We start from the raw sequence: 144,179 nt of genomic DNA, 5'->3' as shown, positions 1-144,179 counted from the left end.
GAAACAAAAGAGTGTTCTTCCCTAACCCAACAACTCCTGTCCTACACTGCGAGATCATAGTACATATATAATCATCAGGAAGGTTAATATTGTATATGGTAATAAAATGTACTCAAGTTCATCTGCAGTATTCACTGAAACCCTTGGCATAACTGTAACTTCAAATTAAGGAAACTGATAAATAATACAAAATGTTTAGCCCTATCTTCATAGATTAAATACCCTGTGTGCACTTCCATTCTTTTTGAGATTTCATACATTTTCCAGAAATCTATCAATCCATCAATGACCTTGAATAAACGCTAATCTCAATTATAGACTAGGAATGAAACTCACGTTTTCAAATAGCACTACTTTAAAAATAGCTACCTTCACACAGCCTAAAAATAAGAACATTTTGAGAGTACAAAGGCATATTTTAAAATGTGTTTTCACCTCTGGTTAGAAGAAAGAGAGACAAAACCGAATGATTTATTTCAATTTAAATGTTAATATTAGCAGTCATAAAAAATGTGTCACATGCCAATGGAGAAATAGAAAATATTATAAACTTGTTAACATTTTTAAAATCATCTGGTAATTGAGAGGATAGGAAGAAAAATATTCCCAATATATAATGTGCATTAATTGAATAGAAAATGATAGATAACACTTTTGTCATATATTCTACATGGCATTTTATTAATAATTAACAATGAAATACATTTCACTGAAGAATGCATGGTAGGAAAAGAGGCAAATACTGAGTCCCTATCACATAAAATATTTTCTTTAAAGATTTCCAGCAAGCAGATTTGATTTTTACTTTAATACCCATGCATCTTTTTTCCCCTTCATTGATTTATCATTACTGAAAATCCCAATATATATTCATCATAAAATTGTAATCAGATAATTTTCTCTATATAAGCAGAAATCAAATAGGTTGCAAGAATTTGGTCCAGGAACACATATATTGTTTTTCATTCTCAACTATGACGGTCTTTTCTGAAGTATATGCAATTTAATATACTGGGTAATGTCATTCTAGTTAAGTTTAGAAACTGTGTTATAATTGTCATATATATATGTCATATATATATATATATATATATATATATATATATATATATATACTTTATTTCTTACACTCATATATATACTATATATACATATATATGAGTGTAAGAAATAAAGTATGTATATATGACAATAAGAAAATATAATTTGGCAGTTAACATTTGTACAGTATTTAGATGTGTTATAATCATAATAAATGCTGACACTGACACATAGCCATATGCACACAAAGAGCTGAAGACTGAGTAGGAGCTATCTAGCATTGAGATAATAAAAGAGGGCTACATGCAAAGGAAGCTACCTGAGCAAATACCTTTGTATACTCATACAAAGAAGTTGGCAAATACAAGTAATTAGAGGAAAGCATTAAGAAAAATATTTAACCTAAATTTTTCACACAGAAATAGGCAGAATTCCAGATCTATTTATTATTGTGAATAATTATATTAGACAAATTTATGAAATATATCCATTGCCTATGTAAACCATATGTGGACTAACTGAGAAACATTATATAAGAAGGAAATTTCCATAGCCTAGGTAAGCCAGAGTCAGGAAGAATGAAACTATTAGTAAACCATAAGTGGTAGGTGGAAACACAAATAAAATAGAAGTAAAGATGTGTCTAAAAAGCAAATCTGAAAATGGAGAAAATAGCAAATCCTATCAACCACTTGAGAATAGAAAGATGAACTGTTGTCTCTAGTGGGGAAAAACTGATTATCACCAGACTGACCTATGACTAAGTAGTTGCAAATGTAATAACAGCACTATGACCAGCTTTCACCACAAAGAACACTTGCAAGTGTGGTAAACATGAGCTTAGTTTTTCTTATACTCACTAGAAATAGGGAAGGAAAGACTAGTCGTCTTCAAGATTTTGGGTTTGTCTTTCTCATTCATAGTTTTACTATGATGTGTCAGGATGAGGATATACTTGTTTTTATCCTATTTGGAATTTGTTGGCTTTCTTTGATTTATAATTTTTTTTTATCAAATTTGGGAAGATTTTTGCAATTATTACTTCAAGTATATTTTTTGTTTATTTTTTTGTCTCCTCTTTTTTTGATACTCTCATTATGTATATATTGGCATGCTTAAGGGTTTACCCACAAACCTCTTGGGCTCTATCCATATTTCTTCATTATTTTTCTTCCTATGTTTCAGGTAGCATAATCTCTATTGTTCTATCCTCAATTCATGGATTCTTTCTTCTGTCAGTTCAAATCTCTAATGAAATTTTTTATCTCATTCATTTTACTTTTAAACTCCATAATTTCCACTTCAATTTTTATTATTATTTTTTTTTATGGTCCAGTTCTATCTGAACTTCCCATTGGCCCATTTTAATTGTTTTTTCCTATTATTTTTTTTATTACACATGATCTTCTCTACCAATATACCTAGTTTTTTTTTTGTTGTTGTTTTCTAATTTTAGCTTATTTTTAAGAAAACAGAAATTGTAGAACTGAATCTTATTTTCTATCACATATAGGAATATATATATATATATATAGGAATCTTATTTCCTATAATTGTGCTTCATACAAGTAAAGCTAATAATAATCCAGCCCATAACTGAATTGAGTTGTAGTTCAGCATAGTATATGTGAATGCATTTCTATTTCCAGTTCAGTCTTACTCTCAACTTGTAGCACTGAGTGGGTCTCAACTATTCCATTTCTGGAGTAGTTTTTGTATTGTTGGGCCACAGTCTCCACAGGTGTTGATCTCAAACAACTTTAAGTTTGATTATTAGCTCTTTAATTATAACCTATGCGATCTTATTTAAATATATTGTTTCTATAAAAGTCATTATTTAATAATGCCATCCTCTTGAAGTTATTAAATACATCAAAGTAACATATATATAAAATTACAATTGGGCCAGGCATATATTAGACTTTAAATCAGGGATAGAGAAAACAGGAATAAATATAATCTATTTCAGTATTATATTTTATTGACCGCTTTAGGCTAGGGGCTATGTGTTATCCATCTTCCTATGCTGTTCAATATCTCTGTTTGCCCAGACCTCTATATTAATGCTTACCCTGAAAGAGATGAATTTAATATTTGGCACCAACAAGAAGAAATAGGAGCTGACCAAACTCACAAAATAAGTTTATATGATTTGTACTATTAGGTTTTAGTTAAAGTGTAAGATTTCCACTAAAGATGTTTTGTGTCTAATCAATCAGATTAGAGAAAAGAGATTGTTTGGCTTCTAATAGACAAATTTATGCGTAGCTTTGACTTTCTAAGACACACTTTCAAGTTTCTAGGTTATATAGTTTATAATTCCAACACTAATTAAAATTCTTACCTAATGCACTAATATTGTTATATTTTTAATGAGTATTTTATTTCCCCAAAAGATGTTTGAAATCTCTATCAGCATTATGTTAGTTATATGTACAAATATTGTATAAATATTATAATAATTATTATAGGTTATATTAAGTACTAAATAATTCTGTATTTCTTATCTTAATTTTCTTATTAATTCCATAACATCCTTTCTCTGTAGCTATGATTAGCTATTTTATTTTTATTTTTAAATATGAGTCAAAATAAAATGGGAAATAAGCTTGTCTAGAGATTCATGCACTGTGACAGTTGCAAGCAATGTCTAGATAATAACTGTAATACATTTTATACTTCCCCATAAATTATTTATAAATGTCGTATATTCAGTCAAATTTTAATTTATTATATTCTATGTTGAGTTTAATTGTATTTGGGTTTAGTGGACATTGCTTATACTGTAACAACTAATACTGGAAGCTGTATAGTGTAATCAAATTATAATTTACTAAATACTATAACAGAGATATTCTTTTAAATTAATCAACACATCTTCAGCCATTTTTTTTAATTGTCATGCTCTGTGTTTGATGCAGTAGATTAGGGATTCTCTACCTTGACACTATTGACACTGTGCAGTGAATACTCGTTTGGGGGGGGGGCACGCTTTGTGCATTTTTAGGATGTTTAGCAACATCCCTGTGCTCTGTCAACTAGATGCTGGTCGCACCCTCTTCCTCATGTTGACAACCAAAATTGCCTCTAGATATTGTTAAATATCTCCTGTGAGACAAAAACCATACCCTGTTGAGAATTATTGCTGTAAATGAAACTTTGGGTAAGACAAATCAGGTCTATGACCTCCATCTAGTGGGAAATACAAACAACAAACAAGTAAAAATGAATAAAATATATTAATACTGATTGTGCTAAATGGCTTAAAGATATTACACGGGATAGTGTGGTAGGTAATGGGGAGACCCGATTCAAATAATATGTTCAATAGTCCTTCTTGAAAAGGTGGCTCCTGAGCTGAGATTTGAAGAATGAAAAGGAACTACCTATGCGAGAGGTTAACAAAGCATCAGTATGTTTTAGTCTACAGAGTGCCTAACTCTGCCTGGGAAATCCAGACAAAACTTGCTTAGATAGCTTTATATTTAAGGTACAGATATTATGAATTTGTCTGTCAGATAATTGAAGAAGTTTTCTTTCTCTACCCTACCATGGAAGGGAAATAAAATATCCTAAAAAATCAAGGTAATAAAAGATGGTGTCAAGAACTGTAAAGGGACTGAAGTTTCATCCTATTACAAGCTAACAAGTTAGCTGGCCACATTTTCCTGGAGGCTGGCAGAAGATCTGAGACTCCTGGGTCTGGGACAAAGGACAAATTATTACCTACAACAATACTATTAGGTTGATGCAAAATTAATTTTGGGTTTTGCAATTATTTTTAGCCATTTAAAGCACAATCACTTTTGCACTAACCTAATAGTACTCAAATTGTCCTCATTTTTCTTTTGCTGGTTCTCAGAACCCCAATTCCCTTAGTGGACAACAAGGGCAAGGTACTAGGGATTGAACTGGGTTGCATAACAGGGGAGGGACCCACTTTAGGAGACCCAAATCTTTTATAATGGTTGTAAAGGTGTTTGCCCTACCTTTGTCCCAGGGAGAAACAATGTTTTTGTGATGCTGGACTATAACCAAGGACTATAACCAAGCCCTAACCAAGGCTATTGGCCTCTGTTAAAAGATAATACAGAATGAAAGATGGTTAGTGTATCTGCTTGCAAGACATGAAAAAATGAGAGTGGCTCATGGAGAATTGTCTTAAAACATATAGGAATAGTGTTATGGGCTGTAATAGCTGTCCTCTGAATATTCATGTGGTTAGGTGCTATGCCCCAATGTGACTGTATTTGAAGATAAGGCTTTTAAAGAGGTCATTAAGGCTGACTAAGGTCATATGGGTGGGGCTCTAATCCATTATGACTGGTGTCCTTATAAGAAGAGGGATGTACCTGCACTGAGGAAAGGTCACGTGGGAACACAGTGAGAAGGTGGCGATCTATATGCCAAGGAGAAAGGCCTCAGAAACAACCATACCTGCCAATGCCTTGATCTTGAATGTCCAGTATCCAGAACTGTAAAAAAAAAAAAGTCTGTTGTTGAAGCCACCCAGTCTGTGGAATTTTATTATGGTAGCCTTAGCACACCAATGCAAATAGTAAGCATATTTGGAAACTTGAAATCTAGATTATGTGTTATAGAAAGAATGAGTCTTCAGAGAGAAAGAAACAGAAGAGAATAATCGCCATCAGTGCACAGGAGCATTTGGCTGTCAACAATTTTGAAGCATCTGAGATTTTGCCTCTTTACACGCTAACAAATTGGTAGGTCACAGTTGCTTGCAGAATTCATGAGATTCTGACTAATCAGAGAAAAAAGTTTGCAATAGACAGATTATTAGCATTTTTGTTCTGGTTCCCTAAACCCTAATTCCTAGAGGGCATTTTAAAGGCCAGAAGACACATGAACATGTAGTTGATGGAAACCTGAGGTTAGGGCATCTGAATCATTTCTAATGGCCAGTAAGTAGGCTGTCCCTTTGCCCCAGAGGAAGACTACATCTTCTAAAATTGTGAACCCACTTGACCTTCGCACCAGATGGGACACTCTCTGTGTTTTTCTAAACTGTTTGCTATACAACCATCCATGAAAAGAAAGTCAGTGCCTTCCTTGCAAGGTGTGTAGTAGAAAAAGGAGAGAACAATAGGGGATTACTTTCCGACATTAGGAAGAAAGGAAAGAAAGAAACAGCTTAATTTTTATGTGAGAAATAAGTTTTGTGTATTTTCTCTGTTGATAGGTATCTTTGAAAAGCTGGAATGTGTAGTTGCCTCTAAAGCTCAATTTAAGAGGAAACAAATAATGAGGAGTCCTACTGCAGAGAAAAATTTTCCTTTATTTATAGCTAATACCTGAAATGGTACTATTGTATTTTAGCCTTTGTGAAAAATATTATGCCATCCCTAAAGTCTTCTTTTTGGAAGAGAAATAATCCTGGGAAAGAGAAAACGTTGTAACTAGCATGTTGGTGTGATGTAAATTTAGCTCAATGATTTCCTTCCTAAGAAGAGAAATAGGAGCACTGGATAGTGGTAGGAAATCCTCTAAGGTGGGAAAATAAAAGAAGAAAGTTCAGGTATTAAAGACACTTTAAACTATATTTATATTAACACTGTCTATCTTGTTCTAATGTTGTAATAATTTTCTGTGTTTAGAATTGTATTATAGTATATTGTCTAGTGCAGTCTATTGAACATGTGTATAACTATTTTTATAATGTCTATTAATTTTCCAAAAAATCCATTCTTAAATTGATTTTATGTTTAAAAGAAAATGTAATGGTGCTCATCTCTTTGGATAATTAAATTTCTTTGTTTAAATAATGAGTGCAATATTTAAATGACTCCATAAAATTCAGAATCAAGGCTTAAAAATTAATCAACATAGTCGATATAGTAAGGGATGTCTGTATAAAAAATTAAATTAGACTCTGAATAAAATATATATATATACATGCACAAATATATATACATATATTTTATATTCATACTATATTTATTGTATACAATATCTATTTTATAGTATAGTTTTTACACTCATACTATACTATGTATGCATATTGTATACACATACATACATATACTTAAAATAAGTATTGTTCTATCCCAAAGAGACTTTTCTATTTTATATGCATCTGAATAATTGCAAGACAGCATATTAGTATCATATATGTAATATAAACCATAAATTCCAAAACTGTGTAGAGGCAGGGCAATGTACTCTAAAGAAGAGTGAACAGAAAAAAGCTACTTTAAAGAAAGAGTTTCTGCATTATGGATATAAAGAATTTGGAAGAGACTATAGAGTTTTCTCTTTCTCTGCGAGTCCACAGAGGAAAGGCTATGTGAGGACACGGTGAGAAGAGGGTTGTCAGCAAGCCAGGAAGAGAGGCTCTCACCAGGAACCAATCCTATTGGCATCTTGATCTTGGGCTTCCAAGCTCCAGAACTGTGAGAAAATAAATTTCTGTTGTTTAAGCCACCTAGTCTGTGGTTATGGCAGTTCAAGCCGATTAACCAATATGTAAGGCTTGTTTCAAGATAGTGGGCAGGCAGTCTAAGTAAGATACAAGCTAGGTACAAACAGCCTTTTGGGACATATATTTTGTAAATAAACAAGTGATTAAATAAATGGATGTCTGCATTAAATAAGGAAGTATTTGAGAGAATGAAATAAAAGTAAGTCCATGACAAATGTTGAGGGTGTTGAAAGGAAAGCTAAAGAATTACTTTTTGGTAACAGGAAGCTCCAGGAGCACAGTGGAGGAAGAGTGATGTGTAAGCAGTTAATGTCTTTGCACTTGGGAGGAGAGAGGGTAAATCCCAAAGTGTTATGAAAATCCATGGTGTGATGAGCACTTGCCCTAAGGGAAGAACAGTGGTAATAAAAAGGAAGCAAAGAATGGAAAAGCAATGAGAGGACTCAATGGCTGACTTTTCATGTAAGTGAGGGAGGAGTCAAAATGAATCTATGCCTTTCATCCTAAAAGAATAGTGAATGGTGACACAGAATTTAATTGTGGGAGTTAGTTTTTGTGGAAGAAAAATGTTTGAGCTGGAAAAAAGATTTGCGATGACAATTAGTACACGGGGGAGAATACTGGGAGACTGTTTTTAATAGAGACCTAAGACAGCTTAGAGAGGAGCACAGTAAAACATTGTGTAATCATCCACATAGAGATAATCCTTGAAATTGTTAGAGTTGATCCCATCTTCAATGAAGAGATTATTGATGGATAAAGGGGAACAAGGGTCCTTCATTACAGAACAAAAAGCTAAAATTTATCTTATTTAAATAAATAATTAAGTTTGGCCGCTTCTGTCATGATATTTCCTGTTCAACTAGTTATACAATCTTATTCTTGAGCTAATTCTACTAGGTGAATCTTACAGTAGCTTTTGATTCATCATCTGGCTGTATCTGGAATTTAGATTCATCACCTACATCCAGAATTTTGTAATAGACTAGGGTGGTAATACTAGGGTGGAATACTAGGTATCTACGTTATCTATTAAGCATTATTCTTTTCTTTAATAGCTAGGATTTCTATGACTGGACTAATAAGTTAGTTCGTGGTTGAATTGCATTACCCATCAGAATTGGCGTTCTGATCTTAAAATGATAGATTTAATATTTTTTTAAAAATAGATCTTTAAAATTACAATAGTATTCAAAATCAATATAATTAATATGAGTTTCATTCATACTGAATATGGCTATATCTACACCTGCAGAAACGTAATACAAAAGATTTTACTTTGTCTTCTAACTAAATAATACATATCTAAATAGTAATATATTTGGCATAGTAGTAGTAGTAGTAGAAGAAGAAGAAGAAGAAATAATTGCCGATGTTAATAAAATGGTTGCTTTATACCAGGCACTGTTCTAATGCTTTATGAGTATAATTTCATTAATCCTCCAAATATCATAATAGTAGATCTCATTTTACAGATGACAAATCTAAGGGCAATAAAATTTAAATAACTAGAATAAAATTCAGATTTCTTTGCCATGATAGACTGAATCCAGAGCCCATACTCTGAACTGCAATGCATAGACAGTGAAGTAAAAGTTACACATATTGGTTTGAATGTTGTTGTAGCTTATAATGTTAAAGGGTCCCATGATTCACCTGTGTTATATCCAGATAGAAACTAGTTTTGTTATGTTGTCTTTATGTAAGGAGAAATAGTACAATAAGCATTTTAGGATGAGTGGTCCACATTTTTATCGCTAACAAAACCTGGAAGATTTCTGTAATTCAGACATTATAATGGCCAAGAAAAAGTCAAATTCATGGAACTCATATTATGCATGGAAAACTTCTTAAAGCTTTGTTTCATGTTTTGGAACTATGGAGTTAAAATAAAATAGGTAAGACATTGAAGCTTCTCACAAAACAAATTGTTATAATTGTCCCATTAAAATTAACCAAAATCAATATTAATATATAAAAATTGAAATGTGACCTAATATTTTTAATTTCCAAAGGCTTACTCAAGAATTATAAAGTAGTTGAGCTAATAGAAATTATATGTCCATTGATAATGAGCCAGCAGTGAGGGATAAGGCTCTGACCCTGGTAAAACGTCATGTCAACTGATATCTTGAGGCCCAAACTTGTGACTCTGAGTCTTGCCATAAAAATGTATGAGACCCTCAGAGTTGAGCCATTAATAACAACATCTAGTTAAGACTCATTTATGCCAGAGGAAAAATATCCTAACTTGGATTTAGTTTTTCCCTACCTAGGCCAAAAGTGGTAAATGAGGCCTAGACAACTTGGTGCCTTTTCCGCATCATCCTTTTTTGTAATTGGTAAAGCTAATCATACGTATCATTTTGTGGTATTTCTCAGGATAGTACACTTATCCTTTTGTCTCCAAAGTTACTTATCAATATTTTACTTCACATTTCTTCCACTCCAGGCTATCACACATCCGTATTTCTTTTTCCGTCTTAGTTCCCTCTTCTCCATTTCCAGCATCAAAATCAAAACATTCTTCTTCTCCTTTACACGTAGCAGCATACCATCCTCTCTGAAGCCTGCGTGCAAGACAACTCATCCTTAAACACTTGTACTTGAACCTGAAATAATCTTATCAGAACAACCTCTCAATAAAAGTGGTGCTTTCTCTACAAACAATTTTTATACAAGCAATAGCTATAGCTATAGCTATAGATATAGATATAGATATTGATATCTATATCTATCTATCTATCTATCTATCTATCTATCTATCTATATATATATATATATATATATTCTGTACAAAGGAGGCACTTAAGTGCCAGATGATTTAAGTGACTTTTTCAAAGCATAAACAGGGTAGGTACAGAATTGGCAAAAAAATTCAGAGCTTCAGACTGAGTTTATTTTCTTCACTATTTTTCAGTATTTTTAATATAAACATATTATTGTCATCATTTTATTTTCATGATATTAAGAAATCTCTTTGAGGTGTTCATGGAGTAGCACAGAGAATGCTGGCAGGTCTCATTTTAAAATAATACAGCATTTCTGCTGACCAAGAACTAAGGTGAATTGCCATGAGATGAAATACTGATTATGCATAAGCAAAATATTGATTACTACTATGTCTCCACATATAGAAAATATGAAACATCTCTGTAGCTAAATCCTACCAAGGTACATTCTTCTTTTGAAAGAGGAATCTATTTAAGAAAAAATACAAGGAGAACAGACATTGAGAAGTAAGCATTAATATTTTAAAGTCACTGGAAGATATACTTTTGTCACTATAAGTCAAGGAAGTTGCATCAGTCAAGACTCCATATTGCAATCAACTAAAATCCAATGTAAAGTAGTTCAGGTATGATGGGAAATGTATGGGTAAGATGAGGGAATGTCACATAACTGCTTACTGTGTACTTAGGTGTTGTGGCTAAGTGGAACTTCTAAAACTCTGCTCTCCCTGTCTTTCATCCCTTCTTTCTGCCTGATTTTCTCAGATCAATTTCCTCTGCGTGATTGGAAATGTGACAACCTGCATAGTATATATCTCTTGGTTTTGCTGTTAGAGTGACAGACACTCTGATTATTTAAAACTTAAAATTTGTCAGCCTCCTATTTGGATTTTCTAAGCAATAACCTCCTGTAAGTCAAGCCAATATTGAAAAGAGGCAGGGTGACAAACGTGGGCACAGGGTCCCAGGCCTGTGCCTCAGAAAACACATTAAAAATAGAACAGAAAGTACAGCCACACATAACAATTCCTCTTCCCTCTTCAGAAAAGGCATAAAACCAGGCTGGCAGAGGGGGATTTTCTTAAATATAGTACAGAAAAGTGGCTTTGGAGACTAAATTTGCAACTTAGAATTATGTGGATATCTTCAAAGCCATCTTGGTTTGGAGATTGGTTAGGGAGAGAATATTTGTGAATAGAGAGCTCAAAAAATGCAGTACTTCCTGAAATCATTAAATAAGCTAATCACTGTAGAATTCCCTTGTACCATGTGCGTCAGATCACTAACGCAGACTATGTAGCTCAATCAAATCAACAGCAAAGGGTATTATGATTGCAATTGACTTGGAGCTCTGTGATTAATTCTGCTGAAAATTTGAAGAAGAGATTTCAACCTGACTCATCATAATATCTACTTAAAACACAAACACTAAAAGTCAATTAACCCAGAAGCTGCAAATGCTCAACAAAAGATGTAGCTAGTTATCTTGGATTTATAAATAACAAAGATAGCTAATGTAATTCAAGCCTTCAAACAAATATCAATTTCTTGAACTAGAAAATTCACTAGCTTACCCGTGTATATGGTAGTTATGCCAAAACCTGAGAATATGTCTGCCTCCTTTTTCTTCCATCTCCGCTGCCTTTTCTTACTCTCCTGTTTGCTTGCCAACACTTTCAACTAATGTTTATAACTGCCTTAATTCCCCATAAACTGAAAATGTAGTAAGATAGGGCAAAATGTAGTTCTTTCTTTTGTGATATATTGGATGGAGCAGGGTTTAATATTCTCAGACAGCCGTTTATAGCCAGAATTATGAAAGCTCCTTTTGGCAGCAGACTGAAGGCATGATGAATGGGGGCAATGGACAAGCAAAACAGAAAAGAATTTCTCCCATATGAAGACTGCTATTTTAGTTATAAATAGTCTAACTAAAATTATACCACATATTAGAGAAATGAACAGTGAATTAGTGAAAAAGTTTGGTTTTAATATTTCATTTTTTCACCATTATTATCATTTATTTATTTGTGGCGTGATGACAGGTACTTGGCTTTATTCAAGCTATTAGAGAAGACAGAGTTCCTAACACAGTTTTCTATTGAAAGTGCACAAATTCAGGAAGGAAGACATCATTTGGTTCATATAGGGATGAGATCTTTTTTTTTAGAAGTGTGACATTTTACTGGTAATTGTTTTCTACTTAAGGCAGGGAGTGATTGATGCCAAAAAAAGGAAAAAAAGAAGAAAAAAAAAGACTTCTGAGGTTAACTGAGTAATCCTTAGCAGAAATTCAATATTGTAAAGGAAGGAAGCTTAATTTGATTATTATAAGGTTATATAAAGCATTACAATATTGGATATTCATAATTAATATCCACTTTCTGTTACTAGACAACAGTATCAACAAAAAGTCTTCTAAACAAGAATATCAAGTCACTTTGGACAGAAGTCATATAATGGAAAAAAGAAAAGAAAGAAAATTTTACAATAGACAATACTTTGTCATATAATTAAAAATATAGAAGCCACAACTCTAGGTTAGATGATCTGTCCATGAATTATAAGTTTTTAAAGACCAAAGGAAACTACTGTGTTACCAATAATTTTTCATTATGTCATTTATGGAGGAAATAAAGCAACAGCGCTTTTTCCTGGTCTTTCCCCACTGAAGTCAAAGATTGAAAACTTCAGAGAGTATTGTTATTATATTTGTGGAAAACAGAATGAACACCCCGAAATTGTGCTTTTGAATTTGCTTCCAATTAGTGGTGAGTGATTGTATGCATATTTAATCAATCGTTTTTAGTGCAGAGACAAAATAAACACCAATGCTTCCAAACCAATGCACAGATGGTAAATAAAGCTAGAAAAGACAGCTTTCAAAACTCCCTATCACACTTGAATTATGTTTCTAAAGATTTTATCATTCTGCTTTAAAAGTTGTGTAAGAAAGGGATGCATTTTCCTTTTCATGGATTACTCAGGAGGTTACCTGTCTTTTCAGTTATAGAGTCTAAGAAAAGCCAAAAAAAAAAAAAAAAAAAAAAAGCCTGTGTAAATTGTTCCATTTTGGTCTATTGCATTTTTCTTTGGAAAACTTTTGCAAGTCGTCAGCATTACAAAGTATGACAGTTTTCAAAGTGCTGGCTGCCAGCAGGACAACAGGAAATACCCATTACAATAAAAGAGTTTATAGTGTTTTAAAACTTATTTTCCAGGAGCAGAGAAACTGATCTCCTCAACAGGCAAATGTAAAACACTTCACAGTTAGAAGAAACACCATGCTTCACTTTTACTCATAATTATTTCAAACAGCTCAAGTTGAAAGATATTGCGTGCATTCAAAGAAAATCAGCGAACAGTTATGGTAAACCACATGGCTTTGTTTCTTCTGAGGATGAAAGCAATTCAAAGTGAAAAACCAGGAAAGCTGATGACTAAAAATAAATGTACACACATATTTCTTTGATAAAATAGAGCTTTTGTAGTCATAAATTACTCCTGTGTGCGGTCTTACGGTTAAAATATCATTATTATTTTTTGTTCCTATTCTCTCCAGGGTATATTTAAGATAACCCATTTGCAGGTGTACATTTAGAAACTGTTTTGTTGGGTTGTGTGTTTTTTTTTGTTTCCTCTAATTTTCAAATTTATAGACTTCTACAGATGAATTTGAACAGCCAGAATAAATAAAAGTATTCTTTTTAAGTAAGTTCAATAGTTACATCCAATAACAAGAACGATCTAAGGCCCTTAATCTGTTTCCCAGCCAAACGAAAACATCACCAGTAAAAACTATTCCCAGACCAGCGAGAACAAAGTTCTTCATTCACAAAGTACAAGACGCCAAGGACAACCAGAATGTGTATTGAAATCCAAGCAATAGCTTTGATTGCAAAATGTTCAATCTTTGAAAATGGAACTAAATTTTACTTTGCAGATAGTTGCAACGAACTGAAACCAGGAAGAGACGCATATACTCACTTTCTTTTCATGAAATTTCTTTGTCTTTGCATACCCCTATATTTACTTTATAATCTAAAAATAGACTATGTTCTGTATATCACACTGCTGTTCTTATGTTGTTGCTTTATTCATAAAATCACACCCTCTGTGGAAACCATGTCAGAAACATATTACATTAAAACTCTGTTCTAACCCAACACTTGTCTCTTTTTTTCTTTTTCTTTTGACATAGTATATTCAGAGAAGAGTTGTTAACCAAATCAAGTTTAACTATATCAGTTAAGTATAAGGTGCAAGATGAAAAAAATGATCAGAGTCTGTTGAGAGCTTCAAATGCTCTTTCAAAAAGCTTGGATTTGTCCCACAGGAGATACAATAGCATTGCTATTCTTTTCAAGGGAAGAGAACGGGAGGGGGCAGTGAGAGATAGCATGATCCCACCTAAATTTTAGCAAGATCATATAATAAAAATGTGATGAACGGGCAGGATGGCAGAAAGTATAGAGTTTTGTATAATGGTTAATAAATTATTTTTGCTGCAATAGTCAAGTTAAGAAATGATGAAATCCCAAAATCAAGAGGATGGAGAGAAGGTAGGCATTTGAGAAAAACTTTGGACATGGAATTGATGAGGTTTTGTGGTTTCTTGGAGATAGATGTTAAAGCAAAGGATATGACAAGGATTTTAATCCAGGGGTTGGGTGGAGGTGTTACCCTAGTAAGATAGGAAGTATGGAAAGACAAACTGTTGAAAAAAATTTTCAATTCTGAGAAGTAAATTCCAGTTACTATGATGATAAACATTTATTGTGAGATAAACGTAAAGCAACTTTTAAGTTGTTACCACCTTTTTGTTACCTCTTACCCACAATGAGAAACTAACCCACCAGACTGAATGTAGAATGGCAAAGTAATTAAATCTCAGAGATTTTCAGCCACAGAGCTTGAAAATAGAGTTAAACAAAAAGCCTAATGAATCTTTGTGAATCTACTCAGTTTGGAAATAGATTTATAGGATTCAATAAATGTCATTCTTTCTCCTCAAAGAAGCAAGGTACAGCTCATATATGTGGATTTAGCATAAATATCATGAAAGTCTATGTCAGAATACCAATAGGCAGAAAGCATTCAAAATAGAACCTAAAAGGTCACAACAATAGTCATATTAACAGGTAACAATTGGTAGACCAGAATATACTATTATATTTTGTGGCATAGAATTGTTGATTAAATTAATGTTTTATATTCTTATTTTTGTTGTGTTGCAGAGTGTCCTCTTAACTGGTTTTAAAAATGTTCAGGTCTCCCATTGAACTACCAAACTAGGAAAAACCTAATCAATGATTCTGCATATTGTAGGTATGAGAGTTTTTTTTAAGTCAGAGTCAGCCTTTGGATATACATAATGTTGGCATACTGTCACCTATTAGTTCTTTATTAACCGTGACAAGTATAACCAACATAAAACAAAACAAAGCAAACAGAAAAACTCTCCAAATCCATTATTACTTCAGATTTTCCATTCTAAACACTCAAGAAAGATATATGCAAACTAGCCAAGACCAAAGATTGTATTAGATCTCCTAGTTTAGACTTTTCTCATCACCTGAGATAATGCATGTGTCAATCGCGAGGGCTCCTTTTGTATAAACTATACGCCTAAGTCACAGGCTTCCTTCCTTCCAGCTCTTGTTTAGCCTCTCAAGCTTAAAACCTATCTGCTTAAAGAAAAATTGATTTAAGAAGAGTCCAAAGAATTGACTTCAAAAAATAAACTTCTTGAAGAAATCCTAAGACTTTGGCAGATAGATTTTAAAAATTTTAACTTCTTTTACATGTCTGGAAACTAACTCTCAACCAACTCTCTACCCTGCCAGTTTGTTCCTTAACGCATCCCAGCATCATGATATAATAATATCCTTAGCTTTGACTTCGAATATTTGGACTTCCTCTCTTTTCAATTTTTACAATTTGGGGTAGGGCTTGAGGAGGAGGGTGTCACACTTCTTATACTACAGTTACAATGGTAGAATGCAACTCTTGACATTCACTAAAATTACTTTAGACATTAAAAATTTTCACAAACTGATGGGCAACCTGATGGTGAATTTTAACATTATTGTTAGAACTCAGGAGATCATCTTAAATATATGTAACCACTGGAAAGCGCCCTGAAATAAGAGTCAAGAGATCAGGGCTGTGTTTTTACCTTTGTTTCATGCATGTGATATTTTTCCCTAGCAAAATCTGAAACTCTAGCATATCAGATGTATACAACCCACATCTCTGGATTGTCTTTCTACTTTGCTATTTTGCTGGACCCACAACCCCCTGCCAAGTTCTCATTTTAAAGACTCTTCTAAGGAATTCTCAAATGGCTTCATTAAAAAGTCTAATTATGTATTAGTTTCCCACTTCTAGGTCCCCACTTCTACCATTTGTACACCCTCATCACATATTGAGAAACACACTGTCTCGAGTTCACTGCCACCATATTTCTGCAAGATGCCTCTGTCTTCCGCCTTTACCTGTCACCTGTCATGATTTTCTACCATGAAGTATTCTTATCCAGTGTCCTTACTTCCTAGTGATTATTACCATCTCCTGTTGGGCACTATGGCTAATCTCATTATGATTTTAAGGAGACATTACAATAGGGTGTCCCAGGGAAAAGTGATCACTTATTATATCCATTTATTCTTCAGATGCTCTTTCAAACTGGTTCTAAGGCAGTGGATCTTGTTTTCTAATGACTATAGAAACATCAGTGAAGCCAGCATTTTAACCTCATGCAAAAATGTTATGATTCCCTTTCTCACCATTTTATTAAGATTAAGATAGGCGTTCATGGGGTACTTGGCCAAGAAACAAATCTGAGTGAAACCCAGATAGCTTAGCATCATCTGTGCCTTACAATATATAATTAATGTTTTGTTATTAGGTCAAGTGTGTCTAACTAACATTGTAACAAATTTCTTCTTAGCTTTTTAAACCAACAGACTTCTGAAGAGATATGTTCTTTTTTTATCTGAATCAAAATATTAGGCAAGGTTCAGGTTCAAGGTTCGTTATATGTAAAGCGAGGGAATTGGATGTGAAGGGGTTTCATGTAAACATGACTCTCGTTGGTCACCTACTCCTGCATTCTCTTCTGTATGGAGTAATGCCTTTATATCGCTTATATTTAGCTTAGTTATATTTTCTTTGAAGAAAATCACAATATGTTTGAGTTTCCCTAAACTATTGTCATATTTTCTGACATATTCGTTTAGGACCATTTCATATTTTGAAAGCTCAGAAGGATGTAGGCAGGAAGATTACAGTTTGCATTTATTGTGCAAGTGTATGTTGGAAGACGTACTCTTTTCAAAAATAAGGATAACATTAGTTTTACCATTTCCAAGTAGTAAATTCACCTAAAAACAGAATCATCTCTGGAAATACATTGTGTACCATAAGAGAATGCTTATCCATAGGTAAGCGTCAGCTCCCATTTGGCAGCCATCAAAATGTTATCTGTATCTGAGCTTCTATTGTGTTTGTCACTTTATTTTGTTTTTTTTTAGATCCCACATATAAGTAAAATTATATGATATTTGTCTTTCTTTATCTGACTTATTCCACTGAGCGTAGTAGAAAAGACATAATTTTTAACTGTTAAGGACCTATAAAGTAAATCATTATTTAATCAAAACCAAAATGTATAATTTCATTCAACTGATACAAATTATATGAAAACATAAACTTATGCTCAGCTATTATAGTGATATTCTTAATCAGGAGACTGTAATAAAGTCAATTCTTCAAACTTTCCTTCTGCTTGCTCTTGATAACATAACATCAAATAAGGAGAGAGACGTGTGGAAGAGTATAGCATTAAACATGCTGTGATAGGCATGTAATTGATTAATTGTTGTTCTGTCAATTTGGTTGATGTAAATGTCTTTCAAACTTCCCAAGAGTATATTTGATTTTCATTAATATGTATGCATGTGCTAATATATCTCAGTATAGATATGGCTATGGTACAACTGAAATAAAGGAGGTACAATCAACTCAGGAGAGTGGGATGGGCAGGAATAGTGAATGACGCATATTTAGTGCATTCAGAGAAGGTCTCTACATCAGTCCTAAATTTTTTTTTATTCATGAAAATTTAAAGCTGTGGATCTTCTCCATAGACATGCGCATGCAACACACACACACACACACACACACACACACACACACACAGTATGTATTTTTTAAATTGTTGCCAATTTTCTGTCCATGAAACAAGAAACTCAGTTTGAACTTTAAGAAAAATTTAGAGCATGCCAACTTTGATGGAACAACCAGAGCTTCAGGTGTTATGAAGATGACCAGATCGACAAAATAGCATTTCAATAGAATAAAATAATACGAGTGACCAGCGATTTTTCTATCTATACAAGCAACATCTAGGAATCTACTCAAAGGAATTTTCTTCGTAGTAGTAGTAGTAGTAGTAGTAGTAGTAGTAGTAGTATTGTTATTATTATTAATTAACTATGGGCCAGTTGGCATTCAAAGTGCTTCATATGTGCTAAAAAAATTAATCTTAACCACTCCATACTATTTTTCAGGTGTTTTTTTTTTTCAATTATAGTTGATATTCAATATTGTTTTATGTTACTTTCAGGTATACAGCATAGTTGTTAGACATTTATATAATTTGCAGAGTGATCCCCAGATTAGTCTAGTACCCACGTGGCACTATACATAGTTATTACAGTATTATTGACTGTATTCTCTATGCTGTACTTTACATGCCTCTGACTATTTTGTAACTACCAATTTGTGTTTCTTACGTAATCCCGTCACCTTTTCACCTAGTCTCAAACCCCCTTCCATCTGGCAACCGTCAGTTTGTTCTCTCTATGAGTCTGTTTCTGTTTTGTTTATTCATACTATTTTGGTTATCACTCTAAAGATAGTGGAGTACAGATGGGGAAACTAAGGTTAAAAAAATAGTAACTCCCCAAATTATCCAGTGTTTAACTGGTAGAGACTGGATATAAACCCAATTAATCCTGTTCCAGACTAAAAGCCATCATGATATATTAGATAGATGCAAAAGTAATTGCGGTTTAAAAGGTTGCAAAAACCGCAATTACTTTTGTACCAACCTAATATCTAGCACCCTACTATCTACTGTCCAACACAAAACATCACAGCAAGAGCAGAGATCATTGAGAAATGCAGGGGGATAATTAGAAAACAATAGGTTACTCTGTCTGCAAATAAAAGAGCCACAGCCCTGGGAAGAGATAAGAGGCTTTATTTCAGTCCCTTGTGAGCAAGAATTGTCACCTAGAAAACAGAGTTTATGCTTACATTGGTTTAGATATTAAACAGAGAACAAAAGAGATGCCCAATTAGTAGAACTGCTAAGGATAGAAGGTAGCAGATCTTAGAACAAAAGCATAGTCTCAAGACCTGACAGAGCAAATTAAAAATGAATACCATCACTTCCCCAAAGCCAATAATTTTCTTCTTCTTAAAATTAGCCTTGAATAGTGAATAATCCCAATTTTTAAGATCAGAGAGATGTATAAGCTGAAAACCACAGCTATACATTTGTACAACAAATCTTTGTCAATAAAATATTATTACATGGACACAATTTTCTAAAGTCTTCCTCCTGACTATATAAATGTTAATAAGAGAGAATTTCTTTCATTCAAATAATTGCTTAAAAGAAGCATTTGAAAGAATGAATGATAGATCTAGTAGTAATAAACTAGGGACTGTTGTTTCTCATTTTTCAATTTTGAGGAACAAAGCTAAATCACTGTTATCTATAAATTTTCACTTCCTAAAGAACTAATCATAATGCCTAGAATTTGTTGAATATTGTAGCTGAATATTTTCTCAATACCCATTGAGGTTGTGAAAGGGATTTAGGTATATAGACATTGTTATTATATTAGAAGGACAGGATCATGTTCAAAACATTACTGCCCCTCAATAATACATGTCATGTGAATATAAGACTGTAAAGGGGGTAGGAAATACATATACAGTAATGCACAGATGAATCAATCAATTTTTCCAATTTATAACTGGAAAGATTAATATATTTTAAAGAACTTTTAAAATAGAAAGAAAAGGAATAGGACCGGAAGTTTTGGTGTTAGCAATACAATCAAGAAATTCAGTCCAATTATTTGTAACTTGAAACCCAGATTTAATTAAAACACTATTCTGAAAGGAAATAAAAATATGTCTATAGGAAAGAATAAATAAAAAAAGAATATAGTCACGTGCAAAATATTTTTACAATGGCAAACTTCCACAGTGAACAAAATTAGGAAGTATTAAATGTCCATGTTAAAGCTGAAGACAAAAGCAGAGGTAAATTTTATTTAATTAGAGTAAAGGGCATAACTTATTTTCCTGTAATTAAATAAATGCAAATGATAGGCCAAAATCAATTTAATTTAAAACTGAAACAATACAAGAAACAATAATCTTAATAAGAAATAATTTCAAAATATCTATTTATTTTGACATATAATTTGGTTTTTTGTTATAGTTGGAACTGAAAATTATCTAGAAATCAATATATTTATTTATTATGTAAATAAATATGTAAAAATAAATATGTAATGAGATATACCATGTACTAGAGATATGACAATGGGCAAGACTACATCCCATCCACAAGATTATGGTTCTATAGGATATTTCTCTACCAATTGTGTTCTACATAGAACTAATTATGAGAAAAGATAATGACAAATATTTTGAGAACATAATGTTTCATCATCAAATAAGTTCGGAAAATCTGCTTTTACTCCCTCTCTTTCGTATATTTTCTGATATGTTGATTAACATAATCTTTAAGTGTTAGGTCATAAAGGGCATAAATAAGAATACTCAAAATGACCCTCAAAGATCACCTAAATCTACTACAGGATACAAAATACATGGGTGAATTTATAGTTCATGTTGGAGGGTAATATGTAGTTCAACCTTATTTTATTGTTTTCTTAATAGAGAATCACATAAAAGTTTGGCTTGAATTTAGAAGCCAAATTGTGTTGAAACTGTACGTCTTTAAACATTAGTCTCACTTGTAACGTGGCTAGATTCTTTCTCATTGAAATATGTATGGCAATTTTGCCCAGTTTAGCCAAAAGCAAATTCACGTTGCCTACCTCAATTTTATTCTGGAGCAAATGGAGAGGATCAGTAGATGGAATTATTTACAACACTTATGTCTTTTTTTCTTATATTGTTTATATGATTGTTGTTTCACTTTCTTGTTTACCTACCTTAAAAGGTTGAAATATTTCAAGTTGCATGTTTCATGAGACTTTTCCTTCAATGAGAACTATTTCTGCTTGCTTATCATAATATTTTATGATTTTACTTGACCATGGCATGTGCACACGTGCACACGTCCATGTAGCACTTCCTGTTTTTAAGAATAGTGTGCCACAGAACTTGGTTTTCTTAATGAGCAAAGCCATTGTCTTCAGTGAGCAGCACAGATTTAGTGAGGAGTAGTGGGGAGAGGAAAAAAAAAAAGTTGGAAATACTAGGTTTTATATTTATTCACTATTATAAATAAGTTTAATACTCTGTGTTATTTTAAAGTCCTTTGGAAGTTGTCTCAGAATTAAAATATACCAGTGTTGTTGAACTATACCAATTTCAGCAAAAAATCACTAAAATTAATTTTATAAAATACACGTTTCCAATTTAGTAAACATTAATCCAAAACTTGAAAATTAGAAAACATATACTCATAGTTACCTAACAGTCTGTAAAATAACAAAACTTAAAATGCATTTAGAATCACAAGTATTTATTCAGCTATCCATCAATTATGCTTCTAGGAAAGATGCTTACGGGAGAGAGAGAAAGCGATGAAACTAACTTTCTCTATACATTTAGGTCTATATGAATTAGATACTACTATAATAATGGCCATAAGGTGATACTTCTTAGTACTGCCTTCCTTGTGATCTCTATTATCATTCCATATGTACTTAATAAAAAAATAAAACATATATATTCAATGGTTCCATCAAGTTTTGTTATAATCTATATTATCAGAGCAACAAAATAATTTCACATATAAACATGTATAAGTGTTTTCACATTTTTCCAAATATTGCCATTGATATAAAATTAAATTTAAATTCTTTGATTCATTCTTTACTATCTAGGCTCTTAAGGAATATTACCTAGATACAAATTATGTTAAACCAATAAATAAATGTGATCATATGTAGCAGCAGATTAAGAAAAATAAGAAGACTGTAAAAGCAAATTCTTTCTAAAAGGTATGGAGACTATCTCAGAGGAAGAACAATTACCAAGGTATAGATATTAAGTATTCCTTTGAAAACTCTTATAAATTCAACAGAAATAAGATGAACAACTGACACCTTAGTACAAATTAATTTATCAGACTAACTTGTGTCTCATACACATCAAGGCCAAAAAGGAACTGACAAAGTGTATGCTAATTTTGAGTAGTAGAAAGAGTTTAAGAATATGATCAAGAAGTGAAGGCACGGATAGGAAGTAAGAGAGTTGAGATTACCATGAATTGATTAAGAACCTGTTATAGAATTGTGGCATAAAATGAAGGTGAAAATGTAGAAAATTAATAGTGACATTCTAAGTCAAAATTCAGGTTTTTCGCAATTGTGGTCAGTTTACTTACTCTGAAATAGGCAGTACATGTTCTAAACATTTACCCAGCAGTCATTAATGTTTACAGAAAGTAAAAAGTAAAATTTTTATTGTGATGAATATTAAACTGAACATTTCATGCATTTTAGGCCATGATCCTATACCATTCTACCCTTGTTGAACTAAACACAACAAATTCACTATTATGAATTATTGCAATAGCCATTTTCTCAAAGCTACAACCAAATGCTATAGCTTTCAGATAAAATATATAATGGTACTCACTCAGACCTGAAGAATATGTATAATGTTCCATGCCAGTTATGTGGGTTGATTAGTTTATAATTGCCAAAGTGAGGTAATTTATCTTGGGTCTGAAATAATTATTTGTGGTGATTCTAACTATTTTATATTATTAAAAATCTGTCTAAACTATGAATAAACTTTTAAATTTTGTCTAAATAGAAAATAACAAAAAAGTCATTTGCTACTTAAGAGTTCTGAAGTGTGGCTAAATTAAGAAATAGATAATTAATTGACAATAATGTAATAAGCAAGTTATGAGCAGAAAAACATTTTAGATGAACTTTATAAATATTCACTTTTGTATTTCTAAAGTTCATTTGAAGTGGGCAAGGGATATAATGGCCACTACCTAAAAAGTGAGAAAAATATAAAATCTTATTAAACATTTGCAAAATAATTAAACAAATAATTTTCATTGTGTACCTACAAAATCAGATAGAAACTATAAAGTTAAAGATACCCATTTCAAAGTTGCATATTTATTATTTAATAACAAATGCAATAGAATATATATCAATCAAATATAAAGAACTTTCTATTTTCTTAATGAACAATGTAAAGGAAAATAAAAAATGAAATGATAGTCAACTAAGCTGTCGTCCTGAGCTATTCAATCAAACACTGTTTTAGGTCTTGCTGTGAAGGTATTTTCTAGATGTGAATAAAGTTCATAAACATTAGACTTTAAGGGAGATTATCCTGGATAAATAGATGGGCTGAATACAATCAGTTTGTTTATTTATTTATTTATTTATTTATTTTCGATTTTTATTTTTATTTATTTATTTTTTTGCCTCTTATATTTGTAAGTTTGACTGTTGGTGCATACATAATTAGGATTGTGATTTCTGCTTAGCGAATTGACCACTTTATAATTATATAATGTTACTCTTTATTCCTGGCGAAATTTCTAGTTTGAAGACTTCTTTTCCTGTTATTAATAAAATTTCTCCAGCTTTCACGTTACTTTTTGATCATTACTATGCTTTTAACCTACCTAAAACTTTATAGTGAAGTAAGTAACTTGCAGACTGTATATAGTTGTATTTTACATTTTCATCTAATTTAAATAATCTCAATCTTTTAATAGTGTTTAGAACATTAATATTTAAAGGAATTATTTATGTTTAGCCAGAAGGCTGTTTTCGGTTTGTGGCATTTCTTCTTTGTTTCTTTTGTGTTATTTTCCTATCTTCTCCAAGTTTAATTGAATCCTTTTTATTCCATTTCATCTCTCATTTTGACTAGTTTACTACCCTCTTTTTAAAAGTGAGTAGTGGCTACACTTGAGTTTATTATTTTATAATAATCTGAGTTTATTCTCAAATAATGTTATACAAATTTACATGTATTGTAAGAATTATATAGTGTTATATTCCTAATTCCATCTTTTCATCCTTGTACCATTGATGGCATATATTTCACTTCAACATGTTATAAACACACAATACACTATTAAAATTTTTGATATAAAGGCATTTTTATTTTAGATCAATTAAAAATGAAAAAATAGTTTACGTTCATTCATTCCATTTCCAACACTCTTCATATTTTTATGTAAATCAAATTTGTGATTATCTTATATTCCTTCCATCTGAAAAATTCCCATTAACATTTCTCGTAGAGAAGGTCTGCTGATAATGAATTGGCTCCATTTATTTTCCTGTGAAAAAGGCTTTGTTCTTCATATTTAAAGGTTCTGTTAATTGGATATTTAACACTTTTCTCAATAATAAATAGAACAAGTAGTCTGAAAATCAGCAAGGATATAGATGACCTGACAACATTGTTATCCTACTTGACCAAATCTATGATCCTAGAACATTTCAGCCAAGAACAGAGTACACATTTTTCTCAAGTGCCACTGTGATCAAAGGGTGGACATATAGAGCAATTAAAACAGAATACAGAGCTCCACAATTGTCCAACATGAACACAATAAACTGATTTTGACAAAGGTATAAAGTCAATTCAATGTAGAAAAAGCTGTCTTTACCATAAATGCTGCTAGAAAAATTGAACATTCGCTTGAGAGGCCAGCACTTTGATGTATACCTACAGAAAAAAATTAATTCATAAGGGTTCAGAAACCTAAGTATAAAATGCAAAATTCCTTTCTTTCTAGAATAAAGCATATAAGAAAAATCTCTATGAACTCTAAGCAACATCAAACGTGTGATCTATAAGGCTAAAAAATAATAAATTAGACATCATAAAAATGAAAACTTTTGTTCTTAAAAATATACAGTTAAGAAAAAGAAAACCAATGCATAGACTGAGAAAATACTTGAAGCTCACATATTTTGTATGAGTTTTATCCAGATTGTAAAACTAACATTTAAAAGTCAACAGCAAGAATAAAATAGCATTTAAAAAGTAAAAAAACAAAATCTTAAAGATCTTTTACCAAAAATATAGAGGTAATAAATAATCACATGCAAAGCTGCCCAACATTAAGTAAATGTCATTAGGTAAATCCTAATAAAGACCACAAAGACATAACACTATACACCCATTAAGATCATTAAAAAATGTTTTAAATGAAATTGTCATACTGATGAGGATGCAGAGAAATAAATTCTTATTTATTGATGACAGAAATGCAAAATGGTAAAGCCATTTTGGAAACAGTATGGCAATTTATTTAAATGGAACATATAATTCAACAAATTCCCATTCCTTGTATTTACTCCAATGAGTTGCAAGTTTCTGTTCACACAAAAGTCTCTGTGCTAATGGTCATAACTGCTTTACGTATAATTGTTAAAAACTGGAAATAACCAAGATACTCTTAAACAGGGGAATAGAAAAAAAAACAAAAAAAAAACAAAACTGTGGCATAGGTATACAATAAAATGAATAACTACTCCTGCAACAACGTGAATGAATTTTGAATGTATTTTATAAAAAGAAGGATGCCAGACCCTTAGCTAATGATTGGTACAGAAACATGAAGGCTAGGATCCCATGCCAGGAGTTTGGACAGACTATTAGAATAATTTCATTTATGTTGTTTTATATAGACATTCTTTCTTCTCTATAATATATTGTTTTCAAGGTTTTTTATTTGTGTCTGACCAGTGGTTTGTCCGAATTAGTGCACAATTTGTTTTCAGTCATTAATGCTGCTTATTTGTGTTACCTGATAACCAAAAAAATAATGTTTTTAATGTAAAACATAAATTACTCACTTTCTAATAATAAAAACAGAACGCTAAATCCACAAGGCTCCAAATATAGCAGTTGTAATTTTTTTGAGGGTTGAGTGTCAGTGGAGGGACTGAGTGAGTGCAAAATAAAGGCAAGGCTAGCAAGGAAAACCAGCCTGAAATTTCCAGGTAGATTCTTTAAGAATTACTTTGTTTCCTAGATTTCTGTGTCAGCCAGAAATCAAACACTTTGAGGGATTAAGAATAAAAGGAAACTAGGCATAAAACTCCTGCAAGGGTGGAAAAGAATAAATGGACCATTATTAGCAGACAGCATAAAGTGCCTTGCTGTTCTATTTTGCTTGGCTCTTGGTTCTCCCCATCAAGGAATCTCTTCAGCTGGGCTGCCCTAGCTCTATTTACTAAAATAAAACATTTGTGTGATGAAATTATTCCGATACCCTGAGGGATTCATTAAAACTGTATCTGAGCAGTACAAGGTACTGTGAGGAGAGAGATTTAGGATTTAATCTTTAAAATAGTGTCCATAGCCTAATGTGAGTTAGAGCTTTGACAGCTCAAATCCTCTTTCTCAAAATAAAATCAAACAGTCCATGACCCAAATTGTGGCCTACTATATTCCCTGTGGGGTGCAATTATCTCAATGTCTAGTTTCAGTCCTTGGCCTTGATTAAAAGGTTAAATTGGAATAGATACCAATCAAGAAATGCAGCTGAAGAGAAGCTCCTGTCTTGCATGGAGCGCATTGATGATGGGATCATGATAGTCTGATGTATCCACTTGACTAGGCAATAGTACCCCCGTTATTTAATTAAATACTAATCTAGGTGTTGCTGTGGAAGTATTCTGTAGATGGGGATAACACCTACAATCAGTTGACTTTAAGTAAAGGAGATTACCCTCAATAATGGGGGGGGGTGAGTCACCCAATCGGGTGAAGGCCTTAGGAGCAAAACACTGAGTTTTCCCAGAGAAGAAATTCTGTCTCAATACTGCAGCATCAAAATATCATCTGAATTTCCAGTCTGAGGGCCTGCTTTACAAATTTCAGATTTGCCAATCCCCACAATCATGTGAGACAGTACTTTAAAATCTCCCCCTCTCCCTCACTGTGTATATATATGTGCGTGTGTGTGTGTGTGTGTCTATGTACATATGTCTCCTATTCGTCATGTTTCTGTGGAAAACCATGAGTAATATAGGTGGCTACTTAAAATGTCAAGTAATTACATATGCTAACCATAAAAAAGTAGATGCATAAAAATAAAAAATAAATCACTAAACATCCTCTTTCTTACCCCTATAAGTAACCTAAGTACTGTAGGTACAATTGACAGCAAAACACAAATAACGTGGGCAGAAAACCTTTTGTACTAGTCTCACTATACAAGCACATATGTGCGTGTGCTGGATATATACACACTCGTTTCTTTTTATGAGTGTATCTGGAATCTACTTAATGCTATTGATTATCATGAGCTCTCTGAACACATTGTAATGCAGCTGAGTATTTTGGTCAATATAAGAAATGGATCAGAGAATGGATCAATAATTGACTTTTTTTTAAGAGACTCAAAAAAAGATAATATCTAAGAGATGATTAGATAGCTGTGGTTAAGATGTCCAAATAACTTTTCTATGTAACTTTGAGAGTTACAACTGATACATAATAGTGGTTCTAGATAAAGGAATGCTCAGCACATTCAAAAGAATAGAAGAGTCAGAAAAGCATGGAAACATTCAGAATTACTAAATGTCATAAAAGCAAGATGATAGAATAAAGAATGCACAGAATATATCACCACTGCCTGTTTTATTTTCATTTTTAAAACTCTATTATATTTTATCTTTACTTTAAAAAAATAATCATGGGCTAGAAAGACATTGAGTAAAGTCATGTTTTCTATTGCCGTGCCTAAAAATAACTTTTTACCTAGATATAATCTTTTTATTTAACTCTGTATATAAAGAGCAAAAGACATTCACATGTTACTTTGGTGCCGTCTGTGTTTAATATTCTCATCTTGTCTAGATTATATTTCAGTGGTTTTTATAGTGTGGTCAATGGATTCCTGTGTGTCTCAGAGATGTTTTCAGAGCTCCGTAAGGTCAAAACTATTTTCATCACAATACGAAAACATTATTATTGCTTCTTTTCATGGGGTGTACTGATGGTAGAAAAGGAATTGGTGAGAGAGAAAAGGCGTGAATTGAAACTATGTTACCAAATTACACAGTAGTAGTCATTTTATTTTTTGCTTCTACACACTCAGATAAAAAAAAGAAAAAGCAAAGAAACAAGTTTTACCTGAGAATATCCTGATAAAGCAGAAAAACATTAATTATACTAAATTTCTATGCTTGCATATGTGTCTTTTAAAATTCTCTGTAATGAAATGAAAAGTACAAATAAAGTACTTCTGGTATGTACTGAAATGTGAGCAGTGTCTTGAGGAAAAGCATATATGCAATTGAGTTGCTAGCTGAACTAGCTGCTTCTTTTGCAATGGGAAATCATTCTCACTTGAAAGAATGCCTGCCAGTCAATGGTTATTCAGACTTGGGTTATTTGGCGGACGTTTTCTCACAAAAGAACAAAGTAAACCTGTCACTTCAAGGAAAACAACTTACAAAATGTATTGCTAATGATAAACTTGATCTTTTAAGTGAAAGTTAGAGTTCTGAAAAACTTGTATCTGCTACTCTGAGACTGGCATCTTGCCAATACTTAAACAAATTCTGATAAAATGGGTAGTAACATAATCAAAAGTGATTTTCCACATTCTATATTAAAATGTGACATTTGGAAGATATGCATAACTGTAAACTTTGGCTTTCTAGATGATCATTGGTAATATTATAAAATCATGCAAGGGTAAATAATATAACGTGAGTGCAAAAAAGACCAATTCATTTTGATACAAGAGTTCTGTCTTGCTATGATTTGAGATTCTGTGATACTATAATTTGTTGGTATGATATCAAATAAGAAATGTTCACATTATCTGAAAAGGCTATTAAAATATCTCTCACTTTTTCAACTGCATATTTCTTCATATACTTCAATCAGCAAAACATGGTATGACACATTGAATGTAAAATCAGATATGAGAATACAGATATCTTCTAAAAAGCCTAACATTAAAGAAATTTGAAAAAAAATACAAAACAATTCTAGTGTTCTCACTATTTATTTTTATTTTCAAAAATAAAATTGCAAAATATCGTTCAGATTAACATGCAATAGATTTGTCGTCATTTAAAGTGAACTGAGAAATATATTTAAAATTTCTGTTTTAATATATAATGTGGTTAATTTAATATCAGTAGATAGTACCAAAAGACAAAAAATGCCCTTTGAAACAGGGAACACCAGTTTTATTAAATCTCCACCCCTGAGTACCTGTCTTTTTTAAATGCTGCATGATAAAACGGAAAGCACTAGAATATAAAGCATTCTGTGTATTGAAATACAGTACTTAGTAAACTGCTAAGCAATAATTTGTAGGCTCTAATTGGATCCTAAGACCAATAAGTTTGAAATTTTCCCATTACGATTATTCTTTCAAACGAAATAGATGTGTGCTGGTTTCCATATTAGTGTCAATATCACTGTAGGAGTCTCTTGCTTTCCTAATACTTGCTATCTGGATAAACTTGAATAAATTCCAAAATAAAACTTTACTGTCTACATTCTTCCTATTCCCTATCTGAAACTCAAATATCAAATATCAAATATATTTGGATGACAAAATAGTCTTTACCCTCCACACACTTCTCTTCAAATTCTTGCTGTCTGAAATAAAACATAAAATACATATGGCAATGAAGGGATACTTGTGTCTTAAAACCTGACACTGACTAATTCTTCACCACTTTAAGATTCATGGTCATCTGTAGTTTTGTCTGCCCAAGTACCCAAGTTTTCCGGGACTATTTCTTGGCAATTCATTTCTATTGACAGGCTTGTTTAGAATGAGTATCTATGTTCTTACCAAATGATTACTTCCCTTTGATATTGTTGATGAGGCCAGTATCAGATACCTGATGCCAACTGAATTAGTGAGCCCATCCATTATTATATTTTGACAAAATTCCCTCAGTCGGTTTCATGCCCTTGAACAAATTAAGCTGTTAACGCTAGAGCTGCCAGTTGTGATTTATCATAAGTGAATTGGAAGTCAAGTTAAGTCAGTCAGAACAGTGAGGCAGATGCACATGGAGCAAGAAAATCAGGAAAGAGAAATAGGAAAATGTATATTTCTCCTTTTTTTTGTTTGTTTCTAGTCTTATTCCTAACGCTGGTTCTTAAGTGAGTATCTGTGTCCGTATAACAAATTTTGATTCATCTACCTCCAGTGGAAATTAAAGTATCCTTACCAAGCAACTGCCAAAATTATCAATTGTAATCTCTAGTTTGTTACTTCAAAGTACATCCACAGCATAAGGACTTCCACGGAGAATATATAGAAATCCGTGATGTAAAACTAATTTTTTGATAGGCCCTCAAGTTTCTCTCTTTTCTGGTTTTCTTGTTTCTTTCTTGTATCTTTCACAATCACTTCTCACTCTTCCTCTTTGTTCCTGTTCTTCTCCAAGGTTTTATCCTTGGCTTTGTTTATTTTTAGTACATATAATATTCCCTGTTGACTTCAGCTCTTTCTATGATTTTACCTTCTAAGTGTGTGCAGGTAACTCCCAAATCTACATTACCAACTTGGACTTCTCTTCTGAGATTGAAATTCATTTAATCAATTGTGTACTGCACATATCCAATTACTGCCATATAAAAAACTTAGCAAACTCAAAATTGAATTTGCCGATTTCTCCTCAAGACCAGCTCTCTCACTTCTACCCAGAGAGTGGCTTCTGCATCTGTCTACTTACGCAAGAGTAAAATGAGGAACACTCTCCTTCATATTCTCTTTCTGTAAAACTCTACCTACCTCAGAGTTTCATTCTCTAAAAACTGTTCATTCTGCATCGTAAATATATTTTGAATAACATTCTCTCCAACCCTACGGATCTTCGTTATTTCTCACCTGGACAATCAAATAGAGATTAAATGATCTCCCCGACTCTACTTCCCTACTTCTCTACTTCATTTTTCAAATTGCTGCCAAAGTGATTTCAAAAATACAAATCTGATTATGTCACCTCCTTGTTTATAATTCTTCCATAGTGTAGCATCACCCAGGTACAGAAAAGAGCAAGCAAACCACGTAAAGAAGAAATCTCACACACACACACACACACACACACACACACACACACACACAGTATGATATATTCTAGAGTATGCATTGGAAGTTACATAATGTTACAGCTGCTAGGAAACGTCTGTTAGACAGGTGACATTGGCCTGAAGTCATGAGAGTGATCTGCTCGCTCTGGAATCAGGACGCTGCTGACTGTGAGACAGGCCAGCAACACTGATGTGGTCTGCTTTTGTTGTCAGTCAAATCACAGACCTTATAACTAATTTGTGTTACAGATAGTTCTCACTACATACTGCTCCTTTAAGCAGCCTAGGGTTTAGGAAAAAGCAACAACAACAACAAAAAAAAGAACACTAATGGCATTTTTAAAATTTGTACAGAAACCTAAATACATCTTCATACAAAAGATGCACCCACTCACTGAACTATAATAAAAACTCTGTGAGGGAAGGGAGTGGCAATTACCCTATACCCAACGTATACCACCAAGGCACCTGCCATAGTTCAGGAGTTCAAAAGATCTTGTGAAATAAATAAATAAATGAATAAATTAATTGAAACAATACATTCCGGAAGGACTGGAAATACTGCTAAGCCACATTCAATGGCAACTATGCTCTTGATCCTTTATTTAAAAAAAGGTACATTGAAACAAAGTGTCTATAACACCAAATTATCTGTAGTTAGTTTTGGTTTAGGTTTTTTTTTTTTTTTACCTAGATAGCAGCAGGCTCACTGAGAGGACATAATATTAAGTTTCCAGTATTGTGACAAGCTAAATCATATGAAGAGCGAGATATTTCAAGAAACTATGGTAATCTGACTATATACACACACAGAGAAATAAACAGCTACAGAAAAATTAGGCTTAAGAAAAGTGGTTCTTAGAGAGTTGTTTGTTTTTTGTTTTATTTATTTGTTTGCTGGTTGTTTGGTTTTAAATCACAGACTTTAAAAATCAGACTTTCACCCAGGGAAATTCTGAGTCATTAGGCCTGTGGTGGAACCCAGAATAGGCATTTAAAAAAAAAAAAAAAAAAAAAAAGATCTGACGTGCAGCCAAGTTTGGGGAATATTACTTTCTAAAGACCTTTTTTTTTTTTTTTTTACTTAAAAATACATTTATTTTATATTATAAATATCTGCATCTCTAAAATTTTATCAATTTTCCTACAATACAGAATCACTTCTAACATGCCACTACAGAATGAATGAATGGAAGCCTTTATTAGGCTTCGTAGTAATAATATCAGATATCATTTTCTTCAGTTTTGTCCATGAGTTTGCTCTTTTGTTGTTGACATATTTCTTCTGCATGACAATTGTTTGTCCAAGGGGCTATGATTTCTCCATTCTAACTTGCATGGCCATTCTGGCTCTTGCTAAGAAGTTCTGTGTGATATTTTACCATTTGAATCATCTGGTTTTAGCATTCTATGTTATGTAATATTATAGGCCACTTACAAATCTCTGAATTGCTATTTTGCTTGCTTCATTTCTTTAATTTTTTTAAGGAAAAACAGGCTGGAAAAGAAAAAAAGTCATGACTGGAAGATTCCAAAGTATCTCAATGATAGAAATATCTTACTTTTCCTGTTGATAATATTTGTCTCTCAGTTCTCCAAGAGAAGTATCCAGACATGTTTTTCATAGTAAACCATCACATTTTAAATCTAGAAAACAAAACTAAATATTTTTGGGGAAATGTTAATGGAAATTATTCTTAGGAATTTTTCAAGCATTTGCAACCTCCTCACTCCACTTGCACCGTCTATTTATCTTCAAATTGACTATTTCCCCTGAAGAAGATAAAATACTTCAGAGTGCTATGAATGATCTCTGGTCTGGTTGCTACTTCAAAGTACATCCAACAGCTTAGGGACCTATGAATACGCTTGGTATTCACTTCTAAATTTTGAACTGATTTTAATTTTAATTAGTGCAACTGGCCATGATGAGTCTGATACCTTGCCTTGTTTTTCCTTTTTCCTCTGTTAGGTAAACTTTGCCTCAGCATTAAGAATGATGAAGAGTCTAAGTCGAATAACTGTCAGGAACTTCATGACGTAGCTTTATTTCAACTGTGTTATTGGAGGGATTCCCATCATAATGTTATGTAAAAAGTACCTTCTATGTTTTGCATGTATGTGTTAGTTGTGAGAAATTTAAAAGAGTTTTTTCAGGCATCTACTGCCCCTGTTGCTTCACAGGGGTAATGCTACACAAAATCACTTTATATATCTGTAAGTATTCAGCCCCACCTCCAATGCAGAAACCCTAGAATTGTTGAGCTATTTACTCCACATATCAGCTGGAAAAGATCCGTTCGTTTGTCTGGCATAGGCCTAGCTAAAAACTAGGTCCTCTTTCCCCTGACTCTTCATGCCCAACCTCATTCTTGATGATCCAAAGAGGTAAGCAAAGATCTATTCAAAAAAATGATTTATTCCTAAAGCATATGTGCATAGCCTAACATTCCATTTACTATGCTTTTTACTAAGCATTCTATATCTATATAAAATATTTTCTATATGACTAAATCTAATGCCATTCCTCCCTAGGACACTAACTGCTAACACAATACTGCAGTCTTTGATTCATCCAGAAAACAACCAAGCAGAAGAGGCACTAAAATGAAATCTTAAACTTTCAATTAATGTAATTTATATAAATTTTGTACTCTCTATCCCATAGGTTGTAAGAAAAGCTAATTAGCCAAATCCTAACTTTTAAACAAGAAATGAAGGCATCCAGTGGACTGATACACATGTCGTTTCAAATCCTTCCTTCTTTGATAAATCCTTGTTTCTAAGACAGTCCTTAATAAAATAACACACTGAAGTGAAAATAATTTTAACACGTAAATCACCATGACTGCAAAAATAAGATTTCTGGAACTTGTAAAGAGACATTTCAGTTGTTGATGTGATCAGAGTGTGTTCAATAATTTGTATGTTTGAGTCATGGGACCAATGCTACCCATAAAAGAGTTAGTCGGGCCCCTCAAATATTTTCTTCTAATACTTCTACCATTTGCAAGGATATTTTTATCATTTTGTGAAACTGTCCGATGTGATAAACATTCTTCCTGTAGTATTAGTTTTTCCTCAATTTGCGAAGGAATTCATTCTTTGTATAAGTTATTCTTCGCTCTTAATTAATGATAAGATCTTAATATGTAAACCACTTTTATTCTCCCATTGATGACAAATGTTTTATTCAGTATCACCTGCATTTTAATGCCATTATAGTATAATTTTATCTGATGGTCTATCACAATGACTCGGAACAAGGGCTCCATTCATTTTGAAAAGAATTACAATCTATATTAAAATTAAAAATTCACATGTTCACATGATTTATTCTTCATATGAACATTTTGTATATAGAGTAATTGATTTTTGACCAATAGTTTGGCATTGAATACCCTAAAGTCTTTATGGTATGTATGTTTGTGGAGATTTGCTCCAAACAAATAGTCCTTGCATGTGAAATGTCTCTGAGACATGAGTTCCCAAATAGAGTGAATAGTTGAGCAAGGATCTACAAGCATTTTGCATATTCCCCATAAACACCATTTAGAACTTTCTTTTTATTTTCCTCTCTTATTCCTTCTAATACAGATAACACTGGTTTCAAAACAATATTACAAAAAATGGCCTGAAGTTTTGTGTCAGGTGCAGAATAGTAGAGTTGGAAAGGATATAAAGAGATGGTGGACTAAAAAACCCTCACACTCACTCATAGTCATTCCTCCTGTTGATCTTAAAAATTAGACAGTCAGAGAGTGCGCCAGCAAAATGGGTTCACTGAGGAACAAAGAATTGGAATTTGGGACCTGTGGTCTGATGGCAAACCACAGGCAAATCCAGAGAAACAAAGGAACAGTCTTTTACAGACTTGGGAGGAGCTGTTGTAAACAGAGTTCATTGGAGGAAACTGAAAGTTCAAAGTATAGTGACTTTTCATTGACTGAGTCATGGCATTCTCCCATTGGTTGAGCTGTTATTGGGCAAAGAAGAATCTTTTTTTTCCTCCTGCTCAGGTAGTAAAGTATTATCCGTTCCTGTCAGAGTGTAAGGTATGTCTCTTCCTGATGGGGTCAGTAGTGTGTATTGAATGACAAGTGCACAAGAGTTCTGTCTACTAGCCTCCTGACTCCATTTTAAATGAGTTTTCTGTTTATTATATTTCACACTCCAAATGCTGTTTCCTCTATGTAAATTTCTAAGTTTCATTGACTGTGCTTACTATTCCACTTCTATCTGCCCAACCCACTCATAAAAACATCACTGGTAAAACATAATAAGAAAAGTGAAAGAGAAATGTGTTGACCAATCTTTTAGGTTCTCAAGATTAAGGATTTAGAAAGAGAGATATTAAAAAGTCAACTCTAGGTAAAGATTTGTTCTGGACTATATTTTGTATTCAGAGACTTTAATAAGTAATAACAATTTTAATTTACTTAAAATTAGTTTTCCGTTTTGCTAGAAAATTTATCATGATTTAAAATACTATTTTATCTTTAACAATTTATGGAGAACGTCGAAAGCAAAGATTATGTAACTGATGAATTTACTTCATATTTTTAATTTTTGCAAATCAAAACATTTTAATCTATATCTAACATTAAAGTGAACATGTACAATTTTCCTAAGATTATTGTCATGGTAAAACCTATTCCATTGTTTACAATTTGTCACCCTCCTCACTCTCCTTCCTTTCCCCTCCACATTCATACTAATCTATAAGACATTATTCACCATTACCTGATTGATGAAAATTTTCATTTTCTGGGAAACTTAAGCTCATGAAATCCCCAAGGAGACAAATAGGAAAGATAAAACCTCTCACAAAGAACAAAACGTCGATTGTTCTTATAAATTTGAAGTTGAAAAAAGAAACAGTTGTAATCATCTAACAATTATGCATTAGAGAAGAAACTGTTTAGTAAAATATCACATACCATTCAACCTTCATGAGCTATTATTCTGCATCTTGAAATACATTCAGTGAGATCAAAATACAGTGTGACTTTAACTAGAAAACATTTTAAGATGCTCTCTTCATTCCTGATCCTTTTCCTCTGGGTCAGTCTTTGCTAGCAGCTGCTATATTGCAGCAGTCCCTTGGTTTGACATCATTTTCCAAGTGGTAATTTATTATCTCAGACTTTATACTTACATTTGACTAAATTCTAAATTTGTCAGATGCCAAACAGTTCCCACAGAATGTTAGGCATGCCACCTATAAACCATTGTTTAAAGTACAGTGATTAAGCAGTATCACCAAAGATCAGGCACATCGCCAAACTATTATCATTAAAAAATCGGGAGAGTTGAATTATGTTGCATTAAATAGGGTGATTATAACCAGGCTGTATATAAGAAGTACTACACAATTTATAATAATAACCAAGAACCATTTGGGATTAAAGCGATTCTTTCCTAAAAGAAAGACTGAGAGAAACTTTTAAGAATCAGCACTTAGTTTCCTACTTTAAGTAGATTGTATTATTTTATTTACACTAGGTATTGGAGTCTCAAGAGTATGGAGATGTAGAAAAGCCATTTTCCACATTTAGGACATTTAGGTGGTGGCTCAGAATCACCTAGACCATCCCTTTTCTACTTTTTATTCTGAGGGTGGAATACCCACACCACACCCTGCATAATTTCTAAACGGACCTAGCAACGTAGGCACTCGCAAAATCCCTGGTTTCCAAGGACAATGAATCAGATAATACCCTGGCCTTGGTAAAACATCGAATGTTGTTTGAGCTATGTATCAGTGGAAATAATGTTAATAAAAAGGTACCTGAGAATGTAAAAGAGATAATCAAAATAAATTGTTATCAAAGCATATTTTGCTATTTTCATCTGGATTAGATCTCTTTCGTAAAACAACAGATATTTTTAACATACACTATCTTCCTTTTATATCTTATCAAGTGAAATTGTCAAACTTTCCCTATAATTTAAGAGTTAGAACAACCAGATGTTTATGTGCTTAATTTTCATTTCCATATTTGCTTTCGGTTCTCCCATTATTCTAGCTTCATTCCTTCTTCCCAGTCTCAATGTGACGGTATTCGGGAGAAAAATTTGTGGATGTGAAATGAACTCAAAAGCCTTTCTTCATACATTTTTCAATCACTTCAGGCTAACTTTGTTTTGTTTTGTTTTGTTTTTTAAGGGAAAACTCATTTTTTTTTCCCGTAAAAGACTAGAAAATCACAATCAAAGTTTATCCCTATGCCAAAGTGTATTTGAGGTTTACAATATCAGTGGTAATATAAATATGCAATCTGTTCATTGTTCTAGCTTTTTTTGTTTGCCTCATATTTGCAGTCCACTACCTGGACTGTTGGAACTTCTCATAAATGTGCAAGTTATAAAGATTTTATTATTTCCCCTGCCTCTGGAATGTAAGAGTTAGATTTTAAATACTCAGTGTTTGAAATGCCAGAAATTGTTGCTGGGAGAGATTATATAATCTCTTTGGCAGGAGAGCTTTAAGAATGGAATAGACACCTCTCCCCCTTTGTTAGTTTCAATATGGCTGTGCCCAGAGGCAAGGAAAGACGGAACTGGACCCTGGAGATACTTTTAAGCTCTATGATTTATCAAATGGGTGTTCAGGATTTCAGAGTAGTATGTAGACATAGCATCTGGTGGAAATTCACACAGTTAGAAATTTATAAAATGTGCCTTACTTGTACAGTACATTTAAGGAATGTATTTTAATGAATTGTAAAAACCTTAGTCTCAATTTGTTAACTTGATTTAATAATCAAGTAATATTTACTGGATACCATAATTATATGTGGTAGGCAAAAAAGTTTCCTCAGCAAAAGATACGGATATCAAATCCCTGGAATTTGTGATTGTTAATCTTATTTGGAAAAAGGGTCTTTGCAGATGTGATTAAGTAAGGATTTTGAAATGATGACATTATCCTGGAATATCAGGGTGGGCTCTAAATCCAATGACAAATGTCCTCATAATAGAAAGGCAGAAGAGATTGGAGATAGAAAAGGAGAAGACACACAGGTAGTGGGAAAGGCAATATGATGAAGTCACATGCAGGGAAAGCCAGGAAGCTAGAAAAAGCGAAGAATGGATTCCTCCCTAAACCACCAGAGAGTGAGATCCTATAGGATTTAGGACTTCTAGCTTGCGGAAATGTGAGAGAATAAATTTCTTTTGGTTTAAGTCACAAAGGTTTTAACAATTTATTTAAAAAGCCACAGGAAACTAATATATCATGCTTTAGTAAAATGTAAAATCTAAGGTCTAAATTAATATAAGATAATCACATTGAATCATTTGATTCTACATAACATATGATTATGCCCATGTTATTGCTTATATTTAAATCATCTATCTAACAATATTTGATAGACAAAATACATATATAAAAAACTTTAAAACACTTATGAACTAAATACCCAACTTTGGAACTAGAACAGTAACAATAACTATATATTTTTATTTGCTCCTCCCCCATTTCATCTCTCTACCAACAGCCTAGATGTTACCATTATTAAGAAATTTGTAATTATCATTCCTTTTTGTATTCCTTCATCCCATGTTTATATTTCTGTAAACAAGATCAAATTTTACCTCTTTATAAGCAATTAAAAATGGTGTCATTCTGAATAGTTTTCTACAACATGTTGTTATTCAACTATATGAATTCAAATTTATGTCATTCCCACAGCTTTAGTTCATTTATTTTCTTTGCTGTAGAAGATTTCATTGTGTGACTATAGGCCCTTTGGGTTGTTTGTTTCCAATTTTTAATGCAGTAAATAATATTGCTATGAAAATTCTCTTATGTATGTCTCCTGGAGCACACATAAAAAAGCTTCTCTATAAATTTAGTAATGAGATTACTGGGCCCTGGGTAAGTGTACTGCATTCCAAGATTGGTCTAGAATTTAGATTTCTACCAGCAGAAACTGGTACTCATTTACATCCTCACCAAAGTTTATCATTGTGAACCATTTTTTGGTCTGTTTTAGTGGCATAGAACAATACTCATTTTGGTCTTAACTTTAATTTCTCTGATACAAATAAGTTTAAGCCAATATAATACCAGACAATGACTCCTGATGGTTTATAAGAACGTGGTTGTTCATATGTCTAGCTACTCCTCCTATTTCATCTTGTTCTAGTTTTCTCTTGTTCCAGTGCAATCGTACTAAGGCCCTTACTGATTTTTGAGTCTACCAAATACACTTGATAGTCAGTTTTTGCTCTCAACCTTCCTTTTGCCTGGAAAGTATTTTCCCATTAACATCATAATGTGTTTTCCTTTTTCTTCAGGTCATTTCTCAAAGGACACCTGCTTACTGAGAACATTCTTTAAATTGATATTTCTGCCTTCATCCCAACCCATAATCCTTACCCCCTTACCTTTTCCACTTTATTTTCTCCACAGCGCTTATAATTTTCTGACATACTGTGTTATTTATTTATTTTTGTCTGCCAAAAAATAGACTGCTTGTATCATGAAGATAAGAAATGTATGTGCTTTTTTTCATAGTAACACACCCCACATACAGAACACCATTTAGTCTATGTTGATGCTAAGTAAATAATTCGTGAATGAGTAAATAAATTATTTGCCTTTCTATTATCTTTTGTTCACTTTTCTATTGTTTTGTTATTTGATTATGAATTTGTAGAAGTACTGAATATTCTCTGCCTGCATACCAATCGTTTGTTGATCTTATTTGTTGCAAATATTTTCCCCAACTTGTGACTTGCCTTTTTGGCATTTTCACAATATACATTAACAAACAGAAGTTATTAATTTTAATGTAGTCAAATTTATCTTGTTTGTAATACCCTTTCTTTTGCTAAGGTTATAAAAATAGTTGTATGTAATTTCCTATAAGCTATTTAAAGTTTTACCTTTCATATTGCTGTAATTGTTTAATGAGTGTGGTATAAGTGATGTGACTTCCTCTTTCCGTATATGGATAATTAGTTTTCTCTGCATCATATATTAACTAGTGTCTCTTTTCCTCTACGATCTGTAATGTCACATAGCTAAGAATTAAAGTTTTTATATATGTATGGATCTGTATCTGGGCTGTCCACTCTGTTCCCATAACCAATTTGACTATTCTAGCACACGTATTATGTGGGTTTAAAGGGCATTGCTTTATAATAATTCTTGATAGCTGATGGGCTATGTCCTACGACATTCTTCTTCGTTTTTTGGAGTATCATTGCTCTTATTGGCCTTTTGCTTCCTCAGAAGCTTTAAATAAAGTTATCAAATTTTATCTACCAAGAAACACCTTCATGGAGACTTTTGCAGTTTTTTAAAATTAAATATATTAGGGCAGCATTTGTTAATATATTATGTAAGTTTCAAATGTACATTTCTATAATATGGCATATTTATATTGCATTGTGTACTCACCACCCAAAGTCTAGTACCCCCTCCATCACCATATATTTGACCCCATTTGCCCTCTTTATCCGCCTCAAGACCACCATACTGTTGTCTGTGTCTATGATTTTGTTGTTTGTTCATTTGTTGCTTTCTGTTTTGTATCACACATGAGTGAAATCATATTGCTCTTGTCCTTTTCCAGCTGACATATTTTATTTAGCATGATAGTCTCAAGATCCATCTATGTTGTTGCAAATGGCAGTGTTTCATCCTTTATTATGGCTGAGTAGTATTCCATTATAGATATGTACCACATCTTCTTTATCCAATCTACCAAGGATACTTAGGTTGTTTCCATATCTTGGCTACCATGAATAATGCTGCAATGAACATAGAGGTACATATATCTTTATGAATAAATGTTTTCAAATTTTTCTGGTAGATACCCAGAAGTGGGATTGCTGGGTCATATAGTCGCCCTATTATTAATTTTTTGAGGAACCATTTTGGAGGTTATTTTATTGTAATTATATTGTATCTTCACACCAATTTGGGAGCTATTGACAATGTCGTCCTATTGAACACTCCTCTCTGTGGTTCTGATATATATCTCTAATTATTTAACAACATTTAAAAATGTTTTTCAACATATCTTGAACTGTTATCTGAGATTAACCAAATTATATCATGATACAGTCTTTATACTTTACTGAGGTCTGCTAATATTTTGCTTAAGAATTTGTGTATTTACGAGTGAAATGGATCTGTAAATTTTTTCTCATACATTTTTTCTGGTTTTGACATCAAAAATAAGTATCATGGTATAAACATGAATACATGTAAACAAGTAAACATCATTTGATTATGTTTTCTATTTTCCCTGAAAGAGTTTGAGTAAGTATTGAATATTTTGCTGTTGTTGTTTTTTAAGTTAGGTAGAATTTTGCTGATTAAAAACACCTGGCCTGGTATTTAAAAGAATTATGTTTGATATGGCATTAAGAGCTCATTCAAATCACATAAATAGAAAGAGGGCAGCAAAAATGGTTTTAAACTAAAAAATAGCAATCCTTTAACAAGCAAAGCAGTTTTTAAAAAAATAAAAAGAAACAATGAATTCTTTTTTTTTTCTCCCTCTTCTTCCACCTTCGCCTCCCACTCCGGTTCAAGCCATTGTTTCTCAGTCTAGTTGTGTAGGACACAGCTCCCTGGCCCATGCTGGTGTTATGAACCTGTCGCTCCCCCGCGCCCCCGGCTGAGGCAGTCTGTCATGAATTCTTATGATTGTTAAATTCCCAACTAAATAAACAATCCTCTAGGAAAATGTATGTTTCAAACATTGATTCAAGTAGAAAACATGGATGGAAAAATAATCCCCCAAAAGAACTCAAGCATTATTTATGATGCTAGAAAAATATCACTGAATCCAGAGAACGAAATGTGCAGCTTTGCTCCATGAGAAACTGGAACAAAGAACTATGAAATTCAAAAGCCCTCAGAAATTGTCATTATTCCCTCCATCTCTCCAATGCCACAGAATCTCTTTTCTTTGCACCACAAGCTTCATCCTTTTCTGTCTACAGCTGCACTGTTTAGTACAAAACTTTCTCACCACATGTGGTCATTTATTTAAATTGAAATTAGTGAAAACTCAATAAAATTAAAAATTTAATTCTTCGGTCACTCTAGTTACATCAAATAACCGATAACCACATATGGATAGCAGCTATCACACTGAGCAGTGCACATATAGCACATTTTGAACAGCAAGTATACATAACATCCCATCATCTGCTTCATGATGAATTTATCCAAAAGTAGCTTCTCAAACCCCGCTTTATAGTAGTCCCTAGTTAAAAATACTAATAGACACTTACTGAATTCTATGATTTTTCAATTCTAATTTGCTGAGGAAGATAATATGATGGCTGTAATTGCATCTATTAATAATAGCTGCGCTTTTATCCAATCAATTGGGGCAAAAGAATGGGTAGATTATTTAGTATAAATGTAACCATGATCTGATCCTTTGTTAGGAAAAGAAACAGGCAAATGTGTAGTGCAAAAGCTGACTAAAAAAGAATAAATATAATATTAATGACCCATATTTTTAATATTTAAAAAAAATGTAAATTCACTGCCAGATTTAACTACCAATAGAATTGCCAAATTGCTAGTTTTGTTTTGTTTTGTGGTTTAATAAAGTATCCATTACTGTTAGGTTTGGGCCAAATGAACATACTTAATATTTTCTAGATTCACTGTAATTTGATATAATAAATATTATGTTTTTTTCGTTTGTTCGTTTGTTTGTTTTAGTTTCAGGTGTACAAAGCAATGTAATAGATATTTATCATTTATATCCCTCACACAGTGATAACCTCCCTCCCCCCACTTACTACCCATCTGACATCGCACACAGCTATTACATTTCCACTGTCTCTATTCCTAATGCTGTACTCCACTTGCTGTAAATATATATATATATAATTATACTATATAATATATTTTTATAATTGTAGTTGACATTCATTATTGCTCAAATTCACTAATCGTTAGAGAAATGCAAACAAAAACCACAATGAGATACCACCTCACCCCAGTCAAAATGGCTATCATCAATATATCAACAAATAACAAGTGTTGGAGAGGATGTAGAGAAAAGGGGACCCTCGTGCACTGTTGGTGGGATTGCAGATTGGTGCAGTCACTGTGGAAAACAGTATGGCGGTATCTCAAAAAACTGAAAATGGAACTACCTTATGACCCAACAATTCCACTCCTAGGTATCTATCCGGAGAAATCCAAAACTCTAATTGAAAAAAATTTATGCACCCTACTGTTTATTGCAGCACTATACACAATGAATGTTGCTAAGGGGCGATTTTGTAATATTCACCAAAAGCATTTTAAATGGTTGCTTGAACACCCAGAAACGTATAAAAAAGAAATAGTCAGAGATAAATAAAAATGTTTATGTAATTAAAATCTCTAAGTTTTTAGTTTTAACAGTTAACAATAAAAACAAACATAACGTTCATATCACTCAACGTGTAAGCTGAATCCATACTACCCTGGCAGAGAACGAGTGCCCAATTAGTGTTTCTTATTATGGTTAACATTGTCTTGCTGTCACTATTTAATGAAAGGGAAATATTGAAGATACATTTTAACTAAAGTTATGGAAGTATACTCAAAGCTTTTAAAAATGACTGGGTGGGAATAATGGGTTTATCTCTGGGTACTGGTATCATGGGTCATTTTTATTGTGCCTTTATATATACATTAGCAGTTTATTTCAATTTTTTATAGAGAACATATGCTATTTTATAATAATAAATTATAATGAATGTTATTTAAACATCTAAGATATTTTTGGGTTAATAGTTTAAAATGATTGTGTCCTTGCAGACCTCATATACTCTCTTCTAATTTCTCAGAATAAAAATCCCATGAAAGTGTATAATTCCAGGAAATTTTCAATGTAATGTAATTGGAAACAAAATATATCTCCTTTTTTTTTTTTTTTTTTTTTTTTAGGTTTGAAATATTTATTTTCCTACAAGTGCATTTCTGATAAAACTTACTGAAGCAAAAAATAACATTAGTGGGCCTTTGGTCCTATCTAAAATATCCACGAAGACATTTGGTCCACGCCAAAAGATCCTTTATATTTGGGCCTGTCCAAAATGTCCATGAACATATTTCATCCACTCCAAATGGTTCTTGATATTTCATCCTGTCCAAAGGACTACTGCTTAGAGAACATCCCTAGATTCAATAGCCCACAATATTTATTTAAACTTTTGGTTTATAGGATTGATACATAAAAAATACTATCGTGTTTTCTTGGTCCAATAATTGTATTGTGGCTGTATTGCCAATAATAAACCCCATTTGTCTCTGTTGCCTAGCTGGTAATGGCACATGGGGTTAGGAAGATGGGTCAGGGTTAAAATCTTGCAGAAGTGTGGACTTTAAATAAAAGCATGTTTTAGCATCAACCAAATGTCTCCATGGATGTTTTGAACAGAACCAAATGTACTGCAAGGGAAAAGAATGCTCTTTTAACACTTTGTTTTCTGAAACAGAATATATGATCAATTTGGGAGTATATAAGTTTGTTAGGGCTGTTGTAAAAAAGAACCACGTATTGGGTAGCTTAAACAACAGAAACTTATCAACCCACAGCTCTGGAGGTTAGAAATCCAAGATCAAGGTGTTCGCAGGGTTGGTTCTTGAGGCTGTAAGAGAGAATCAGCTTCATGATGGCCTCCTATCTTCTGGTTGCTTATAGACTTTCAGCATCACTTGGCAAAGTGTACATCATCCTGTTCTGCCTTCATCTTCACATGATGTTCTCCCTGTGTGTATCTTTGGGTCCAAATCCCTTTTTAAAAGACACATTCAAAACAAGCAACCAAAACAGAAATAGACTCAGAGATACAGTGAAAGAACCGATGGCTGCTAGATGAGAGGGGGGCTGGGGGTGGGGGAGAAAGTGAAGGGATTAGAAGGTACAAATTAGTAGTCACAAAATATTCATGGGGGTATGAAATACAGTATGGGGAACATAATCAATAATGTTGTATAGATTATGTAGGGTGTCAGATAGGGACTGGACTTATCAGGGGGTCACATCATAGATTGTATAGATGCCTGACCACTATGCTATACATCTATAGGTGATGTAGAATAATATTGAATGTCAACTATAATTAAATATATGGTCATGGGATGTAAAGTACAGCATAGGGAATATATCAATGGTACTGTAACAACTACATACAATGTCAGAGGCGTAGTAGACTGGGTGGGTTTATCACTTTGTGAAGGGGTATAAATGTCTAATTATTATGTTGTTTTATATACCTGAAACTAATATTTAAAAAAAAGAAAATATACCTTTTCTAAGCAAAGAAGAAAAATAAAGAAATAGAAAAATATAAGGACGCATTCTTATTAGATTAGAGCCACCCTAATGATCTCAGCTGAACTTCATCTAATTGACTAATTCAAAATAAAGTCAGATTCATAGGCACTGAGGGTTAGAATTCAGCATCGTTTTGGGAGACAAAATTCAACACATACAAGGAGTAAAATTGAAAGAAATAGCTCACCTCTCTCCCTCTGCATTGAATGTATAACATTACAACCAGTATGCTGAGCAGCTACCATCACCATTACATTCTAACTGCATGAGCTGTTTCCTGAGGAAATTTGCTTTGTTCTTCCACTCTCCCAACACCCATTATCAACTCTCTCACTATAATTATTAAGGGATGAGGGCTGCAATTAGGGGACATGCCCAGAGGGAGAGGGGAATAAACAGAAAAACTTTGCTCTGTAAAGTATGTGATCCCATTGAGAAGCAATTCCTTTGAGAGGCTGGGAAATTTCCTTAAAAATTCCCAGAGAGAGGATTGACACCTAATTCCAGTAGGTAAACCAGATAAATGGTGGAAAGGGAGTGGTGAATATATATAATATGTGTAGGCTTCCATGTCAAAAATCTTGCTTTAAAAGAATAGGTAATATTGAGGAAATTGTTATAGAAGGTCAAGGTTTTTTATTTGTTTAGTTAGTTAGTTAGTTAGTTAGTTAGTTAGTTAGTTAGTTAGTTAGTTTTAGGTAGGAGAAAATTGAGTTAATGTAAAGAAATAATATAATGGAGAAATTGGAAATATTTTTAAAAGGTGGTAGGGATTACATGATATAAGGACTAGGTAGGATAAGATTTATAGAAGCAGAACTATTAGTTGTGAACATTAGGCAAAAGTCTTTGTCCTCTAAAGTAGTCCCTTCTTATCTTCATGGAATATATTCCGAGACCCCCAGTCGATACCTGAGACTGCAAATAGTACCAAGCCTTATATATACTATGTTTTTATCCTATACATACTCGGACATATGTATGATAAAGTTTAATTTATAAATTAGGCATAGTAAGAGATCAACAACTAATAGTAAAATAAAACAATGATAATAAAGTAAGGGTTACTTGAACACAAGTACTGCAATACCGCAACAGTGCTTCTGATCATGGAAACGAAGGCTACTAAGTAACTAAGGAGCAAGGAGTGTATCCAGTGTGGATGAGCTAGACAAAGAGATAATTCATGTCGCTGGAAGAATGGAGAGAGAAGGCACACAATTTCATCACACTACTCAGAATGGCGTGCAATTTAAAACTAATGAATTGTTTAGTTCTGGAATTTTCCTTTCGATATTTTCAGACTGAGGTTGACTGTGAGTAACTGAAATCAAGGAAATCAAAACCGTGAATAGCTGGGGTGGAGAGATGGGGAGGCACTACTGTATTACGAAGATATAGGGCTCCTAGAATTAAAAATGACAGAAAATAAACAAGTTTTCATTACAAAATTATCATATGCATATTTTTGTATTATTATATTTTGCACATTCTTGTATCAAGTACTATTTCTCCCATGCCTTTGTAATCCCTACAGTAGAGAGATCATATGTGGGAATTTGATCAAACACATTATGTCAAGCACTAAAAGATTAGTGTTGTTGAGACTGGATTTAGTTGTGACAATGACTTGAAGCTTTAAAAATTTTAGTAAATAAACAATAATAAATAAAAAAGACTGCAGTGCCCTTGTTCAGAAACAAGGAGAGAGACTAAACTATCATTGTTAAAGAAATATATTTTGTGTTTCTACAGTTCCATTTCCTAAGTGATATTAGTTTTTAAACTATTTTTGACTATCTGCTGATCTATCATAAAATATATAATTTAGAATAGGGCTGACAAAACTTTTTTTTTCATATTTGTCAAGTTTTATCTCTATCTTTAAGTTGCATTTCATTTTTTACAAATGTCTTTCTCTGCCACAATATGTTCCCATGTTAATTACAATAGGGAAATTAGTATGCCCATGTAGTCATTGATTGAAGGGTAATTTTTAGAGCACCTATAATTGCTATAGTCTGCTCTGTTATCCTACACTGGCTCTCAGACAGTATTTTCTAGTTATATTTCAGTCAGCTCTGTTCTCATTGATGCCTGACAGTGCAATACTGCTTGTTAAATATGGTGTTTTGAATTTCACCTCATCTTTTGAATAATTACTTTATTTAATAGTCGACTAATCAGAACCCAAAAGAGAATTTCACAAAATTACTCTTCCAAAGTGCCTCTGAAAATGTTAGCACACTTGATATTCATTTGAACTTGTTTTTTTTTTTTTTCTTTTATAGGCAGCATTAGCCATGAGCCTGAATATGTGAATTCCCTTAGTAGAAGACACATAAAATACTTTTGCTACTAAAACTCCTTCAAAGGAGTCTGGGATGACGATTCAATGTTTTTCTGGCAGCAAGGTATTTTTAATATTAAAATATAACTATATGATTTCTTTGAAATATATTAATCATCTTAATGTTTAGATTAGGGTTCTTTTTTATAAGATAGCCAACATACTCTTTTTGGTAATGTTTTTCTTTCTCATTGCCTTTGATAATAATTTAGTTTTAACTTACTAACTTTTTTTCCTTATTTTTCTTATTCACATGAAATAAGGAGGCTGTCACATACTTATTTAGAAATTAATTATATGTCATTAATTAGTTGTGACTAAGTGTGTCCCTAGTGTTTCATAACTTGGAAATAATGTTTGGGGAATATGTGAAGAAAATAATGTTTTAAAATGCTTTCATTTGTTAGTCAAAAATATTTGGAAAGAATAAAATAATCTTTCAGAAAGACATAAATAACTGCAAGTAAATGTATCAAATACAATCTGTAGCCAACCAAAGCTGGGCTGAACTTTGCTTAGCCACCATTCTCGAAATAAGCACTATTTTTTATTTGCTCTAGAAATTCTAGGGATGATATTCTTGCTTAAAAGTGGCATTTAGAATTATACATTTTCTAGAACACTAGCAATATTTGAAGTTTTCTATAGTCTGAACATTTTAACGTAACTAAAGGGTTAATTTAGAAGAAATTAAATTACATTTAAAAATATATGATTTAAATATATATGTTAAATATAAATATTTAACATGAGTATATATTTTATTAGTATATTCTTGTGTATGCATATTTCTGTATATATTTATGTATCTATGCAAGGTCTGTTGTGGTAGTCAACTTTTAAGATGGCACCCAGCAACTCTCACCTTCTAGTATTTTAGTACTATACATAATCCATGATTCTTAATGTGGACTGGACCTAGTAACTTATTTCCAAAGACTGAAATATGGTGAAAGGCACAAAGATGAGGCAACAGAAAGACTTTGGCTTCTCTCTTGCTTTATTACATGCTTTGACAGGAGCCAGCTTCCATATTGTTAACTGCCCTGTAAAGAAAGAGGCCCATGTGGCAAGAAACTGAGGTCTCTAGCCATCAGCCAATGAGAAACTGAATCACTCAGTTGAACTACCCTTAAGGACATGAATCCTGCCAATGACAGTGCCTGAGCTGGGAAGCAGATCCTTCCATGCTTCCAAGCTTTCAAAGCCTGTTGAGCCTCTCATTGAGATCACAGCCTTGGCCAGTATCTTGATTATCGTCTTTCTGGTAAAAGACCCTGAACCGGAGAACCTAGCCAAGGTTGTGGCTGAATTCCTGAGCAACAAAAACTGTGAGATAATAGATTGTTGTTTTAAGCCACTACATTTTGGAATAACTTCTTATGCAGCAAATGCTAGCAAATGCATCTATGTATTTATCTACCACTGCACTTAAAATAATATAAATATGGTATATTGGAGTATTTACTACCAATCTTCCCATTTACAAAGGTGGTGGTAAAAGTCTTAGCTAACTGTCCTAAAAGATACTCTGGTTATTTCTGTTCCTATTAATTATTGCACAGATAAATTTAAATTCTAGAAATTAGGAAATTTATATATTTTAAATGTGAATCGTGGGTACTGTCATTAAAGTCTGCAGACACTTTTGTGGTGACTCCTCTTTTCTGGTGGTTTAACAATAACATAAATATTTTTTAAACTGCTCTGACATTGCAAGCTGAGTGCTATTTCACCATGACTATTTTTTCTTTCCTTTTTTTTTTTTTTTTTTTTATGTTGCTCCCTCCTGCTTCCCATTAAGAAATAACATTCCTGCTTCTGTTTTCATACTCTGCCTCTGATGTAGCAGCATGGTGCTTTCCTTTTTAATTATATCCTGTGTTCTTATTTGTGTCTATGTTGACTTTCAAAAATTAATTCCTGGAGTTCATAGCTATATGTGTCAAAGATAGCCTTCTTAGAATAAAATAAAAAAGAAAATACTTATATTCATTTTCCAATTTACATAGTGATTCAATATTTTAAGGAAACTCAGTCTATGGAATGCTTATAGATTGAAATATTGTTTTTTTAAGTTTTGGTTGTCAGTATTAATACTAATGATAAAAAAATATTTATTAGCTTTAACTAAAGCTTTTCATGTATTGTCTTATATTTTCTTAATAATAAATTTCATGTTAGCTAATAGTATTCTTGTTTTTTACATGAACAAAGCTATATTCACAGATGTTAGCAAACATAAGGTCACAAAGCTAGTTAAAATTGTGTTAGAAATTGAACTGATATACTTTGAATTCAAAATTCTATTTTTTATAGCAATTAAGAATATTTAGCCAAAACAACTAATATCCACAATGAAGTTACCAGAAGTTCAAAGTTACATAACTATGTTTTCCTTTTCAACACCTTGTTTTTCTTATATAAAAGTGGATTAGACTAGATCAATTCTAATGACTCTAAAAAGCTAATGTACCATGATTCTACTCAGGTCACCAGTCACACTTGATGGCAAAACTTGCAACATTATGTTGAAATAACAAGTTAAAGAATATTTACTTTATAAAATAGATTCTATTGGAAGGTGAGAGACTTTCTAAATTAAAGCTGGTAAAGTTTGAATGTAATATGTTAAATGATTTACATTTCATATTGTGGCAAAAAGTCTACTCATCTCTTTTTTTCTAAAAGAGACATAAGTTATGAAACAAAACAATGTATACATAATATAAGATTGGATTTTAGGACACACAATTATTGGAGACATTCTAAAGTCATATACTGAAAAAATAAACACGTTAAAGAAGACTTGAGGTTGATTTGCTGGTTATTTTCCTGTTCTCTCTTAGATATACAGTCCCTCTTCTATACTTCTCTCTTCCAGATACCCCATTCTCCCTTCAGCTGCAAATTATGATTTAAATCATACAATTGAAGTTTTTTTGTTTTGTTTTTTATTTGTTAATTCTATTATTATTATTATTATTATTTTCATTTTCAGGTTCCAATGTTCTATACACCTGAAGCTGCAGCAGAATACTATTGAATGTCAACTATAACCAAATATATAGGTATATATAATCATGGGATGTGTAGTACAACATACAGAAGACAGTCAATTGTGTTGTAACAGCTATATAAGATTTCAGAGGGGTAGTGGCTTGGGGGGTTGATTATCACTTTATGAGGTATTTTTGTTTTTAATACCAATTTGTGTGGTCGTCACACATTTAAACATCTCAATTATTCCTTCAAACTAGTAGTCATTTTTAATTTTTTTTCTTTCTCTGGTGGTTCCAAAATACAATCTTTTTAAGGACATGATTTGGTTGTCAATATTTTGTTTTTCAACCATGGCATTTTTGTGCATGTGTTTGTGTGAATTCAATTAATTTATTTTTTCAGGTGCCAATTTTCAACAGAATTTTTTTTTCCCTGTAGAAAATTGAGATCTGGAATAAAAATGAATTCTTCAAAGAGAAATTTGCTTTTGCTCCTGTGAAGTGCCTGACTTTCCTATCAGATAGTGGCCACCTTAAACAATTTTTTTTGTTTTTGTTATTGCTTTTTTAAGCCATCAAAATGCTGTGAATTTTGTCTGCAAAACTACTTGATAACTTCGCAAATTCTCAAGGGAGATTTTATTTTCCCTTGTGCTCAGCAACAGTGAAAGGAGATAGGACTAAGGGTGTGTTTGGGGATGATGATAAGTATGTGGGTTTATGACTAGCTTGTTTTTATTTTTCAGTAGGAAACTATCAGGCCCATCATTATACAGTTTCATCCATTAGCTTCCCCTCCATGTTGATCTTTCCTTTACTTTTTGTTCCCCAAACTCCACAGGGCCATGAAGAGTGATACTTAAATTCACCAAGTTTGACAAATACCCTCAAGACAACTGGGCTAAAGGCTAATTCTGGTTCAGTTCTACTCCCTTCTCCCTAAAAACCCCCAGCACTGAATCTCATGTGATCAAACTATGTTACATACTAATATCTCACATTTGTGATCGTTCACTGTCTTTCAGGCCATCCCCTTTTACTTCCAAACTAGGTTAGGCCCTGACTCTTTGTAATTTTCTCCAACACCATTCCTATCTTACTTACTGATTATTTCAGTATAGATGAGATGATTCTGCTAAAATCCTAGCCTCTTTGTTGTTCCTTAGAGGATTTTAGCAGAATCATCTCATCTGTATTGAAATAATTTCTCTCTTGTGATTAATCTTAATCATTCATTCCCTGTGTCATGTCCTCCTAGATCTTACCATTACCAATAATGGCAAATTGTCAATTTTTCTTTCCTATCATGATCTTACTCCACCATATTTTTCACTTTTGAAAACTCCTTGCTCCCTTGAGGTCTTTTTTCCCCTTATTAACCAGATCAACAGGCAATCGTTCTATTTTCTTGAATGCATTCTTAACTTTCTTGTTCCTTCTATGCTTCCTCATACTCACATGGAAAAACCAGAATCCCAGTTACCTGCCTAACAGTTCCTATCACTTATCTAGCAGGATAAACTGCACTTACACCTTTACAATATATTTAGAATCCAATTATTTTTCAACATCTCTACTGCCATCACCCTGGTCTGGACCAGGTTACTGCAGTGGACTTCTAACTTGTCTCCTTGTTCTCAGCCTTGTTTTTCCACTATTTAGGCTCCACATAGTAACAATGGTCATCCCTTTAAAAATTAATCCAGGTCATGCTATTCAATTTCTCAAAAAAAAAAAAAAGGAAATCCTCCCCAATTATCTCAAAGTAATATGAAATGCATTAAAATTATATGCAATTAAGGTGAACATATATCCTGGTTTGCCTTGGATAATTACAGATAATGTCTATTTTTCTTGCATAACTATTACTAGTGCATATTTTCATTCTTAAAAGGGTCTTAGTTTTTACAATTACCTATATTATTAGGTATGTTCAAGTCCTATAAAATCTTCCATTTTTCCCCTTATTTTGCCTTTGACTTCATCTCCTAGTATCCACCCAGTTGATCACTTACCTCTGATTTTCTTCTTGATCATTGCTCATGCCTTGAACACTCACAACCTTGAACAATGTCGTATGTTCCTGCATGGGGTATTCGAGGTGATTGTTTCTTCTTCCTGGAAATCTCTTCACTTAGATAATCAAGTAACTTTCTCCCACACTTTTTTTCATATCTTTTTTCAAAATTTTATTTCCCAGGAGAGCCCATCCTAACCACATTATTGAAAATTGCAATCTGCCTCTGTGACCCAAGACTTCACAATTTCCCTTACATGGAGCTGTTTTTCCTTTGTCATTAATCACTCTTTAACATTTACTAATACTTAAAAAAAAATTAGTCTTACCTTTAGTGGAATATAAATTACATGAAGGCACAGATATTCTCTGTTTTATTTTCTCATGTGTTTCAAGTATTCAAATACCCCTGCAATAAAATAGCTCCTTAAAATAGTTAATGAAATAAATAATAGAAAAAGTTACTATAACAAAAAATTATTATTTTCTAGATTGAAAAGATCAACCCACTAATAGTCAGCACAACACATTAAAAAACCCTCATACCAAGACACAAAATATTCAAAATATTATGACTAAAGAAATAGTCTTAATGATCAAGGAGGAGAGACAATTATAATCAAAGTTCATAAATAAGATCGACGTAAGAACTTTCTAAAGTACATCTAAAGTAGAAAAAAGAAAAGAAAAGTGAGAAAAGCGTTAATCATTTTCAGGGAAATATCCAATCTCATATTCTATCCCAAGACAAAAATTCCATCCAGTATTCATATCGAATAATGAATGATATTGCCAGATGTCCAAGTTCTCAAAAATTGACCTTTTCTTCCTTTCTTAGAGAGTTAGTACAGAATGTTCTCCACTAAAATAAGAGAGTACACCAAGAAAGAAGAGTCAAGTAATAGACATAAGTCAAAAGATGACTCAAGCAAATAGAGAATGAAAATCCAAACACAGAAAATTTGAAACAGAGTGGCAGAGAAACCAGCCTAGGTTAGAGCATGGAGATCTGGGGTTTTGATAGTCATTCAAGTAGAGCTAAAGCAGAAAATTACATATGTATAGGGAACTGGAGCACATCTTCCTGAAGAAAACAAAGAGACTTGAGATGTTGTGCCATCATGAAAGAAAGCTAGTAAAATGTTATCCACAAACCTGAGCAAGAGAGAAAACGCTTGACAACTTTTCACAGAAATAGCTTGAAAATAAATAATTTACCCATGAGAAACTAAAGCCACAAGCCTCAGACACATATAACAGTAGGGTGCTGTTTCACACAACCCTATGTGATTCTGTAAGAAGAGGAATTACTATCAAATAGCCTTGAGGCTTTTATCTCTAGAGACCATGGCAGGAATAGAAATGTGTCTCTAAAATGGAACAGACTATGACAAAGAATGGTAACCAGAACAGAATATTAATCAAGGCAGGCTTATGAATATGGAATTACTTCAACCTTTACAAACACAGAGAAATTGCATTTAAATAGGGAAGAGCTAAGCATGGCATAGGTACATTGAGACTCAATAATGGGGTGATAGTCCTCTTTAAGGGGGAGGAGAGAGAAACAGAAAACAAGAAAGCAATCCTTCCTTTGTGACAGAAGGAAAGAAGGTGGAGTATTTACACAGATAATTAACAATAACATATTTGTGCTACGACAGTATACTTAAAAATATTTAATCACTCAAACATTGTTATGTAAGGTAATTATTACAAAAAATTGCAAATTTATTTAAAAAACTTCTTAGCTACTAAACAAACAAAAAAAGAAACAGATTGGATGTTGTCTTCTAAAATTAAAATCAGTTGTAAAAAAAGAAACTACCATATGCAAGATTGGTTTTTTAATACACATTTATGGAAGACCCTAAGATAAAATGGTTGATAATTTGATTTGTATATTTTTCATACTCTTGTACCAGTTTTCTTAAATAATGTTTGATTTCCCAAGGTGGGGGATTTTGCAGGAACTTTATGAGAAAAAAATCTATTTACTTTAAAGGTAAAATCAACACACTTGTTTTCAGGGAAAGATCAAACTGTGTTAATGGAGGATGATAGTTCCCATTTTCTGTAATGATACTGTTAACTTATATAATCTGAAATTATAGAAATTACATTAAAATATATGACATTTATTTTTTGAAATAGGTGAGAATCAGTTCTAGTTTCATTGTGTGCTATTTTCTTATTGCAGAAATCAGCCACTATATAAACAACTATCTATTAAGATGTCTGATATATTATATGGTGATATTGCCATCAATCTCCTTTTAGCAATTATTCTCCCCGGAGAAATATTTCATAAGCAAAGTCCTACTTATGCAGCTTTGCAAAAGAATAAGAGTATATTATTAAAAGAAAATATACAACCTACACCTTTCCTTTAAATAGTCTTACAAAAGATATTTCATCTAAGTTGTACAGTTTACTTTCTTAAGACAAAAGGTTGCTTCAATCACATTTCAGATACCATATTTACAAAAATGATGATTATATTGTAAGATATGGTGTTTTAATTCCAAGAACTTACTGGATTTGAGGTCATTATTATAAAGAACCATGATTTTTTAAAAATTTCTTCCCACTGAAATAGTTCACTAAAAAATAAAGAAATAGTTGATATAGGATAGTTAGCATGTCCCTAGGTAGACAGGGAGGCCCCAGGTGGAATAAACAAAGACAGCCATATCCTAAAACTCAGGTTTTGCAATCACTCCTTCACTCCAGGACAAAATGTAACACAGCCTTGAGGTTAATCAAAAATTCCTTTTGGCCTGAAAAAGAGAACAGATCTGATAGATAAGAGTGGGTTACTTTGCTAATTCCTTTAGGATGGGCAAGCAGAACAAACCTGGTAGACGAATTTCATTAGAAGGCACCAGTTCCCTTCTTCAAACAAGTTCCCTTCTTCAAACAGCTCTCTTTCCCCAAACAGGCAAGGGAAGGTATGAAAGTAAGAGCTTTTGCCTCAGTCACGGGGCCACCCTCATTTGGGACCCCCTCCCGCTCAGGAGCTCTGACTCTTTTCTTTCAATAAACTATCCTCTTTTTAAAATTCTTTGCCTCTCCTGGGTCTGTGTTTCCATTCTTCAGTCTCACCTAGACAAGATCCCAGCCTACACCCAAAAACTACCGGCAGATCCAACATCATCTACATTATTTGGGGACTCACAGGAAAATATTCCTCCATCATAATCAAATGAATTTTTCAAAGTACTGCATCTTGTGGGTAAATATATATATGTGTGTGTGTGTGTGTGTGTGTGTGTATTTCAAAGTTGCATTATAATGGGATTCTTAATATGAAAATAAAAACCAGATAGAACTTACTGTTGAACCACTTAGGACTTAGAAAACTCAAATAATTTTTCAAAGCAGAATTTTGAATTCTGTCAATAAAATATTGATTTGCAGAATATTTATTAGCAGTTTTCCAAGACACCATATATAAGATGCTGTAGTAGATGCTATGGGAATACAGATATGTATAAAATATTATCATTTTCCTTAATGCACAGTCTAGGAAGTAAAATAAAGAAGATTACTGAATACTTATTATTGTGAATGGAGTCATTTATGTCAAGAGAACTAAAGTGAAGCTGAGAGGCCATGAAGTTGGTCTTAAAAACATTCCACCCAGTACACTCATACATGAACTTTTGAACTTCTCGGCCATTCCTGGGCCTTATCTCCTCCTCACCATGACAACCAGACCATTTGCATTCCTTATCTTGCAAAGAACCAATCTGTTTTGCCAACCAGCATCCTTCATTTGCCTGTTGGACTCAACCAATCCCCATAAAACTAGCCAGAATCCTTCATTCCCCTAAAGAAGACCAGATTGAGGAACAGTGCGTGTAATCTGAGTCTTTATAAAGCCTGCCTTTCTTTGTTATTCCCAGAGCACACTTCAACTTGCTGCCTGAATCTGCGTCTCCTGGTTGCAATCTCTGACCTCAAATAAATACTTTTTATTTCTCTTTTAGATTGGGCCTCTTTCTTGGTTAACACTATATACAATAGAAACAAATAGATATCATAAGAAATATGTAAAAATTATAAGCAAGGGAGTAAAATTACTTTTTCAGGGTGAGAATACTTCATTGCCAATATTACTGGAGAGCAGGCCCTTCTTGGTTTCGGTGTCCAGGATCCTGGCATCTCAAGCAAAGAATTGAACGAGAAACAGAAATATAGTGGTGGAAGAGCAGTTTTTTAGAAACAAAAGTACGCTTCAAAGAGATAGGAGTGGGCCTGAACAACAGAGTGGCTCAAAAGGCACTGACTGGCGAGGACTTGGAGTTTTTATTTCCTTCTCTTCTAGAATGGGCTACTCCTCTCTAATTGTAGGGCTGCTTGATGGATACCTGTAATTGGTAATGGCTAATGGTTATGGTAAACAAGGACAAGTTGGGCAGAGAGGGGGGGTCTTTGGGGCAGTTATTTCCCGTAGACTATGTTGGATGTGCAGGAATGTTACCTGACGTATCCCGGTATCTCAGAGACCCAATTCCTTTCTCTAACTGTCTTTCTTGAGCTCCCCTTGAAAAAGTGATCCTCATAAGTCTCTATGGGAAGTTGATGGACTAGAGATCTCTTCTTCTGTATCTGCTTCCTGCTGAATATTGGGGATTCATGGGACTCTCACCCTATCTGACCTTAGATGAGGGGAAGGTATCTAGAGATGCACCTGGAGGACCAGGTTGACCTCTGTGGTCAGGATGTACTGGAAGTCTTGGTGGGACATCACTTGTATCCTAACGGCATTTACATGAGGAGAGATAGATTTTAGTTAATAGAGTTAAAAGTGTTGGCCCAAGAAGCAGGATTCAAAGCCATTGACACAGGGTGACTGTGTGATGAAAAATTGTTCAGCTTTATAGAGCCTGGCCTTTCTCTGGTTTAACTCGTCATTCAGTTATTGTTCACCTGGGAGTTAGGTCTGGAAAGAGCACTGTGATACAATGACCATAGTCAACAGACATTAATCGCAAGCTTTAGGGTAATTATCTAAAGCAGGAGTGGGAGATTTTTCTGATTCTGTTTAAAAACAATCTATTGTTTATGATTAAGAAACTGATTTGAAAAATGATTATCATCAGGGCCTATGGAACCAAAACACTAGGGAAAATGAAACTTAGAGTTTCTATAGTGAGAAGCCCTCCGTTTGGCCCATATCACCAAGATGAATAGAATTTGGTAATTTGGACAGTGTATTAGTTTTCTATGGCAGCTATAACAAACTTCCACAAAGTTAGTTGCTTAAAACAACAGAAATTTACTCTCTATGGCTCTGGAAGCCAGAAGTCCAATGTCAAGTTATTGACTGAGCTACACTCCAGGGAAGAATACTTTGTTTTGTTTTTGTTTTTGTTTCTGTTTTACTTCTCTCAACTTCTGGTGATTTCAGGTCTTCCTTAGCTTGTGGCTGCATAAATTAAATCTCTGCCTCATTGTCATATGCCCTACTCTCCTCTATCTTCTTCTGTCCCTTATAAGGACATTGTCATTGGACATAAGGTCCACCCAGAATGATTTCATCTCATGATTCAACTATATTGGAAGTTGTCTGGTAGGCAGTAGGGAAGTATCAAGATACATTTAGCAGAGGTCACATGATTAGACTTTTGTTTTTAGGAGAAATATTAGTATGAGGAGTGAAGGTGGATGAGAGAAAAAAATGAAGACTGAATTTCCTAGCAAGGTTTCATGAGAAAAAAGGGGGGGGGGATATATATATATATATATATATATATATATATATATATATATATATATATATATATTTTATATATATAAAAATATATATATATACATGCTCAGTCATGAGAAATGTTGATATAAGAAAGAACTTCCAAACCTGTAGAAAATTTTATAAGCATGTATTAGAGTTTATTTAAGCCAAATAGAGAACTTGCCTGGAAGCAAGTTATCAACAGACTGAGAAAAAATGCTTCCTCAAATGAGAGCTTGCAATTTTTTTTATATACATTTGGAATTAGGAAAGGAACTAAGGAAGATTACACGAATGTAGGAGAAAGCAAGGCAGATAAATCTCTATGATTGGATTACAGGATAGTTAACAAGTTTATCTACTCCCTTCAGGGTGGTTGGAACTTCAAAAGAGTGTTAGTTGATGTAGAGGCACAGAAACAATGAACAGGGCTTGCTTAAGGCAAAGATAACCTTTTATTAGGGGAATTATAGGCCTGAGGCATGACTCCCCACCATTACCTGCCCTGTGAGGAATTTATGATCAGGTCACCCTGTGAGCTTAGGTTTATTATAGAGCCAATTTTTTTGTCTATAGAGAGGAGGAAATCCTTCCATTTACAACAACATAAATAGACCTTGAAGGCATTATGCTAAGTGAGATAAGTGAGCCAGAGAAAAACAGTGTGATATCACTTATATGTGAAATCTGAAAAAGTCAAAATTGTAGAAATAGAGAAGAATAGTGGATACCAGGGATTGGGGAGTAGGGGGTATCGGGGTGATGGTGCTCAAAAGGTTCAAATTAGCAGTTAGAAGGTAAGTTCTAGAGATCTAATAGTGATTAAAGTCAACAATACTGAATTATACACTTCAAAGTTGTGAAGAGACTAGAACTTAAGTGTTCTCACAACAAGAAAGAAATGATAATTATGTGACTTGATAGAGCTGATGTTAGGTGGTAATCAGATCGCAATATATAAATATATCAAATCAACATGTTGTACACCTTAAACTTACACAATGGTATATGTCAATTTTTTCCCAATTAAAAAAAAAAATTAAACTAGTAGGAGGAATGTTAGAGGTGACCTGTTCCTGCCCACCGTATTTTAATCTGGGGATAAATTTCTAATCTGTGGACTAATGATTGCTGAGGGGAATAAGGGACAGTCTTGCCTTCACATTTTTCTTTCTTTTGCATGCATGTTGATGTGCTGAAGGGTTTTCAACACTTTCACTTTCACTGGTTCTTATTTTCAGCCATCTCTTTAAACACTCCAGGCAGAGCCCACAGGTACCTCTACTCTCTAGAGCACCACTATACTGTAGAAATACAATGAGAGATGCATATGTCATTTTAAAGTTTCTAATACCCATGTTTTTTCAATATGTAGTCAGTATAAAAAATTATGAGATCTAGCTTCAGGTTGAATGTTTGTGTCCCTGAAAAATTCCTATGGTATGATCTATGTGATGTTATTTGGAGGAGGTGATGAGGTCATAAAAACAGAGCCTTCATGAATGGGGTTAGTACCTTTATTAAGAAAACCACAAAGAGTTCCCTCACCCCGTGGGCCACATGAGAACACATCAAAAAGATAGCATGTCTATGAACTAGGAAGTAGTCTCTCACCAGACACTGAACCTATAGGTGACTTCTCTGTCTTCCCAGCCCCCAGAAATGTGAGAAATAAATTTCTGTTGTTTATAACCCACCCAGTTTGTGGTACTCTATTATAAAAGCCCAGTGGACTAACACAGATCTTTTACATTCTTTTCAAAGCTATGAATTTTCTGTGTATTTCATACGTATACCACATCTCAATTCAGAGTTGCCACATTTGAATGCAAAGTAGACATACAGGACTGGTGGCTGTCCTACTGATCATCACAAATCTGCGGCATGTCCTGTCGGTGTGGTTATCTCAGTAAGAACTTGAAATCGGGCAGTCACATTTCATAGAATTAAAGACGGTACAGAGAAAATATAGCAATATACTTCTCTACATGCCAGTATTTCTTGTTCCTATATATTACCTTGTCTAGCTCCCTTTCCTTGTTTTCAAGCAGAAAATAATACCCATCCATCTTGAGAATTGTACTTCCTTGTGTCTGCACCCCTCCCTGTGATATTCCCCATATTTCCCCATGCCCCTCCACTAATGACAACTTGTTTGAGCATGCCTATTTAAAGTTGCATTACAACTATAGTTGCAATTTGTGTTGTTCGTATAATGATCCCAAATGCTGAAGAGTTGGTTTATATTCCCCAGATATTCCCAGAGGCAAGTGCACTTTACAATTTGATGAGCGTGCAGGTGTTAGAAACAAAAGTGCTCCTGAAGCAGAGCCGTTGGGCACCACTGTTGTTTTGTATTCTTCTTTGGTCTTGAAATTTGATGCTTTGATGGAACTCCATTACGTGCTAGCCTGACAAATCTCCCTGTAGGCACCTTTAATGGATGAAAAGGGAAGGCAAAGAGGAAAGATTAATTAGCTTGTCTGAGGTCACTTACCACTACAGTGGCATAGAAGATGGCCAAGATAGAAATCCAGAAGTATGAATTTGTAATAATTGACACAAAGTACTTGGCAACTTCATTTTCCTTGAGAACCGGCAGGATAAAGAACAGTAATTCTGGAGGACACCCCCTTCAATTAATTTAAACTGCTCAGTCATATCAATGTCATGTAAATGCTTTTCTATTGATTTATATTTTTTGGTCAATCTTTCTCCCACAAAAACCGATCTGTATCTTTGTATTGTGCTGCAGTTGTGAAATCTAAGGTCTGTTATTTGTTATACAATATAATGAAAACATGTGTTTGCTGTTTAGTTCCCCACAGGACCTTACATTTCTGCTTTGAATTCTTACAAGGAGTCATATGAAAGAGGTCAGAAAAATTCATCCATCAGTTACCATCACATACAGATCTTTTAAACTTTAAATTGCCTATTTGAAAGCAGGAAGCCTGCAGCTACATAATATAAATATGATAATAGAACAGATTATCCATATCATAAGTATTTCATGAGAAGATACATAATGCAATCATGATTTCTCAAATCGTAATACTAAAATTCACAGTTAACAGGTTATGGTTAAAAGAAAGCAACATAGGTTAGGGATAATGGTGGTACATGGATGACAACATAAATTGTATCAGGACAATCTTGGATGGCTTGCTTATCTAATTATTTATTTACCAAGATATCCTTAATATTCTCCTCAGCTTGGGTACATTTTAGATATGTCTCTTCCTGATAATAGGCATCTGACCTCTCTTTTCTTAGCACATTTACTTTACAAAACTTGCAATTATAAACTTTCTCTACCCCTTTGAAATGTAAATCTTCTCTCAGCCTCTTGCCAGTACAGTATTACAACCCAGGAAGGTCTTTCTCAAGGACTTGAGAGCCATGACTTTGCAATAATCATCAAGAAAGATAGTGCTATTATCAGCCCCTCTCTGTGGGAGGTAGGAGCCTAACTTTTATAACCTCCAATCGGCAAACAGAGAGCCTAATCACAATGAACAATTTCCTTTTCTTGTCCTCCCCTACTACCCTAGAGCTCACTCAGTGCTTAAAAACCTTCCCACCTTTTAAGTCAGCAGAGTTGAGTTCATTCTCTCTCATTGACTGCAATAGTCTTGAACCCTACTACAACAGTATTATAATAATATTGACTAAAGTCTTCATTGCCTGTTTAAGTCTGGTGTTGTATATATCATTATGTATCATTATATATTATATATGTAGTTATAGTTATATAAATATAGTTCTACATATGTATTGCTTTAGATATATATAGTTTTAGAGATAGATGATTGATAGATGATAGAAAAATAGAAGATGATAGATATAGATAGAGACATAGATAGATAGATAGATAGATAGATAGATAGATAGATAGATAGATAGATAAATTTTAGGAATGCATGCAAAAGCAATAATCATAGATTTATGAATAAGGATGTTCAAAACACAATATTGTTTAGAATAATAACCCTTAAAACATTAAGTTTCAATAAGGAGGAATCATAATACACAACATTGTCCAAACTAAATTCATGATTTGAGACATTTTTTTAACATGCAAATGCTCAGGTTGTATGTGTACAACCTGTCACTTCTGAATATGATTTTGAATACATTTGAATAGAATAAAATCGAAACTTTTAAAGCAGAAATGGATGAGTTTGTTAGGTATTGGGAAACTATAATTTACTTCTTTAAAAATGCAATATCTTTTAACTTCTCTGCAATTAACAAATATGGTATAAGCAAGAAATTACAATGAGATTTTCTTTAAATTAAAAAAAGAATTCAAATTTCCTTATGTGAATTTACAATTTTGTATAAACTCGGGTCAAAATTCCATGAATATATGGTAGTAGGGAAAATTCACTTGTGCGTGTCATTATTCACACAGCTGTCTTAATTACTGGTAAATTTGAAAGAGTGAAGCAGCCTTTTTTTTTCTCTCATACATATACCCTCGAGCTATTTTTTAACTTCTTCATGTTTTATGTCTTATGATCAACTGAAATTAAAAGAAAGGAGCTTTAATTTAATACAAAAGTTAATTGTTCAGCACATTCTGCCAGTTAGTCTGGCCTTAAGTTTGTAAGTACTTTGCCTGAAGCAGTACAATTGCAGTTACTCAAAATACATCCCATTTGGAGGATATACGTATTTTAAGACTCTTTTTGCTCAGGCTGGCCACTTCGTTACCTTCTGGTGCCAGTGTGTAATGATTCCTTCATTGAACTCAGTATTATTTTTAGCAGAGTTAGTCTTCCACAGCCTGTAGCAAAAAAGGGAAGAAAAAAAAAAATGACTGAAACACTGGTCTTCCTTCTTGTGACATATGTTACTACCAGGCACTACCACGTTTCCCCAAAAATAAGATTGGGTCTTATATTAATTTTGCTCCAAAAGATGCATTAGGGCTTATGTTCAGGGGATGTCATCCTGAAAAATCATACTAGGGCTTATTTTCTGGTTAGGTCTTATTTTCGGAGAAGCACGGTATACTTTATAGAGTATGCCACCTGGAGCAGAGAAGAAAAAATGGGGAGGGAGGGCAAATGATTTTTTGTGTGTACGAGAATGCTGTGGACATCTAATTCACTAAAAGGGGTGAGGGCGGAGGCTAGTCCTTCATTAGTATTGTACCTGGTATGTAGAACGATGGACAGGCCATCCTTTCAGACTTGAGTATAAAGTTTAGAGTACTGAACCAGTAAAATAAAAATCAATTTGTGGCATTTTTCTTCTCACTTATCTAGGCCAAAGTAAATTTATTTCATAGAGTCAGATGAACTTTGATTAATATTTCTGATTTTTATACTCTTTAGACCTTATAAATGATTTGGTGTACTCTAACAATTCTGAAGATTTTTAAAAATTTTGAATGAAAATTTTAACTTTAACAGATATTATATCCATGCTCTATTACTAATTTTTATATCATATTTCCTAAAAAATTATTTTAATGTCTCTAATTCCTCAACTAATCTTTATTAAAGATATTAAAAATAAACTGACAGAAATCATTAATATGCTTTCCCTTTGAGGAAAGGAAAAAGCATTTGTTTTGAATTTCATAAATATCAGCAGAATATGATTATTTATGATGTTCATGCATCTTTCATGGGGTTCTGCTTATTTAAATTTTTTAAAATAATGAAATCAGGGTTTTTTTGGTAATGAATGCTGCTTTAGATAATAGTGGTTTAATAATGTATGCTAATTAACATCTTCAATTTGTTTCCCCTTCCTTTTCTGAACATTTAGTGCCCTTGGGTTTTCCCATTTGGATGGGCAGCAAACAAAGCTTTAATATTTTTTTCTAACATTATTTTGTAACTAAATAGGCTGCCTAGTCAGAAATCTTAAATAAAAATAGCACTATGGTTCAGAAATGGAAGCTCAGAGGAATTCCCAGGAAAAGTTTCTTTCCAAGTGAATTTCTGCTTCTGGTATAGTGTAGAGATCAGGAATCAGGCCCAATTCAGTCCCTGCCTACCCTTTAGGTTTGCTGTAAGATAAAACTTTGATATTCAAACCAAAGATGTAAGTGTTAGAAGCCAGGTCATATCCGGGAGTCAACCTTGCTGAGACTCAATCATAATATTTCTTCTGAGCTATAAGGAATTCATTCAATATGCGTTTCAATTCAACATATGTGAGGAGAAAAATGTATGATAGTGCATTTGGATAAACACAGATACTTGTATACCTGTGTTAGTATTAGCTAAATTTTCTCCAGAGAGGTTTCGATAATCAAATTAGTTAAAAGTGTAAATGTTCATCATTTCGCCAAATGCATTTTGAGACTCTGTTATAAATGTTCCGAACACTACGCTAGGTGATGAGAATGCAATGTAAACAGGTCGGTATGGCCCTGGTGTTCACAAAGCTCATGGGCTATTGGAGATTATAGGAAAGCAAATGGTAACACAGCAGGGTAGGATGTTCATGCAGGAAAAATGCATGAGCTGAATTTTGAGCTGTCAGGGAAAGTTGCATCTATGAAGTGTACAGTCCGACTAACCTTATTGATGAATGGAGCAGGTCAGCTGAATTACGGTCCGGTGAGTGAAGAGATCAAGAGAACAACATGATAGAATTCTAAGATAAGAGAGGAAGTAAACTGAAGTAGTTTGGTCCAGCTACGGTTGGGGAGGCTTAGAAGAGAAAGACTACAGGGATGAGGTGAGATCATTAAGCTCCTTATAAACCATCTGAAGAAAGAGTTTGCACTTTTCTTGAAAATGGGAGCTAATGATGAGCAGGTAAGTGATGGGATAAGATTTATGTTTTAGAAAAACAACTTCGATAAGAATAGGACTAGAGAGATGAAGAGAAGACTATTGAAGGGAAATAGGGAAGGAAGGAAAGAGGTCTGCCTTAGGGATATGTCAGTGGAGGTGAGAGGAGTGGAAATCAGATTTGGGAAATACCAGGGGTGCCAAAAACATGTATACACATTTTAAGAGATGTTATCTATGCTCAAGCAGTAGTTTGCCGTAATCAGAAGTGTCTCGACGCTGATGGTAACGTCCAGAGCTCCTCTTGTAATTGCAGAAGTCAAATGTGACTTGTATTCATTTTTTGTTATCCATCTATATTCAATATTGCAATTTTAATATAGTGTTGTTTTTTTTCCTTTCTTAAAATGTGTATACATTTTTTTGGCGCCCTATGCATTTAGGTAGCTGAATTAAAACAATTTTGTGATTGATTAGGTTGGAGTGAGAAGGGAAAGAGAAACTAATGTTCAGATTTCTGTCTTAAGTAATTGGGTAATACATTTGGGGGCACATCAAGGAAGCAGCAGTACCGGGGAGCAAAAATGGACTGGAAGGTTTCATTTTCAGTAGCTTTGAAATATTAGTGTGAAGATGTCTACTTGAGAACTGGGTAAATGTGTCTGAATTTGGAGTTAAGAAAAAACTAGAAATTATAGAGACTATAACATTGATTTTCATCCTGATTGCCCCATTTTTATTTTTTTCAAATGGGAAGGATTATTATTGTAATATGTTCCTGTATTCTTGATTCAATGTGACACTCATATTTCCTGTCTCTTATCTGTATCTCTTACCTAATTTTAGAAAAAAGTTCCTTAGTCATATACTTAGAGGGAATGTTGATGATGGGATACAGTGAAAATGCAAGATATTACTGGCAAGTCTTCAAAAATATATTAATTGCATCTTTCCGAATGACATCACATAATACTGTTTGTTGTTTATTTTTCAGATGAAAAAATTTGTGTGCACATGATTTCTTAAAGGCCTATTATTAGGTACTAAAAGAAGCATTATTTCCCTTATTTCAGAGGTTCTCAAAGTGCTATTCAGATTATATTCCTTTACTCTGAGAAAATAGTAGGTGCAAAAGGAACAGATAGGAAATATTTACAAAAACTCTACTATCTAAATTTAAACTAATATGTACCACTACTAAGTAGAAAACTTCAGCTACTTTTTCCACTAATTAGGATGTTCTTCCATAACAGCTGTACTTACTTCCTGGCAATAATCTTTTATATGCTATCTTTGAAATTTAAAAGTGCTTCTAAAACATATGTAATATAATTCATTCCAAACATCTCTGAGTTACATTTTATGGTCCCTATTTTGTAGGTAAGGTAAATGAAGCTCCATAAGTTTACACACTTTTGACTAAGCACAGGTCATTTGTGAATTGAACAGGGACTAAACTAAATATTTCACTCATGTCCAGTGATTTATCTTTCCTCTATCATAAAGTTTTATTTTTAACCAGTCAATCCTATTTGCAATACGGTTGGCCCACTTTAGCAATGTCACTTGTAAAAATAAAGCCGTAGGCCCTTAAAGGTATTGAATTCAAATCTTTAGCATCTAGTTATTGCATCAAATCTAATTTATCTAGTCAATGAAAGATTTTTAATTTAACTTATCTTACATAATGTAATGTTTATTTATTATATATGTATACACATATATATCTTTATATCAGGACTCAATGCTGTTTAATAATAGCTCTAGCGCACACAGGCACACCACATACATATATAGTATATTTTTAGTATTTAATGCTGATTAACATTAACAGCTCTGATTTATATAGAATTATTTACATAGAATATATATAGAATTTACAAAAATTTAATAGATGCAAGCTTAAGATAAATGGCAGAACTAGAATTCAAACCCTATTCTTCTAATCTGTATAAATTATTTTACTACATCAGAAATAATGCCATTATAATACTGGGGGAAAATTTTAAAATCCTATTTAAATGTTAGAAATTATTAAAAATGTTAGCAAAATTTTAGATATTAATTTTGTTTTTGTTTTTTTAGGTATAAAATGTTGCAATTCAAATGAAAGCTTTTCTAGTTGCACACTGTACTAAGAATTCTATTAGTTCATACTCTTAGAAATAACATCTCCTTTTGCTGTTCTTTACAGGTTATAAAAGTCAAAAACAAAATATCTTTTTACTTGATAAATATTAAAATATTATAATAAATGCAACCATTTGTATGCAACTCAACTGGGTAACTAACATATGGTCGTTGTATCCCTTTGGATATTGCATTGGAAGATTGATCACCAACTGTCACCGCTGTGAACTAATTTGATGATCAAGATGGTCATATATAAAAGCTTGGTGGTTTTCAGCATTTAAAAAACTACAGCAACTAGTAAATCAGACAGATTTTTCACAGATAACACAAATATTCATTCCAGTAAGCTATGCCATTTTACTCAAAGAGCAAATACATCTCGTTATTTCTTTATCCTGTGTTGTAATATTTGTGCCCTATCTATCTATCTATCTATCTATCTATCTATCTATCTATCTATCATCTATCATCGATCTAGCTATAAAGTGTTGGTCAGATCAAGTCACAGAAAATTCAACCATCTCTAAATAATAAAGGGACTTATTGGTTCACAGCTGAAAAGTCTAGAGCTAGAGAGTACTTTGCTTGATCTACAGGTTGATGATTTCTTTAAGGCTACATCTCCATTATTTGTGATTTTTTAAAATTGTCTCCCTTGTTTTATCCCCTGGCTTTATCCTTAGCCTGTGTTATCTCATGGTGTCTGATGATAGGGGGACTATTTGGGCTACATGCACTTTTTCCTTTTTCTTTTTTTTCAATCTAAGAGAAGAGCATTGTATCAAGTCTGCAATTATTTAAGAGAAGTTTTGGGCTTCCCTCCAGTTACTGACTTGGTTCCCAGAACCAATCACTGAGACCAAGGGAACACCATCTGTGAGCTTGTCTTTATTTTAGATCATTGCTTACCCTGGAACAATCACTGTGACAAACATGAAGAACAAGAGCGATAACAGAATTGCTATGATTATGTAAGCCAGTCAGGGCCTTCCTTTGGAGCGTGGGCTAGAGTCAAAATTCAATAGCTGTCTGAAACACAGAGAATGTGACTTGGTTCTCCAAAGTAAAGTCTAGGTACTGATGTAAAGAAGGGATATGAGATATGGGTATGCATTAACAAATGTCCACCATTTGTTGTAAATCTATGCACTTATTTATTCATTCGCCATTCCACTTCCAAAAGAAAAGAAAAGGAAAGAAAAAGATTCCATTCATACTCAACAGGAGGTAAGCCTCTTACAAACTAAGTAATGAAAACTTTATAATTCTACTGTTTAAATCAAATATATATTTTCAGACATATTCATGTTCTGATGCCCCAAATAATCAATAAATAAACTATTGACTTGTGCAATCTTGTCTTTTCCCTTAAATTTATTTAATGCTACAAGTATATTACAACTATCTCTATTCCTAACCTTTCTCCCTCCTCTGTCCCTCGCTTCTTTTCTTTCCTTCCTTCTTTCCTTCCTTCCTTCTTGTAGTCATTCCTTCATTCTTTCTTTTCTTCTCTCTTTCTATGCACAAACATTTCGAGTGCCAAAAATATGCCACTTACCAAAAAATTACCATTGGTAAGCTACTAAAACCCAGTTCTTAGGAAGGTATGACTTATTTTGGAGCTGAACATAGTTCAATAGAGCAGTTTAATATAGTGAGAAGTTGAAGGAGAGGTGGAGATGGGTGTGTGGGGGTGGGTAGACTGGGAGAGATTGGCAGAAACCTGATTAAGTGACTTATATCTCTTGCCAAAGACAGGCTTTTAATCTAAAAGCTATAATCATTGAAAGAAGGAGTCATATGAGATTCTTAGATGTGAAACTCTAGTAGCAGTGTTTTGGTAAATAGACTGAGGGGAAATGAGGCTGAAGAATGAGAATCTAAATAACAAACTATTTAATAATTTTATTCTGTGAGGGTTTTACAGATACATTCTCTCTCATCACCACTCTTCTCAAATAACCCACCACCTTGTTCTTGGCTTTTCATTATCTGCTGACCACTAATATTTTGCAGTCTTCTTAAGGAGCTTGGAGCAACTCGGTCTCAAACCATGAATTCTGAGTTATTTCTGACTCCTTAGAAGTTTTCTTCGGTAAATTTTGGAATAACTCTGCTTCACCAAAGCCAACTGATAAATTATTTCCCTTACAGTTTTGCTAGATCAGCTGCCCGAAGGAATGTCTATGAAATAAAGTCCAGAGAAATACAAGGAACGTAGTGTCAGCCTCAACACACAAGAGAAAAACAAACAACTGAGCAAAGCCTGAACTTGGAGAGATCTGTCTCCTTTGGTTCTGCAGCTGTATTGGCATCATTTTTTCATTTCACTTTAAATCTGAACTCTGCAGTCTGAACAGGGACCACCGTGGCAGCTCGTTATCAGCATTGCGGTAATTCCCTTTGTGTTGTTGCCTGATCCAGGGTGATCCCGGAGCTTGGACTCTGGAAAGTACCCATTGTCCTGCTGGAGTGCCTGGGCTTCTTGAACTGATTTTGTTTGTAACCTTATTGAAGGCAGAGGACATGAGATTCTGTGCCTTTGCTGAGTACCAGGACATATTAAGATATTTTCTTACTACATAAGAAGAGGCAGCAGAGAGAAAGAAATTGCAATTGAGTTAATGTTGGTTCATATTTCAAAATCTTCTGAAACATTGTTTCCTAAGCTGTTTGTGGTAAAAGGCCAAGTTTATTTCCACTATCATTAATCTATTATGGAGCGATGCTTTATAAAATGCAACAAAATCAATTGATAAAACAATAACAATAAAAAAGACACAAAATATAAGTCCAGGTTTTTTAGATTCAACAAACATAAAATTACTCTGTGAAATTTCAATAATAGTTACTAAATAGTTAATTTCAGTTTCTGTATTTTTATTGTATGGACTGAAACAAAGTTTGCAGACCAAACCTGCTTTAGAACCACCTTTTGAATAAAATGTTATTTACCATATTTTATAATATAGAAGATAAAAATATCAAATAAGCAAGTAAGTTGTAAAATCCACCACCTAAAGTGAGTGGTTCTAACAGCACAATTAATTCTCTATTATTAAAATAAAACTCTCCATACTGAAGTTCCTACTGCCATACGGATCTCTAATTTAGAATGAATCACTAGTTATATTTCATCAAAATAATGTGTGATGAAAACTTTTAAGATTTACTCTTTTAGCAGCTTTGAAATATGCAATACAGTATTATTAACTATAGTCACCATGCTGTACATAATATCCCATGATTTATTTATTTTATAACTAAATAAATAACTAAAAGTTTGTACCTTTTAACTCCCTTCACCATTGAACACATTCTCAGCCCCTGCCTTTGGCAACTACAAATCTGTTCTCTGTATCTATGAGCCTGGTTTTTTGTTTTGTTTTGTTTTTTGTTTTATTCTATATATATGTGAAATCATACTGTATTTATCTTTCTCTGTCTGACTTACTTTACTTAGCATAAGGCCTTCAAGTTTCATCCATGTTGTTACAAATGGAAGGATCACATACATTCTTTTTTATGGTTGAATAATGTTCCATTGTGTATATCACATTTTCTTTATTTATTCATTTGTCAACGAACACTTAGGTTTTTTTTTCCATATCTTGGTTATTATAAATAATGCTGCACTGAACATGGGGAGCAACAAAACATTTCCAAACAATATTTCAATTTAATTATTTTCAATTACTGAACGTTTTATACTCATTCTTATATATTTTGTTCATATTCGGTAAATATAACAAAATGAAAAAATAATTTCAGTGATTTTTTGAATGAAAAGTGAAAAATTTTCAATGAAAAATTTTTCAAACTGAAAAATTCCAATCTCTGAAATAGGATCAGTAAACCAAACGTCTTTCTTTCTTTCTCTCTCTCTCTCTCTCTCTCTCTCTCCCTCCCTCCCTCCCTCCCTCCCTTCCTTCCTTCCTTCCTTTCTTTTTTGAAAGTGCCTGAGTTCCTAAAAGTAAAGAGCTCAATACCTAATTGGCTTCATTAAGCAAATAAGTTATGATTATTAAAATTTAAGCACTTGCCAAAATTTTGATATTGCATCTACTTGGTTTGTCTATAGTGCTTGAAGTATGATCTTGAATTATGAAAACGATTATATCACATTGTGCTACTGTTTATCTCTGAAGAGAACCCGTAGACCAAGGTAATTTACAACATTTCAATAAGTAGCACATAAAAATGCATTGTGACCTTTACCAATATTCGAACATTAATGATAATAATTAAAATGTTAAGTTTATTTTTCTCCTAGATTCTGCCAACATCACTAACAGCAGCAGTTGAAGCATTGAAGGAAATAAAATTAAATTTCTCCATTGAGAAACCTCAGATTTATCCCAAGCAATCCACAGGAATGATAATGTGTTTCAACGTGTTATTTATCCTAAGTAATAATTCCTCATGAAGTTAAATGATGGCTGTATTTATAAATAACATCTGCTAAATATGCTTTTAAGATAGCAATGGAGTTATGAAGCTGACGACTTGTAAAAAGCCTGGAGGATGTGGATATATCCTTCATTTTCTCTGTTTAAAAACGATGTACTTTGTATAGTCATAGAATAAGAATGGGATGGGATAAGAATAAGTAGTCATCCTCTGCGCCATGTTAGGGAGCTAATCTACACAATTTCATCTAGTAATAAACAACGTCATGTTGAAAGAGCATTGATATTTAGGGCTGCAGAAAGCTTTTCACTTCACTCCAGAAGCTACTACTGGGCGAGGACACACTCAATCTTCTAAATTTTATCATAAAAAAAATATTAAAAATAGATAAGGAAATAACAGTAACATGAGCAAGAAAATACCTGTGGAGTGAAAAATTGTTAACTCCCGAGTAGGAATTCAATAATAGGCAAGTTCATCTTTTTGTAAAAAGACTGCTTTACACTGGGCCTATAGGGGTGTTTGTTCATATTTCAGAACTCCTGCTATCAATTTCTGAACCAAGATAGGTAGGTAAGACACAGGAGTTTTTTTGAACAAAAATTCTACATTAGTTACCCCATTTTTTTTTATATGTGAAAAGGTTCAAAAGCAACTTAAGTAAGATAAAATGTTATTAATTTAATCAAGCCATAAAACTAGTAGGGTCAGAATAGAAATGCCAATCTACTTGATTTTAAAGCTCGTTCATATTACCAACATTCCATAAACAAATAGAAAATCTGCTTTAAAAGCATCTTCATACGTGCTTTTTTAATTAAGCTGTTTGCTCATAGCTGGTTACAGCAGTAAGCATAATTTTGTTTAATCTTTCATTTTATAGGCTAAAGATGCCATTTCTTTCCTTTTGAAGAATCGATACCTTGGAAAATTGAGGGATCTTTCATTCCATAATATCCCTTATTGGATGACATGTTCTTCATGCAAAAACATATCCTCTGTGAAACACTTTCTAAAAATCTTTATTTGTACTTCTGCTCATTGGAGGGAAGATTTTTACCAGTACTTCTGATATGGAGACACCTCAGAATCAGTAGTGGAAAAGCAGAAGGCTAAAGGAATTAGGCATATCACACTGTGAGGGAATCTCCAGTATTTGCAGGGCACATGGTTGTGAAAGAATAATACATGATGGACAACCTCATAGGTACTCTGATGTGAAAGCCAGAAGAAATAGGCCAAGGAAAGAATCTTTATGCTGCCTGAAAAGCATGTTCACTCCAGAGGTTGATTTTACTCTTGAGGCAATCATTACTTACCCTGTTTACTACTAAACCTATTACCCAACTTTAACGAAAATGGAAGAAAAAAAATTTTTTTAATCAGATATAGTGGAAAAGTCCCCTTATTATCAGAAAATTGGTATGGATAAACTACTTGACTATAAAACCATTTGCTAACATGTGACCAAATTAAATATTTATGTTTTCTTTGCTTTATTGTTTTTTAAAAAGTAATTTCATGACAGTGTTGAAAAGCAACTTTTGTTGCATATTTTGCCTACTCAAAATCTGAGTTGGAACACATTTGGTTTTGCAAATTAAGAATGCAATTTTTTGTGTGTGAGAAAAGCAATGGATATGAAACTTAGCTGGGAAATTGCAATTGTCGGTTTTGCTATGATTTCTGCCTTATAGAAAACCTAAAAGAAATATATCCTGTGGGTATTTAATGCCCTCAACTTGTGCAGCAACTTTATCATTGATTCAGGGTTAAATAAATCCTTTAACACTTCTGTCTTGACCTAGAATTCAGACAGAGACAGGAGAGATGCTACAAAGGAGACTAAAATATCACACTGTGTAATGTTGTTCTCTAACATACCCTGGAAATTTCCCTTTCCCTAGATAAAAATGAGGCAGTGGTGGTGATGGTGGTTGAGAAAAAAAGTAGAATATTGTGGTCATAGGAGCGTCATACAAGAATTTGGAATCCATCCCCTTATTCTTGGCTTGGTCATAGATGTATGACTTCAGGGAAAATCAGTTAACCTCCCATTCATTTTCTTCAAGGTAATATACTAAAATGCTTATCTGAATTAATTGGGCTGTACTCTTTTTATCCATTTTCCTACTTTCTTCATCATCCTATAGGTGTGTGTGTGTGTGTGTGTGTGTGTGTGTGTGTGTGTGTGTTTCAAGGCATCAGTGGATCCTGGGCTTCTTAACAGTCAAAAAAAATCAATATTGTCTACTAACTCTGGTCATAAATGGAAGTCTGTTACATTTTATAAGATGGAGAAAAAAACAAATAAAAAATTAAATATGTAGTTAATGCCCATGACAGTTATAGAGCAGTTTTTTACATCTTTCTATGAAAGTTGTCATTGAATAATACATAAATGCTTTTTAAAACATAGATCACCTAGGAATAAATATCCTCTCATCTGATTTAGATAAAATGACAATTTCCTGTATCAGTAAGAAATGCAGGTCTGTCTGCCTTATGCCTCGAGAAACTGGATATTTCAAATCAAATTTTCTTCTTAAATTGTGTGCATAGTTTTCTTTTCATTATAAAATGTAGTTATCATGCTGAGACATTATGAAATAAGAAAGATTACAAACTTGTATATTGAGACTTACACTTAAACAAAATCAGTTGATTGTCTCAGAGAAATGCACATATTCTCGACAGTGACACAACGATTATCAGAGAAACCTACCAAATCCCTCCCACTCTCCTTCAGCTCCCTCTTCCTAGGTCACATGCAGTTGTCCTTCCATGCTCTTGATCGTGTGAGGAAAGATTCTCAGAAGATACTGGTAGATAACAGATCCTCTCCACCGACCTTTGTTCTTTCTGCTCCCTTACAGATAGGGAGCGCCTGCTCCCTGCTTCTTGGATATATCCAGTGTGTCTGAAGCAGCCCTGTATTGAAGAGTCTTCAATAACTTAGTACTATGTTGATAACACCAGTATACATTTCCTCTGCCTATGATTACATCCCTTACCGACTTTCCACCATCCACACATACAAAAGTCTTCATCCCTGATTGTCTTTAAAGACGAAATAACCTGTTTGCCATTATTTCCCTTAAATGCACTCATCTAGAGGAATCATTTGTTTGTTAATTTTGTAAAGTTTCTAGTTTGCCTGCCCCCCATGTATTCTGGAGGCAAACCAGTCTAGGGTTATAGCTGTGACTCACAAACCAATTTTTTGTTATTTCAACAATCACAATAACACATACAGTTGATTTAACTTCTGTTCTCCGTCTCCAATATATAAATACTCATCTTCTGAAAAGCATGTGGAAGATTCCTTCTAGGCTTCTTTTGCTTGAAAGAGATACTATCTACACAGCTCAAAATATATAGTGTCTGGGATGTTGTATTTCATTCTTCAGATACTAAGTTAGGCTTGGAGTAGTCCTGAATGAATGAGTAATTGGAGGAGTACAGAGAGATTGATAGCACAAAACAAATAAACCACTGTCAGTGTTTGTTAAAATATAAAAGCATATGATTTATCCATATTTTAGATTTATTGGTAAATTTATGTAGGTTTATGTACATTTAACAAAAGTAATAGAAATTTGGTATAACTTTTCAAAGGTGTTAACTTTTGACAAGAGTCTTGGATTATAATCCTAATTTTGTTGTCAATTTGTTGTACAACCTTAAATGAGCAGCTTAATCTTTCTAAGAATAAATTCTTTATAAAATAAGGGGTTTAAGCTTCATATTATTGTGAGTTTAAAATTTCCATGATGCTATGGTTCCCTGAGACTAAGGAACCAAGTGTTATGCCCAGACAAGGAAAAGTGTCCAGACAATCATTTCAACTTGTGCAGAAAAAAAAAAAAAAAAATTGCCCATCCTGCATTGATATACAGATGAGGCTGTAGAATCTGCTTTAATACTGTCGTGCAGGGTGTCAGGCGGGGTCTCTGCTCCCACTCCCCACAAGAGAACGCAGGATATGGTGAGGCCAAAAAGGAACACCCACGGAGACATAAGTAGGGGAGTCATATCACTATATTCTCGCTGGCGGCATCCGCCTCTCTGCAAGCCGCTCTTGATAGCTCAGCCACCATCTTCTTGCTAGCCCGCATTTTTTCTGCTAGCATAGCCACAGCAGTTATATTAGTGGCCAATGGCTCACTGGTTACAGCTGACGGCCAACTAGCCACAGCTGATGGCCATGCAATCACAGTTGATGGCCATTTACTACCTGAGCCAGCACCTTTCTATGAGAGCCTGGAAACTGCTTTCTGGAGCTCTTTCCCCACAAATACATATTTTAATGTGATGTTTGTGATAGTATGAAGATCTGAAATAAGGTTCAAGTCATGATGTTGACTGAAGATATGGTTACTATTGTGTTAGCAAACATCTTTTCTAACATCTATGGAAGAGAGCTATTTAAGTGACTTTTCAAAGTGCTCAGTGTAACTCACTAATATGTATATAAAATCGAAAATTCTAGCACTCAGTACGATGATGTACATTACACAGTTTTAACAGTTCTTAGAGGTTTACATACATTTGTTCTAATAAAATTTTGGTGAGTAATTCCACTCCTCTAGAATTCCAACAATATTTTGGTTTACTTTCACTGACACTTAGTTTATTTCTAAAATATATATTTTAAATGAACCTTATACAGTCATGATGTAATTCATATAATATTTGTTGTAGCATCATAACCAGGACCACATTCATTAATCTGTGATTATCTAAAATATATTACTGGTACAAAGATGCTTTCAACCTGTCGTCATTTCTAGAGGGAACTATGTTTAAATTTGCACAGATTGTTTCAGAATACGAAGTACCTAAAGTAGGCAAGTTTATTAATACATGCTTTGTTTACAGAAGCTATTCTTTAGAAACATTTGAGGAGGTTGATGATATTTGGTTTGCTTGTGGCTCCATTTGTTGGCCATTGTGTTTACTTTGAATAGGAAAGCAACACATGCATACACAGTTCAAGCAGAGGCTGCTACCTCACAATACAACCTCACGCTCTGCAACCATGTCGACCCTGTGAGTCGTCAGCTGGAGCAATGATAGACTGTGCTCATTCCTTACAACACACGTGGCTGTTTCACAGTTTCTTACCTTGCCCAAGATTGTTCCCTCTATCTTCAATGCCTTTTACCATCAAGCCCAAACAGAAAACTTACTACTCATCCTTGAAGGTTAATCTTACATCTAATTTTCTTACTCAAATACTGAAAACAATCTAGTTTGGAATATTATAATAAAATGTTATAGAAGTATGAAGAATTAGAGGCAGGAACACCAGTAGGTTATAAGATGGGAGATCTACAGTTTATGCTGTAACTAATAAATTATGGTAAACTTTATGTAAAAAATACGGATGTACACAGCTACATTTTTATACTGAATACTGAAGAAAGCACGAACAGTACTTGAATAAGGATGAAGACATTTCTTTTCACATACTTATTTTACTTGACTATTTTACTAGCTTCATATAACTTTTTAACAACAGTTTATAGAATATCTTTTACACATTATTTTTTTGCCTACACTGAAAAATTAATTTTAAGCAAAGTTAATCATGAATTGTATCCTAAACTTTTTCCAAGACTTTTATGTTTGGGGTCGAATAAGAATTTCAACGAACTTTATACCACTTGACATCTTTTTAGGTGAACATCTAAAATTTCTCATTGAAAATTGAAATAGCTGCAAAGAATCAAATTTCCAGCATATCTCCACCTATATTTCTGTGAAAGCTAAATAAGGTTATCTTCAATGTTTGAAATGTATATAACACTTTAATATCTGAGCTTTTTTGACAATACCATGCAGAAGAAATATGTCATAGTCAATGTTCTTTATAGGTTTCCTATCATAATTTGCAATGAAAATAAGTATAAAATTAAGTTTAATTGGTTTTAAATTTCCTGTTATAAAAAAGATTTGTGTTAAAAATTTTATCACAAATTGAATTATTATTATAGTTATTCATGGAATTGATCAAAGCAATATTAGTATTATTACAACTTGATAAACACTTATAAAACACAGCACAATTTTTTTCCTCTAATTAATTCACGTATCATGAATTATTTATTGTTTCAAGGAGATAAGTTTTATCTATTGTAATTCTTCATTTTATAAATGTAACACTAAAAAGAACTTCTTTACCAAAAGAACAACGGATATAAAGAGTTGTGATGTGGCTTTATTGTTTAATTCTTTGAAGTCTTTGCAAGATTGTGACAAAGAAAAATAACTGGGTTGATTAGAATGTCCTTGAAATATTTTGAAAAGAATTGGAACCCACCTGATTTTAAAGGATGTGCTACCGAATCGTAACAAGATTTATTTATCACTCATGCTACTGCTTCTGCTCCATGTCACCTTCCTTCTGGACTCAGGCTGCCAGAGCATCTCTATCTGGAATATCTCCATTGTTGTGGAAGATGGAAAAGAAAGGTGGTATACCACACACTCGTTCTTAAAGTGTGTGCTCACATTTCTTACACTGTTCATCAGATCCCTTTGCCACTTCTGAGAGCAACAGGGCAGGGCTGTGTTCTTCCAATGAGAGAAGGCACAACAAAGGGCACTGAAAAGGGGTGAATCGTAACCCAGGTCCACGCCATGCTTAAGATTTGGATGTTTACGCTAGGAGCAATGGAAAACCCTTGAGGGAATTTTTCATTTTCAATAAATGACTCTGAGGACAAGAGGTTGGAAATGGGCAAGAGTGGATTTAGGGAGAAAAATTGGAAGGCCATTTCAGTTTTCCAAACCAAAAAAAAAAAAGGACAGTGCTTTTAGACTAGGGTCATCGCAGTGGAAATGGAAAGAAACCAATCCCAATAAAATTAAAAGATGGGAGGATCCAGTGATGAGAGAGAATCAGAGATGAGTGACCCAGTGGGCCTGAGGGGCAGGTGCTGGTGGTGGTGGTGGTGGTGGTGGTGGTGGTGGTGGTGGTGGAAGAAATACAGCCTACCTGGTTTCTCATGTCTTACCAGTTGCTGGCTCTAGTTTTCTGAGAAATCCAGCTGTTCTAGGCTCTGTTTGTCTTAGATCCCCTGTGTTCACTAATAAATATTCCTTCTTCCTTAAAGAAGAAGGAGAGGAGAAGGAGAAGAAGGAGAGGAAAAGCATGAGGTAAGTAAATGAAGGAACAAATGAATTAATAGGATGATGAGCTGCTGAGTGAACTAGCAAATGAGTGACAGAGTGACCAGTGGAATTAATTCATGTCCCCAAATGTCCCAAGTGTGAAAAACAACTAGACTCAATCAGAAGAAAAAGAAAGGCCATCCCACTGGGCATGTCTCAGAGGGATCCCTCCAGCCCCTATGAACACATCGGGGATCTCTATTCTTCCAAGGAGCCAGGAACAATTTCGGCTGCAACAGAGAAAGGAAGGGTGAGCATGGGAGAAAGAGGGGAGGAAGAGGGAGGCAGATGATGGATGGGCTCTGTGGAACCTCTACATCATTTTCTTCTCCCCTCCATGTAGCCTCCCTATACATCCCATTCAGAGTCCCAAACTTGACTTTTAGTGATGAGAGGACTTGGAATTCACAAACACCCCCCAAAAGATTTTCTGTAGCAGCAGCAGCATGGGGCAACCTCACAGGAACTAAAATCCAGGGGTCCTCACAGACACAGAAAGCCCAGATGGTCCTCTTTCCATGGTGTACTCAGCTGTGGAGACATGTTCTAAGACCAAACCAGAGTATTTCAGAGCTGAGAAGTTTCCATGATCTCATTTACCCCAGTGCGTCATCTTGCAGATGAGAAAGCAGAAACCGAGAGAGGGGAAGGAATTCCCTCAGAGCCACCCAGTGAGTGACAGATTGGGACTGGAAGCTAGCCTCCATACATTTGCTCAGACAAAATCATTTCATTTAGAAGTCTCCTGGGTGACGCCCACTTTTCAGAATCATTAACTGTCCTGAAAACTCAAAGTAGCACATAGCAGGTGCTCAGCAGGTGTTTGTTGATTGAATAAATGCTTTAAAAAGCAGGTCTTGAAGTTTGGAGTAGACCCCAAATCCGGTCTTGAAAAAAGGAGGTCTCGCTTTTTTTCATACAGTTGAAACGCGGGGTGGGCAAGCAAATGCTGCTATGTGTTCTTTTGTAAACAGAAGACAATAGAGTGTTGGGTAGAGGATATGAGCAAGTAAATCCAGGAAATTAAGCACAGAGGGACAGGGCAGCTGGATGCTTATTCCCTGCTCCATCAGGCACCACAATATCTCCCACCCCGGGAACTGGCTGCACAGCTCGCAAATTTCTTTGGAGAGAGGGTGGTCACGTGACCTGGAGCGGGCCAGTCATCATCTTCCATCCTCCCTGGCCACAGGGATTGGCTCAGAGCCGGGTGTATGACCGGTCAGGTCCTGTAAGTAAGTCGTTGGTGTTGGAATCACTGGAGCAGAGTTCTATTTCTGTTGGAGTGCTGGGAGGTTATATCAGCCTGTGGCTGTTGGTGCTTTCAACACGGGAAGCTTGCCAGAGAATGACACTAGCACAGACAGAAGTAAGCAAAGCCACCAGGAGGTCAGGAGAGACGATTCCTGCTGACATCTTGGAGCACCCAGGTACAGCAGCCTTGCCTGAAGCTATTTTTAGACATCCTAGTTACATAAATCACTTCCTCTTGCTTTGCTGGCTTAAGCCACTTTGGGTTTTCTGTCACTGGGTATCAAAAAAAATCCTGACTGTTCCTTCCAGCTGGCTAAATGGAACACCCTGAAACTGCAACAGTATGGATTTAGGTCAGGTTCAAGAAAGAACTTCCAAATAATACTGCAAGACTCTAATCTGTTTAGGGCAGGCTACAGGTTAAAGCAAATTATCCCCATGGAATTGACCCTGTTAAGGTAGCAACTGATGTCCCTATTTTGGAGGGCAAGACTGAGGCTCAGAGAAAGGAGGTAAGTGAGCCATGGTGAGGAAGTGAGGAGCCAGACCGCACACCCAGAATCTGCTGCTTGCCCTCTGGGAAGCTGCATGATGTGGCTTGTCCACCTGACAGGGGCTAAGGCATCCAGCCCCACACCCAGCATTCTGTGGGTGCTGGAGACTTGGTAACTGCCGTGTGGCAGTTAGGAGACTCACAGAGGCAATTTTCACTGAATGGAGGAGAGGAATGTTCCTTCGACTGCACCACCGACACCCTCCCAGCTTCCCCATGTCCAGCATCCCTTTCTCTTGCTTTGTTTGGCAGTTACACAGACACACTCATGTGACACACAGGTAGTCCCCCACTTACAGGCTGGCCTGTGGAGCTGCTGGCGGGGGAAGGGAAGAGCCTTCCTCCTTCACCATACCTGGGACATCTCCTCCCTTTGGGCCTTGGGGACCCCACTCCTCACTTGCACACCAGAGGTCTTTTCCAGAACATTCCAAGAACCTCACCCACTTTGGAACAGGATGTATCCATCCATCACTGTCCATTCTATGTCTCCCTTGAAACTTGGCTCATGTATTCCTTTCTTTGCCCCATGTGGCTGCCACAGGAGACTGAGCTGACAATAAATCAACAGCTCAGCACTTGAAGGCGTGTGTGAGGCAAGATCTGACAGTTGGGAGCTCGCTTCAAGCTGAAAAGGCTGCAAAGCCCTCAGGGTTCAGAAGCAGTGCTTGGGCTAAAGTGATTCTGCAGGTTTTTTGATGGCTGGAGGCTTCTGGCCAAGGTGGAATAGGTGGCCAGGCCCTTGAGCTACCCTGAAGGCCCATGTGTACAGGCTCAGAGGGCCCAGAGAAGAAAAGGTCTCTGCCTATCCCAGGGGTGTTCAGAGACCAAACGTGCATGAGCCAGCCAGCCTGACTGAGCACCACAGCTCGCTAGTGAGTTGTGGGAGTGAGAAATGAAACCAGAGCCTGCCTGTCCCAATCCACCCTGCCACTTTATGACTTCAGAGAGGGATACCCCTCCCAACTCCCAGCCAAGATGTTTGCCGAACCTGAGCTTCCTTCTGCCCCCATACTTCCTCTCCACGTCCTGTGGACAAATCCACATACTGGGGACCCCTTCCCGAGAGGGAAAAAGGGAAAGGCCCGACTCCTGTAATATAGTCAGGAAACAAAGCTGAGCTTTTAGATCCTATTGTGGACTTCAGGTCATAATCAACACAGACCACAGGACCAAAAGTTCCACTTGGTCTTTCTTCAAATGGTAGGTAATGTGAGTATAGGAATAACACAATGTCTGCCTTTCTTGCTCTGCAGAACAGCTCACAGCCCTTTCCCTTCAGAACCACGTGAGTTACTGTTAAGAGTTACTATAGGAGTCACTGTGATCATTTATTCTCTGTTTCTCTTTTTTCAGTTAGTTGTTCTGATGAAGTCCTAGTACTGCATCCCAACACGCTTCTCAAACTGGAGGATGCACATTCGCAATTCTGTGCAGGGAAGATGCAAAACAGAGTATCCAATACATCTTTCTGACGCATCATGTTTATTACAAGATTTGGAAGAACAGAATACTTTAATAAAACTGTCCCCCTCCCACTAACATGGAAGAAAAGAAGAGTAGGGAAGGGGAGAAGTTCCCCAGGAAAAACAGTCCAGTCCCTGAAGATTCACCCAGGTGGGGTCTGAGTGGTGAACCTGCAGCCAGGCGGCCTCCCCTCTTGTCCTCCAGGGGGCTCCAGGCCGTCCTCCAAGCGTACCAGGTATTTTGGGTACAGTGCTTCTGAAGGCGAAGGAGATGCCAGGTACCCTCCTGATGTGAGTCCTGTGCAGAGACCGCCATAGCAGTTTGCACACTCCATCATTTACTGGACCAAGTCCTCTCGCCCAGAGGTCCCTGAACACACAGTGCATACTTCTAGCACTGTTTCCACTGGCAGCGGTTTCCCTCCAGCCTCTGGCTGGTTTCCCCCTCCACCCACCGGGCTCCCTGGAGCTCAGCATCTCTGAGTTTAGCATTTAAAAATGCTGAAGCTGAAGCCCAGCTTGTCCTCCCCAGAGTCTTTGGTTGTAGCCTTGGTTTGGCTATTCACAATTTAAATGGGCTCTACCGTGTTGCGTTTGCCATGCCGCCTCTTGGACGACCTAAGGCACAGCTTTCTCAAAATGAAGTCCAAGAAACTCCTATCTATCCTCTGCCAGTTCTGGCTGCTACTCTCTGGGGTTCCACTGCCACAGCAGCTGCTGCTGGTGCGGTGGGTGGAGGGGGAGGCCCCAGGGCCACATGGGGGTCTGGGCTATGGGTGGCTGTCCTCAACTCTGGGCCGGCTGGGGGACCAGCAGGCTCTTTGGCTTTCTACCCTGATTCCTGGTCCTCAGGCTGCTGATCTGCCTGACAGACCCTGGAGCATCTGGCTGAACCTCTTGGATTGGGGGAGTGGGTGTCCATGGCTGTTGAGGTCATGGGAACGAAGGGCCTCACTATGATGGTGCGACACTCTACTTTGGGTTTCTTGGTGTTCAGGATGCAGCATGTGGTCATCACACTGTTGTACTTTTTCCTTTTTAAAGAATCCTGGATGTGGTCTCACTCAGACCCCAGGTTCATCATCTCCTCTGTCACCCAGGGATCCATGTCGTCACAGGGCAGCTCACTGTAAGGCCTGAGTTCCTCCTGCCCACATTTAGCAATGGGTTCCATGTGATCTTTTACACTTCTTCTATTCTTGGGTCAAGGGTCATAAATTTCTTCAATTTTTCCAATTCAAAAGAAATGAAAAATGGCACATGGTATTTCCTGCTCAGTACCTGCTGCCACAGCTCCCACAGGTCCTTTCCCACAAAAGGCAGGGTCCCAGTGACCATCTTGTATAAACCCCCCCTAGGCTCCATATATCTACTGCAGAGATACCATAGTTGTATCTTAGGAAGAGTTCTGGGGCTACCTAACACGGGCTTCCACAGAACGTGCTCAGTTTGCTGCTAAACTGCATGCTGAGTCCAAATTCCACAATTTGATGTTCATTTCTGCATCAAAAAGTGCATTTTATGGCTTCAGGTCCCTGTGCGTGATGGTCCTCTGGTGGCTGTGCTGCACAGTGGACTCCAGCTGCCGGAACATGCCTTAGCCTCATTCTCGGTCATGTGGCCGTGGTCTTCCTGCAGGTACTCAAACATGTCACATTCACTGCGTGCTCCGTAACAAGGAATAGTGTTCTCTTGGTGTCAGGCACCTCAAACAACTTGACCGTGTTTGGGTGATTTAAGGCCCTCATACACTGGGGGAAGTCAGGAGGCTGGGGGAGCCCTGCTGGTTGATGGCTTTGACAGCTCTCTCTGTCCTGGTTATAATCAGATGGGTCAAACTCACCTTGGCACATTCTTTACCACTAGACCTGCCTGCACGAAGGGCATCCTTCAGGTTGGAATGAAGGTACTATGGATAGTAACTCAAAGCCTTATGAAAAAGACTTTGAAGTAAATACATACTATTAAAGTAAATACATGGGCAATTATAAAAACTAGTACTATTGTCACTTTGTAGCCCCACTTTTTGTTTTCTACTTGATTTAGGAGACTAATGTATTTAAAAACCCAATCGTTACCTGTGTTTGGACACACAATGCATGAATGTGTGATTTTGTGACAATAACTGAAAAGGGGTGAAATCAGAGCTATACAGATTGAGTTTTTATATGTCCTTGAAGTTAAGCTGATATAAAACACATAAGAGTGTTATAACCTTAGGATGTTGGGTCATTCAGATGACCAACATATATTTCTCATGTATATTTGGTCTCCATCCATCATTCCTTGCTCATAGCACACAAAGCCTGTGGAATTTCCTGATTGATAACAGCAAAGGGAGCATCTTTTGTTATAATATTTGGCCTCTTATTTTCAGTTTCTGAAACTTCAGAGCCATAAAGGTGAAATGAGAGTTTTGTTTTTCATAAAAAGGCCCTTTCTACCAGAACTAGGTTTGTTAATGAGAAGGCATTTGGAAACCTCCTAAGGATGGGATCTGGTTGCCAGGGGAACCAACCATGAGTAGAGGGTTGGAACTTTCATCCCCACCCCGGCTCCCAATTTCTGAGGAGGTTAGAGGGAGATAGAAGTTGAATCAATCATCAATGGTCAATGAGTTAATCAATCGTGCCTATGTAATGAAGCCTCAAAAAAACTCAAAAGAAGAGGGTTCGAGGATCTTCCACACTTGGGAACCAGAATGCTTCCACATGTCATAAGTCCAGGATTCAATCTTCACAGGACCAGAAGCTCCTTCGTTCAGGACCTCACCTCATGTATGTCTTCATCTGGCTGTTGATATGTATCCTTTGTATTAAACCGTTAATCTAATAAGCTGGTTTCCTGAGCATTGTGAGTTGCTCTAGCAAATTAATCAAACCCAAAGAGAGGATGGTAGGAACCTCTGATTTCACAGCCAGTCAGTCAAAAACACCGGTGACAACCTGGACTCGTGATTGGCACTTGAAGTGGCGGCAGTCTTGTGGGGCTAAGCCCTTAACCTGTGGGATCTGAAGGTGTCTCCCAGTAGAGAGTGTCAGAATTCATTTGAACTGTAGGACCCCCAGCAGGTGTCTGAGAATTGCTTGGTGGTGTGGGAAATGCCTCCCTTCCCCCGTCGGAATCAGGTGCCAGAATGTTTACCAGGTGAGCTAATGTGTGAAAACTCACCCTGCAGCACACTTAGGACACCAGTACTTTTCAGTATGTGTGCTATTCTATAAAAGATTTTCTTTTTTTAAATGAAAGGAGGTATAGATTATATAAGATTCCTCCACACTCTATTTATTATTATTATTTTTGTAATAAGAACATATAACATAGCTTTACCATCTTAGCCAAGTTTTACAAATATAATATGGCATTATAAACTGTAGGCACTATGCTGTACAATAGATCTCTAGGACTACTCATCTTGAATAACCGAGACTGTACCCTTTGACTAACACCTCCCCATTTCCTCTCTCCCCAGTCTCTTGTAACCATCATTCTACTCTCTTCTTCCAAGAGTGTGACTATTTTAGATTCCCCATATAAGTGGTATTGGAGTAGTATTTGTCCTCTTATGTCTGACTCATTTCACATAGCATAATGTCTTCCTTGCTCATCAGTATTTTGCAAATGGCAGTATATCCATCATTTTAAAGGCTGAATAATATTCCAGTATGTGAATATACCACATTTTCTTTACCCATCGATCAGTCAATGCATATTTAGGTTGCTTCCATGTCTTGGCTATTGTGAATAATGCTCCAGTGAACATATCACCGGGAGTGCAGATATCTCTTTGAGATTTCAATTCCTTTGGATATATGCCCAGAGGTGGGATTGCTGGATCATATGGAAGCTTTAGTTTTATTTCTTCTTCTTTTTTTTTTTTTCAGTCTGGTTTTTGGTGTCAGGGTATTGCTGGCCTCACAAATAAGTTCTGAAGTGTTTGCTTGTTGCTTTGTTTGTTTATTTAACAATTTAAGAAGGGTTGTTATTAATCCATCTTTAAACATTTGGTAGAATTCACCTGAAAATATATTTAGTTCTAGGCACACATTTTGTTATTGATGTCACAATTTACACTTTTTATATTGTATATACATTCATTGACAGATTTTTGTAGTTACAGTTATTCTTAATAATTCAGCCTTTTAATTATTACACTGCCGTTAATAGTGTTTTACATACCATTACAGTATTACATTATTCTGTATTTGTGTATATATTTAACTTAACCAAGAGATTTATACTTTCATATGTTTTTGTGTTGCTGTTTAGTATTCATTTCAATTTGAAACACTTCTTGTAAGGCAAGTTTAGGGATAACAAATTCCCTCAATTTTTGTTGGCCTAGGAAAGTGTTTATCTCTCCTTTTTTTTTTTAAAGGACAGTTTTGCCAGGTATAGTATTCTACGTCAGTAGCTTTTTTGTTGTTGTTTCACTACTTTAACTATATCATCCTACTTTCTCTTAAATTTTAAGTTTTCTGCTGAAAAATTTGCTGAATATCAAATGGGGGGGCCCATGTATGTCATAAGTTCATTTTCTATTGCTGTTTTCAAAATTCTTTTTGTCTTTGACTTTTGACCATTTAGTTGCAATGTGTCTTGGTGTAGACCCTTTTTCAGTTCACCCTATATGGTGTCATTTAGGCACCATGAATCTATCTGGCTGTCTACTTCCCTCCCCAGATTTGGGAAATTTTCAGTTATTATTTCTTTAAATAAACTTTCTGCCCCTTTCTCTTTCTCTTCTCTTTCTGAAACTCCCATTATGTCATATTGATTTTCTTGATGATGACCCATAAATCTCATAAGCTTTCTTCAGTCTTTTTCATTCCTTTTTCCTCCTCTGACTAAGTAATTTCAAATAACCTGTCTTTAAGTTTACTGATTCTTTATTTTGCTTAATCAGGTCTGATGCTTATGTTCTCAATTGTCTTTTTTTTTTCAGTTCAGTTATTATATTCTTTAGCTCCAGTTTGTTTAGTTGTCCATCTGCACTCTTTTGCAATTAACTGAGCTTTAGGATTATTATTTTGAATTCTTTGTCAGGCAATCCATACATCTTCATTTCTTTGGAGTCAGTTGCTAGGGCTTTATTTTGTTCCTTTGATAATGTCATATTTCCCCGTATTCAGCATAATGTTTGTATCCTATGCTGGTGTCTATATATTTGAAGAAGTGGTCACCCCTTTCAGTATTTATGGACTGGCTTCGGGAGGGAAAGACCTCAGCAAATCCCTAGTCCAGCTAGGGTTTCTGGGGTTTTCTCAAAAGTGTTCTATAGATGTACGAACTCTATTTATCTCACTCCTTCCTGGAGGTGTAGTCTTAGGATTGTGTGTCTTCCCTCTATCCCACAGAGCGGTGTCACGTGCTGATAGCCACACTTTCCTTTTCTCCAGGGCATTGCCTTGATACACTGGGACACTGGGTGCCAATTCCATTTCCCTATCTCACTTCTGAAGGATGTTAGAATTTTGTAACTTCTCCCTACCCCACCCCAAAGAGCCATGTTGAGTGCCAAGAGTCACTTGCCTCTTTTCCTAGGGCAGTATCCTGAGATGCAGGGACAAAGGACACAAATTCCACCTCTGTTCCTCCCTCCTCAAAGAGGTTGTGCAACTTCTCTGAATCCTGCACAGTCAAGTTGGTTGCTGAGATTCTTGCTGATTGCTACCATCCTCAGGCCATCTGTGAGAGCATGTGGGACACATGCCCCAACACATTACCCTATCCTTCCTCCTATGTATTTGTCACAATCTGAATTGTCTATATCATTTGTCCAGCTAATTATCATTTGTCTTCCTAGTAGAGTGTCAGCTCCAAGAGGGCAGGCACTATGTCCGTGTTGTTTATCACTATGTCTGCTTCCCAATCCCTGCAAAATCCTTTTAAGGCATTTTACGTGGTAACAAAAAATATTAATGTGCCATACTTGACTTTGTCCTTTCCTATTTGTGAATATGGAGTAGTTTCTAACTGGAAGCAATACTTTAATAAACATCTTCGTTCTTAACATTCTTTTTCCCTGCCTCTGATGATTCTGTTAATAGTCTCAGGAGTAGAAATATTGGATCAAAGAGCATGAATATTGTTAAGGCTCCTTCAGACCCATGGCCATACTGAACTGAAGACTAACATAAGTTCCACCACCTCTGAATGTGAGGGCTAAGAGATGAATCGTTTAGACTACAGGTTCACTTGAATCATCTGGAGGTCTGATTAAAATTCAGATTCTAATGCAGGAGGTCTGGGGTGGGGCTGGAAATGCTGCATTTCTAACAAACTCCCAGGAGAATTCCTCAAGAAGCCCTCATTTTCTGCCTTCCTGCCTGCTCTTTCCTATCTGTGTCCAGACTCTCTACAGACATGGTCCCTGGGCACCTGTGTCTGTACGCAGCCTCTAGCACTCTAGGCCCTGTAGCTGCAGCAGGAGACCCTGTGTGCCTTTCCACTCTGCTTGCTTCATGCCTTGTCTCCATTTGGCTCTCAACTTGTAGGCTCTATCATCCCTGATGTTCCATGTGGCTTTCAGGGGTTTTGAATCGGATTTTCCATCAGTTGTGAGGTGAACTTATCCCTTCATGTCCCAGGATGTTCCACTGCTCTGGGTGGGGTAGTGGACATCTGTGGCTGTTATCCATGCCTGTGCTCTATCTCCTCATCTTATGCAAACAGTACCTTGTTTTCCTTTGAAGCTCCCACCAAGCCTTTCTAGTCCATGTGGTTTGGGAGAAGTTAACCTTCTATAATACCAGAATCAGAGAGAGAGAGTAGATAATGTAGATCTGGCCAATCTGCAGATTCCATCCCCTGTGCTTCAGTAACCAGACAGGATAGATATGTGGCAAATCCATGCCAGGACTTACAATAGAAATATGCAAATAGGAAACTCTCTCCCCTCTGGGGGGCTACCAGGGCTACCGCATGTAGCAACTGACCTGAGAGTGAGGCCAACATGGGCAGCAGAGCTAAGGTGACTCCTGATAATATAATTTGAGTCCGGGAGTAAAACCAGATCTGATGCCATCTTGATTTAGATGGGGTTGGGGTACACAGGAGCTAAGGAAAAGCCATCAAGAGGAGCTCCCATGTCTGGGCCTCTGGTACCCCTATCCTCTGCTTTCTATCATGCCAGGACTGGAGGAGGGCTGAAAGTCACAGTTGTCACCTCCATTGCTTGACCCTGACTTGATTTCCACCTAGAGGTCCCCTCCGATCCCTCTAGCCTTCTCAAATTTTCAAGGGCACCCCAGTTGTAACACTAAAGGAACACATATGCTCTTCCCATCTCAGTGCAAAGGAGAGTGCAAGACTCTCAGCATCCCTGGGCCCCCAGGCACCCCATGCCCCGGTAGTAATGGGGACCGCCTTTCCTCTCAGAGTTTCATAACAAATATTTATTATTTTGCAGAGTTGCTAGAAAAATAATAGTAATGGTAATAAAATACTATTAATGATTGTTGTTATTATTATAACACTTAACATTTACTCAGCACGTACCACCTACCAGGCCCTATTCTAATCACTTTACATATATTAACTCATTTAATGCTCACTATACCACTGGAGGAAGGTAGTAACTTTATTTCATTGAACCTCCTCTCCACGTTCTGGGGCTTCTTTGTTTTAACTGCAAAAGGAATGCATGTTTGTTGTCACAAATCACATAGCACAAAGGTGTATAAATAGCAAGTTCACAGTTTTCCCCATCACCTGCTACGCTCTCCCTCTCAGTTCCTGTTCTGTTTCCACTTTCCTGGCAAAACCAAGATGAGCAGATTCATGTATACAGTCTTTCCTTATGCCAGTACAAATAGGCGCATGTCACAAGGCTCTCTTAGAATTATCCTCCCCATTTTGTGAATAAGGAAAACGCAGCTCAGAGAGGTTAAGAGACTTGCCCAAGGTCACACAGCAGGCAAGTGGAGGAGCTGGCACTTACCTGACTCCCAAGTTTAAGGGCAAAGGCTGTGACATTACCCACTAACCTACAACACCTCCACTAGTCATATCAGCTTTGAACAAAAGGAGTAATGATCATCATAACAACAGAAAATAGCAGCACACATTAACTGAGTACTGATCATGGTAGCATTTCAAGTCTGTTATACATACTTATCTAGACTTCTCCAGAGACTTCCCAAGGGGAAGCCATTGGCCCAGATCACAGAAATATCAGCAGTGACAGAACCAGGATTCAGACTCAAGCCCTCTGACTACACAGTCATCACAGGAAGGAGGTTGGGTAGCAAATGGCAAGGTTTGGTATTGAATCAATGGGTAATACGGCCACTGTCCCCTTCTTAAATCCACATGGCCTTCTTATAATCCTTCAAACAAGCCATCTCAGGGCCTTTGCACAGGTGGATATGCCCCAACATTCATTCCTCATTTCACCTAGGTAATGCCTGCTCCTCCTGCAGCATTCCCCTTACACAGTGATGAGCCCCTGAAGCCTCTGGGTAAATTCCAGCACTCACTGCTGTATTCCTGAAGCTCAGAAGGGTGTCTAGTGCAAAGCAGACATGGGATAAACGCGTGTTCAGTGAACAGAGGTGGGAAGTCTATGCCAGGCTAAGGAGACAGCATGTGTGAAGAAAGAGAGGGTAGGGTATGCCAGGGAAGGGCACATGGCTCAACAAACCTGAACCCTGGGGAGGCATTGCGGAGGGGTAAGGAGTGTGGAGGGTAGGAGGCAGGGCCCATCAGGACGAACATCTATGGAAGGTAACAGGGAGCCAGGAAAGAAGGCAAGTGTTAGTCGTCTGAGTTCAGAGATGGACCATGAAATTCCAGACAGCAGATGCAACAGCACAGAAGCAGAACCAAACACCTCTGCAGACAATGCTTCTTTCTGCCACCCAGAGTCCACTGATGTGTGGGAAAGCGTAAGTAACATCCTCCACTTTGCCTCTGTTGGGGCCACCCTGGCTGGGCTGATTCTTAACTCTCATCCCTGTATCCAAGAGACAACCCCCCTCCACAGGTGGTGCCAGGACTGGGTGCACACACACAGACCTGACTAGGGGACAGGAGGTCTGGCACCCACCACCCCAGCCCCCTGCTGTGTGACTGTAGGCCAATTCTACCCACTCTGAGTTTCCTATCTGTAAAACAGGGATATTAAAAACCAGAGAAGGAATGGGAACAGGGCTTTTGGAATAAGATAGGAAGAACTAAAACATAAGCAAATCTCCATTTATGAAATTGACACCAAACGGGTAGTAAAATAAATGTGGTTTTTGTTGTTGTTTTATTTTTTTAAGATTTTTTTATTGGGGAAGGGCAATAGGACTTTATTGGGGAACAGTGTGTATTTCCAGGACTTTTTCCAAGTCAATTTTTTGTCCTTTCAGTCTTAGTTGTGGAGGGTGCAGCTCAGTTCCAGGTCCAGTTGACATTGTTAGTTGCAGGGGGCGCAGCCCACCATCCCTTGCCGGAGTCGAGGAGTCAAACCGGCAAACCTTGTGATGGAGAGCCCGCGCTCCAAGCAACTGAGCCATCTGGCACTGGCCCATGTGGGAATCAAACCGGCAGCCTTTGGCGTTAGGAGCTCGGAGCTCCAACGGCCTGAGCCACCGGGCCGGCCCCAAAATAAATGCTTTTGGACAAGTAGATGAATGAATGAATGGCTGAAATGTTTCCTCCTTTCCCATCATGTTTAAGACTCAAGTTTAATGCATCCAGATGGTATCTACTGACCTTATTAAAAGTCTTCAAAGAGGTTCATTTCCCAACTGGAAGAGAGGGGTGCCATGAGCACTCTACATCAGGACCCCACCAGTGGGGAAAGATCATTCTAGCTCACACAACCAGGCATCCTGATGTCCAAGGGGAAGATACCACCAAGGAGACAGCACGCACCTGGACCAGTGTGTGTAATAACCTGGTCAGCCCAGCTGCCCGCCTGGTGGAAAGAATCCCAAAAGCTTCCCTAGGGTGAATGTACAATGGTGAAAGATTTTGAGTATATCTGGACCAGGCTGAAGGCATCAAGCTGGACCCTTAGAAATGATCCAGTCAAAGCCTCCTGCCCACTTTAAATCCTTCTGATGTTCCCTCAGTAAGAATTATGAACTCTTTTGGACGGTGAATTTTCAGAAAGAAAGCATGGATGGAGAATGAGAATTACGTATCCAAACAGGCTCCATCCGGTCCTGAGCACGTTATATTTTCAATGGCACTGATTTAATCCTCTCACAGGCTTCCCGATGGGCCCTGGGGTTTACCTGGTGGAAACTGCCCCTTGGCAAGCCCATGAGGATGGGTCCTTCTCAGTGAGATCTAGACTTCCTATGGCTTCATTTCCATAAGACATTTTCTCAGCCACCAAAATAAGCCCAGCCCAGAGCTAATGATCTCATCTGTTTGAAAAATGAGACTGGTCAGGTCTCTCAGGTGGTAGGGAGGGAGACCAGACTGTGTGCAGTGGAGCTCTCCAGCTAGTGAGGAATGGCAGAGGTGGGAGGCTTCACCCCAGCCTCGGCACAGCTGCTTGGGGCAGGGGGCCATGTAGAGTCAGCCCTCCCTGCCCCACTCTGGGAAGCAACAGCTCCACAAGGGGAGGCAGAGATTATGGCTCTCCATTGCAAAAACTGTTGAATAACTACAGGTATCTCAAGACAGAATGGTTGTGTCTGAAACACAGAGCTCCCTGTCCCTGGAGATCTGGACTGGTGGAGAGGGCGTGCAAAATTAAATGAGGGACTAGACTGTCTCCGAGGTCCCTCTGGCCATGAGAAGATGCCAGAATGCCAAGATCTGACTGCTCTCCTTGTTAAAGCAAATGTAGAAACTCCTCCTAGCCAGTCACTTGAGAGGAGACTGTGCTTTGTGTATAACATAGTTTCATGTAACATGTGCTTCTGTTTGTCGGTTCTTGCCATTTCACAGGAAGCCCTGACAAAGTCCAGCTGGTGTCTGCGCCGGGAATTGGATATTCACAAAGTTCAGCAGAGAGCCTGCTCAGGGCTCAGTCTGTAAGAGGCTTCCTGAGAGTCACAAAGGTGGGGTCAGGTCCCAGGCCAAAGGGTCAAGGGAGGTAATCAGAGAGGCTTCTGGGAGACCTGAGGGCAACCACCACTTGGCAAGAGCACAAATGAGCATAAAATGTGTCTTTACTCCTCCAGAACCCGGAGTGGGCCATGCGGGTCCCACCCCATATGCCTGCAGGCATGAACAGTTGCCACTCATCCACATTTGCTCATGCACAGGACATACTGTATAGAAGCTGTGTCTGTGTGTAGGACACATCCTTCCTGTCCAAATTACACTTTGGGGGAAAAAATTTGACACCATCTGTGGGGACAGAGCCAGGAGTGCAGTTTCCAGGCTCTCGGCCTCACATAGGTGCTGGCTCAGGTAGTAAATGGCCATCAACTGTGATTGGATGGCCATCAGCTGTGGCTAGTTGGCCGTCAGCTGTAACCAGTGAGCCATTGGCCACTAATATAACTGCTGTGGCTATGCTAGAAAAAAATGGGGGCTAGCAAGATGGTGGCTGAGCTGGCAAGAGCGGATTGCAGAGAGGCGGATGCCGCCAGAGAGAATATAGTGATACGACTCCCCTACTTACGGCTCCATGGGTGTTCCTTTTTGGCCTAGCCATATCCTGCATTCTTATGTGGGGAGCAGGAGCTGAGACCCCGCAGGCCTCCCCTCGCAGGACACCCTGCACGACAAATGGCGCAGCAAGCAGGGTCTCAGCACGACACCATCTTCTTTCCTCTTTCACTTGCAGAGTTCTCTGAGGACAGCATTTCCAGCCTCCTTCCTGCCAAGGTGGGTGGGGGAGAATAGGGGCTGAGGAGCAGATGCAACCACAGCCAGAAGGTGCTGGAGCAGGGCCCGGCACTTAGTAGGTCTGTCTTCCAAAAATAGTTGCCGAGTGAAGTGAGAAGAGCAAGGCCGTGTGTGGGGCTGAAACCCAGAGTGCTGAGAAAGAACTGGGGTAAGGGGGTCCAGGGTTTGTCTGGGCAGTAGGGACTCATGGCAGGTTCTTGAGCAGAGGATAAAAAGGATGTTCCAGAAAAAGTACTTTAGCCTCCTAGCAGTGGTGTGCAGAGTAGACTACAATGGGAATGAAAATAACAGCACTCATAATGACCTGCACTTACTAGGAACATCCTGAGCTCGTCGTATCAATGACTTCAGTGCTCAGACAGTAACACTGTGACAGACAATAACGCCCTTGTTCTTTTTGTACAGGTGACAAGGTGACCTGCCAAGGTCACGCTGCTGGTGTGTGGTGGCACCAGGACTCCACCCTGCCCGGTGGCCTGCTCGGGGGCCATGTGTCAAGCAGGCCTATGCACTCTGCTGCTTCCTGCTTCCTAGTGTGTCTCTGGGAAAGTTCCTCAGCGTCCTGGGACTCAGTTTCCCCCCTCTGTGAACTGGGAGTGATAAATGTCTATCTCTTGAGGAGGTTCTCTCTGACCTCAAATACTACATATTGTTACTAATAATCTAAATGGCACCAACTTTGCTCCCTGAATAGCTGTGGCCTGCTCCTGGGCACTCCTTTGGAGTCACCACCTGGACCTTGTGGGACAGGAGAAGCAGGAGGAGGAAAAATAGAGAGAACTGGAGTCAGACAGCCAGAGGCAGAGACACAAACAGACACAGAGGTAGTCAGGGCAAATAATCTTTGGAGTGGCCCTAAGCAACCTTGTTTCTCAAAGAACCGCTTGCAAAGAGAACACGAAAGCAGATTATTTTGACTACAGGACTGAAAGTTAAACACGTTGTTAAGAACTGACATCACTGTTGTATGTTATCTGCACCAAGAGAATTGCTTTCCTTTATTGATATAATAAATCAATGTGCCATAAAGAGAACAACAGATTGGGAATGGGCAAGAGTGGATTTAGGGAGAAAAACAAAAAATTAGGAGATCATTTCAGTTTTCCAAGCAAAACAGGGGGCGGGGGCATAGTGCTTTAGATTAGGGTCATGGTAGTGGAAATGGAGAGACCAATACACTTAAAAGATGGGAGAATCTAGTGATGTGCAAAGAGAAACAGAGATGAGTGTCTGTGGCATCAATAGAAATGCCCTCCTTGTGTTGATGTAATTGTTCCCCTTCCTTTTCTCATAAATACCCGTTGCTTTTGTCTCCTAATCAGGACACTATCTGGGGTTCTGCCTGTATCAGTGTGTCCAAATAACTATTCTTATCAATCTCAATTATTACTTGTTGCCTCTCACTTTGAAAGGTCTTTTATTTTTAGGTCAACAGTTTGATGTTTCCACTATACTGCAGGCAAAGACTCCCTTGGAGAAACCCCCACATGCCTCTTTATCTTTAGGTGGAAGGGAAATAAAATCCTTAGATGATTTCCATGCAAGGTGAGTTGCCAGTTTTAACCCAATTTAACCCAAATTTAGTGTTGACAAAATTTGGGAAACTTCCAAGGACTTTAGGATTCACCTTAACTTTCAGTTCCGGATCAGTCACTTGTGTCGTGTGGGGTGGCCTGTGGGGTCTCTGCTCCTGCTCCCCACATAAGAACGCAGGATATGGTGAGGCCAAAAAGGAACACCCACGGAGCCATAGGTAGGGGAGTCATACCACTATAGTCTCATTGGAGGCTGGATTCACACTACGTATGACCTGCTGTCCACTTTTCTGCCAACCGACTGACTCCCACTTGCTAACTGTAATCCGTTCTTGCTAGCTCAGCCACCATCTTCTAGCTAGGACCCATTTTCTGTTAGCATAGCCACAGTGGTTATATTAGTGGCCAATGGCTCACTGGTTACAGCTTATGGCCAACTAGCCACAGCTGATGGCCATCCAATCACAGTTGATGGCCATTTACTACCTGAGCCAGCACCTTTCCATGTGAGGCCGAGAGCCTGGAAACTGCACTCCTGGCTCTGTCCCCATACCTTGAAACAAAACCCAGTACTTTTTTCTGATGGGCACCTGGTTGGGGATTTTTAATGTACTTCAGCCACATTAAGTGAGTGAGAAAGAGGGTCTGAGCCTGTCTCCATGCATGCGTCCCCTACCACCGGCATGGGTGATCTGCTGAGCTCCACCTGCCCTGGAGACCTAGCCCCGCACAGCCTTTTCTTTAAGTCAAGAACTTTCACCTTTTCACTTAAAGAAAGCACTTCATGGCTTCTCTTTGGCATATCCGAATTGCCAGCATCACTACTCTTGACGATGGGATCACTATTAAGTAAAATCAAGGTGACACGACCACGAACACAGTGATATCTGGACAGTTGGTTTTATGACCCAGATGGCTACGGGCAAATGATTAACGGGCAAGGAGCACATACAGGTGAAACTGGACAAAGGGAGGAGTCACGTCTGGGTGTGATGGAGCAGGTGAGTGGGAGTGCTATCAACTACTCAGAGCAGCACAGACTTTAACATTTATAAATTGTTGCTTTCTGGCATTTACCATTTAATATTTTTGGACTGAGGTTTACCGTGGGTAACTGAAACCAAAAAAAGAAAAAGTGTAGATAATGGGGATTACTGCAATAATTTAAAAAAAAAAAATGTAAGCTATACAGAAAAATAATAAAATGGCAGCATTAAATCTTTCATTATCAATAAATACATCAATAAATGTACTAAACAGACTAATCCAAAGACAGAGATTAGCAGAATAAAAATAAAAGCAAAGTCATAAGTAGATTTAAAGTTAAAGGTTAGAAAATGATATGCCATATAAAGAGCACTCGAAAGAAGACTAGAATGGTGATATTAATTTCAGGCAAAATAAACTGATAAAAATTTTTACTGAAGACAAAGAAGGTTGTGTTATGATAAAAGTGTCCACAAATCAATTATAGGTATATACAAATACAGAATATCTTATCTTGAAAGGGCCATACTATTTTGTTTCTAACACTATTATTTGCCCATATCAAAAAAAGTTATATCAATGTCTAACCACTATATCAACAGTAAGTTTTATAAATATCTAACCACTATGCTGTACACCTGAAACTAATATAATACTGAATGTCAACTGTAATTGAAAAATTTTAAAAAATCAAAAGTAAGGTTCTCCTTGCCATGTGTCCTCCATAGTATGTGAGATACATGTATATGATGTGTATATATATATATATGTGTATATTTATTATATGCATACATATATGTATTCACAGGGTTTCAGAAACAAAGGAAAATAAACAGTTTTAGCTTCTAAAGTACATTTATTTTATGTAAATCTATATGTACACTTATACATATATATAATATATATATACACACATATGTATATATGATAATTTAAAAGTTAAATATTCACTCACTACCCCATATCATTCAGTTATATGGAGCAGTAGCCACATAGTATTGATTCTTATTTAACATTTAATGTGCATTAACATTTTATAAATAGTAATGCCTCATTATAATTTCTAGTAGGTTGTCATTTATCCATTAAGTTGAACCACTGAAAAATGAGAATGCATGTGTCAAGGTTATGAGATGCTAAAAGACAGCATTTAATTATCCTGTAGTTAAATGTGGAAGTTGAGAAAGAGCATGATATGGGACTAATGGCCCAGCAAAAATGCAAAGCACCATTCAGCACTAAAGTAATTGGGCAGAACAGTGGGGAAAGACTGGGATAAATAATTACTTCATTAATTTTAAAATTAAAGCCCAAGATAAGGTGGTCACTATCATAGGGTTATTAAGGTAAAACAAGCTAATCAGCATATTTCAAACATAACGTTGTCAGCTAATCATTCAATGGGTACCAATTTCTGAAGAGTACAAGAGAAAGCAATTTATTCCCACTTTATCAATCAAACCATGCAATCAAATGTTTTACTGAAGGAAAAAAAATTCTTGATTTATTTTCATCTTTTCTTAATATTATTTAACCGTCATGTGTTGGTAGGCAAACTATAAGAGGATGGTCATTTTAATGTGCATAAGCATCAGAAAAATGACTTTCTTATCAAAATAATGTTAAATATCAAAGTCTTTCAAGCTCGAGCACACTAACATAGTGATGTTAATGTGAACTGCAGACTCAATTATATTCTCAACTTTCTCTTACATGAAAGTTTTATTAGTAGAAATCTTATAAATAAATTATACCATTAATGTCTTACTAACAAAATGTCTGCATGCAGAGTGCTAACTATGGAAACGATAACAAACAAACAAAAAACATAATAGAGCGAAACTATTTAAAAAAAAATCAGAAAAACAGCTGAAAGAGTTTTTGAAAATAAATAAATAAATAGCAAATAATAATAATAAAAAAGCTCAGATAAGATAAAAGTGCCAGGATTACACTGAAGACCTATATTTGTTAAGTTTACATAATAGAAGGGAGAAAATAACAAACATTTAAAGAACACTGATGAGCACATAAGTGAAATAGTTGTGTATAAAATTAATAAATTTCAGATAGATAGAGAAGTAGATAGATTAAATGGAGTTTTGCTTTTGGACCGGATGGCATATCAGGGAGTAGAATTTCCCTCTAGCCATAAAAAAGCTAGAAACTAGGCAGACATATAAAACGACAGTTTTCAAACATTGAACAAGAGACATCATAGGATTGTGATTCCAAGAAAAGGGAAACACATAAGATGAGTCATGCAATTGTTCTACCTTTCTCTATGGATTCAATTTCTATGATGTAGAAGCAGGGCGAGGAAAACCAAACAGGTCACAGCAGTTTTAATGAATGAAGTAGACTGAGGCCAATGGACATTACGTGGCAAGGTAGTAGAGAGGAAGGAGTACGCAATAAAATAACTCTAGAAAGTTCCCTTAAGTCTTTGCTGAATACAAAGAAGTATATGTGTAGGGTGAGAGTCCATAAGTCTGAGCATGTGTGATTGGAGAACTGGGAGCTAAATGATTCCCAGAGGAGCTACAGGGGTGGGAACTGTTTGACTTTCAATCAATTAGAGTGGACAGTCCTCAGTGATTACTTGGGACATTCAATAGAGACCCCAGTAAGGCCCCTTAGTGTTTAGGCTGAACTATATTACAGTAAAGGCTACACTGCACACACCATCAAATAACTTAAAAGCCAGTCTTCAAATGATAAAACTGAACCAACGTAACTTGACTGCCTGCCAGAACAAACTCCAATTTTCTTTCAAGGAAAATAACAAATCTCAGATACACAAAACATAAAATTCAAAATATCCAAGACTGAAGAAGCAGCAAAACATAATGAATACCTAGGAGACAAATCAGTCAACAGAAAGAAACCCAGAAATGACACAGTAATAGCTAACGGTGTTACAATAGTTTTTACAATAATGTAACACTATTTAAAGAAAAACATGAGCATAATAGGCAGAGAAATGGAAATGTAAAATGGAACATAAAGGAAGTTTCAGAGATGAAAAATACATTATCTAAAAGGTAAAATAAACTGGATGGAATTATAGAAGTTCAATCAACATAGAATAATAGATCAATGAGCACATTGGTAGAAACTAAAATGTAACAGAGAAAAGCATTATTTTTTTAAAATAGAGTCTCAGAGACTTATAAGCAATATTTAGAGGTCTAACATACATTATCTGGAATGTAGGAAGCAGGAGAGTGTGTAAGAGGGATTGAAAAAAGAAAAACATAGCTGATGTACTATGGAAAACAGTGTACACATTCCTCACAACATTAAAAATAGAACTATGTTATGATCCAACAATCCCACTCATAGATCCAAAGGAAATAAAGCTGAGATCTTGGAAAGGTATTTGAACTCCCATGTTCATTTCAGTATTATTCACAATAGCCAAGATATGGAAGCAACCTAAAGGTTCAATGATGGATGAATTAATAAAACGTAAAATAGTATTCCAGTATCTGGATACTACAGTTCATTTATCCTATCACTTATTGAAGGAATTCTTGGTTGCTTCCAAGTTTGGGCAATTATGAATAAAGCTGCTATAAACATCCATGTGCAGGTTTCCATGTGGTCATAAGTTTTCAAGTCCTTTGTGTAAATACCAAAGAGTTTGATTTTTGGATCATATGGTAAGAGTATGTTGAAATTTATAAGAAACTGACAAACTGTCTTCAAAAGTGGTTCTATCATTTTTCATTCCCATCAGCAATGAGTGAGAGTTTCTCTCACTCCATATCCTCTCCAGCATTTCATATTGTCAGAGTTCCAGATTTTGGCCATTCTAATAAGTACGTAGTGGTATCTTATTGGTTTGATTTGCATTTCTCTGATGTCATATGGTCTGAAGCAGCTCTCCATATGCTAATTTTCCATTTGTAGTTCTTCTTTGGTGAAGTGTCTATTAAGGATTTGGGCCTATTTTAAAATTGGGTTGTTTGTTTTGTCATTGTTGAGTTTTAAGAGTTCTTTGTATATTTTGGATAACCATCTTTTACCAGAGGTGTCTTTTGCAAATATTATCTCCCAATTATTGGCTTGTCTTCTCATGCTTTTGACATTGTCTTCCACAGAGCAAAATATTTTTTTTGTTTTGTTTTGTTTTGCTTTTATAAAGGTAGACTTTTAATAATTTTTTACCACCAGGTTTAGTCACACAGTTACAAAGTAGTTAGAAATGTCAGAAAGGATATTATTGTTAAAAAATAAAAATAAAAAAATAAAAATAAAAAAGAAGCTCATTCTTACATGAACAATATCCAGCCCTTCACTGAGACACTACTGTTTGAAAGGCCCTGGCAAAATAAGTCCCAAACACAACATGAAGCCCCAGCTTCTTTTCAGGCCACTGTTAATGAAGCTGTGTGTAGAATGTGAGGCCTCTGAAAGAGTTGGAGCAATTGGCAATGCTCAGAGCTGCCAGCCGGACTCCAAAGAGGGAACCAATGTGTGTGTGTGAGTGTGTGTGTGTGTGTGTGTGTGTGTGTTTTCTGGGACATTCTATTTGAATTATTATTCAATCAGTCAGCGCAACACATTTTCAAAAGAGAAGACCAAATAATTAACATGATAATGAGGTTACAGCATTCTTTGGACTATATGTCATAATTGTGGTTAGTAAATTCCGATAGTCTTAAAAAACTAGCCTCCATCATTTGCTATTGAATGATACATACGAAGATAACTAAACTCTCCATTGAGCTTTCTGTTTTCCCTGACAACAATATACTAATGATAAGCTATAAATGGTACTGTTTTGTTACAAAAATACTAGGTTTTTTCATTCACTATGTTTATAGGCATTCACTGCTTGAGTCAAGGTTAGGCTTAGGAAGTGACTAAAGACAATTTTATCACAGCAGCTTTTATTTTTGTTTGCAATCTGCAGAGTGTAGTTCTTTTGCTGATCTAAAATACCAATAACTCACCCAAGGACCATGACAACTTCTAAAAATGCCCCAGATTAAATGTGTCCAAGGTACAGCACATCTCAGACTTGTCCAGAGCTGAAGCAGCAAGCAACTGACTGCTCTTGGACAGTAGGTACTTCTCCAGGTCACAGCTCTGACTGTTGGGGAGCAGCCATGGAGCAAGGCAGCACCACCAGACAGAAGAGACTTTTTGTCTAAAGGCAAAATATGCACATGGCCCTCTGGCATAAGCAAGTTCTACTTTCACACTCATCAGCTTTGTATATGGTCTCCTAACTTTAATTTCTTTTTCTTAAGGGGCTGATTTGGATTGACTTGTTGAGAATGGTGTCCATTACCTATGAGAGAAAGAGATTTCTGTGGTTACCTGTAAACTCCTGATAGGTCGACAGATGAAGAGGTGAAGGGGTAGTGAGGAAGTCAGCTACGAGCCATCTATGTGAAGGTCACGTCGGCATCATCGTATACATTGAAGATTGGCAATGGCGTTGACGTAGCCAGTTGTTCTTAGGTCCAATCTCAGGTTATACTTCATGGCCGTGCACATTAGTTATTTGCCTGGCACACTACTCCATAGTGCAAACTAAGCCAGAGTGCACAATGTCTTTCTCCGATGCCCCTGACATGCTATCTTGGAACGCAGCTGTGGGCACAACAGGAAGAGTTCCACATGATGTCCAAATTTTCTTTCCAGACTCTCTTGAACAGACATGAGCAAGTGGTAGCTAGAATCCCTTTCATATTTGAAGGTCCAATGGTCATGGCTGACATGATTTAGGTTCTTCAGCCATTCAAAGTAAGATACTGTCACTCCTCCAGCATTCAAGTAGAGCTCTTTCTCGCTCTTATCTCTCTCTCTCTCTCTCTCTCTCTCTCTCTCTCTCTCTCTCGATATAAGGGTAGAGATTTTGATTACTTCCATTATCCTCCAGACTCAGAAACTGTAGAAAGGTATGCTTTATAGAATATCCAGTCAGTATAAAGCCTATGATTTTATTTCTAACGCATATTTAATAATAACTTTAAGTAAAGAAATCAGTAGATATTTAAACAACATTTACAATTGTATATAGATTTACATTTTTCAAAATGTTTCCATAGTTTATTAAATTTTCATAAAGTTGTATTTTATTAATGAGAAAACTATAACTAGTCAGTGATTTAACCAAAGCCCAGCAATAACAGAGATAGACTTAAAGTGAGCTCTCTGAACATATTTCTATTTCTCTTTCCCCTACACTAAGGCTTTCTGGGGGCAGATATGTAATTGAACAGATATTTTTTTGAAGGAATAGTAATCTTTAACATAAAAAATTCTAATCTCATTGATGAGGGGATTCACCTTAGTTCACCTTAGTTATGAGACAGTTTTTTATTTCACCAGATCACTGAGCATCACTATTAAAATTCTTTGTGTGTATAAACATAAATAACAGAAATTTCTGTTTATGGATATTTATTGAAAAATGCAAATGGCCTTCAGGTTTTCTACAAATAAAATTTTGTTGGATTTTAGTCAATAACTATGATATTATGAAACATAAAATACCTACCATAACTCTGCAAACCAAAGGTTATAATGATCTATGTACTTGGAAAAAAAACCAAACATTTAATTTATCTCAAGTTCATACTAGCGTTCCTGCCTAACTGTAATTTTTATCAATTCACTCCAAATATAACACTGAAAAGTACCATCTCTTGTCACTTACTAGCCTTTGAATCTCTGCTTGTATGTGTAATTTATTATCAACTTCTGACTTCTTTTCCTTTTACAGCTGAAAAATGAATTTGCTTTTACTGCCAGACAACATGCTAGATGTCCTGTTTACCAAGTTCTCAATTCATAAGGAGTAGCATGTCTTTAAAAAAAAGTTTAAGAAAAACAAAATAAAAACTAAAATGTCAAAATGGTTACCTTTTATCGTAAAATAATTAGTTCTTACCGTGTCAAATCAAAGAACACATCACTTGTGTCTCCATAATTGCAAACAAATATTTTGACAAGCAGTAAACCCATGTGGGAAACACTGTATGTTTTAAAAATGAAACATTCAGCAGTACAGAGGGAAAATGTTTTGTCAAAAAAGTTGTCCAAAGGAGTCCAGTGTTCACTGTTTTATCTGCATGGCATGCGATAAAAACAAAGGAAATTAATAATTTGATATTTCTCAATGTTTACTAGAATTCTCTTCAATTAGATATAGAATCCCTATATCTATGGTTAGGCATAACCCTGAGAGGAAATAAAAATAAAGGGAAAATTACCCTTTTGTCATTTCTACGGCATTGGGTGAATGCCAAAAAACATGGTACAACCATCATTTTAATCTGAACAACCATTTGGACCATTGGTAAATTGATTATATAAGTGGAATGATATTTCACACAATTAAGTGACTGATTACAGCATGATTAACTATTTGAATTGGTCGGCCTAAGCCCCTAAGTTTACTGAGCTCATATGTAAAATCCATGTTTATTGTTTTGACTCCCTATATTTGTCAGTGTACTGTAAATAGAATACCTAAGAATTAATCTTTTTAAAAAAACTTTATTTAAGTGTGTTTGCCCAGGACCCATCAGCTCCAGCTCACATAGTTGTTTCAATCTAGTTGTGGAGGGCTCAGCTCACAGTGTCAAATGTGGGGATTGAACCCGCAGCCCTGTTGCTAAAAGCGATGCGCTCCAACTGAGTCAACCAGCCACCCGAAGAAATAATCTTTTGAGAGATAGATCAGTTATAAAGCAACCCATACACATTTGCAAATCTAATAACTTCCAAGGTTAGAAAATTTTGAATGGAAAACTCAGGTTTAATTCCTATATATCCAGTTTTCAGCATAGCTAATGGAAATGAACCTTAACTTTTATTAGTAGTACTTACTACCAAAATAATATTATAGGTTTATGTCTTGATCATCTATCTCCAGAAATCAGAATGTTGCTTCATGAGAACATGACTTCTGTGTGTTTGCTATTACAATCCTAAAATCAAGGACACTACCTGGCACACGATGAAAATTCAACAAATATTTGTTGTACTAGAAAGAATACCTGAGAGTTAATACCCTTTTTTCAGTGAAACAATTGACTTAAATTATAGTAAATGAATGTATCATAAACATCTCATTCATATGGAATGCTGACATTGCCGTGCATAATAAAATAACTTTTTCAAACATACGCAACTTTCAAAAAAATATATATAGAAGGTGCCCCAAAAATGTATACACATTTTAAGAAAGGAAAAAAGCTGTATTAAAATTGTAATACTCAATATATACTGATAACAAAAGATGAATACAAGTCATGTGTATACATTTTTTGGTACCCCCGGTATTTGTACAGAAATTGGACAAATGGCAATTACAATGAATCGATTTTTTAACAACTAACACGTTGAAATAAATTAATATTTATCTAAATACCTTTGTAGAGATTAACTGAAGCCCAAAGTGGATGGCTTTTTGAGCTTACAATCTAGTAAATAAAAACCTTTTAGGACATGATAATTTCAGAAAATTTTTTAAAGGAGAAGGGTACATAGTAAACATGCAGGTAGAAAGGCATTTTTGGCTGTTGAAATACCAATCAAAATACCATAGAGTATTGAGTCAGAGAAATAGAGGTGATCTGATTATCATGTGACCAAATAATGAAAACATATAAAGAAAATCTAAAACAAATTATACTAGTATGACAATTGGATGGCATTATCAAAAAAAAAAAAAAATTAACTAACAGAATAACTACCTACCTAACTGAATCAATCAATTAATAAATAAATACTGGAACTGTCTGAAATCAGAACCTAAAACAAGTCAAAGTAGGATTTAGAAATAAAAAAGTGTTAAACTGAAGATAATAATTTTTCTGGCAATTAACCAAAACCAGTTCTTAAATTTTTTCTAAGACTTTAAAACTTCATAGCTTTTTGTAATTTTCCAAATGATTTCTCATTCAGTATCTCATTTACATTTTATGAGCATTCTGATATAATAAGGTATACTGAGAGCCTACAAAACAATGAGGCATTGTGATGACATCTGGGGATCCACAGATGAACACAGGGCATTTTCTGCCTTTGAAGAATTAAGTCTATATGTGAAGAAACCGAGTTTCAGAAGTAAAGTTGATTTTTAATCACACAACCAGATCTTACTCTAAATTTAATATTTAGATGATAGATAGATATTATTTTAATGATTCCTAAGGAAATAACAATAGATGAGCATTATTTGTCACAGCAAATAATAAATAATAGCAAATAAAAATTTGAAGCAACCTGAATAATCAGCACTTGGAAATTAGTACACAAAAAAAGATGATTCTCACTCGGGAGTAGTACCTTTCACAGTAGGAAAGTATATGGACAATGATTAGAAGCCTGGACTCTAAAATCAGAAAAACCTGGTTTATATAGGCAACCTCGAAGATGACACTCAATAACTCTCATCTCCTAATGTTCAGGAGATTCTATAATCCCCTCTTTGTGATTGTGGGCTGGACTAACTGATTTGATTTTCGTGAATAGACAATAACAGAAACTAGGGAATGTCAGTCACTCTCAAAATCAGGTTATTACAAGACAATAGCTTCCACATTGGGTGGTCCCTCTCACTTCCTCTTGGATCACCCATTCCAGGGGAAGCCAGTTGTGACTTCCTTGAGCTGAGGAGTAGATCTTCCAAAGACTGACAAACATCATGGGTGTGAGTTTCAGAGCCCTATCCAGGGAGCCTTGAGATTACCACAGTCCTGGCTGACTACAGTCTCCGGCACATCCTGAGCCAGAACCACCCACCACATTTACTACCAGATTCCTGAGCCACAGAAACTGAAAGATAATAAACACTTGTACTTTCCAATTACTGAGTTTTAGAGTAATTTGTTACACAGCAAGAAGTATCAGGTATACCTGTCTTTAAATCCTAGTTCTTCCTCTTGCTGGCTGGATGTCCTGAGGCATGTTACTTAGCTGTTCTTTCCCCTTCAGTTTCTTCCTCTGTAAAATATGCATAAAAGAGAATCATGCATAAAATATGCATAAATATGCATAAATATAATTATTTTAGGATTTTATAAGATGATATGTGGAAAGTATTTACATTAGGGTTTTACCATATTATAAATATGCAATAAAATATTTCATCCATTAATTACCTTGTAGGACAATATTTACTGATATTTAACCTATTTAGAACATATTGAATGACAAAACACAGAGTTGAAAGAGTATGTACATTAAGCAAATATCACAAAATATTAACAACAGTTACATTTGGGTAAAGAGCATGTGAGTGTATTCTCAGTAGTGTATTTATTTTTAAAACTTTTGTGTAAGCTTGAAATGATTTCAAATAAAGTGTTTTAAAAGTACACACAGTATAATCACTCCTTTAAAATAACAACATTTTTATAGAAAAATATTTAAAACCTGCATGCAAAAATATTAACAACGCTTATCTCTGAGGGCAGTGATTATGAGATATAGGTAAATTTATTTGTTCATGCTTTCAAAATTTTGCACATTAATCATGTATAAGTTAATAATATTAAAATGTGATTTTAAATATATTCTTAAACAAATTTGTAATCTATATTAATTAATAAGTGAACAAAAATCTAGAAAGAAACCTAGAAAATGGTATAGATATATAACTGAATAGAAAGTACAATATGACATTTCGACTAGGATGTAGAAATTGTAAAGACTAATTCATTTTAAAAGAAAAGAGAGCTCTATTTTAAGTATGCTTTTTAAAGAAAGCATTTTCATTTTATAACTTTTAGAAATAATTTATGCTTCACTGTTGTTATAATTTGATTTATAAAAAAAAACCCTCTTATTTAGAAAAAGAGAACAGAAAACAACTGTCATATCATATCAACATTGTTTCCATATGTAGATAATGTGCATGGAATGACATAAATTATAGTTTTGTTTTTGATGAGATGTTATATACTTTTATCTTTGCAAAGACTCTGGAAATAGGATGATTTTTGTTTCTTGAAATCCAAGATCAATTTGGTTTCATCACGTCAGTTTGAACTGCAAATTTCTGTCACAGACGCATATGTTTATTTCTCCATTGCATCTGCTGGGTCATTTATCACCCTCAATCTGTACCTACAGCTGTCATCTTTTCTCGATATTCAGGTCAGGAAAAAAACATTTAGTGTCATAATTGGCAAAAACACCTATTTTTCCTCTTTACTTTTATTCTAATTCAAAAATATCCCATATAAACTTATATTTCTGTTAAAACTTAATTGCCAATGTTATAGACAAGTGAAAAGACATTTAAAGTCTTTGTAAATATTAACTAATTTTTGGACATCATTTATGAAAATTGTTTAAGCATGGTTCATTTCAGAAGTACGATAGAAAGTACTGAAATAGAAAAATCTAGGTGTTTCCTTTGTTGGGTTATATACGAGGTTATTAAAATTATTGTGTGTCTATGTCTGTTAATCTCAGTGAACCAGTTTTCTTATAATTTCATGGGAAGAGTGTCTTATCCTATATTTTAGTATTTCTAGGAAATATTTCTAATAGGAGTAACCCAGAAAATCATGTAAGGCTTTATTAGATTGATAAACACATTTTTGCCTTTCATTCACAATGAGCCGAAATTCTCATTGTCACTTTGGGCTCCAAGTTTCAATTCTCACTGAACCTATAATCCCTTGCATATTTAAAAAAAAATGTTTTTCTTCTGTCTCAAACACGTAGCCCTAGAGAGACAGCATAGCGTGGTCACTGCGTCCAGAATTTTAAACCAGATGTCCTAGGTTCAAATCTGATCTAAGTTACTCATCCTTGTGTTTCAGTTTCTTCCATGTTAATTGGGAGGATAATGCTAATACTGTCTCATAGAGTTATGAGATGTAAATGACTTAACACATGCAATGTGGTTAGAACAGTGCCTAGTATATATTGAGAATGAAATTGTTAGCTATAATATTTATTACATTACTAATTATGGAAATCAACATCTTCTACATCATTGTTCCCTTTGTTTCTAATAGAACGATTTCTATTTCGTTCTATTATTGATTGCTGCATTGCAAAGTAGCAGACTAGTTACTCCATTCTGATATCATCAATTTTTCTTACCTGTTTTACTTGACTGGCTACTTATATATGTTCATAGTTTTCCAATCTGATTCAAAAAAGAGAAGGAAGAAAGGAAGGAAGGAGGGAGGGAGGGAAGGAGGGAGGGAGGGAGGGAGGGAGGGAGGGAGGAGGGAAGGAGGGAAGGAAGGAAGGAAGGAAGGAAGGAAGGAAGGAAGGAAGGAAGGAAGGAAGGAAGGGGTACATCCACATCCCCTCTAGCTATCACCGTCTCTCTAGTCTGTCTCTCTTCCCTTCACAAATTTCTTTAAAAAATGTCTGAAGAATGTCTTCCAACAATATCCTAGAAAGCTACAGAGAACTATTATACTCCTAAAAGAGGGATGGGGGCAGGATCTGGGGCACATCGTTGCACTCTAAGCTGAAAACCCATTATATCATTTTCTTTACTTGACTCTTCCTCTACCTCTCTCTTTCAAGGTGCTTTATCTCACCATAAAATCTTTGGTACTTTCTTCTCACTTATCTACAATGTGAACTCTCAAGGAAATCTCATCTCCTCCCTCGCCTGGAAGAAAACTGACAAGTCAATGACTTCCAAGTCGAGAACTTCATCTCAGTTGTCTCACTGGGCTTCAAATCCACACATGTTATTCAATCCCTTCTTTGCGTAACAAATGACTCAGTCTAAGACATCTAAAAATTATTTTAACTATTCAAGCATGCCATCACCATGCCATCTGATTCTTTTTCTGCATGATCTATCTCATTACGTGGTTACATCATGAACATATTGTTTTCTTCTTTTCTAATTATTATGTAATATTAGACATATAAAAAAACCCACAGATAATAACATAAAATAAACTTCATACCCATACTTAATTTAAGGAATAAATAGTATAAAATTATTAAAGCTCACTGCATACCCCCTTCTGTAGCGTATGACCCTTTCTAAACCCAGAAGTAACCATTATTCTGAAATTAAAGATGTTTCTTTCTTATGATAAACTGTAACAGATCAATAGGGTTAATGACCTCAGTGATTCTTGATGTGTGATTCATAGAAATGAAGCTGTTTAATGACTGAATTATTTTAGTAAGGTTTATAATGGGATTCAAGACACACCTAATACACCACACTGTATTTTATGTATTTTATGCAGACAATTCATCTCTAGGACCTAGAGGAAAAATAACTGAAGAATAATGTAATCCTTATAAGGACTGTAACAATTAAAAAAACACTAATGGTAAAAATGATACGTCTGAATTGAACAATAGCCTGCTACAACCCCGAAGAGAAGCAGCATCTAAAGAGATGAGACGGTGGGCCTTTCTTGTTAGGACAAGTTCTTTTCCTAGGTCTGCATTGTATTTTCTATGTCCTTGAGCACTCATAAAATAACTCATAAAAACTGCATAACACAGAGAGTAATATTTTATGTAAACTGGATAAAATGCTTTACAAACTTGGGATAATAATGTTGGCCACCCACCAAGTTCACAGGAACATCCTGAGGAATAATGAGATCATGTTTACCAGGTTTTATAAGATTCATGGATGAAAGTAGTTATAAAAGTACAAAGTCCTGGAAGAAATTCTGCTATGTTCTGAGTGACAGGTATAGATAGTGTCTATGCAAGAAGAATATAGTTTTGTGTGCTAGCTGAAGTTAGGACATTGTGAGAAATCAGATTGTAAAATCAAAAAGAACAGCAAGGAAACGAAAGCAACAGGAGAGGAGACGGATCTGCCCAGAGACCTATAATAGATATTATTTAAATACCACCCCTTTTTGCTTTCAATTAAATCCTTATCTAAGACCTGAGTTGTATTATCATTATTTTGGATTGTATGCATTAACAAGGGAGGAGAGTGCCTTACTTTTCTGAATCATTATTTACGAGGATCTTAACAAAATACTATTTCTAGTGAAGAAAAGCTATTTTCCCCATAGTATGACAGGACCATAAACAGAATTTCAAAACTTATATTGTTCATTCCAGTCTCCCTGCTCATTAAACACATCCTTCCAAGTATATATAACAGGAAAAAAGTTTCATAAAGTAAATCAGAATTTTTTTATACTGTTCTATGGAACATTATTAGACTGAGATGCCCCATGAAAAATAGTAAGACTCTAAGACCTAAATAAACAAGTTTAATGTTATCATTCCCATTGTTCACCATACATATTTTCTTACAAAATACTTCATATTTTACATATTAAAGTCTAAGAACTTGAGTTCTTCTAGAACACACATCCAAAATTAATGAAAATGTATTAGGGGCATGACAGTAATTCTAGACATGTAAGAGGAAAAGCTTCAAATACTATGAAAATTCATAAAACCAGGCACAGCAACTCAAAATTTGAAAAACAAAAGGGGTGAAATGCGATATAGAACAAAGTCATATGCAGAAAAAAAATGGAAATGTTTATTTTGGAGCATTGGATAAGGATGAAAATGTACACCTTTTCCTAAATAATTAGTTTAATCTACACTCTAGTTGATTGGGTGATTTTAAATAATCTTATTTTTGGGTTTGTATTTCACTAGTGTTAAGTCTGAAAATAATGTAGAAATAGCCATTTCATTCTGAACATGTTAACTTAAAACTTCACATAAAGTATTATATAATAATCTATGTGCACACAGCAACACATCCCTCCACACACAAATATAAATGTATGGATGTGATATTAAGAAATTAATTTTGTTTTCTAACTACAAAATTAACAAAATTTTCTTTAACATGCACATAAGTCAACTATTCAAAAACTCTCAATAATAGAAAAACATTAGTGGGCTTTGACTATGTTTGGAGCACTTTCTGCTGTCAAACATATGAGCGAGTAAAAGATCAGCATTCAAAATTCAGCAAATAGAAACAAATTTGAAAATATTTCATAGATCATTCCTCAAATTTTAGAAGCCAGGTAAAATGAAATTTGATAGTACAGTGGACCCTTAAACAACATGAATTTAAACTGCAAGAATTCATTTACGTGATGATTTTTTTTCAGTAAATACCTGTACTGTTTTCCATCAGTGATCGGGAGTCCGCAGATGCAAAAGGCTGACTGTATACATTGATCTATGCAATTTATATAAGGGACTGGAGCATCCACAGATTTTGGTATCTGTGGGGAACACTGGAATGAATCCCTTGCAGATACTGAGGAGCAACTTAAGTTTCTACGGAGTCAAAAGTTATATGCGGATTTTCGACTGCACGGGGGTTGGCCCCTCTAACTCCCTCATTGTTCAAGTGTCAACTGTACTTACAGGAAATGTACTTATTTTCAAATCAAGGACATAATAAATAAAACTCACCTCTCATCTAAAATGTTGATGCTCACATCGTAATATTAGAAGCAAAGTGTTTAGGATAGGAAGTTAATTAATACCCTTACCGTATACATTATAACATATTACGGTATTAATTAATTTGGATCCCAGAATGTTGAAAAGAAAGTCTAGTATTGGTCCAGTAGGTAAAGTTCTGTGTCTGAACCCTAACCTCACTCAACTGGAACCACATCCCTGAGTCTGAGGTTTCTTGTTAGATATTGGGATGGCTTTTTTCTGCCTTGTAAGGCCATTGTGAGATTTAAAGGATTAAAAGCCTTACTCTGAGGGCCAGAAGAACCAGGTGTTACTTAAAACTCTGGAAACTCAAAGTTTCATTTTATATTTTTTTATAATGCAGAGATAAAAATACCTTTTTAAACAGTTATGAGAACTGAAAAGGAAACATGGGGCTAGACTACTCTTAACTGTAAAGATAAAATCCAAATAGATATTACAATTTCATTACCAACCCAGATTTTAAATAAAATCTTATAAGAAATCTCAAGACTAAAAACAGATCAAAGTAGAGCTAGTTATAGCAGAGCTAAATTCCTGATTGAGGCCCCTCCAATCCCCAGATTCCTTTACCAAGAAGTTTCATAAAACACTGAGATTCTCAGGATAAAAGTGTGAGAAAAAGTTTTCTATAAATAATATTTTTTAAAAATAGCCTATTATGTTACATACATTTGTCCATGAAGTTCACATAAAAACTTGACAATATATGACGCTGTTTAATTTTATAGTATAAGAAACTGAGATTCAAAAAGATTAATAAATTCCTCCAAGATCATATAGCCAATGCATGGTAGAGGTAAGGATCAAATCCACATCTAGGCATATACCACCATATTGTCCCTGCCTTTCCACTATCATGTTATATTTGAGTTATGGGAGGTGCTACTAGAGTAATAAATAATTAAGAACTAGAAGATTTCATAAAAGCTAAAATAATTAAATCAAATATTATCATTTGATTGATAATGATGTGGATGGCACAAAAAACTTAATTAGTGCAACAATACTATCTCCTATTAAACCGTTAGTTTGGGACTAACATTAATTGGTTGGTTGTTGTATCATCAACTTGGTTTCCAGAATCTCCTTTTCCATACAATTCCATGTTAGATTTGACCAAAAGTGAAGTTGTACAATATTTGTAAAGGGGAAGTGAAATAGCATCCCTTAAGTTCTGAAAGTTGCTATTAGTTAAAAGTGTTGAGAGACAGACGTGATGCCATTTTATTCTTGCTCTGCCTCAGCTTAATGTTTGTATCTGCTTTCTAACTGCTACCAGACCAACCAACAGCAAACTCAAGCCCAGCATCAGATCTTTCACTGCAAATTTACAGAGATAAAAAAGAAAAAACCTGTAGCTTTCCATAGACTTTGTATTGTCTCAGTCCTACTCCAGCACCTGCACATACATAGCTCTCAAATTTCCATACAAGATCCGATTCATTCATCTGTTTCAGGGCAGATGAATGATTTGTCTCGGATGACTCAGTCTTCTTTTCAAACATTTACTTTCCTAGCTTAATATTGACCTAGAAAACTAAAAAGTATGATAAGAAAATCCTATTTAAAAATTGCACACCAACAAATTAGATAACCTAGATGAAACAGAAAAATTCCTTAAAAAACACAAGTTACCAAAACTGATACAAGAAGAAGTATAAAATCTGAACATATCTATAACAAGTTATCAAATCAGTCATCCAAAACTTCCTGGCAAAGAGAAAGTTAAAACTGTTGGGTTCGTTGGTGAATTCTACAAAACATTTAACGAATTAGCAGCAATCTCTCAAACTCTTCCAAAAACGTTGAAAAGGAGGGAGCACCTCTTAACTCATTCTTAGACCAGTATTACCCTGATATCAAAGCCAGACAAAACTAACCCAAGAAATGAAAACTATAGATCATACTTTTAATGAATATACATGGAAAAATTCTTAACAATATACTATCAAATTGAATCCAACAGCATATTAAAAGAAAAATATTTAAAGTACATAATATATATAAAGTGATTAATATCATCTAGCAGAGAATAAGCATTTAATAATTGTCAGCAATTATTATTGTCATCAATGCTTCTATTGATGTCATTTTATTATTCTTTGTATTCATAGCACTTAATCCACAGCCCAGCACACTTATGATTTTCTGTTTATTTGGTATTGCTTATTAAAGGACAATTTTCCTTATCTTTATGTGTGTCCAATAATAAAACAGGATCTAGAGAATGACGGTATTTTTATTAAACTATTTTTATTGCACTCCTATAATAATCTTTCTTGTGTTTATTTTTTTAACTCCTTCAAACTAAATAAAGTTATTGTGCATAATTATTCTTAATGCATGATTGATGATACAAAATGCATGGTTATTTGAATAAATTAATGAATGCACAGATAAAAATATCTGATTATACTGGAACATAGAACTTTTTAAACTTTAAACTTAAAGTAAATAAGGCTGAGGCATCGAGAAATAAAGATTTTTCTTCAAACCATCTGTAGTTTGTTTAGTAACATGTTAAAACACCAGGAAACCTCTTGGATGTGAGCTTTCAGAGATCATTGACCATATATATATACCTTGCATTTACACATTGCCAGTTACAGTCAGAGAAGCACAGATGCTCAATAAATGGGAATGCATGAATGGCAGTAAATCAGCAAGTCACTGACACAACACTATGCAGGAAGAGCAGATCTTTGAATACATTTTTAAGCACAAAGAAAATGCTACTCTATTGAATGCCCAGTAATAACCACAAAATGGACAACATTAATTTATATCATTGCATCAAAATTAATCCCCTTATATTATGAAACATTAAACCACAGAGATAATATTCAATTATTGCAGTACCAAAATTAACTGAATGTTCCTATCTTGCCTGTAAAACAGACATACCTGGAACTGAAAAAAAAAAATCAAATTTTAATTCTTTTAAAAATATTAAAGACTTAAAATATGATTATTACTTGGGGTAGAAAGTATATTTTAAAACATCATAATAAATATCTTTATCATTTAGATTTGTTTTCTTAACATGTTGTCTAAATGCTCTTAAAGTATGAGGCTAATCCCCGTTCAGGGAAAGACTGAAAGAATGGTGATTTTGCCTGCTCCTGCTGTCTTGGGACAGTAGCATGGGTGAGAGCTCCTATACCCATTAAGAACTGCTTCTTTATTTGCTCTAGTCTTATGTGTCTCCTGAACACAAGCCCCATTGGCTTTCTGAGCTAGGTGTGTTGGGAGCCTGCTCCTCAGGTAGGAGTCTTAAAAGTTGGGGCTTTAGAAGTGAAAACCAAGTCCTTCACTCTCCTCAGGTAGAGGTTGGGTGTTGGGAGTTTCTTCTTGATCCTATGTCACTGTGCTGGGTGTTGGCTCTGTGGTGAGAATGTGTCTCAGTCTTTCCTATCCATTTCAATGTGGGTATTTTCTCACTCATTTAATGTATCAGAATGATTCCACTAGTTTCTGGATCCCTTTCAGAGGGAATTGCTCCAGCTGTAGCTGTATGTTCAGTGCGTCTATGAGAAGAGGGTTGCCCAGGAGCTTCCTCTGTCACCATCTTGGTCAACTTTTCTTCTCCATAATTAAAAAAAAAAAAAAAAAAAGTATCCCTTTTCATTTGGAAGACTTCAACTTTATTGAGGGAGAAGACATACAAATTAAGCAACATATTAAGTCTTACCTAAAATTGGGTGCTTATTCTGTGACTTTTATTAATAAGATTAATGTAGTGAGTATTTAATAAATTTTAGCTGGTATTATTAATATTAATATCCTTACTATTATTAAAGTGATTACTGCTGAAGTTCCAATAGCTAATAAATGATAAGAGCTGGAATTCATCCCAGACAATCTAGGAGATTAAAATTAAGGGTTAAGTACTAGATTTATTGGGATGATCACTTCTTAAATTATATAAATGTCTAATCACTACGTTGTATACCTGAAACTAATATAATATTGTATGTCGACTGTAATTGAAAACTAAAGAATTATTTAACTTTTTTAAATAATAAAATAAAATTAGAGTGCTGTATATTTTGAGAAAATAAATTTTCTGTAGACCTTTTTTTTTTGCATGTTATCTATATTTTGAGAAACTGAACTTAAAACTGGTATAGATTTGGATCATGGAGAATCCTAACACTAAGGTAAGACTGAAAGGTTTGGGATTGTTGTTTTTTTTTTCCATGAATGGAGGAACCATTGAAGACATTTTAAATAGAGGAACGGCTATGTGCATTAGCATGTTTCATCTGGGATTGATGTTAATGATGGGCAGGAAACTTGAAAAATGAAAAACAGGAGAAAAATTAGGACAGTATTGGAATAAGCTTATAGGATTGGATGTGTTCAGTTTCCAGAATGGCTGAGTAAGTTCCTACTGGGCAGAAAGCTCTCACAGATAATTATAAAGTCTGAGGAAACAAATTGTGTTTAAAGCAACTGGAACATGAGCAAGTACAGACAGTTTCTAGAGGGAAGTCTAAAATTGGAAAAAGGGAATGACACTGAGTGAGCAGCCATTTTTATGGTTGTAAGTCTGAAGGCAAGCCAAGTCAGCTTAGGGAAACTATAATAAAACTGAAGATTTTTCTGAACTGAAAAACCAAAGGAGAGATCTCAGAAAACTTCAGCCACTAATTAGTTTCTGGAGACAGACAAAACCTAAGTTCCAGAGCAACCGGAATCTCATACATAGTTTACAGAAATGTTAATTGTACAACAGCTTTAGAAAAAATCTAGTAGTTTCTTATATTCTTAAACAAATATGAGGTCTGACAATTAAGGTCACGAACTTGTTGCAACCATGTTGCTAACCTGCTTTGCTATCAGAGTGATTATTCATTATGAATTTGTACCAACTGGACAAACAGTTAACCAAGTTTACTATTCGGAAGTTCTGAAAAGGCTGCGTGAAAAAGTTAGATGAGCTGAACTTTTCACCAACAAACCATGGCTTTTGCATCACAACAATGCACCAGCTCACATGGGACTGTCTGTGAGGGAGTTTTTAGCCAGGAAGCAAATAACTGTATTGGAACACCCTCTCTACTCACCTGATCTGGTCCCCAATGACTTCTTTCTTTACCCAAAGACAAAGGAAATATTTAAAGGAAGACATTTTGATGACATTCAGGACATCAAGGATAGTACAACAGCTCTGATGGCCATTCCAGAAAAAGAGCTCCAAAATTACCTTGAAGGGTGGACTAGGCACTGGCCTTGGTGCATAGCTTCCCAAGGGGAGTACTTCGAAGGTGTCTGTAGTGATATTCAGCAATGAGGTATTTTTCTAGGATGAGTTCACGAACTTACTTGTCTGAACTTGTATCTACCTGATAACCTAGCAGTTCTATTACTTAGTATGTATACAGGAAAAATGAAAATATATGGCCACAAAAATATTTTATAAGAATTTTCATAGAGCCTCATCCATAAAAGCCCCCAAACTGAAACATACCGGTGTCCAGCAATAGGAGAATGGACAAACTGTCATTTTTCATAGAGTAAATCACAGATACACACAACATCATGAAAGAATCTCAAAAATATTGTATTAAGTGAAAAATGTCTTACATAGAGTCCATAGTTAACCCAAAGGCAAAACTAATACAGTGGAAAAACTTAGAATAGTGGTTACCTCTGAAAGATGAGAATGGGGATTGACTGGGAAGAAACATGAAGGCACTTTCTGGGATGATGCTAATATTCAACAATATTTATACGAGTTTATATCACACAGAAAATGCACACACACACACACACACACACACACACACACACACACTCACCAAAAGTAGAAACTAAAAGCAAATATAAACTATAAACTCTAGGTATACATGGCAGAGTATAAAGAACAGATAGTGCACTGATGTATGTTGTTTACCTTGACGTAAGACCAATTGATGAACAGATTGAAGAATGGATAAATAGATATGTGATAACCAACTATAGTAAAATGTTAATGACAGAAATTAGGTGTCAGGCATGTGGGTTTTCATTGTGAAATTATTTTAATTTGCTGTATTTTTAAAGTTTTTTAAATTAAAATATTCAGAAAGAATTGACGAGTTGGTAAACACTGCTAATGTGTAAGATTAGCTATAATTTTCTGAGAAAAACAATGAGATATAGTACTGGCTATTATTATACCTGCAATATACTTTATAGTTCATAAAATTGTTATATTTCCAAATTTACTGAATAATAATGACATTTACAAAAATAAACATATAGACCATAAAAGCTTATTTGGTTAGATATAAGCAAGAGGAGAAAATTGCAAATTTAATTAAGGATATATTGAGTAATTGATGTAAATTTGATATTCAAGCAAAGATGTCCATAGGCAATTAAAAAGCTTTCAAAATTAAACTAAGAAACACACTGAGAGTTCCAAATTTATCAATATACTATAAATCACTTATATAGAAGTGGCTGTTGAATATTTGAAGCCACTGAGATTATCAGAGGCAATCACTTCAGTGTGAAAAAGAAAGGAAGACAAGAAAATAGAAGGGAAGAAAAGTCCTGGAAGGGAAGAAGAGAAGAGAAAAAAAGATTGGAGGAAGAGGAAGAGAAGCCATATATGGGTCAGTGCTTCCTGTACAAGAAACTTCCTTTACAAGAAACCATGTTTGGAGCACAGTGAGATGAGGAATGTGTATTATACAGAATCATAACGTTTCCAAAGTGTTTCAAAGTGTTTGCACCAGTAAATGTAATGTCAGAAACAACAGCAAATGATAATTTTAGATCAATTACATCAAGTGTAAAGTACGCCTATTTTATAAAGTCCTACTAAGAACTGAGAATACAAAGATAAATACCACTGGATTCTTGAACTAGAATACATGATACTCAAATGGGGGATGAGAAATATGGAATTAATTATCAAAAATATGTTAGATCATGTACCAAGAGAAAGCTATGGGAGTTAGTAAGCAAATTACTTTCTTGACAGCAAAAATCATATCCTTTACTCTGTAATTTCTAGCACAGACTTTCTGCATGTGGTTCTTCAATCGATAGTTGTTGAAATTATTCAGATTAATGTGATGTAGAGCATGGTAATATCAATAACATAATGTTGAGATTCAAAATTATAGTTTACATGTCTCTGACTAACCAGAAAAGGAAGTGAAATTTGTGCTATGGCTTTTTTGTTCATTCTAAAATTTGCAATTTATTGTTAACACAATATCTACAGTTTAGCAATAAAGTGCTGGGCTTGCCTTTTTTGATTTCCTTGCTCCCTGTATACCACTGGGCAGCATGCAGCCCCAAGAATAGTATTCTCTAACCACTTTCAATTCAATTCTACTTTATCAATGAAATGTTTTGAGTCTGAAGGCAGAGCTTTGTACTGTAGGTCTAAGAAATGACTTCAATTTTCTTCAATTTTATCGCCAACTTGTAGCTACTGACTCAGCATAACTTTTCATCATCCTTTCTTATGATGAGTGGGTTTTCTGAATGCAGTTATCAGTATATGGCAAATTCTATATGACTGTTTCAAGGACTTTGGTAGAGGCTTGCATATGATTGTGAATTCATGAGCTGCTTCACACTTGTGTCTCTTCTCTGGATGTGCACATTTAGAAAATGATGCAGCGAGATTTGAAGGGTTACATTGGAATTACTTATTGCTCCGCAGTTTTCGTTTCACCCAGAGCTTAAATGTCAAAAGAAATGTTCTCTACTGCATAATTAAATGGCATCAAGGTGAAATACTTTTCTGATAATGAGTATATTCAATTTTTCTAGGTAAAGATAGTTTCCTATTAAAAACAAATTGGAAAATTTGCATATGTTATTGCTTTAGCTACTAGAAGCTCATAGCTTATGTCTTTTTAGAGAAACTATTCTCATGGACTTTAAGCTTACAGTGAATGCCTCAGGTTTTATTTTATTTTCAATTTAAAGTTCCTAAGACCATAGAAGATAATTAACTATTTTTGGTATCACTAAAAGAAACTAGGAGAGACTGCCCATCTTGGTAGAGAAGAGGTATATTAATAATGAAAAATGATATAGGTATTTAAAATCTTTTAGAACCTTGTGCATTCAGTAAATAGTTGTTATATAACATCAGAATAATAATAATTTTCTTTTGCAGCAGTTCATGTCTTTTGTAAACTTGATAATATCATCACACTACAATCCTGTTTTCAGATGTAAGCAAAAATCACACACATGCAACACACACACACACAGACATATAAATATAGAGAGAACATAACATTAGTTTCAAATATCTACATTTTATAATCAAAATTTTATCACAAGGAATCATTTTTCACTCTTTGCCTTTTGCAGGATAGGAAGAATGTAGAATTAATTTGGAAAGAAATTTGTAGTCCTAGATGAGAAATATTGAATTTCAGCTTTCTAGTAAGTCTCAAAACCAAGAAAACTTTTGTATGCATGGAAAACTGCACTCCCCTAGGGTTAGATCTGTGCTTCCTAGGGCTTGAAAGGAAATTGGTCCCTAAATATATTGCTAGTTAAAGTTTCAGGGGTTTTGTTGCAGCCAGAGCATAAGCTTTTCAAATAATAGTAGGGTTTATAGCCTTTAGGGTGAAAGTTTAACAGGCCTGTGCCTAATGAACTTCTGTATGGGCTACCCAAATACAGGAAGTGATTTGGGAGGTTCAGGATTCGGGAGGTAATGACAGACTTTGCAACCAGACACTAACCTAGGTTGCCAACAGTCGATGGTCTCATAATATCTGTTTTCTGTAGTTGGAAAAGTGTTTCTATAGTCATTTAAGACTTTTTATTTTGTCTCATTTTACAGATAATTATTTTTGATGAACGAGATGTCAAGTAGTGAGTCATATAAAAGAACTTGAGAACTTCAAGAAATGTTCAGAGAGATTTAAATGTTACTGTTTACCCTTATCCAACTTGCAAATTCTGTACCCTGTGCATTTATAAAACAAATAAACATAGTTTTACTCTAAATTTAGTCTACTCTTTTCCTTTTGTCCAACCTGGTATGCATTTTCTTCTAAACACGATAAAAGAATTTGAAGCAAGTTTTTCTATTTAAATTTTATCCGAATGATTTGCTGAACTTTTATTTATCAATACTCTTGACACTTTATGTCAAATCCAACTATTTAATACTAAAAATAATGTCTTATTTTAGTGGAGTGCTTTACATCCTAAAAGCTCAAAGAACTTTCATGCCTAAAATCCCATATTTCTTTAGTTAGGGGCTTCCAGGAATGAACCTTACTATTGCCTATACAACAATGTGAAAATATGAGAATAAGGAAAATTACAAGCAGATTTTAACTGTTTAATTGACTGTGAAAGAGCAAATCACGTTTTCTTTTTAAAAATGAAACAAAGTTAATATATAACACGGCAGAAAGCTTTGGATAGTCAAGCTGTTTGTATAACAAACACTAATATGTCCAAATTAGCGATCCGATTCTATCTTTCATTGCACAATTTTCCTCAGAAAGAAAGAAAAAAAAGTTGCATGGGGAATAGGATAGTGAAAAATCATGGGGCAGAATATAGTTCTGTGGTTATGAATGGTTAAAGTACAAACTGAGTTAACCGTGATCCTTATTTTATGTGATATTTCCAACCTTTGTCCATAAAACTGTTTTTATTTTTATTTGTCATTTCACCTGCACCTCACTAATGTCTTTGTTATATGTTCTTAAATGTGCATGTATCTTTGTAAATATATATAAATATAATTTCATTTATACACGTCTTTTAATTTCAGTAAATGTATTTGTTATAAACTCATTCACTCTTATTTTACATCAAATTTTACTACATTCTATTCATGTTGCTATTCACCGCCTAGTTCTTTGTTAGCTGAAGAGCATTCTAAACTGTCATTACCACATTTTATTTGTCCACTCCTTTAATGATGAACAGATAGGTTGTTTTCAGCTCTTTTTAGTATATATTGTGAACAATATTCTCGTACAAGCTTCTGGGCTTACGTAAGTACATACATATACCTAGAAATAGAATATAGATGATAGTATACATGAATATTGAGGTTAAATATATACTAGGATATTATTGTATTATTCAACTTTCTAATTGTTGTCTAATCTCCAAAAAAGTGTCTAGTTTTTAAATTTGCTATTATTTGGTACTAGTAAATTAACATACCTCTTTGCATTATAATAGCCAATTAGGCTTTCCTTTCTATGCATAACTTATCCAAATCCTTTTCCTATTTTCCAATGCCTTTCTTGTCGATTAGAGGATTTCTGTTTATTCTAGATATCATCATATGTCCTATATAAGATGCACCTTATTTACACATTAAAACATCTCTGAAATTAAGATGCGTCTTATATTTATGAACTTTGCCATAGCTGTCCATACAGATATCACTTTTATATTCAAATAAATTTAAATGAATGATTTCAATAATTGTAAATTAAAAATTCAAAGTAATGATAAAATATTGTCCCATAATTTATTGAGTAGCTTTTTTTATTTCTTAGCACATAAAATAATGATATTTGTAAGAATCAAACACATCTTTGAGTTGATAAAACAGTTTCAATTAGTGGTTTTAGTTACGGCATGTTTTTTCCCCAAAGTTTATGATTTATGACTTAACCAATGTTTTGTGTCATCATTCAACAGAAATCCTTAATTTTGAGGTAAGCCAATTAATGTTTCACTTTCTACTATACGCTTTTGAGGCTTCTCAAGGATTCGTTTTCAAACTCAAGATGGAAGATAAATTCTCCTCCTACACTTTTTTCTATTAATTTTATAATTTTACCTATCTAATTTAGACAGTTAGTCTAATCTATCCAGTTAGATTACATAATGCTTTAGGGGAGGAAAAAAATTTCCACAAACCTCTTAAGAACCCTGGCTGAGCTTGAAAATTAGACTGACAAAAATTAACAGGAGAAAAGCATACAAATTTATTTAATGTAAGTTTAACATGAATACAGGAGCCTTCTTAAGGAAATAAAAATCTGAAGAAACAGATCTGAGTATTTCTATACTACATTTGATGGCAGTCATGGACTAATATGGTTAAGGGCTATGAGGTAATTGTTGTAAACTGGGGAAAACTTAATGTCTGTTTGGCTTCTTCTTGGTGTCACTTTGACTTTGGAGATAAGAATGCCCCTTTCTTCCAGGAATTGAAAGGGCATCTCTCACATGAGGGTTTTATGATATGTTTCAGGGGAGAAGGTTGGGAGAAGGTCAGAGTGACCTTCTTGCTTCTGCTGTTTTCCCAAACTCCTTCATCTTAAAATATTTAATATGCCAAAGTGCCTTAATTTGGGATAAGGTGTTCTGAACCCCATCAATGCAAAGTAGAAATATAACTTTATATTTGCTAATGAGTTGTTTATAAAGGTATATAGGCAATGAGCCAATATTAATTGCACTATATATTGAACAGTCCTTCTCATTGCATTTTGTGCTGCATTTATTATTTATAATAAAATGTGTTACTAACTTACATTCTGTTTTATTGATCTGCTTTTATTTCCGGTAAATCTATTTTAATCCTTTTCAAAAAATTACTATACATTATTTTCTGGTGGGGTAATTCTTCCCCCTTAGCTCTTGTTCTTAGAACTGGACTTCATTATTAGCACACATCCATCTCCACACACAAAATGTTAGAATTAATTTATTTCATTTCACAAAATATCTTGGAGGAATTTGGATTGAGATTGCACTAAAATTATATTGAAATTCTGTTTCTCCATCTATGATAAACTCTATTACCCTATTCCATCATATCCTCTTTTAAATAATTTCCAGATAGGTAATGAGAAATGCTGATGTTTTGTTGTCTTTGCAAATGGTGCTTTATTTCTTATTTTGTTTTTCAGATGTGCATTGATGGTATAGAAAAAAATCATTGTTTTTCAAGTTGATCATTCCAGCAAAATTGCCAAAATCCACTGCTAGCTTAACTAGTTTAAATAGATTATATGATGATTCTGTTTAGTATCACATATTATTAATTATGTCATCTCCAGGTAAAAAAAAAAGTTTTGTTATGTCCCTACAATCTCTAGTCCTCTTTATTTTATTTTTTTTATTAAAGTTTATTGGGGTGCCAATTTTTAGTAAAGTTACATAGATTTCAGGTGTACAATTCTATATTACATCATCTATAAATCCCATTGTGTGTTCGCCACCCAGAGTCAGTTCTTCCATCACCATATATTTGATCCTCTTTACCCTCATCTACCACCCTCCTCCCCCCTTACCCTCTGGTAATAGGTGTCTTTTATATATATATATATTATTTGACCTTAACATCTACAATCATGTTGTATAGTAGCAGTGAAGGTACTTTCTTTTATTGCTTTTCCCCTCAAATTAAAGGAAACATGGCTATGCTATTTCCTTCTTTAAGTATGATGTTTAATGTAAATTTTTGATAGCTAGTTTTTTGGAGTTTGATTACTAATTTTAGTTCTCATTTTCTTATTACAAATAGGTAATGAACATTTTCAGATTATTTTTCTTCTTTTAAGGTACAATGAAATTTCATATTTGGTCAGTTATGATGAATTACATTGTTAGAGTCTTAATGTTATTTTGGGGACTATATCATATATACAAATAAATGTATACGCTATGTATTTTAAGTTTAAAAATAAAATAAAGGTCCTGCTTCCAGTAATACAGAGTAACCTCTATTGAATAAACGCTCCTGCAGACAAAAAATGAATTCTGGATCAAATATACAAGAATGACTGTCATTGAAGAGCAAACAAAAGAGAACAGAAACTGAAAGGTATTTGACACTTGAAAGAAGGGAATAGTAAGAGAGATCTATGTTTATATGTCTTTACAATGAGAGTAATCTTCAGTCCATTCAATGTAAGGCAGCTAGTATATAAACAGAAATTACAGACTTTTTGGCTTGAAGAATTAGAGTTGGAAGTTTGGGGGTGCAGAAACCTCACAGGGTAACCCAGAAAGAGAAGAATCACAGGAAGGTGAAGCCCTAAAATCTACATGTGAACTCCATACAAATTCTTGTTTGCCTTTTGACTGCATTTTTAAGGGAAGTTAAGGAATCCAACAATAAACAAGAGATGGAAGGCTGAGAGAACTCAACAGATTCAGCTACTGCCAAGCAACCAGATTTCCCCACCAGAAGTCCAGAGGGAGAAAAGATATATCTGTGTATTAAACATAATCTTAGTGATTTGTGAGACAATGAAGTATTCTAACATTCATGTGATTGGAGTCCCAGAAAGAGAGGAGAACGAGAGCAGGGCACAAGAAATTTTTCAATAAGTAATTACAAAAAATTTCCATATTCCACAAAGACCATACACATCTGGGCACAACAGTCATACAGTTACAGTTGTTAACCAAAGATAAAGTAAAAATTTTGAAAGCTACCAGAAAATACAGTAGAAGTAAGGCAAAACAAATACACAACAGCTAACTTTTCATTGGAAGTAATGGAGGCCAGATGACAATGAACTAACATCACTGAACCACTGAAATTTAAAAAAAAAAAAAGAAAAAAGAAAAAAATCTGTCAATCCCCAAATCTACAAAACTGAAAATATACTATAAAAATGAAGGGGGGAAAAATATAAGATCAACAAAAAGCAAAAAATTTATTCTAAGCAAACTTGAACTTCAGAAAAATGTTAAAGTCATTCAGGATGAAGGAAAATGATATCAGAAGGAAATGCAGATCTACAGAAAAGAGGGATAAACATCAGAAATAAATACGTGAATAAATGTAAAATATTACATATATTCCTTTAAAAATTTGCTCAGAACTTCATTTAAAACAAACTTGTTATACAATAATATGCAGTTTATGTGTCCTCTATATAATATAGAAGACAACAATAGCATATTGGATGGATGTAAATGCAAACAACCTAAACGTTCACCGATAGATGAGTGGATAAAGAAAATGTGGTGTACACATACGAGGTGTGATAACAAAAAATATGGTGATTATTTAAATTTAAAAAGTATTACAGTAAAAGGCACATTGCCATTAATCCCCTTCAAAATACTCCCCCTTGCTTTGAACACACTGATCCCACCATTCTTGCCACTTTCTGAAGCAGTTCTGGAAGTTCTCTTTAGTGAGTGTCTTTAGTGGCGCTGTCGTGGCTGCCTTGATGCCCTATATAGATTCAAAATGTTTACCTTTCATGGTCATTTTGACTTTGGGGAAGATCCAGAAGTTGCACGGGGCCAGGCCCAGTGAATAAGGTGGATGAGGACACATTGTAATGTTTTTATTTGACAGAAATTCCTGTACCAGAAGCAATGTGTGACAGCGAGCGTTGTCATGATGGAAGATGAAGTAAAGACACTCACTGAAGAGGACTTCCAGAACTGCTTCAGAAAGTGGCAAGAATGATGGGATCAGTGTGTTCAAAGTGAGGAGGAGTATTTTGAAGGGGATTAATGGCAATGTGTCTTTTACTATAATTTTTTTTAAATTTAAACATTCACTGTATTGTTTGATTACACCTCGTACAATGAAATATTATTCAGCCTTACTAAAAGAAAGACATTCTTTCATTTATGTCATCATAAATGGACCTGGAAGTCATTATGCTAAGTGAAATAAGTTGGTCATAGAAGGAAAAATATTGCATGATTCCACTAAGGCATATGTGAGGTATCTAGAATGGTCAAATCCACAGAAGCAGAGAATAGAGTGGTTGTTACTAGGGCATGAGGAGGGGAAAATGGGAAATTGTTGTTCAGTGGGTATAAAGTTATGGTTATACATGATGAATAAGTTCTAGAGATCTGCTGTATAGTGTAGGGCCTACAGTTAACAATGTAGTGTTGCTCATTTAAAAACTTGTTAAGTGTTTAAATCTCATGTTAAATGTTATACCCACACCCTCAAAAAAGCAAAGTGACACAAAGAATCTTTTTGAGGTGATGGATGTGTAGATTGCAATGATATTATCATTGTGTATGAAAATGTCCAACTAGTCAAAACATATACATTAAACATGTGCAAATTTTTGGTATATTAAGAATACCTCAATAAAGCTGAAAAATGAAAGTGAATTTGTAATATTTTACATGAAGTCAATTTTAACTCTAAATAACTGAGAAACTAAAGATATACTATATTGTGGCAATAGTAACAATATAATAATACAAAAGGCAGAGATTGTGAAATTGGATTTGGAAGTTAGACCCAATGCTTACTAAAAGAGACAAACTTTATACATAAAAACACAGATCTGTTGAAATGTAGAAAGATGGAAAAATATACACCATGCAAGCAGTAAGCATAGGAACACTTTATTCCTCCACTTGTGTGTTCCCTCTTTACTTCCTTCTTAATGTTCTCCCTTTCTGATCTCCATCCTTCTTTCCATGTTTCTTTCTTTCCTGAAGAATCCAGAGCCAAATTATTAGTTGAAGCCAGGTATGGCACGAGGCTACGTGTGTATGTCTTGGCAAGGGTGTGGGAGGGGCCAGTAACCCAGAATGGAGTTTCCAAAGCTCTTGCAGGCTAAAGAGGTTCTCTGTACCGGAGGGGATGGCATTCACCAGGCACCTACTGGAGTTGGCAGAGTAGGACGACCATGTGGATTGGTGGCAAAAGTTCCATAGCAGGATTTGGATGGCAAGCAAACTAAGGATGTTTTCCAAGTATTGGTGATGGATCACAGCAGTAACATGACTTACTATCCTCCAATGTTACTTAAAAGCAAGTAAATTCCTGTAAGAATTGGCCACAGAAGCGAGGAGCTTATAACTCTTGTAGTTAGTGAGAAACCAGAGAGAGAACTTTCAGAAGCTAGGGAACTATATGGCTACGGCACAGGATAAAATAATAGTGCCAAGAAGACGGGTTCTCATAAAACTTTCCTTAAATGTACAGTTTTTCAAGAGCCTGGGAATCACTCCAAAAAAGGAATCTTTACATTGTGTAAGACTGTGTTTTTTTTCTTTATTCCTAAAGTCCAATATTTGATATGTTTAAGATACATTATTTGTCCAGTTCCTAACCCTTCAAAGTCTTGTGTGGCAGCTGGGAAATTACCTTTATATAAGCATATGCATAAGATTCACTTTTTATTCATCTGCACATCAATCTCTCATCTACACACAGTCAATATACATTTATGAAGTTCTTCCTCTATTAAGTCACCATGATAGGCAACAGAGAATACAAATACGATGATTACTTTTCCTTGACATATCATCTTTGAGAATATCCAAGATATCAATCATAATATAATTTTGTTTGACTTTGGATTTCCATTCAGTGCTGCCTGATGATAAAGGAACCATAAGATAAAATTAAACTACAATTTGGTGACTATCATTTGGTTATCCATTGGTTTTGTTGTTACCAATCTTAATTCCTTTACAGCAAATAATTGCCTATATTTGGTATTACCAGTTTCACCCCTCCCATTCTTTCACTCAAATCAGTCAGCTTTGTCAATCTATTGAAAGACATTTGTTAAGGTTCCAATAGACTACCATGTTGTTATATCCTTGGTGAATTCTTAACTCTCATTTTAACCAATCCTCCAGCAACATTTGACACTTCCCTACTGTGATTCTAGATCACTCTTCTCTTCTTCAGCATTTTTGTTTTGTTTTGTTCTGTTTTGCCAGATCCTTCTTATTCCCATGTGTCTATAAGTGAGGCACAAAGTTTAGATATCATTTCTTCCTAGGTGACTCATTCAGCCTCATGACATTAAATAATATCTAAAATTATGACTCACACAATTACGTTTCTAGCCCCGGCATCTCAAATGAACTTCTCTTGTAGACAATTGTCTATTCAACATCACTATTTGGATGTGAAGCAAGCATTTCAAATGTAGTATGTCCTAAACAAACTCTAAGTCCCTACCTTATCACACACACACACACACACACACACACACACACACACACAAGAATACTTCCCAATCATAGGAAATATCAACACATCTTTAAAGTTGTTCAAGCCAATAACCTCAGATCCATTCTTTTATTTCTAAAATTTTATTAATTTTATTTGGGTGATATTGGTTAATAAAATTACACAGGTTTCAAGTGTATTATTCTATAATACATCATCTATATATTGCATTGTGCATTCACCACCCAAAGTCAAGTCTCCTTCAGTCACCATATATTTGACCCCCTTTATCCTCTTCTACCTCCCCATCACCCCCCCTTTCTCTCTGGTAACCACCATACTGTTGTCGGTGTCTATGTGTTTTTGTTTGTCTTATTTGTTCACTTGTTGTTTTCAGTTTTATGTCCCAAATATGTATGGCTGAATAATATTCCATTGTGTATATGTACCATATTTTCTTTATCCAATTATCTATCCAAAGACACTTTGGTTGTTTCCATATCTTGGTCACTGTGAATAATGCTGCAATTAACATACAGGAACATATATCTTTACAAATAGGTATTTTCAGGTACACACCCAGAAAAGGGATCGCTGAGTGGTATGGTAATTCTATTCTGAATTTTTTGAAGAAACTCCATACTGTTTTCTTTAGTGGCTGTATTAATTTATATTCCCACCAGCAGTGTATGAAGTTTCCTTTTTTTCCACAGCCTATCCAACACTTATTACCTGTGTCGTTGATAGTAGACATTCTAACGGTATGAGACGGTATCTCATGGTTTTGCTTTGCATTTCCCCAATAGCTAGTGAAGTTGAATATTTTTTCATGGATTTGTTGGCCATTTGTATGTCTTCTTGGGAGAAGTGTCTGTGCAAGTCCTCTGCCCATTGCTTAATTGGATTTTTTTATTGTTGTTGAATTGTATGAGTTCTTTATATATTTTGGATAGTAACCTCTTATCGGAGGTATTGTTTACAAATATCAGATTCATGCTTAAATCCTCTCCTCTCACATCCACATTCAGTGTCAACACATCCTGTTAGCTCTGCCTTTAAAATATATCCTAAAATTATATATCTCTTGGTGGGTAGTAACTTGATATTAAATTCCCAAAGTGGGCATGAAGTTCAAGTCCCCACTGTGAAACTATGTTGAATAAATCAAGGTATTTTCCCTTAAAAGCTAGCTGAGATAATAAAAACAAAAATAGAGAAAGATATGTGATAATAGATAATAAAAAGATGCTATAGACGTTCAGAGGAAACAGAGGTTAATTCTGGGTGGGGAAGCTCATCAGTTTTCATAGTACAAGTGATGTTTGAACTTAATCTTGAAAAAAAGGAAAGTATTTTATAGGTGAAAATAGGGGAGAGACATTTCCAGGGAGTGGAAACAGCATGAATAAAGGAAAGGGAGAATTTGGCATTTGGTGTGTTTGAGAAATATTGAATGATCCACTGTGATTAAGTCATAAACTACATGACTAGTAAAGTAGATTGGAAGTTAAATTAAGAGTCTATAGTGGAATACAGGGTGACAAAAATTTAAAAAAAGTTTGTTTCTTAGATAGTTGAGAGCAATTGTGTAAACAATCTTTTTTAAAGAACTAATGTGGCATGCTTGCTATATATAAATTCTGGAACACTCATATTAGATTTGTTTATATCTAGGTTGTTTCCCCTTAGACTGCAAGCTCATATTTTGTGCTCACTTACTAATCCTTTACTCATGATTAACTCATCTCTATCTTACCTCTCAATTTCACACTTATTGTACAATGAATAACCACTTTTGACTGGCTATTGTTTTCATCTCCCTTTCTACTACCACCCCCTAAATTCAACAAGAACTGTCTCTATCTGTAATACTACAGAAATAAAAAAGAGACCAAAGGATTTGCACATTATCCTATAAACAGAATATATTTTATAAAATAGATGAAGATATTTTATAGTCTTTCCAGGGCTGAATTATTAATTGCTTAAGCCTATAACATGTGACTATCACTCCCCTTCATACCTGTCAACTCTGAGAGTTATAATATAAACAACGCACTACTGTTGGAAGAGATTGTTAATTTCCTTTAAAAATATCCATTTCAACTAACCACATATGCCAAAAGTTTGGAGAGCATTTAAATTCCTGAGCTAAAGGTGAAAATAATAGCAATAACTTGGTCTTTTATTCTATCAGATCATCACCTCTCCAGTGCATTTTTGGCTGCTTCATCCCATAGGATTCAAATGCTTTGATTCTCCTATAAACAGAAAGTTTTAATGGAAATGTTAAGTAAGGAGAGCTGGATATTTTTAGAAATTGAAGATTTAATTTTGCCAAAGGATACATACTGATTTTAATATTAATCTTTCTAGATTACACGCTTTAAAAAGATAGATGTCTATTGCATTGATACTATATCCAAAATAAAAGTGTATTAGCCTAGATAATAAAGTGCTGGCTTTCTTCAAGGGAATGCTTAGACAGTGAAATCACTATTTGAAGTAGTCAAAAGAAGTACTCACATATTAAAAGGAAGCATACATGCAAACTAGTGGAATATGAACCAGTATAACAAAAACAATGATATAAAATGACTGTGAGAATACAGAAGAGGGTATTGACCAATTTAAGCAGGACTGTTAAAGAAAACTTGAGAGTGGCCATATTTGAACTGGGTCTGGATGCATTTGTGTGTGTGTGCGTGTGTGTGAGTGTGTGTGTGTGTGTGTGTGTGTGTGTGTGTGTAGGGAACAAATTCTTTAAAACAAGAATATGTAAAAAGTGGCACATTCGAAAAAAATAAATCGCTAAGCATTTATAACACAGGATGTACTAGGGGGAGTCTATGACATGAGCTATATATGGATCACAAAGTATGAGCATTGTATGTCAGAGAAAATAATTTTATTATCATCTCACAAGTAATTTAAAAACCATTAAAAGTTTTAAGAAATGAAGAAACATGACAGGATTTGTGATATAGAATGTTGCCTCTTATGGAAGAGAGACAGGTATACTAGTGGAGGTGGAAAAATCTGTGTAAGGCCAGGTAGAACATCAATGTAATGATTCAAGTACAGTATTACAATAATGTGTAATAAGTCAAAAGCTGGAGATAACTCAAATAAAAGATAATTTAAAAGATAGATTCAAATAGCATATGGTTTCAAAAAAGTCTGGAAGATATGATGCAATCTGTAAATATTGCTGAATGTGGTAATTGATTGAAAGATAAAATAGACAGAGGGCAAATACAAGTTATTTCAAATAAGCAAATTTAGTACATGATGGTATCATTGATGATATAAAATTAAGTAGGGTCTGTATTAATGTATATGGCACAAAAATAGGAAAAAACAGGAAGAGTCAGTGAAGAAACACTGAGTTGAGATTTTTTGGTCAAGTTTCATAATCATGGGACATAATTTATAAATAGACGGCTAAATTTTTCTCAACAGTAAAGGTATGTGGAACTTACATTAAAACTCAAACGAATAATAAGATCATGTCAGTATTTGAATTCTACGTCCAACGCATGTAAAATCTCTGACATTGGTCAACTTCTTTGTTTAAGCTCAACTGTGCTATCCATAAAGTATGTAAAATAATACTTAACATGGGGTTCTTGAAAGGAATAAAGAACATCACAGATAAACTCCTGCCAGTATGTCTAGTGCAAATTGAGTTCCCATTAGATAATATTTATTGAATAATATTAGAAAAGACTGTGAAAGATTTCTCAGTCAATTTTTCATATTTTCTGGAACACAGCTAAATCATAATGGAAGAGTAAATTTTTTCTGCATTGGTGGAATAAAAAAACATTTCACAAATGCTTCATTGGGCATTTGGCCTTTGTTATATTCCAAACTATAACCTTTCTTAACACCAAACAGAACAATTTCAGTAAACAATTAATTAAAAATCAGTTTCTTAAAAAATGTCAATTCCAACTTTAGTCTTTTCTTGTTTTTCAGTCTTTTTTATAGTATTGTTTTACACATATATGCCTCATTATTTCCACTATTCCTCTGAGATTCATTCCCCAAGATCATGGTCTTTGTTTTCTTGCCTTCGCCTTCTCTTTTTAACAAGATTCTGTAACCTTTATAGCTGTAGCTTATCCACACTTCCTTTCACACAATCCTTGCCAATTGGCTCCAAAGAATGTTTTTCTATGGTGCACTCAGAGATCATGTCTTGCTGTGCCTCAAAATTTGAAACTCTCCTTGTAAAATATATCTTAAGTTTTAGGAGGTCAAGAATAGATTTTCATATCTAAATGGAATTTCTAAAACTCAAACTCAGTCATTACTCAAGAAAGAAAGGTGATTATATCAAGTCAATCTGCTTCTTAGAAACTATTATGTAAATAATATTTACTATTTACTATTTGTAAATAATTTGTTTCTGTTGCTGAAAACAGCCACATGAAATGTGTATGTCAGTGTTCTCAACCCTGACAGACTCAACGGCTCTTTAAAAAAAAAAAAGCCATAATTTTAACACTGCTATTCTAAAATTAAATTACAAGATAATACAATTTACCCATACACGTAATTTTAAGCAATAGTGATGTCCACTGTAATATAATGGAGATTAATAGGGAATAACTTATAATTAAATTATATAAACTTTAATATATAAATGCTTAGGTATCACCACAGTAGAAAACAAAATAAAATGGCCACATGTTTGTACATACCTATGCTTTATGTAAAGAAATATTAGAAGCAATTTCAATAAAAATTCATATTAGAATAAGGACCGTTGTTTCAATAAATTAACAATGAACCAGGTTTTTTCATGTTTGGTAAGAGGAAAATAGTTTCAATTTAAGAAGAAATAAAATGTGAGAGCAGGTTAAGGACTTTCAAAGTGGATAAACCAAGAAATATTTCATCATAAGTGTCCCTAATTATAATTTTAGTGTCTACATCATTCTTTATATTAAGGCACAGCATGCAAGTGGTACAGAAAACAAATCCTCTGTCTTGAGTTCTTCCCACCTGTCAAGACATATATTAAGAGTATAGAATTTGAAAAAAGATCCAAAGAAAATATATCTTAATTACTAAAGAGTGATACAAGAAGAGTTGGAAAGAAAAAATAAGCTAAGAAGCTATAGAAAGTGAAATCCTCAGGAAACTCAAATAAGTAGACTACCTCAAATAAAGATTGCACTAATGTTCACAACATACATTTTAGTGTTATGATTTTAAAATATACAATAATTAATATTAATAATAAATTTACCAACTATTATTAAAATGTTTGTCTGTTATTTCATAGTATTTTGCTAAAATTCATTAAAATTGTGGCTTACATTTAAGTGGAATTCAATGGGTAATTATATGAATGACTAAGAAGACATACAAAGTCATGTTAAAACTACAAGAATTTTTCATTTTGTAAAATTACCCCACTAATTCCAGTCATGCTCCTACAGTAATTGTAGCAATAAAAATGCTCTTGAAGATTCCAAAAATGCTTTCTAGAATAGGAGGGTTATCACCCATATTAAAAACACAGCTGTATGGTATGTTCAGCTCCTTCCTTAGCTTTATGCCAACATATCAGAAAACTTTTCTTAGAAGACTAGAGACAATGTGGATAGTCTATTATGAAGAGGCAATGAAGTCTGTGGCTTTTAAAAATTAGACAGCTAAGGTTCAACCACCAATTTCCCCTTAAGAGATCTGTGATATTGGACAGGTTAATTATCCTCACTTACGTTCTGCTCTGGAGTGGCTAACCATCCTGGTTTGCCCGAGAAGTCCCAAGTCACAGGAAATCCTTTAGTCCCAGGCAAGTGAGGACGAATAGTTGGTTACTCTAATAGCCTCACTAGCAAAACAGAACATCCTCATAAGGCTTTTATGAAGTTGAGTCTTACATGAGAAAATGTTTGAACATCACTTAACACAGAGTCTGGTACACATAAACTTCACTAAATTATAGATAGCAATATTATTTTTTGATCCTAAAGAGGATCAAAGGTGAATATATACTTTAATTTTAAGTCTAAAAATCTCAATTTATATTTTGCTTAACAATAAAATCAACAAAAGAACAACAATAGTAACTAATAATTAATGAGTATTCTCATATGTAGTAGAAACTCTGTTAAGTGTTTGAATATTTCATTTTACTTTCATAATTTTCTAATTTTTTCCTATTGAATAAACAGACTTAGAAATGTTAATAATTGCCAAAGCTCAAACAGTTAGAAAACAGAAATAGGACACAAGACTTCAAATGATCCAACTCTCAATTCTTTGCTTTTAAGTAGCCTGTGTTTAGACTATAATACTAAAATGTTCACCGTCCATATTACACTAAATTAGATATTTACATTATTTGTCATATGTACCTTGCTGGTGAGCTTGAAAGAACAGAAAGCAAGATATTGTTATAGAATCATCATAGAGGTTACCAAAAGACTCAATGATTCTTAGGTAATATAATATATCAATTAAATCCATGTGTCTTAGTTTCTATTCTACCAGTAGCAGAGTCTGTGACAGTCAGTTAAGTGTGTTTAGTTTATTGAGGTAGAATCCCAAGCAACACCAGTGGGAAGAAGCAAAGTGAGACTGGGAAGAGAAGGCAGCTAATAAAGAATGCATTATCGTGAGACAGCTGGAGCTTTATCCTCCTGAGGAACTCAAGCAAGCAGTGTACAACATGTGCTTTGGAGTTACCCAGTCAAAGGAGTTGGGGTAGTAATGCACCAGCTACCTTCAATCACTGGCAGAAGGTATCTCCCAGTAGACATTGATTCTCCAGTGTTTGCCTTCTAGAGCAGGCTTCAGCCACCAGAGAGAGCCCTCAGACAGTTGAAAATAGGTAAGGATCTACTAAAATACACAACCCAAGGAGCTATGGCCAGGCCACAACAGTGTTCATCTGCTCTACCATGGTACTCTACGTATATTTTCTTAATGCTACTTATATTTGGATATATTTAAATCCATTTTATTAACTAATTTGCTACAATACTAAAGGATTTGATATTCTATGCCCTTGTTGAAGCTGTCTAGTCTTTATTGAATCCCTTCATTTCCTTCTCTGCTTGTAAAACTCATAGTCAAGACAGTCTTAAATACCTCCTTTCTGGATCCTTTGAGAAAAATTTTTACTTTCTCACTTACATTCTGTTAGTATGTTATGTATATCTTTCTATTTTGTTAAAAAAAAAAAAAAAAAGAGTATCTGTTTCTAAATCACCCAGAAGCTACCTGTGAATTTTGATCTCTTTAAGAAGTTTCAGAGTGTTATTTTCACACATTTTGGATTTGCAGTTACCTATCATACTGCATAGTATTCATGATGTATTCAATAAATGTCTAACTGAATGAAGAATAAACATCCTAACCTTCAAAATCACAAATGTTGGCCAAGTATTTTGAATACTAATATCCATTTCTATTCAATAAGTACTTAATGGAACATTTCTCTAGTTAAAAATATTTACATGAAATTAATCCTGGGAGAGCTTATCCCAATTCTTAATTATACACAGAAAATAAATCACAGCATTTATCTAAAAATTAATCCTCAGGTTAATTTTTCAGTAAATTGTTACCTTTGTATAAATTGATGTACAAAAAATATTTTAACCTAGGTGGACAGTTTGGAATTGCCCTTTGAAATCTTCAGGATAAATATTTTCAAAGCCTTAGGAACCTAGAAAAATATGTTTAATATTCTAAGATTATTTTTTCATAACTTTCAATAATTTTTTGCATAGCATGTCAAAGTTACATTATGTAAGTGATTCTTATGTCAATTTTAATTTACAAGTGATTTTTTTTTTTCAAATCTCCAGTGTTGATCCCAGGTAAAGAATATCACAATGATTTTTCCCCTTCATTAAGCAAATAATTTTCTGCAAATAAACCACTATATCATTTTTAAAAAGCTACCATGAAATTACATTAATATTTGCCAAACTATCTTTCAAACTGAAACTTTTTGGTGTTTCAGAGTTTATATCTAGAGGTACAATGGCTAAAGGTAGGTTTATACAAGGTTGGAAAATTAAGTTTGCAGACCAATTGCAACGATGATGCTAGCTTTTTTTTATATTAGAGAGATTATTCATTATGAATTTGTACCAACTGGACAAACAGAAACCAAGTTTACTATTTGGAAGTGCTGAAAAGGCTGCGTGAAAAAGTTAGACGGCCTGAACTTTTCGCTAACAATTCATGGCTCTTGCATAAGGACAATGCACCACCTCACATGGCACTGTCTGTGAGGGAGTTTTTAGCCAGTAAACAAATAACTGTACTGGAACACTCTCCCTACTCACCTGATCTGGCCCCCAATGACTACTTTCTTTACCCAAAGATAAAGGAAATGTTGAAAGGAAGACATTTTGAACACATTCAGGACATCAATGGTAATATGACGACAGCTCTGCTGGCCATTCCACAACAAGAGTTCCAAAATTGCTTTGAAGGGTGGTCTAGGCAATGGCATTGGAGCATAGATTTCCAAGGGGAGTACTTCGAAAGTCACCTTAGTGATATTCAGCAAGGAGGTATGTAGCACTTTTTCTAGGATGAGTTCATGAACTTAATTGTCTGACTTTGTATTTCATTCCTAAGTATATCCATGAGAAACAGAACCTAATACTAAGGAAGATAGGAACTATCATGTTTTGGTATAATATAATCATTACATAAATGTATCTTATTTAAGGTGAAAGATGGTTGAATGTGTAGCCAGAAAGAGATTGATTAATGGCAACATTTTCATTTTACAAATAAGGAAAATGATACCCTGAGAAGAGTAATTCTTCTAATATTTAAAGACTAAGAAATAAATTCAAAACCATTAATAAAACAAAAAGGGATCCTACTGAATGGGAGAAGATATTTGCTAATGATATATCCGATAAGGGGTTAATATCTAAAATGTATAAAAAACTCATTCAACTCAACTCCCAAAACACAAACAACCCAATTAAAAAATGGGCAGAGGACATGAAGAGACGTTTTTGTAAAGAGGACGTACAGATGGCAAACAGACATAAGAAAAAATGCTCAACCTCACTAATCATTGGAGAAATGCAAATAAAAACCACAATGAGATACCACTTCACCCCAGTCAAAATGGCTATCATCAATAAATCAACAAACAAGTGCTGGCTTGGATGTGGAGAAAAGGGAATGCTTGTGCACTGTTGGTTGGATTGCAGATTGGTGTAGCCACTATGGAAAACAGTATGAAGGTATCTCAAAAAACTGAAAATGGAACTACCTCATGACCCAGCAATTCCATTCCTAGGTATCCATCCGGAGAAATCCAAAACTCTAATTCAAAAAAATTTATGCACCCCTATGTTTATTGCAGCACTATACACAATAGCCAAGACATGGAAACAACCGAAATGCCCATCGGTAGAAGTGGAGTACAGCATTAGGAATAGACTGTGGAAATGTAATGGCTGTATGCAATATCAGAGGGGTAGTAGATTGTGGGAGGGGGGTTATCACTTTGTGAGGGATATAAATGATAAATGTCTAACTATTACATCGTTTTGTACACCTGAAATTAACAAAAAAAAAGAAATTCAGATTTTTCTAATCACATGTGGTCCCCTAACCACATGTATTTCATAGAGGGCAATAGACAACCTCCCTCTGCCCTTTTCTTAAATTCAACCATTTAAGAAATCAGTCACAGGAGATGATAACTGGCAGTCAAAATATGGTACAATGAATGTAACCTACTAATCCAATAACCCCACTCTTCTCCCATGAGGAAGACACAGAAGGAAGGGGCAGGAAGTGTTAACTAAAATTATTGTTCTAGTGCAGTGGCTCTCAAACAATTACTCTCAGGACCCCTTTAGACTTTTTAAATCGCCAGGTATCAAAAGAGCTTTTATTTAAGTAGATTCAGTCAATTGATACCATATTGAAAACTGAGAATTAATTAAAATAAATACATTATTGATTAAAATCAACCCATTACATGTCATAAAAAAAAAACACATGTTTTTATTAAAAATAGCTATATTTTACAAAAGAATACTGTTAGGAGTGGCATTGCTTTATATGTTCCCAACTCTCTAATGTCTCTTGTAATAGATGACAACTAGATTATTTTATCAACTAGCTTCTGCATTCAATCTATTGCAATATCATGTCAGATAGTCTCTGGAAATCTCTTGTACGTTTGTAAGAGAATGGCAATTAGAAAAAGGCAAATAACAACTTAACATTGTGAAAAGTTTTGACCTCATGAACCCTGTAAAAGGGTCTCAGAAATCTTCAGGGGTCCCTGGACTGCACTTTGAGAGCCAATGCATTAGTGCAAATTTCTTCACATAGAAACTGAAAGCTAGGGGGATGCAAACTTCCATGAACACAAGCAACAGTTCTGTACAAAAATCTTGAGCTCTGGACTAAGAGAAATAAGAACCATAAGCTGAATACTTTTTTTGTGAATGCCATAAACTTTCTGAAGTTAAACTTCCTCAGAAATGGTGATAAAATATATATATCAAAGACTTATTTTTCAAATCAAATGATATGAAATCCAAACTCTTTATAAAGTATAAATTTTCTATAAACTTTTTTTTTGTGATGACTCACTTTTTTCAACCAACACGAACTTTATAGCTTTACTGCAACACATTTTTTTGTAGGTTTATCTTTGGAAACCAAGTTCCTGCTTTTTCTACATTTATGCCATGAACTTACAAATTATTCATTCCACTCCTACATTATCCTTGATATTATAAGAAGTGACTATAATAAGTGAGATATTAATTTAGCAAGAAAAACTCTACTTTCCTTGTCTTGCACTAAGCAAATGTTTCTTTTCATGGTCATGGTATATTTTCAATAAATATTTATTAACTAGACAATTATATTTAAAAAAATAGCATTGGTATTTACTTTAAACTAAAGTTGTTAGCCTCAGTTTCCACGGGTGGGCTAGAAACTGAGGCTAACAACCTTAGTGTAAAGTAAATACCAATGCTATTCTTTAATAGAGTAGCATTCAGAAACTCTGAAATGTTTCTGCAGCTTTCCAAGGGGGGTAGGGTGGTGCTTGGAAAGCTGTAGAAATATTTCAGAGTTAGGAAAGATGCCTTGAGAATTCTTCCTACTTTGAAAGCCAAAGAATTGGAAGTCATACTGAATCTGGCCACATGTACTCGTAACTCAACGAATTAACACCTACTTCATTAGTCAAAAGAGAAGTTTCCCAAGAACAGAATGGCAAGGCTCAAAATCTTATGCATAGATCACTGGGGACTGAAAATGAACCAATGAATTGATAAAAAAGTAAAAGACTAATAATGAGAGCCATTTAAGCAATTTCAAGACAGTTAAGAAATAGAAACAAGATTACAAAGAACTGAAATGTGAATGGGAAAAGCCATAAAAAAATTGTTGAATGTACATTACTGTGCCAGAAAATATGGTACAGTGATAAGTAAGGTCAAAGCTTAGGCTTTCTCTGGGCTAGGGGAAATCTGAGTATGTTCATGAGATAAACAAAGATAAAGACTGAAGGAAAAGAGTGCAGGAGTACTTAGCGAGCATTTATTATAATAGCTCTATAGCACAAATTGAAAAGTTAACCTTAGAAAAGCATTATTCTGCCATCCTATACTGAAAGAAAGAAGGAAATAATTCATTCATCCCTTTATTCAAAATTTATCACCTGCTCATAACACAGCTCTATCTAGACTCTCAAAGAAGAACAGTGATCACAACAGCCAAAACTCTTTGCCTTTGGGGCTTCCATTCTAGTTGGCTAAAGTAACCATTTAATCATTCAAAGTTATCATTCTATCAAATGGATGAGAAAGAAAGGCAATAAGGAAAAGGTTTTCTAACAAAAAATTTGAACAAAGACCTGAATGAAGACAAGGGTTAACTATGTAAAACTCTGAGGGGAAAGAATTCCAGGCAGAGGAAATAACAGTGCAAAGGCCTTAAGGTGGGATCATAGCTAATGTGTTAGAGCAAAAGTGAAGCAGGCGGTGAGACAGCCTAGAATGAGCAGGGGAGAGAGTAGTAGAGGATGGGGTCACGGTGGTAATGAGGGTCTAGTTCATTGAGAATGCAACTGGCTGTTTTAAAATGTTTGGCTTTCATCCTGAGTGAGATGAGTAACTGCTGGAGAGTTCAGAACAGATTAGTTATGCGAAAAGGATTACTCTATCTGCTGTGTTGAAGAGATTGTAAGATGTCAAGGAAAGAGGCAGGGAGGCCAATTAGGAGGCTATTACAAAAATGCAGGTGGGAGAAGATTGTGGCTTGGACCCATGGAAATGATCCGAGTGGTAAAATTCTGGATATATTTTTATTCTAAAGCTTACAGGACTTGCTGAAAGATTTGATATGATGTATGAAAAAAATAGAGGAGTCGGGAATGAATCATGAGGTTCAGGAAACTTGTAAAGAGCAGGAAGAAAGAAAAATGGAATTAGTTCAAGTGAGATGGACTTCCACTTAACAGTAAAATATCTTTGAAGTTGTATTCCAAGACAGAGGCCGTCAGGCAATTTGAAGACGGTAAATCCTTTGAAACAGCTGCTATGCAAAACTTGATATGGAGATGGGATAAAAATTTCCCCACTACTTTCTCAGCCATTTAGGGAGCAAAAGGACATTGATGAGTCCCTTGACTGGAACCTCAGAATTACTACTCACACAACAATTCTGGGTTAAATGCATCTAGTACGTCCAATCCTTCAACAGTTCCTGCCATTTACAACTCCATGAAACTCATAGGAGCCTTCTTATCTTCATTGGCATAAACTAAACTCTATCCTTGGATTTATGGCTTTTGCCTTCTGCCCCAAAGCAAAAGCCAGTTTCTCATGGAGCATGATTTTCTTTTTTTAAATATGATATTAATCCTCTCCCAGAAATTTCTTAAGAAGTCTAGGAAATAGAATGCTTGAGAAAACACATTGACCCATGCAAACTAGATAAAATGGTCAATAATTTCTGGTCAGATATATGTTAGTACTAATTTATCTGTGTACTGTATAATATAAGTCTGTGGTTGCAATATAGGGAAGGGACATGAGGACTATTTTTATAAAAGAAGGAACTAGGAGGTTGGATTCCAATCCTGGTACGCACCACCAGACGCAACTCAAGCAGACCATTCAAAGCCTATTGAGCAAAGAGATTCCATTGTAATAGCTATTCCTGTAATTAAATCTATTACAAACCAGCCACAGGCTGTACCTTACAAAAGTTAAAAATAAACCTGCCCCCATTGTTCTTGTACCTTGCAGAAGTTCCCCATACCAAGAAATTTTCCGTGGAAACAAGAAATACATATAAATACTACCCTGATGGGCAGAGAGGTTCTCTCTTCCACTAGCGATTAGAGAACACCACTCTGTCTGTGGGATGGCCTTTTCTTACTTACTCTCTGCTAAATAAATTCACTTTCACTTTAAACTCTATATTCGCTCTTGCCTCTGAATTCTTGCCTATGTGAAGCCAAGAACTTTCTTGGCCCAGGGCTTCAGTTCCCACTTTGGGGGATTTGCTCCGCTGGCATCAGTTGAAATGTGTTGTGCAAGATTTTTTAGCCTCTCAGATAGGAAGATATACTGTCACTATGTCTGAATTTTATGGGGAATTTGGCTGTAGTTACTGCTATTCATGTAGTAAGTCCTCTTCTATTATGGGATATAAGGCTCAGCATGCCAAATTGTGTGAAAAGAACAAAGCAGACGTGTTAAGAGACAAGAACAAGTATTTCTCTTTGAGAGCCACAGACAGTTTCACTCATTACTCAGCACGTGTGATGACTCTTAATTTTCTAATTTGTAGATGGGGAGGGGAGGGAGAATAGAGAAAAAAAGACGTTATTATTTTAATTGAAATATAATGTGACAAGATAAAGAAATCGGCTCTTCCAGTTTCTGGATTAAGATCCAAACATACGAATCTTCTGTATCTAATTATTGACCTCAGAATTAAACCGAACTTTAATCAATACTTTAAGACTTGTATGATGTATATTCGTTGGTTAATCAGAAATACATAGATTTTATAAAATTATGGATTTTAGTGCTAACAAAGATCTTTGGTGATCACTTTTTGATTTTGATTATGTGATTTGTTTATTCACGTCTTCATTTAGTAACAAAATCTTGAGCCTCTGGTAGAAGCCATGCACCGTGTGAGCCACTTGAGGTAAACAGTGAATTTGGTAGACTCAAGCCCTTCCCCAAGAGCATTTTAGGATTGTTAGGAGAAGGATTGAACTAGAACTTTATAACATGACATAAAACTATAGAACAAGGAAGGTAACTTGAATAGGGCCTCAGAAGTCAGGGGAGGTTTTTTTTTTTGTTGTTGTTTTTTTTAACTTTTATTTATTTAAGCGTGTTTTTCCAGGTCTCATCAGCTCCAAGTCAAGTAGCTTTTCCAATCTAGTTGATGAGGGCACAGCTCACAGTGGCCCATGTGGGAATCGAACAGGCAACCTTGGTGTTAAGAGCACCACACTCTAACCAAATGAGCTATTTGGCCTCCCCTCAGGGAAGGCTTTTAAGAGGAAGAGACATTTAAGATGAAACCTGAACAATGTTTAAGAAGCAGCCATTTGAAGTCGTGAAACAAATAGACCACAAAACTTCGGGACCTGATAGTGTCTACATAGGAAATTCTGCAAATCAGACAGTTGTGAACCTGAAAAAAGATCTACAATGTGCACATTTCAAGGAAGGGAGCTGGTAAATATTAGCAAAGATTAACTAGAGAAATAAGCAGAATCTAGTTCATATAGGCAATTTTAACTCAAC

Source organism: Rhinolophus sinicus, linkage group LG12, assembly GCF_036562045.2.
Source record: "Rhinolophus sinicus isolate RSC01 linkage group LG12, ASM3656204v1, whole genome shotgun sequence".
Classification (NCBI taxonomy): Eukaryota; Metazoa; Chordata; class Mammalia; order Chiroptera; family Rhinolophidae; genus Rhinolophus; species Rhinolophus sinicus.
This window is presented reverse-complemented; position numbering follows the sequence as displayed.